The sequence below is a fragment of the Schistocerca piceifrons genome, chromosome X (assembly GCF_021461385.2).
Source record: "Schistocerca piceifrons isolate TAMUIC-IGC-003096 chromosome X, iqSchPice1.1, whole genome shotgun sequence".
Taxonomy (NCBI): Eukaryota; Metazoa; Arthropoda; class Insecta; order Orthoptera; family Acrididae; genus Schistocerca; species Schistocerca piceifrons.
In genome coordinates, this window is record NC_060149.1 from 951455497 (window position 1) to 951599675 (window position 144179).

Below are 144179 nucleotides of genomic sequence, written 5' to 3' on the forward strand. Positions count from 1 at the left end.
TAACAAAAAGTGAGATGAATGTTGCAGCGTACATTTAATTTCCACTTTGGCTTTGCATTCAAGATCAGTCTTACCTGAGAGTGCAACATTACATCTTTGGTTAATTTAATTATATGTTCATTAGATTTTGGTTATAAGGCATGTTTTGCTGTCTAATGTTTCATCTCCAAATGCTGGAAACAATCCATGGAGGAAGAGGAGTATGTAAGACATTGGTGGACCAGGTTGGAAGAATCTGTGAATTTCAATACTCTGTAGAAGAGCTCAATCATTTGAAAATAACTTTCAGACCTTGTGGCTATTCTAACAGATATACATAGGGCACTACATTCTAAAATATTTGCATCTTTCACTGAAAAACAAGCAACTAGAGGAAAAGTTCTCTTGCCATTTGTAAAAACAGTCGCAGATCGCGACCTCCGAGTGCTATGAAGAGATGGTATTGACGCAGTGCTTAAACCAAACTGAAGACCACAACAACAGCCATACTCAAGCAAATTGTTATGCAGTAGTTTCAGTGAATTTGACAATGATGTGGCTGCTTTCATGGTGGCCCAGTCATATTGTGGGGTAGGGAATGCCAGTGACAGGGCTGGAATTGTAGGTGACAGATGGATTTTTGGCAAAGCCTTGTGTCAATACCTCCTTAATTATTGAGCTGAAAAACTGTAAAAAACATTCATACAGCAAAATCACACAAAAAAATTTCCTATTTCTGCAGGTATTGTGCCTTCTGTTTCTTTTTCATTACAAAAACATATTGATTCAAGTTTATAAAGTCACAACTATGTCACTGTGATTTGTGTATCACACATTCTGGAACATGTTCCAGGAATGTCATAAAACAGACAGCTTTAAATACTTACTCTAGCTCATCTTTCAAGACTTGCATGCCAACAAAAACACCATCTATCCAATCTGTTTTTATTTCACTTTCATGCAAAGATTTCTCCACAAAGGATATCATCTGCCGTGTAGGCAGTGCAAGAGGAATTCCACACTCATATTTGGGTAATCAAGTGGATTCTGTGTCTTGTCAGAACCAAGCACAATCAATCCAATTTCATCTTTACCACTGGTAAATATCTGGAAACATATTAAATGGTAAAAATAAGTTTTGTTTATAACAAGTTGTATACCAATAAAAACATCACACACAGATACTCTTTATAAAATTATTTAATTGGATAGATAAAAAATCAACTCACCAAGCAGTGGCAGAACACACACATAAAAGACTGTTGTGATAGGCAAGCGTTTGGAGCCAGTGACTCCTTCTTCAGGCTGAAGGGTTGCAGGGGAAGCAAGAAGGGTGAAGGAAAAGGACTGGAGAGATCTAAGAAAAGGAGTAGATTTTGAGAAAGTTACCCAGAACCGTGGGTCATGGGTGACTTACCGTACAGGATGAGAAGGAAAGACTAATTGTTGGGGACTGCATTGGGCAAGATTCAGAAACCTGAGAGCTTAAAGGTGGAAGACAGGGTAATATGCAAGACAGATATTACTACTAAAACTGTACATGAGTTAATAAGAGTGAGAAGCTAAGTGTATTGTATGCAACAGCTGTGGGAGGGGGCAGTGAAAATAGACGGGAAAGACAATGAAAGATGTAGAAAGCTAAAACGGAGTGAAGCAAAGAGTAATTACAGTGAAGAAATGCTGAGACAGGAGAAATTAACGTAAATTAAGGCGAGGTGGGTGGTGAGAACCAAGGACACGTTGTAGTGCTGGTTCCCACCTGCGGAGTTCTGAGAAACTGGTGTCTGGTGGAAGAATCCAGGTGGCATGTGTGGTGAAACAAGTGCCGAGGTCATGTATGCCATGTTGTAGAGCAAATAACAGAAAAGAAGACAAAAAAGCTCTACAAACTCTTTATCAAATCTCAGTCAAAACGGGACTACAAATCTCACATGAAAAAAACTTGTACATTGACACAATGTAAAGAGACAGACACCCACTGGTAACAAAGTATGGAAAGATATCACATGAAGGAAGTTTCCAGTGCCTGGAAGAGATTACACAGAAAATGGGACTGAACTCAACATCCAATGAAAAAAGAATCACAAAACTACATAAGGTATTCAGACTTATATCGAACAATTATAACAAAAGAAGTTTTTCCATCAATGCCAAATTAAGACACTGTAGTACAGTAGTTACCACAGGCCTTGTACACCTCAGAACAACAGCAATGAAGGGAAGAACAAAAATCAAAGAGATGGAAAAACAGAAGGAAAGATCTACAGGCCAGTTCAGAGAGAGGGGATCTGAATAAACATATTGACAAAAGAACTGTACAAATACAAACAGAGGATTAAAAACAACACCAGGTAAAGAAGGACAAGGATCTAGAGACACATACAAATTATGCACAAAAACAGACTTACCAAGAATATTTTTTATATCGTTATGACTAATAAAGGGAAAACCAACTGGGTATACGAAACCATGGAGGACCTCAAGAAACTAAACATCTCCACAGAAGACATCACAGACAGGAAAAAATACAGAGTAAAAAACTGGAAAACAGAAATTTCAGCAGATATTGAAAGAGAAGAAAATGGGGAAGAATGGTACAGAAGAGAGGAAGAAGAATCACAATGAATATATGAGAAGTTTTTGAAAGACAAACGAAAGAGACAGGAAAAAAGCCTTCAAAATTGATGGTGCTTTACTGCTCTCCTTAGGGGGGTATTAATTAACAATAATTCAATATAATAATAATAATAATAACAATAACAATAACAATAATAATAATGACACTATCTCTGTCTCAAGAAACTGATCTTCGAAGATCAGCTGAAGTTATCTCCCATGTCTTACTCTGCCTCTGTCCATGTGAATAACAGTAAAATTTAGGCTTATTTGGGAAAACAGCATCAAAGAAATTGTTTATTACAAATGGAACAACAGTATTATAGATTGCACATGACAAAGATTTATTGTCACAAATTGATGTTATCACCACTCTTGATAAATCCTGTTAATACAGTACAATAAAAAATAATAACACCCGATAAATCTCTGTACACACACCACATTACCACAAGTGAAAACTACATGGAGTGGAAACAGAGGGAGATACTACAACGCAAAATTGTTTCCATCTTATGACCTTTTTGTTGTTGCTGTGGTAGTCTGAAGATTGGTTTGCTGCAGCTCTCAATACTAATCTATCCTGTGCAAGCCTCATCACCTCCACCTCCACATATCTATTACAACACCCACCCATTTAAACCTGCTAGTTGTCGTGAGGTCTTGATCTATTTCTACAGTTTTTATACCCCTTCCCTTCCAACACACACACACACACACACACACACACACACACACACACACACACACACTAGCCACCAAGGAAGAGCCTACAGCTTTGATTCAAACCCCCCCCCCCCCCCCCCCCCCCCAGTCATACCATCATACCTCCCTAACTATGCTTTGTTCAATACTCCATCTTCCACAATCGCAACGAATTCCTCCATCCTCCATGAGATATATACATCCTAAACACCAATCCTGTAAAACTGTTGTCAACCTTTATGCCACAACTCTTAGCCCTGCAGAAGTCTTGGTACTTTCTAAAGGCCTCACCTTTAGCCCAAAACCTAAATTCAAGTGTGCTGGACTTGTAAAGGACCTTCTTTCCTTACCTAATCTCTGCAGTGGAAATTTCTTCAATGTGCATTAGGGAGGTATGAGGGTATGACTGGAAGGGGGGGGGGGGTGTTGAATCAAAGCTGTAGGCTCTTCCTTGGTGGCTAATGTGTGTGTGTGTTGGAAGGGAAGGGGTATAAAAACTGTAGAAGTAGATCAAGACTACGCTCCAGGCTGAACGCTGAAAGGCATAATCAGTCTTAAATGATGATGATGATGATGCATCCCACTAATAACAGCCAACAAAAACCTCACATAGAACCTTGCTTAAAACAGTTCCAGCCTCCCTCCCACCCTGAACCTCCCCTTCCAGCCAGTCATCTCTTGGTTATCTTTCAGGAATTCGTCACTTCTAACCCGGCCTTACTTTCCTTTCCTAAATCCTCCCTAATGAGACCAACATCACTCCTATGTAACACACAGCTACCCATATCCTGTAAATTAATCCGTGCCTTATCATCTTTCCACAGATAAAAGCTTCATCACAGTGTTCATGAATCATAGTGACTATGTGGCTGAGAGTCTTCACCAACTTTCTAACACCTCTGCATACAAACCTTACAACCATGATCACATCCTAGAATTCCAAGACTCCAGCAGCTCTCCAAGACCTTAAGTCCACCCCATAAAAACTACACAAACCCAACTACACAGGTCTCTCCACTTGTCCAACTGTGGCTGGGTACAATCCTCCCACTGAACATCACATGCAAACCATTGTCTGTAACCTCCCATCCTACAGTGAAGACAATGCTCACTTCCTTCACCGCCTTTCTGCAGTTCCTGTTTTGCTACCACATGACTCCTTGCTGGTTACTATGGATGCAACATCCCCCATGCCCATGGCCTCACTTTCCAAACATCCTCCTGATACCAAACCCATCACCTCTTTCCTAATCCCCTTACCCAATCACATCCTGACCCAAAATTATTTCACTTTTGAAGACCAAGTCACAGGGTGAAATGCCTAAAGCTCGCACCACAAGTATGAAGTGCTATTGATTTGCGGCTTTGACAGAATGGATTGGTAGTTAGGGACTCATTATTGTTACCCAATCATCAGATTGTAAAAATCCTTTCTTGTGCAGATGTACACTTTTTAAATGAAACTGTGCTTACTGACATTAACAAACTAAAAATATGGTAAACCAGAATGTCAGTGGGGTTCGTTGCAGGATTCTAGTACAAGTTGTCAATGAGATACAGTATTTTTAAAAGTTTCCACACCAATACTAGTTTGTGCCACTCAATCTGGGTAGTTACTAGGTATGATGTTGTTTGCTTACAGTGTGTTTGTGTGTGTGGGTAGTTGCTAGGTATGATGTTGTTTGCTTACAGTGTGTTTGTGTGTGTGGGTAGTTGCTAGGTATGATGTTGTTTCCTTGCAGTGTGTTTGCGTGTGTGTTCCTCAAGTTCATTGTGACTTGCAAGTCAGTAAGTGCGTGACAGTCCAATCAGTAGGTCGTGAGTGGACGATGGGATTTACCAACGCAGGAAAAGGTGACGTGCTCATGGTGTATGGAGAGTGTACGAAGAATGCAGTTCATTCTTCTACAGTATATGCGGCAATAAATACCAATAAATGTCAAGCATCTCGGCAATCATTTATCAACCTCTTCAACCAGTTATATGGAAGTCATAGCCTAAATCTTAGCAACATAACAGATGAAACAAGTAGTTGATCCACATGTTACCTCTTGCACAATCGCATGTGGAAATGGCATTAATCGGGCAAGTGTCCTATGCATTCTCCATTGACATAGGTTTATCCCTTTCTATAAAGAGCTGCATGGAATTGATCAAGAGAATTGTGTTAACTTCCATACATGGGCATTAAGACAGGATACTCCAGATGTATCATGTATCTTGTTTAGTGGTGAAGGAAATTTTAACAATCGTGGCCTGGTAAAGTGCTGAAATAAGCACAATTGGTCTGTTAACAATTCTCTTTGGCTGTGGCAGGTGGAATGTCAGCATCCTTGGAGTGTAAACGTGTGGTGTGGGGCAGTGAACCATCAGCTCATAGGCCCATTTTTCTTAGAAAGAACACTGAATGTGCACAAGTATCACAGCCTCCTAACAAATCATCTTCCACGGATGCTAGAAGAGATTCCTCTGCAGACTAGGAGCAACTTGTGGTACCAATACGATGGCTGTACAACCCACAGTGCACGGAGTACAACATGGCTTCACAAACTGTTTACAAATCATTAGATTGGATGCAGAGGACCTGTATCTCGGTTGACCCATTCACCAAATTTCATGCCTGCAGACTTTTTTTCTATGGGGAAAGCTGAAATACTGTCTACAAGGGCATACCAACTACATCTGATGATATGCAATGATGTATTACTGCAGTCTGTCGGATTGTCCCTGCTGAAATACTGGTATGTGTGCAGCAGTCTTTCCATACCAGAATGGGAGCATATACTGTTGCTGCCAGTGGTCATTTTGAACACAGCCCGTGATGGTCAATTGTCTCATTACTGGTCACAATCCACATAACTAGTGTATGGACTTGGACTGTTCTTTGGTGTGTGCTACCTCAGATAATGTACAAGTGTTGGCGTGGGAACTTTTCAAAATATGATATCTCGTGAATGACTCACACTAGACTCCTGCAACAAACACCCCTGATAGACTAATTTACCCTACTTTTAGTTAATACCAATAGGCATAGTTTCATTTAAAAAAGTGTATGTTTGCACAAAAAATGCACTTTCTAATATCACTACAATCTGTTGGTTGGTTACTAGCATAAGCCCCCAACTACCAATCCATCGTGTGAAAACCACACATCAATAGCACTTTCCATTTCTGCAATGTTTGTGGTGCAGGTTTTAAGCAATTATCCCTGTACAAACAAATCTGTAGTACTGCCATGGGTACTTGCATGGTGCCATCCTATACCAACTTTTTTATCGGCCATCAGAAGTCCTTCCTATCCAGTCAACACCTAAAACCCCTTGTCTGATTCAGAGCAACTGAGACATTTTCATGATCTGGACTCATGGTATAGACTGCTTCTTCCATAACCTAAAAACGTACTCCCAAATCATCTTAACCCGATTATTCTCAACTCAATGCGCCATATCACTAGACGTTGATATCCATAAACACATGTCAAGTGGACCAACCACCAACAGTACCTCCCTCCACTTTGACAGCTGTCACCCATTCCATGTCAAAAAGTCTCTTCCATACAGCCTTGTCGCACGTGGACTCACTATCCCCAGTGGAAAGCAGGAGTTGTCTAAATATGGCAATAGCACTACCAGAGCCACAGTATCCTATCCGTCTCATTCATAAATAGATCTCCCGTGCCATCTCCTCATCTCACACCTGTAACCCTGTTAACCAGACAATGGTCAGCACTCATCTAATCACCCAGGCCTTGAAAAGCTCAACCACATTCTTCACTGGGGCTTTGACTATCTCAGATGGGGTATACTGTACTCAAGATACTACCCACTTCCTGCAAAGTAGTGTTCCACTGCCCGCACAATCTAGAGAACATCCTTGTCCGCCCCTAATCCTGTGAGTGACCCAGGTGCAAGACCTGTCCCACAAATCCACCCACCACCTCCTACAGCAGTCCAGTTGCAGGCATCTCCCACCATATAAAAGGCACGATCATGTGCAAAAGCAACCTGTTAAAAATCAGCTATGCTGCAATTACCTTACAATTTTCCATGTAGGGATGACAAGCAACCAACTGTTCACTCACAGTAATGTCTAGCACCAAACTGTGGCAAACCACAGACTTGACATTCCAGTTGCCAAGAGGCTGTACACCACTTCAACAACTGCTTCACTAGACATACCATTTGGATATTCCCTTCCAGTGCAAGTTTCTCTGCACTACACAGGTGGAAATTGTCTCTCCAGCACATCTAGTGCCATCCACCTGACCTAAACCTCTGCTAATTTGTTTCCCACTGTATCACTTTACCTTTTCTCTTCTGTACACACCAATCTTTTCCCATTCAGACCATGTACTGTCTTCTCCAATCACTCTGCCCCCCCCCCCCCCCCCCCCTGCAGCTAGTGCGGGTGTGTACATTTGGGTGTTTGTGTGGTTTCCAAACTAAACCATGTGCATTTTAGATATGTTAGATCCATATACTTTACCTGAAACTAATTCTCTGAGGTACTGAGACTACTGCTTCCTGGCTCAGGGTTTCTATTTTCAGCTAACACAGAAGTATTGTCTACAAACAAAAGTGTATGGGACAGGATATTTACCAGTGAATCATTCACACTGGACACCAAAAAGACTGTTGTGTGGCATGTAGACAACCCCCGAGATGGTGCACCAAGGCAGTGTGACTGCAGGAGCAGCCAGCAAAAACTCTACACAAAAGATGGTCCAGCACTTCTCAGAGCTTACAGTCAAAAATTATCAGGCAAGGTGTCCATATTATGCAAATTAACGTAGGATTAACAAGTGACAAATGCAGTTACCAAAGCAAATTAGATGATGAGCATGCCATCAGTATTATAGCTCTATAGGAAATGCATTTAGGTGATAATTCAGCAGCTACATGCAAGATTATGCAATATAAAGCAATATCAATACTCCTCTCAATTGTTAGGTGCATCCACAATAAATGAAAAAAGAAACAGCTCTTGGATTATGCTGGCTTAAGCTGTCAGAAAATTAGTGATGTAGAAGTAATTAGGATAAAACTCAAAGGCCTGGTTATTACATCAGTCCACAAATCACCTAACGGAAAGTGTCTGACACTAGTCTTACACACAGCAACTAGACAGCACGTATATGTTTAAGATTTTAATTCCAAAACACAACCCGGAGATACATAAATAGAGACAAAAATAGAGAACCATTGTTCGAATGGATCAACACACAAGAAATTATCTAAGTTTGATGCCCAGGAATTTAAAACTTTTTGGGCAGGCAGATGGAAACTGATACAAAACCTGGACCCATCCATCTTTTCCACTGATGAGAACAAATTACCACTGAATCACTCAATAGTAGTACTGAAACATTTTTCAAGGAGTGTACATTGGCTCACAAAAGTTATCATTGGTGCTGAAATATCAGTTACAAAATACATTGATAAACCCACATGGAAATTTGAAAAAACTAACTCGATACAATACACCCAGGAAGTGGAGAGCAACCCGCACTGGACACCTCAAAAGGCAGAACATTGGGAATTATTGTAGATGTAGCTAAATGGAATATCTGAATGGAAGTAACAAAATAATGTGTACTAGGATGGGACAAACCTGCCCAAGTCCTCTACAAAGGATACCAAGGGTCTAAATAATGTTTTGATAACATTTTGTATTTAAAAATATTTGTGTGTATAAATTGTTCATGTTGATGTAAATTTGACAATTTAAGAAATGGTCATGCTTAGGAACAATGTAAGAAATAGGTGTTATGTAAAAGCCAGTGTGCTTTTGTTTGAAACGAAAATGGTTGTGGGGAGTGGAAAAGGTGCGAAAGGCGAATTGGCGTGCTACCTTGAGCAAGTGCGGGAAGTAAGTCACACAGTTTGTAGGCAGCAGTGATTGATGTAACTCCTTTGTGGAGCAGAAGCTTTGCCTGTAAATTTCCATAAAAATGCCTCGGTTGAAGACTGCAAACAGCTTACAGCATAGCTGCGAGTTGTTGAGCTACTGTATGTAAAACTGAATGAAGCCAAGAAGAGAAATTGAGCCCATACAGCAAGAAACTTGCAGGCCGTAGTGTGGGTAGTGTAGCCGTCATAGCTGTTCGCCACACCCAAGCCTACAGCCACCAGATAAGATTTTTTTCTATTTTTACCTTTGTACAGCATGAACCATTAATTTAAACTGTGTTTTAATAATCATTCTTGAACTTTACGGAAACTGGCTCACCCTGTTATTTCATCCTAATCATACATCTGTATAGGGTTCCTTCCTGGTGTTTGATTAATCCGAGTGTCCTGTTTTACAGACTTTTGAAGTGCCAAGTTAATATAAAGAGGCACCATTTAAATTGCTTTAGTGTAAATATTAAAAATTTTTTCATAACTATTGCAGACTGTTATTGTTTGCTTACATAAAATTTAATCAGAGTGAAGCCAAGTTACTAGAACCTGTTAGATGGCTATACAGAATTAGTTCAAAGAATAATAGCTTTTGAAAGTAAATTCCACCAAGAAAGAGGTTTTCTTTAAGTGAAATGTTCAGTTAAAAAGTGTGTGCTTTAGTGTCTAAGTATTTAAGTTTCTTGATTATGGAAAGTGCTTTTCTAAAGGTTGTCCCCCCCACCCCGGCTAATTTTTTTACCTTCCTTGAAGTTATCTACTGGGCTTTTTCTTTTTTAAAAACATAATGTATAAAGATGTAGCCCAAAATTGTTTAAGTGGTGTAATTTATTTGAAGAGCCAAACCAAACAGTAGCAAGAAAGTAGGCAAAATTCAAATTTCTGCTTCTCCAATACTTCACTATTTCATTGCCAGGATAGGTTGGTGACCATTAAGTACATGTATTAAACCACTAAATGAACTTGGAAATGAGTTGTCCTAACTTCAGTATATATTCAGTATATATTCATACTGTGTTTCTATCTAGCCACTGGGTAAGATCTTAGGAAAAGGAGTGAATAGTCCAATTTACTTATCCATTAGACGCAACACACGGTAAATCCTGTAAGAAGGATAACTCTATTGATTATCTTTTCCTATAAACAGGACTATCCTTCCATAGTGTATTTTATTTGGAAACTAAACTAAATTTTAGTAAGAGGGTTATATGTGGCAACATAGAGACAAGGTTTCTGTTATTTACGTAAAAGCATACTAATATCATAATGGTAGTGTTATAAGGTCCTATTAATGTGTGGTCATGACATTTGTTAAATGTCTCACCACATTCCTATTGAAACTATTTACTCTTCTTGTAAATAACACCTATGACAATTTTATACAAATGTCCACTAAGACTTTGCTCGTCAATCAGTACTGTTAAGAAATACTGACTAGCTTTATTTTCAAGAATCTCAAGTTTAAGTTATACGTATTGTTATCCTCCAATAAGAATCATTGGCCGATTCTTCATCTTTGACAGGTTCATCATGCCTGCAATGCAAAACATTAAATTTTTATATTAACATATGAAATCCAACTTTTTAAATTTAATAAATGCTTATACAAACATAAATGATTAATGGAAAATCTCATATAAGATGTGAAACAAATACTAACAAAGAGATAGAGGGGCTGGCCAGTACTTACCTCAGCTCAGTACAGCCGATAGATACACATAAAACAGAACTGAAAATTTACATTCCTAGCTTTCAGAACTTTGTTCCTTCATCAGGGAGGAGAGAGGGGAAAAAAGGGAAGAAGGGAAAGTGGATTCAGTTACTCACAACCCAGGTTATGAAGCAACAGGGAAAGGGCGAAAGAACAGACTCGCGAAATTACAGACCAATTCCCGTAACATCAGTTTGCTGCAGAATTCATGAACATATTCTGGGTTTGAATCTAATCAGTTTCATAGAGACCAATAAGTTTATGTCCACAAATCAGTACAAAGCATCGCTCATGGGCAACTCAGCATGCCCTTTTGTCATATGACGTCTGTTCAAAAAATTCCAGAACTTAGTCCACAAAATTTTCTATGCTTATCTTTTAGTTACTATGGATTGTCTCCTTTGAAATACTCTCCTCCACAATTGATACACTGCTCCCAATATCATTTCCACTTCCAGGAGCAGTCTTGACACACCTCTTGCTGGGTTGCATAAACTGCCGTTTGCGAATTTTCTTTTATCTCATCTACCATTGCAAAACTTCATCCTTTTCAACTTTGGAAATAAAAAGAAGTCTGCAGGGGTCATACTATTCTCGCAAGGAACATCTCATTCTCATTTGTGAGATCCAAAAAGTTTTTTTGGTCTTGACTCATGAGCCGTGGAATGAACTTGGCGGCAACACAATGCATTCCAAGATGCTGTGTCATTTCATAACATGATCCAATTGAAATGTTACATTCTTCTACAATCTCTCAGACAGTGAATCTTCGACTGGAACACACAATTTCGTTGACGTTCCTGACACAAGCGTCATCAGGGGACATCTAAGAGCGTCCTGAACAAGGATCATTTTTGACTTTTGTAAAGCCATTTTTAAAACGTGTGAATAATACGTAACACCAAGTATGGCTTAAGCACTCATCGCTATAGGCTCCCTGCATCATTTGGTGTGTCTCTGTAAAGGTTTTCTTGAGTTTCACGCAAAATTTAATGCAGATGCATTGCTCCTCTAACTTTGCCATCACAAAATTCACAAACCCAGATTCCATATTTCTTGATTTCCGAGAAGCATTTGACATAGTGCCTCACTGCAGACTCTTAAGAAAGGTACAAGCACATGGAATAGGTTCCCAGACATGTGAGTGGCTCAAAGACTTCTGAAGTAATAGAACCCACTACATTATCCTGACGGTGAGTGTCCATCAGTGACTAGGGTATCATTAGGATCATTCCAGAGATGTGTGATAGGAGCGCTATTACTCATATTTTCTATGTGCATAACTGATCTGATGGACAAAGTGGACAGTAATCTGTGGTTCTTTGCTGATGATGTTGTGGTGTATGGAAGGTGTCATTGTTGAGTGATTTTGGAGGATAAAAGATGACTTGGACAAAGTTCCCAGTTGGTGTGATAAATGACAGCTAACCCTAAATGTAGAAAAATATAAGTTACTGCAGATGAGTTGGAAAAACAAATCCATAATGCCAGAATCCAGCATTAGTAGTGTCATGAATGAAGAAGTCATATTGTTTCAATATCTGGACATAACGTTGCAATGTGATATGAAATGGAACAAACTTGTGAGGGTCATGGTAGGGAAGGCGAATAATCATCTTTCGTTTGTTGGGTGGATTTTACTGCAGTGTGGCTCAGCTGTGATGGACATCACATATAGGATGCTAGTGTGATCTCTTCTTGAGTACAGTTTGAGTGTCTGGGATCCGCAAGGGGTCGAATTAAAGCAGACATTGAGGTAATTCAGAGGCAGGATACTAGATTTGTTAACAGTAGGTTGAAACAACAACATACAAGTATTATGGAGATGTTTCTGGAACTCAAATGGGAATCCCTGGAGGGATTTTGAGGAACACTGTGCTGACTGCAGAACAATTCTGCTTGCACCAACATACATTATGCATAAGGACCACGAAGATAAGAGACAACAAATTAGGACTCGTAGAGAGGCATATAGACATTCACTTTTTCCTCACTCGATTGGCAGATGGAACGGGAAAGGAACTGACTACAGTCGAATTAAAATTACTTGATAGTTGGCACTTCAAACGCCAATAAGAGTAGTCAGCGTCACACTTGAACTGTCTGCTGTTGCCAAACTCCACCAAAATTGGCCAGTCACTTCCAATTCCTGGTTCAGCATTCTTTCTTGATGTATTTGTATCCCGAATTATGAGCCCGACACTTTTATTATGTATTTCATGACACGCGATAACTACACCAAAAACAACACACATTAACAATGCTAATGAAAGACACACATTTCATTCATAGCACTAACCAAACACTACCGAATAACTCAGCACAAGGTGTAATTCAGTATCATACATATAGTTATCATATTCACAGAGATCATCTTACATTAGATAAGCTTTTCACTACACTGCGTGAAACTGAAATTTTTAAGGTTGCAATTCATAGTTGCAACTGGGTCACTACATTCACATATATAAATACTTCATGCAGTGCTGTGGCATAGCACAATGGTTGGCAGATTAATCTAATGTGTAGCATGTCATAGGTTTGAATCTCATCAATGTAGCAAAATTTTTATTTCTAAATCTAACCAAAAGAGTGTGATTATTATTTTCATTCAATTAATTGGTTTAAATGTATTTTTTTTATTTTTAATACTTTGCTGCATCATTTTTCATCATTGTTTTGACTGTTCTATTTGGTCTTATTTTTCTTCCTGTCATTATTTCTTCATTTGGAATCTGCCTCAGTCATCTATAATCCACGAACAAGTGCCCACACGGGCTGTTCACTGGTTTCTAACATGTCAGCATGTGCAGCTAGTGTAAGGATAGTTACAGGTAACAAATGACATGGAGAAATTTCAATTTGCTTTCAGCCCTGAAATTGAGTTTTTGTTGTCTTGAGTTTACCCTTAAGGGTTAGCTTTAATTGCCATGAACAAAGCGATCATGATATTAGTACTGCTGCAGACTGTTGACCACAATTTTCTCGGCTGGGTTAGGACACAAGTTTACAGTCAGGGATACAAAACGGGTCGTCTGCCCCAGTTCAGTCACTGGTCACTTTAAATCAATAGTCAACAGAGTATCCAACATTTCTGACATACCTTGCACCAGCCACTAGAAAAATTGCTCTGTGTTAAACATTTAACATAATTTGTGAAGTGAACCGCTTGTTTGTTGTCACCTGTAACCAAACGGTAGCTGGTAGCCAATGTGGCAACATTGTTGCAGCAAGTGATTGATGTCAACTATCAAGTAATTTTATTCAGACTATTGTAGTGAGACAGGGTACCTTCTGCCATGCACCATATGGTGGCTAGTGGAGTATGTATGTAGACGTGGAATCAGTCTTTCCTTCTCATCCCATCTGGAAAGTCTCCCCTGATCTGCAGTTCTGGGTAACTTTCTCAAAATCTACCCTTTTTCCTAGACCTATCCTTCACCCCTCTTCCTTCCACTTCAACCCTTCTGCCTCAAGAATGAGCTACTGGCTCTGAAAGCTCGCCTAATTATAATCTTCTTTTATGTGTGTGTTCTGCCACCACTTAGCGAGTATATTGTTTATCTATCCAATTCAATTATCATGTAATCAAAAGCTGCATTTAACACACCAAGTCTCTTTTACCAATCATTTTTAATATGTCCTACAGAATGTACTGTCTATCCTGTCCTTTTTTGAGATTACTGTTTTGTTGTACTTTTCTACAGGCATCATCTTACTTATTAGGAGTCAGTTCCTTCATGTTGTTGTTGTTGTGGTCTTCAGTCCTGAGACTGGTTTGATGCAGCTCTCCATGCTACTCTATCCTGTGCAAGCTTCTTCATCTCCCAGTACCTACTGCAACCTAAATCCTTCTGAATCTGCTTAGTGTATTCATCTCTTGGTCTCCCTCTACGATTTTTACCCTCCACGCTGCCCTCCAATGCTAAATTTGTGATCCCTTGATGCCTCAAAACATGTCCTACCAACCGATCTCTTCTTCTAGTCAAGTTGTAGAGCTGCATGTACTCGGGAAAAATTACGGCTGTAGTTTCCCCTTGCTTTCAGCCGTTCGCAGTACCAGCACAGCAAGGCCATTTTGGTTAATGTTACAAGGCCAGATCAGTCAATCATCCAGACTGTTGCCCCTGCAACTACTGAAAAGGCTGCTGCCCCTCTTCAGGAAAAACTTGTTTGTCTGGCCTCTCAACAGATACCCCTCCGTTGTGGTTGCACCTACGGTACGGCCATCTGTATCGCTGAGGCACGCAAGCCTCCCCACCAACGGCAAGGTCCATGGTTCGTGGGGGGAGTTCCTTCATAGTCAACAGTTAAGGAATGGGTGGCTGAATTCATATGTGGCATATGTCTCTGTAAGATGACTCATGAACAACTTCCTAGAATTACAATCAAATATGAAAATGCTGAGAAAGAACACAGTGTGATATTGCAAGATCAGTAATTAAAAAGATGTGCAAAACAGTTGATGCCGTGGCCGTACCAGAAAGTGAGTGGCATGTCTGTTGAAGCCTGACTACAACCTAATGTGAAAAACAATTTGGGACAATCTGACACGCAACTGATTCTATGCACCAATCTGTTCCCGTGGATGAGAGATGACTGAAATGAAACAGCAGTTGCACAAAAATAGCCAAGGTGACTTCATCGGAGAGAAAGAGTGGTCATTGTTTTCTAGGATGCAAAAGGGATTTGTATTTTAGATTAGCTTGCAAGACTGAAACAATACCTCACAAATACTATGCAAGTATTCTGACTCAACTGGATGAAAAAATATGGAGCCAAGACCCAGGGGGGAAAAAAAAGGTTTAGCGTCAGTGAAATGCATATGGTCACAAAGGCACTTTCACAATAGGAAAACTGGGAGTTTCAAGTGTGAAGTCTTCAAATATCTATTCCATTCTCCAATTTTTTCACATTCTGACTTTAGCTTCTTCTTCTTTTCTTTTTGTATGAATGATTCACTTAAGACTACATGCGTCACACCTCAAAACCGTTTTGTGAGTCAACAACTGGATATGTTTTCACTGCTCTGTCTCTTGTAACTCCGTTGGACATGGAGGTAGCAAATGAGGATGTAGGATGTCCATGACATACTGCTGTGCTGTCCGAGTGACCTGAAGTCATATCCGATGCTGCCCCACACGCCCTCTCCCTATGTCGTTGTCATACTCACTGACAACTGTCATCGTGGGTCTTGCAGAATGTGACTCACTGCTGATCACATGACAGGTGCAGGTGTCAAAGGGTTACAATGTGCTTGGCGTACATTACAGCAATTCTCCCATGGGCTCGTCAGACACGGTCAACCGGAAGCTTGCTGACAAGCACGCTGCCCTTACGTTCCCAAGCAGTCCAACATGGGGCCACTACCACATCTGAATGTCTCACAAATCTGAATATTGCATAATTCAATCAGCCTGGCAAATGGAGACACACAATTAGGCCCCTTCAAATTTTGTTACGTGCTGATAATGCTGACTCACAGAAGTACAGGGCATCTGTGCCCTTCACAGGGATCACTCAACATCTTACACTCTTCACATCTCTTATAGCTCCTACCATTCATGGTAACAATCCGAGACACAAACAAAGCTAATGCAATCTGGTGGCCTTTGTATCCATTTCAGAGAGTTGCGACTCTCATAATTTACCACTGGTATGCACACTCGTGAAACTATGTTGCTTCAGGGAGCTTCCCTTTTTTTTTCTTCAAGCAGTTTAGTTCTTTGAATCCATTTTTCTTGTAGCTCAGAATAATTATTTTATTGTGTAGCAAACTTACAGACTAGCATTCTGGTCTGAGCTGTCAGAGTTGGCGGTCATGTGTGTGTGAGGTGTGCTTGCTTGTGTGAATGAATGGTGTGTATTTCTATTTCTTTTTCTGATGAAGGTTGTGGCCAAAAGCTTATGTGTAAGTGTCTTAACTGTGCCTGTCTGCATTTTAACGTGCCATCTTTATGGTAATTAGTTTCTTCTTCTTTTCCTACACTGCTGATATTCCAACCTGGAGTTTCCATTGTTTGAACTTACGGTCTACTGTTTTATGTTGCAGTGCACTTCTACAAGTGTAATACACAATTGTTGCCTTAGGAAAGAGTCACAATAACATCCATGTCTACCGTTTGCTATTTTTTATGAAATAGCATGTCACACTCGAAATTTAACTTAGCCAATGAAATAAGTTTGAAGATTTATTGTGTGTAAAAGACACGAGGGCCCACTGTGTGGGAAATGTGTGAAGTTCTGTGCAGAGACGGAGTTATCCACAGACGCGGTAAGTCTGGGGAGCTATACGGGTGTTAAAACATCGCCACCTGCTGGGATGAGGGGCCACTTACTCTGTGGTGGCGCTGTGCCAGCAACGAGCTCAACCCATTGATTAGCACCACAGATGACAATGAGCAACCAGCTGCTTGTCTGTGCAGAGATATAAAATTTATCGATTTTGGATGTCGGGTGACAATCTGTCACATGGAGAACAATGTTTACTCTGGCAATTTTAACACTAATCTAGTGTTCTGCAACATATTAATGTGAAATGTTGTCTATGATGTGGACGAGTGTAAGTTAAACTGATATCTGAGAATTTGTTGTTTTTGTGGCATTATCTGGAAAATGGCCTCTCTTGCAGCTCCAAGCATAAATGTCAAGTGAAGAAGAATAATTAGCACAGCACACTGGAACCGAGTAGGGATCCGGTTTACTGCTCGGCCACTAAATTAGCATATTGTGTGTACACCAGAAGAGACGCTGTACACACTTGCATATACTACACACACAAGTACAAGCATCGATCAAGCTACTGTGAAACTGCACTCTGTGTGACTCATCACTACATCAGAATACTGTAAATGTGGTGATTCCAATTTCTTAAGGTCTCTTCCTGTTTGTTTTCATCAGTTGGATCTTATTTTTCAAGTATGTGGGAATCCAATGAGCTGCCTGTTTGGATACATTCTTTCTGTATGTCCCACAAGTTGGATTCTTTGGAGACACGTTGTAACAAGAGTTTTTAGGATTTTGCCTGGAGATTTCACACTGGGTTCTGTGTGATGTATTCCATCTTTTATTCTTGGACCTAAGATTTTTACTACAGTTTTACATTCTTGCTGTTTTCATGTCTTGTGTTGGACAAAGAGTCTCTCTCATGCATAAATAAATTCTAATTTGATCACTGTTGTACAATGTTAGATTTTAGAGTTCCAGGAAAAATACTTTTAGTTAACTGAGAGACAGTTTGTATTTTCTGAAGTCTGGATTCTATGGCCTTCTTTTCATTATGATGTTCAGTGGTCTTTTTCACCTAACTATTTAAACTCTTTAACACCGAATACTATGTCATTGCCTATATAACTTCACCCAGTGCCATTTTGGTATCAGCCAAGAATTTTTTCTCCATGTGAAATTAGTAGTCTAATTTTCCTAGCTTGCTCCCTTAATATTTCAAATTGCTTTAGCACATCACTGATGTTTTTGTCAATTAGTATTATGTCATCGGTGTAGGTTACACAATACAATTCTATCTTTAAGTTTACATTCTAGTCAGTGTAATAGTGCACCTGCTCTTCTCCATTATCTTACTATTTTCTTAGGGGCATAGTTGAATAGCAATGTGATATGCCATCCCATTTTCATATTCTTATGTCTGTCTTAAATTACACTGCTTGAAAAAAAGTGAGACACTCAGAAGGTGGGGAGAAAACAAATTGAAACATAGCGAATTTAGAGCGTATGTAATGTTATTTCAGTCATAACAAAACAGAGTCAAATTTACACAGAACTTATCAGTTTGAGCCCACTTATCAATACAGCAATGCACCCTGTCTGGTCTGGACAGTGCGGGAGGATGTCGTAAAGCTGCTGCATACCCTCCTCAGAAAGGTGATCCACAACTGTTGTAACTGGACATTGCAATCGTGGATACAGGCAGTGGGATGGAGTTGACATCCATGTTGGTCCCATAATGTTCTATCGGGGACAGATATGGGGATTTTGCTGGCCACAGGAGTATATCAACATCACGCAGACAATTTAAAGAGACACATACTACATGTGGACAAGCAGTGGCCTGTTGAAAAATAGCACCACAATACTATTACACACTGCTGTACGATCAGAGTTCCCTCGGCCATTACAAGCCGTGACCTGAAGTCATACCCAATGGCTCCCCACACCATGGGACTGCTTTGTGACCCCCCCCCCCCCCCCCAAATGTGGAAGAATGGGACCTCTCCCCATCTCCCCTGGTCACGGTCAAACTTCTCCACGATAGTCATTTGGAGCAGTGCAGGACTGGGAGACTCATTAGTGAACATAATGTGACGCCATTCATTAGCAGTCCGTACTTCTCGATCGTGGCACCACTTCACATGCAGTCATTTGCTTGGGTGTTAATGGCAGCCTATGCGCAGGACGGCAATTCCATAGTCTGGCTGCTCCTAGCTGTATGACACAGCATGTTGCAAAGAGTCTATTACAGTGAACTCCTGTTTATCCGAAATGATCAGGATGGTGGCCAGTTCCAATAACGAAAATTTCAGATAAATCAAAGTCCCCCTTTTTTCACATGTGAACACTCCAAATTGCATCAATATTGCGAAATACAATCGTAAAACGTGCGTAGGGTATGTAAAACGTTACTGATACGGTTGCAAATAACCCTGCACTTTTTTACTGAAAAAATTGTGTTGACATGTTAAAAAGGCACCAAACTATGATCGAAAACTCAACGTTTTTAAATGCTGTATAACAAAGCTCGTTTATTTTGCATTCTTACAGAAAAAATCTCCCTTATTTGGCAGTAGGAAAAACAGGAGTTTTAATTTTATTACCTACTCTTTTGAATAAAAAATAAACTACTGAACAAAATTATGAAACAAATCTAGAGATAACTCAAAGGAACGAAAAGTCTGTCTAGAGGAACTTTCAAGAAAAGTAAAAAAAAAAACTTTTTAAGTTATGGACATAGAAGTTCTAGGATGCTTCATAAGAGTTTATTTTTTGGTAACGAAGTCACAAATGTCTCTTTTTTTTTTTTTTTTTTGTTTTTTTGCTTGAGAAACAATTTTTGCAACAATACATCTCCAACGTTGAAATCAAACTATTTCAGGATAAATCGTCTCCTCATATTGGCTGATGTACTCCAGGGCAGTTTGGATCACTTCGTAACAGAATGTGTGAGGAATATTTTTCTCTGATTCATCATCAGAAACATAGTCTTCTGACACTTTATGATCGGTCACAATTTGGACGATTTCATCCTCAGGCACATGACAAAATGCCATTTTCCATCCACTCTTCAATGTCTTCGAAGTGTGTGTCTTTACAACCAGCTTCTCCAGTAAATTCACCAAAATTATGTCACCTTGAGTTTCGGTGTTGCCTCCTCCTTCCAACCACTTAGGTTGCCTTACGATCTAAGAGTTTTTTCCAAGACCTAACAAGAGGAAGTGGAGGAATTAGACTCCAAGCGTCAGCAATCAATGAATGACACTTAAAACATCGATTTTTTAAGAACTTCCACAAAATCATCTGCAGCATCAATCACACCTATTAAGTATTCCAGCATCTTGCGTCTGTAATGTTTTTCCATCACCTCAAGAATACCTTGGTCCATCGGTTGACATAGAGATGTGACATTTTGTGGGAGAAATACAACTTTGATATCCCCTTCTTGCAGATCACCTGGGCGATAAGGAGCATTGTCCACAAGAAGTAGCGCTTTTCAAGGAAGTCCATTTCCTGCCATGTAATTTACTACAGCTGGAACAAACTCTGCCTGGAACCACTCTCTGATGATGGCACTGTTCATACGTGCCTTAAGACTGATTCGTGTACCTCAGTGGCAAAGCTGGTTGGTTGGTGTATAAATGCTCTTGGTGTTTTGGATTTGCCAATTAAAGTAAGACACAGTTTATGATTGCCAGTGGCATTACTGCAAGCGAGGACAGTAAATCTTTCTTTGATATTTTTGTATCCGGAAGCCATTTCTTCTTCTTTAGAGGCAAGGGTTTTCGTTGGCAGCATTTTGTAATTCAACCCAGTTTCATCACATTTGTAAAGTTGATTGCCAGTATAACCTCCTTTGTCAATGATTGTGTGCAGTTTCTTCTTAAAATCAGCATAGCAGCTTCATCCCCAGATAATGATTTGGCACTGATGGCAATTTCATGAATGCCATGCCGCTTCTTGAAACGATCCTGCCGGCCATTATTTCCAAGGAATTCTTGCTTCTTTCCTTCAATCAGCTCATCAGCTCATTTTGACAAAGTAGAGGACCTGAAACTGACACACCTTTGGCTCTTATTTATTCGTGCTACAAAAATAATGCCTCTTCTAACTGAGGATGTGCACCTTTTCTCACTGTTTTTCAAGATTTCACTGCACTGCCCAATGCTTGGATGGAACAAGATTTTTCAATTCCTGATCGATTTGTCTCCCGATCAGTAATTGTACTCCTACTCTGCAGCAACTTTTGTGGGTGGCTCACCAGCATCAATTCTCTGCAAAGTGTGAAGCTCTTTTTCCAACAAGATCACATTCGTTTTATGTTTCGTGCCCGTAGTCACATTCAGTGTTCTTTTTACAGACACTCGACTGAGTCCTTTATGGTTTTTGGCCCCTTTTATCTCTGGACACTTTGAGGCACATAGTGGGAGCACAAAACCTCAAATCAGAAACACACAGATGCACAACTTGACAACACTCGAGATGCACTAGACAAACGTTTGACTTTTGAAACCAGGCTGTGGCAGCCATCAAATGAAAGCATTCGATACATCTATGCCATTTCCTCTGTTCTACTCAAGCCCACGTGGCAACACAACAGGGTGTTGTACGTTCACTGTTAAACACTCAGCTTTGATGTACCGACAACAAGTGGAAAGTGTTAGGCGGCGCGCTCTAATTGTCAGTTTCGACAGGGCTATGTTGAGCTGCATAGAACAATACTGTATGTACTGTACTTACAAGGAGTTCCAATAGATGGCAGTGGCATGAAACCATGCAATACGAATAAGAAACACACTAGAGCTTCAACCAACACACGCACGAATTGACAATACTTGGACTTTTGACACGCACCAGTGCACTGATTAGCAGTAGATTGCCAAAAAAACACCAGCAAATGCTTGGCTCCGGGTGCACGCAAATTGAAACTTGTCAAGTGTCAATCTAGCTAGCCAAAAGTGTAGCTGCACGAGAGTTTACTGTACTTGTTCTCAGATGGCAGTCACAGACGTGAACAGGTTACAATGTACTCAGTACACTACACAGTGATGCTCCCTTGTAGTGGTCTGATGTAGTCAACTGGAACATTGATTATGAGTATGCCCTTACTTTCCAACATCAGGCCACTGTCATATCCAAATACTCAAAAAATACAAATGTTGCAAGGTTTAACCAGGCGACCAAATGGACATCCACAATGAGGTTTCTTTCAAACTCTCATCAGATAATGCTGTCTACACCAATATGCAGCACCTTCATATCCTCCAGAGTGATATTCAACATCTGACGCTATTCACATCCCTTATATACCACACGATGCTTGCTAAACAGCAATAAAAACAAAGAACACTAATGAATAATGAAGGAAAAGACAGCCTGTTACTTACCATAAAGAAGATACCTTAGGCTGCAGATGGGCAGAATTAAAAGACACTTACATAAAGCATTCAGCCACAGCCTTCATCAGTAAGTAGTAATCTGTCTTTTCCAACATTGTTGATATTCCTACTGGAGTTTCCATTGTTTCAAGGACACTGATGCTTTTCTGTGAGTGTTTCCTTTATGATGTTTTCTGCATTTTAGCTTTTTTTAAAAAAAGAAAAAAAAAGAAAGAAAGAAAGAAGAAAAAAAAAGATTTGTTGCTGGAAAACTTCTGAAGTCCAACAAAGGAGTTACAACAGCCATATATGGTTATCTGGTGGACCTTGCAGAACCAAATTCTAGGGCTGAAATGTACTGTTGACCAATGGGCATTAATCAGAATGAATACTAAATAAAAAATTAAATCCAATTTTACACAAAAAACACAGGTTCTATCACTGTTGTTTTTCGTTCTATTTTGCTCTTATGTTTGCTATGACTTGTTAAGCAGAAATTTTCTTTCTATCTATAGAGTTACATTTGCTGTAATGTATCTTACCTGCATGTTGTTTCTTCTTTCTACTCACTCCTGCCCCAATCATGGCAAGCAAGTCATCCTCACTGCATTTGCTTCGTATTGCATCTCTGAAACAACAGTTAAAACACCCATTAAACAGTACCAGGCAATTACCACACAGTGAAATGTTGGTACACTAAAAAGGAAGAAAAACTTTGCAGAAATCTTCAACAGTAATCCTGCAGTTTGCAGTAGGCAACAGCAGGATAACAAACCCACTGGACAAGAATGGGAAAGTCATGATAGAAGTTACTTTTATTTTTATAAATAAACAGGTATCTTACACAAATGCTCAAGAGTATACATAGGATCTCGGGCTGAAGAGGTGGAGCAGAAACTGACATTAGTTTTGTTGAAGAGGGAGTAGTGGAACATAGCACAATTTCTTGCAAAATGATGCCAAATTTATTGATAAACTGTTAATTAATTGCCAAGCTCACTAATGTGACCATTTTACAACAGGTACTTACTGCTTGGAGTATATGTGAATTTTCAGGCTTGCCTGATAGATCTGTTGCAAAAACACTTTGGGTTCCCCACCAGATAACATTATGCAAGTCCCTCCCTCAATATTTCAGTGACACAACATTTTGGCATCTTCTGGTGGTGGTGATTTCCACTATCACTGCTGCAAGATGCAACTGGCAATTTCCACGTGACAGCTTTGAAATTTATCATGTGGATGACTATGACCATCATATTTAGAATTCAGAGGATTTCATAGAATACCTGAAGATGCTTAAACTAGAACTTTTGGATCTTTTAGTTAGCTCAAATGTTATATCATTACTTACAAAAGTGCCCCTGCAGCCCTCATTAGAGGTTATTAGCAGCAAGTTTGAGAAAGAAATTGTGGTGCTGTTTAAACATGTGCATACCTCATCCTATTTCTTATGTAACACCAACTACTTTGATCAAGTGAACAGTGCTCCCATGGGAGATCCTCTATTTCCCTTAGTAAATATCCAACATTCCTCCTTCTGGCAGAATGCTGAAGAGACATTTGTGGTGTGGCCCACATAATACAGACACTACCTATGTTCCTGCAGCATTTGCACTCGCTCCATCTGAATATTCAGTTCACTGTGGAAGTACAATAAGATAGCAGCTTACCATTCCTGGATGTCACGGTTAGAAGAAAAGCTGACAGAACACTGGGGCATAGTCTCTACTGCAAACTGATACATGCAGAGTTATATTTGCGGTCCAAAAGTTGCCATCACCCTGCACAATGTGGTAGTGTCTTACACTCCCTGGCACATAGAGCACACGTGATCTCAGATACCGACAGTCTGCCTGGTGAACTGTAACACCTAAGAACAGTGTTCCAGCAGAATGTTTATTCTTGTAAACAGATTTGCAATGTGTTCTGAGCAAAGCAAGTTCAGTGTAGGGATGTAAATGAAGATACTTAGACAAGCACTGCAAATGGCTTTCTTGGCATATTTCAGTGGCATGTTTTCAAAAATAGAAAGAATCGCTAAGAGAAACAGAATCAAGTGTGTTTTTCGTCTACCAGCAAAACTAAGGAATTGTTTGGGTTCAGTTAAAGACAATCTTGACCTTAGAAAACACAGATCATATATAAGATCTGATGCCATTATGGGAAATCTTATATAGGGCAGACACCTCACATTGTGCAAGAACACTGTGTTCAACAGCGCTGACAAAAATGCCACCCAGTAAATTAGTGGTAGCAGAGCACTGCCTGAATACAGGGCACCACACGTTTCCCAAGAGTACTGAAATTTTATCCTCAGCATCATCACTCTAGGATTGTGTTTTTAAGAATGAGGCATGTATCCATACGGTGGGCAATCTTACCAACAGGAATATGGAATTTTGACTAAGGACTGCCCAGAATCCAGCACTGACTGCTATGAAATTAACACAGTAGAAACCAGATCCTCCGATGTATGACCTGATGCAGCACCTTGCAGAGAGTTAATTCAGCTTTTAACCACACGAGTGTCCAGAAGTGCAGTCATTGCCCACAACACATAAGCAGAAGGCTACTATGAATGGCATTTCCATCCAGCTGGGAGTGCCTGTCCACACATTCGTACTCCTGCTTCTAGCCTGACAAATTTCAATTCTGCTGTGCGAATATCACCAGTCACATCTTGCAGCAGTGATGACAGGACCCACCACTACCTGAAGATGACGAACAGTTGTGTTGGTGAAATATTGTGAGGCTTGCACAAAGTTATTCAGTGGCAAATCTGAGAAGATTTGGATACATTATTTTTCTGTGACGCAGGTAATGTGCAGCAAAATGTGATAACTTTCTGCATTTGCCTTTTTGTACATTTCAAAATACCCCAAAAATTGGTGAGAAACACTGAACATATGACGTAACCAGATGACATACCCCACAGCATGTGCAGCAGTTGGGGCTGAGTGTAAAGGAATGATTGAGCAGTGCAATACTTTCATTTGAGCAAACAGAGCAAATTTCGAAAACATTTTGTAAATATGATCTGTTGTAAATGTAGATGTTACAAAATTATTGTCCCTGCTGTAATCAAGCAAAAGCAGTTCTGATTTTGTGTTTTTTGTTTCTGTCCCTTCTCTTTTTGTTTACAGACATTAGTTAATAAAGAAAACATAGGTCATTTAATGGCAATGATGCTATTCTGAAGTTTATACTCATCTACTTGTTAGGCAATATGGTAGGTTTTCATTGTACTGTACTTTGCAAGAAATCAAGGAAACTGCAAGGCCGGTAAATAAAATAATAAACTTCAATATAAATACATAATTGTTTAACACAATGAAAGAATACTGCCTGCCAGATGCAAGACTCAAATCCTGAATGCCATCACTAAAGTCGCACAAGTGTGTCCGTAGCCACAATGATATGAATACTTGACTTGGGTTGGGATGATCAAGTGTGACAGGCCGAGAGGCTCAACCACTGCAAGCATGGCAAGGTACATCATCTGGTGACATTTGTCATTCGCTTTTGACACATTTCCCAACATTTGTATCGTATCCAACATTTGTGATCCCATGTGTCTTGTATTAAATTACTTGTCTCAGGGTCATCTACAGTGCTTTGGAGGTTTTTAAATGATAATACGCATCACCCTGTCTGTGTGTGTGTGTGTGTGTGTGTGTGTTTATATATATGAAACAAATACTAACAAAGAGATAGAGGGCCTGGCCAGTACTTACCTCAGCTCAGTACAGCCGATAGATACACAAAACAGAACAGAAAATTGACGTATCCTAGCTTTCGGAACTTCGTTCCTTCATCAGGGAGGAGAGAGGGGAAAAAAGGGGAAGAAGGGAAAGTGGATTCAGTTATTCACAATCCAGGTTATGAAGCAACAGGTGAAAGGTAAACAGGGAGGGTAGCAAAGATGGAGGCATGGATGTCAGAGGGAAGCCAAAGATATTCTACTGTAATTACTGTGCCAGCTTCAAACCAAGGAGGATGAATACAGAAGTAAAGAGGTACATAGTATAAAGATAAACGCAACTATGTTGGATGAAAAGATGCATGAATGGCTAAAGAGGAAAGGGAAAGAGGAGAAGACTAAAGAGCAAAATGGGAGTGAGGTTGGTTAACATAGGTTCAGTCTAGGGGGATGGCGGGATGAAAGGATGTGTTGGAGTGCAAGTTCCCATCTCCGCAGTTCCGAGGTACTGGTGTTGGGTGGGAGAAGCCAAATGGCACATATGGTGTAGCAGGTTCCTAGGTCCCTAGAATTATGCTGGAGGGCATGCTCCGCTACTGGGTATTGGACATCTCCTAGGCGGACAGTTCGTCTGTGCCCATTCATGCGCTCAGCCAGTTTAGTTGTTGTCATACCAATGTAAAAGGCTGTGCAGTGCAGGCATGTCAGCTGATAAATGACGTGTTGTCTCACATGTGGGCCTGCCTTGAGTTGTGTATGTTTTACCAGTAGCGGGGCTGGAGTAGTTGGTTGTGGGGTGATGCAAGGGGCAGGTTTTGCATCGGGGTCGGTTACAGGGGTAGGAACCGCTGGGTAGAGAAGGTGGTCTGGGAATATTGTAGGGTTTGACAAGGAAGTTACAGAGGTTAGGGGGTCGGCAAAAGGCAACTCTGTGTGGTGTGGGGAGAATATTGTCAAGGGATGATCTCATTTCAGGGCTTGACTTGAAAATTCATATCCGTGGCGGAGTAATTAGTTGATGTATTTGGGCCAGGATAATATTGGGTGACAAGGGGGATGCTTCTGTGTGGTCTGGGGGTAGTAACATTGTTGTTGGGTGGGGAGGAATGTATTGCTTGGGAGATCTGTTTGTGGACAAGGTCTGCAGGATAGTTGTGGGAGAGGAAAGCACTGATATATAATATAATACAGGGAAACATTCCAAATGGGAAAAACATATCTAAAATCAAAGATGATGTAACATACCAAACGAAAGCATTGGTATGTTGATAGACACAGAAACAAACACACACACAAAATTCAAGCTTTCGCAACCCACAGTTGCTTCATCAGGAAAGAGGGAAGGAGAGGGAAAGACGAAAGGATGTGTGTTTTAAGAGAGAGGTTAAGGAGTCATTCCAAACCTGGGGGTGGAAAGACTTACCTTAGGGGGGGGTGGGGGGTTGGGAAGGACAGGTATACACTCGCGCGCACACACACACACACACACACACACACACACACACATATATCCATCCGCACATATACAGACACAAGCAGGGTATATGTGCGGATGGATATGTGTGTGTGTGTGTGTGTGTGTGTGTGTGTGTGTGTGTGTGTGTGTGTGTGGCATACTGATCTGAACTAAGCAGCCTTCAAATGGAAGTTTTTTGATCACTCCTTATTTTGCACCCTGCCACCTTGGCAATATGTACCGCAAATCATCAGACAGACGACCTTCCTGCATGCTTCGAGCATCCCCTGGTGCTGTTCCGAACCAATGCTAATCTTTGTAACTGCGACGAGCAGTGTGCAGATTGCATCTTTGTATCCCACAAAGAGGTGACAGTTCCCAGTGGCATGAATGGTTACTGTTTATTGACTGTCACTGAGTTGGTGAGTCATTTGCTACATTGTGGCCCACCTGTTCACTGCTAAAGCCATGCTAGTCAGTAGTAACCCCAGTCAATGATATCCTGTTGCCCATAGCAGTTCACTCTGCTGATTGTGGTAGTATTTTCCTTGAATAAATCTGCTCACATTACACCTTTGACACTGTGGTACAAGAAAGCCCAATGACTACACACCCTTATAGAATAAGTGTCTCGAGCCATGGGTACCCAGGATATGGCAGTGATAAAATCACCCTGTGATCAACTGTCACACTGCAGCTGTAAGCTGCACCTCCTTTTTCAGAATACTCAGGTTTATTAACTTGAAGTAAATCAGATCTTTTGAAGGAAGATTTAACAAAAAGGGCACATCCAGGAAAGGATGAAACCATGTCTAATTAACTGGCACACAAAATTAATAATTAGTGGTGAGAAAGATCCTCTGCAATAAAAAATAATGTCCACTGACTTCATGTATTAGTCTTCAAGTGACAGAATATATGTAACTGTGTCCTTCTTATTTACACTGATTAAACAATGGAAATTCCAGGTAGGAATATCAACAGTGCAGGGAAAGATAGATCACTATTTACCGTAAAGAAAACAAAGTTGCACACAGGCACAACACACAAGCAAGCACACCGCGTGTGCACGCATGCACGCACACACACACACAGAGAAAAAAAAAACTGCCAAGTCCAGCAGCTAGAGGCAAGCTGCTGGAGTTGGCAGTCATATGTGTGTGACATGTGCTTGCCTGTGTGTATGAATGTGTGTGTTTCTCTGTATCTCTTTTGCTGATAGAGGCTGTGGCCGAAACCTTTGTGTAAGTGCCTTTTTAATTGTGCCTGTCTACAATGTAACATGTCTCCTTTACAGTAAGCAGCAATCTATGTTTTCCTATATTTTTCATTTACACAGATGTAATTAACAAATCAGAGTCTATTTATTCCAGAGAAGTGACAGTTTGTTCATGACAGTTCAGCACAAATCTGATTTTTTATATACAGCAAGGCTACCTATAAATTATTCTGTGTGCCAGTGTTCATGCTGACTATAGGGATTCACACTGATCATGTGTAATTTGACATCTGGTCCTGTAAACTTACTTCTGCTCAACGTGAAAAATTCTCCACTCCACATTTTGTAATTAACCTTAACATATCAAATAATGCACCCTTCGATATAACTGCTTATTGTCCACTTCCCATCGCTCTATTCCCAATGTCAACCCAGCTGACCTCTACTTCTAATCCAAAAACCATGGTTGACTCAATGTTTGCTATTGCAAGCTATTGCAACACAAAAGTGCCAGAGGCACCAGTAATGATATATAATTAAAAATACTAGAAAGTAAGGCTCACCGGTTAGTTCATGCTAAGACAAACACTACAAGTGTCTAAGACACTGCGCTCTCACACAAGTACGAGGTCTGAATACATTCCAGTTACGATACACTAAACTATTTCATTCACGGTGGCAATATACATACTCTCTCCCCAATAAACAGAATAGTTATAACTCAATTGTTCACAAGTGTATATTATGACTCTTGCCACAGCTATGCAATCAGTATGCCACAGGCGTGCCATAGAAAGGGATCAGGTTCAATTCCTTGTAGAGCCGGGAAATTCTGCTCGGTGGACAGACTGGAATAGGGTACACACTGCTTGTAGTTCCAGCTGAGGAGCTACTCAAGTGAGAAGTAGTGTCTTCAACTTCTGAAAGTTGATAACAGCCTGGAGAGTTGTATACTAACCCCTTAATTCTCCATAGATATATAGTAGAGAACATCTCTCGAAGAGCATGGTGTGGTCTTCTGGGCCCAATGCAGAGTTCCTTTATCAATGTATATTGTATATCACCACTTGTACACACTCATCAGCACAGTACCATATTGTCTCTTCACGTGGCAAATTTTTATTCCCTTGTTTCCAGATCAACATTTTTCCTCTTCTTCTTCTTCTTCTTTTTTTTTCTTACTATCATTTCTTGTACCACACATATTCCACACGGTTTATGCTCACTCCTTCAATGATACTGCCCATCCTTCTCTAGTGTGCGAGTTGTCCCTGCTTTCCTGCGTGTTTGTTGGTTTAAACACCCTTGTTTCAAAAGAGAGTGACAGCTTAGATACAGTCTTGTCAACATTTTGTATTTTTATTTAGCAATTATTGTTTGAGCCTTATAGGCGAATGTCACAAGATATTGTCAACCACTGCATTCACTAGATTGGAATGGGGTTCATGGTAACTTATCAATTCATTTTTTAAGTTGCTGTTATCTTTTTCATCCTATCTTGGACTAGCTTTTCCATATTCCCACTCTATTTTACGTAGTCAAACAGTTATCTGCCCTTGCAAACTTGCTCCTTTACTACCAAGTTAACTAATACTGGGCAGCCTAACAGAAGTTCCAATATCCAGTCTTTCACCACAATTCACCTACACACACTTTTCACTCACTGATTTTCTTTTTTCAATGTCATAAATATTTTGCTTTCACAGACTGCTGTGCTTTGAACATAAAATTGTAGGAACATCTGCCTCACATGTCAGTTTTTTTTTTTTTATTTATTAAAGAATATGTTCCTTGCTTATTCCTATCTGCTTCTGATACATTTCCATTCTCACTTTTATTTTGTTTTGATCCATTTCTTTTTTCTTTGATAGACAAGTCAAACAACAATGGCAATATGTTGCAGCCCCCTGTGTTTCACCCTACTTACTACGAACTTACTTTTCTTAGCTTTCAATTTTATTAGTCATTTGGTTTTTAAGATACTTAATTGTTTGACCCTGTATTTTTATATCTTATTTCACCTTGGGTTGATAAAGGATTTCTGTTATGCACACAAAGAGAGAGCTGATTCTTCTCACCCCCCCACCCCTCGTACCTTGTCCTGAAACAAACTTATTGCCAAAGTATCTTGCAGTTTTTTTCCTATTATTAATCTCTTAGTCTAGTCATCAATTTAAAAGTGTCAGTTGTTGGTCCCATTGTCTAATAATTTGTACATCTATTCACAGGAAGTTCCAATTTTTATTTGGAACATATAGACTCTGATAATCATGAATCACAGTTCAAATGGCTCTGGGCACTATGGGACTTAACATCTGAGCCAAGGCAGGATTCAAACCTGCGACCGTAGCAGTCGCGCGGTTCTGGACTGAAGCGTCTAGAACCGCTCGGCAACGGTGGCTGGCGAATCATAGTTACCATCACATGGACAGAAATACTGTGTTAACTTTATTACAACCAAGGGACATAGCTAAAAATGTCTTTACATAATTTCCAGTCCTGATTACTTTCCTTTAATTTAATCTCACAAATAGGTTAGTGTAACATGATGTTGACAGAGGCAAATTATATATACTCACAAATTATTTAGCTAGAGGTATCTGGTTTGTATGTCTGGGAGGGAGGAGGGTGCAAGCTGAAAACTTCAAGAAAAGATTACTCATTTCATACCTGCTGGATTTAACTGCAGTTTATCTCTTCCATATACCAACCACATACCTAATGTGCATGGCAAACAGTTTAAAAGTATTATTCTATACTCAGCATTTGGAACTATCAGTTTCTTCATGAGAGAGGAAAGAGGGATAAGTTTCTGAAAGTCTGAAAGGTCACTCGGACTCCACGACTAATGTGAGGACAAAAGGAACGAATGTGTCTATAAGAAGTTTTGGAATTTCACCTCCTGAAGGTAAAATACTGATCAGTCTGTCAGTCTTCTAGTAATTTTATGGTTTCCTCACATGAATTTTCACTTGGACACGATTATTCTATGTTTCATCACTCACCTGAGAGATATCTCTGAATTCCCAAAGAGACACACCTCCAAATTGCCATCAGCTGTTATCCGTAAACGGTTGCACGTGCCACAGAAGTGTTCACTCATTGAGGTAATAAATCCCACACATCCCTTGAAGCCCGGGACATGGTATGCCGGCAAAAAGAAATTGTAAGAAAATAGCTACTGCTGTTGTGAAAATACTATAAATGTGTCGCTTACCAAGTGGAGGAAGGAGAAAACGTGCATTAAGGGGAGTTTGAACGCCCTATCCTGACAATGTTAAATTTAGTGACTTAACTTCCCCGTATTTCAGGAACAACTGTAGCCATTGACAAGAAACTTTTACAGCACATTAAACTATATGTTCTGAGTCTTACAATAATTGCATTTCCGCCACTGCTTTTGGAAATACAATTTTTTAATTACACAGTTAAAGTTTTGTGTACTTTTTTGTATGTTATTCTAAATAATTTTATTTATACATAACATTATGTTTTTCTTTTAGTTAAGAAGACTCAGGATACGTATGTTATTACTCCCTGAAAATTTGAATTCGCTACTCGAAGTAGTTTCTGAGATTTAGGGAAAAATGCAAGAGAAAATGTAAATTTTCAGGAAGAGCTTTTAAAGTTTTAATAGACTGTAACTCAATATATGCTTATCATTTTATTTTTAGTCACTCAGAAGCACCCTGCACCATACTGTATATCATCCTCTTGATCTTTTTCAAGTTTTTTCTTGTTTTCTTCTTTCTGGACTCCGTAGTGGCCAACTGTGCTGCATACTTTGCTTTACCAATGCAAACCTTGTCCATCCATTCAAATTCTCTGATGCAGTTTGCTCCAGAATTAATTCCCATATGTTGTAGCACTTTCACGCTACCAATGTTGCCATCATTAAAAGCAATAACAGCATAACTGACCTCCACTTTAGTGCCTTCATTACGAGAAAAACATTTTTTGGTCTACATCTACATCTACATCCATACTCCTCAAGCCACCTGACGGTGTAGGGTACCTTGAGTACCTCTATTGGTTCTCCCTTCTATTCCAGTCTCGTATTGTTCGTGGAAAGAAGGATTGTTGGTATGCCTCTGTGCGGGCTCTAATCTCTCTCATTTTATCCTCATGGTCTCTTCGCGAGATATACGTAGGAGGGAGCAATATACTGCTTGACTCCTCGGTGAAGGTATGTTTTCGAAACTTCAACAAAAACCCGTACCGAGCTACTGAGCATCTCTCCTGCAGAGTCTTCCACTTTAGTTTACCTAACATCTCCGTAACACTTTCACGATTACTAAATGATCCTATAACGAAGCATGCCGCTCTCTGTTGGATCTTCTCTATCTCTTCTATCAACCCTATCTGGTATGGATCCCACACTGCTGAGCAGTATTCAAACAGTGGGCGAACAAGTGTACTGTAACCTAATTCCTTTGTTTTCGGATTGCATTTCCTTAGGATTCTTCCACTGAATCTCAGTCTGGCATCTGATTTACCGACGATCAACTTTATATGATCATTCCATTTTAAATCACTCCTAATGCATACTCCAAGATAATTTATGGAATTAACTGCTTCCAATTGCTGACCTGCTATATTGTAGCTAAACAATATGGGATCTTTCTTTCTATGTATTCGCAGCACATTACACTTGTCTACATTGAGATTCAATTGCCATTCCCTGCACCATTCATCAATTCGCTGCAGATCATCGTGCATTTCAGTACAATTTTTCACTGTTGCAACATCTCAATATACCACAGAATCATCCGCAAAAAGCCTCAGTGAACTTCCGATGTCATTCACAAGGTCATTTATATATATTGTGAATAGCAACGGTCCTACGACAATCCCCCGCAGCACACCTGAAATCACTCTTACTTCGGAAGACTTCTCTCCCTTGAGAATGACATGATGCGTTCTGTTATCTAGCAACTCTTCAATCCAATCACATAATTGGTCTGATAGTCCATATGCTCTTACTTTGTTCATTAAACGATTGCGGGGAACTGTATCGAACGCCTTGCGGAAGTCAAGAAACACAGCATCTACCTGGGAACCCGTGTCTATGGCCCTCTGAGTCCCGTGGACCAATTGCACGAGCTGGGTTTCACCCGATCGTCTTTTTCGAAACCCATGCTGATTCCTACAGAGTAGATTTCTAGTTTACAGAAAAGTCATAATACTCGAACATAATACATGTTCTAAAATTCTACAACTGATCTACGTTAGAGATATAGGTCTATAGTTCTGCACATCTGTTCGACGTCCCTTCTTGAAAACGGGGATGACCTGTGCCCTTTTCCAATTCTTTGGAACGCTACACTCTTGTAGAGACCTACGGTACAGCTGCAAGAAGGGGGGCAAGTTCCTTCGCATACTCTGTGTAAAATTGAACTGGTATCCCATCAGGTCCAGCGGCCTTTCCTCTTTTGAGTGATTTTAATTGTTTATCTATCCCTCAGTCATCTATTTCAATATCTATCATTTTGTCATCTGTGCGACAATCTAGAGAAGGAACTACAGTGCAGTCTTCCTCTGTGAAACAGCTTTGGAAAAAGACATTTAGTATTTCGGCCTTTAGTCCATCATCCTCTGTTTCAGTACCTTTTTGGTCACAGAGTGTCTGGACATTTTGTTTTGATCCACCTACCGCTTTGACATAAGAGCAAAATTTCTTAGGATTTTCTGCCAAGTCAGTACATAGAACTTTACTTTCGAATTCATTTAACACCTCTCTCATGGCCCTCCTCACATTACATTTCGCTTTGCGTAATTTTTGTTTGTCTGCAAGGTGTTGGCTATGTTTATGTTTGCTGTGAAGTTCCCTTTGCTTCCGCAGCAGTTTTCTAACTCGGTTGTTGTACCACGCTGGCTCTTTTCCATCGCTTACGATCTTGCTTGGCACATACTCATCTAACACATATTGTACGATGATTTTGAACTTTGTCCACTGATCCTCAACACCATCTGTACTTAAAACAAAACTTTTGTGTTGAGCCGTCAGGTACTCTGAAATCTGATTTTTGTCACTTTTGCTAACCAGAAAAATCTTCGTACCTTTTTTAATATTTCTATTTACGGCTGAAATCATCGATGCAGTAACTGCTTTATGATCGCTGATTCCCTGTTCTGCATTAACTGTTTCAAATAGTTCAGGTCTGTTTGTCACTAGAAGGTCTAATATGTTATCGCCACGAGTCGGTTCTCTGTTTAACTGATCAAGGTAGTTTTCAGATAAAGCTCTTAAAAAATTTCACTGGATTCTTTGCCCCTGCCACCCGTTATGAAAGTTTGAGTCTCCCAGTCTATATCCGGCAAATAAAATCTCCACCCAGAACTATAACATAATGGGCAAATCTACTCGAAATATTTTCCAAATTATCCTTCAGGTGCTCAGCCACATCAGCTGCTGAGCCAGGGGGCCTATAGAGACATCCAATTACCATGTCTGAGCCTGCTTTAACCGTGACCTTCACCCAAATTATTTCACATTTTGGATCTCCGTCAATTTCCTTCGATACTATTGCATTTCTTATCGCTTTAAACATGCCTCCCCCTTCACTGTCCAGTCTGTCTCTGCGGTATACATTCCAATCTGAGTTTAGAATTTCATTACTGTTTACATTTGGTTTCAGCCAACTTTCTGTCCCTAGTACTATGTGGGCATTGTGACCGTTTATTAATCAGAGCAGTTCTGGGACCTTTCTATAGACGCTCCTGCAGTTTACTATTAGCACATTAATATTGTTATTCCCTGTTGCATTTTGTCTACTCCTACCTTTCCGCATCTCAGGAGGTGTCTTTTCGGGCCTAGGCAGGGAATTCTCTAACCTAAAAAACCCACATGTGCACTCCACACATACTCCGCTACACTTGTAGCTGCTTCCTGCATGTAGTGCACACGTGACCTATTCAGGGGGACCCTACATTTCTCCACCCGATAGCGGAGGTCGAGAAATTTGCACCCCAGATCTCCGCAGAGTGGTCTGAGCCCTTGGTTTAAGCCTTCCACTCGGCTCCAAACCAGAGGACCACTATCGTTTCTGGGTACGATACTGCAAATAGTTAGCTCAGATTCCACCCCGCGAGGCTTTCCGCCTTCACCAACTCTGCTAACTGCCTGTAAGAACTGAGGATGACCTCTGAATCCAGACGGCAGGAGTCATTGGTGCCGACATGAGCAACAATTTGCAGTCGGGTGCACCCAGTGCTCTCTATCACTGCCGGCATGGCCTCCTCCACATCTCGGATGAGACCCCCGGCAAGCAGACAGAGTGAACACCGACCTTCTTCCCCGACCTTTCCGCTATTTCCCTAAGGGGCTCCATCACCCGCCTAACGTTGGAGCTCCCAATAACTAATAAACCCCTCCCCCCATGTGCCTGCTCGGACCTTGCTGAAGGAGTGGCCACATGTCCACTCACAGGCAGAATGGGCGATGCCACACGGCCAGCCTCCACACTGACCCTCCGCCTCGTGCCCCGCAAACGCCGCTGAACCCGCCACTCCCCTTGCGAACAGAGTGGCCCAACCGCGCCCGGTACCCGCAAAGATGTGTCAACAGCAGGGTCAGTGGGTGAAGCATGTAACACCTGGGGTGTACCATGCAACGCACCAGACTCCCCACTGCCACTACACTCCGAGGCAGCAGCCAGAAGACGGCTAACCACGGCCATCAACACGTTCAGCTGTTCGCAAACAGTGGCCAGCTCCTCCTGTGTCCGTACACAGCAGTCTCACATCCTATCCATCCTAAGAAATCAATTTACTGTAGAGAGTTAATCAACTTATAACTAGACTGCTAATTCACTAAAGGCGGCTGATAGTTGACTAAATTGTGGTTACTAGATACTTCCTGTAGAAAACAATGAAAATAGCACTACCTGTCTCTGGACTGTATTCAAAACAAACACTAGCACTACTGGCACTATGGCTGACTAAACGGACTCTCTCTGACTGTATTCAAAACAAACACAAAATCTATGGAACACTATTACTAGCACTCGACAATTAAAGCTTCCTAAAAGCAAAAACACACGGAAGAAGAAGTGACAAGTAAGAAAAATAGAGTTAATACTTAAACTAGCGTAGCTCGCTGCACAGCAGACGTGACGCAGACGGCAGTTACGATGACACTGACACTATAAGATTATTGAACGACTCATTGGGATTTTGAGTCTGACAATGCAGACACTTCTTCAATAATTCAGGATTGGCAGGTCTCTGTAAACAGGTTTTATGATATCCACAACTGCTGCTGGGATAGAATGTTTATGGCTGTATGACCTGTTTGAGTACTGGGCATTGCGGTAATTGCACCATGAATGAGATCCAGGAGGGCAAAGATGGTGTACTGGTTTATCATCAGCTGACAGTCTCTGGAAGAAGGTAGTCCATACTGCCTGCTTCATTTTCAACAAATCCTCAGTATTATTTCTAATGGCAATCTCATAATACTGTTGTAGTTCATCAATCATGTTGTCTGTCATCCTGCTTCTTATGGTCTTACCACCTGAAAGTTTCTTGTCTCTCAAACTTTGTTTCAATTTCCTCAATCTGGTACCCATCCTCTTCTGGACATGACCAACACATTCCATTTCTGTGACAAGCTTCTCACCATAAGGCTGAGTGGCTACTACACTGTTATATTTATTTGAGTCTGTCTAACCTAAGAACTTAGTGTAACACACTCCCCTTTAGTTTACAGATCGATTATAAATTTCAACAGCTGCACAGGCCTCCGTACGACTAGTTGTCCTTCATAATTTCTGTCACAGATATGCCCTTCTTCATTCCCTGGTTTATACTTTTAACAATATTTGGTTAAAATTTGGAAATCTATTAGCTTTCCAGTATCCACACTGGTCACTGTAGCAACAGAATTCTTAGAACTGCAGCTGCACTTCTACCAAGTGCCCCAAAAGCTACTGATATGTCAATCATACCATCGTTTATTTCAGCAGCTTCATTTGCAGCACCCTTAATTGACTCACATGCAGCTGATTTCACAGCAGCTCCAATAAATCCTGCATACTTGTCCATTTTACAAAGTGGGCGTGGCATATACATCACGACACACATTGTTTCTGCTGCAGTGTGTCCTTTGCCAATAGCTCTCAATCCATAAGACCACCTAATATTTATTTTAAAATAATTATCTTTACACTTATCAGAACTCCAAAATGAATGAGTATATTTACAACTGGCAGAATTAATGATAAGTTTCCTGGCTAGTCCATTTGATACCTCAATGTCTTCATGTAAACTAACTGGCCCTCCACATACATACAGCACACACATTCACATAACATCCCTATTAGGATGTGTAAATGTATCAGAATATAACCTAACCTACCGTTTACATGAGTTTTGTTTTGAGATAACTGTGTTATCACTATGTTTTATTTTAATCTTCGAAGCACTAATGGGTGTTTCTCTAGATACTCATGAGTTTGCCAGTATTTCATTGTCTGTAACTTCACACACCACATGCTGAATACAATGTTTCTCTTTATTCAAAATTTTATTACCATGAAACCCACATTTCTTAAAAACACTTCATTTTGGAGTCATACTTTTAGAGAGATTTACCAGTCTATTCGTCACTTTTCCTCGGAAAAACGTTAGCACTTCGATATACAAAGCATGTTTATACTATGAAAAGATACGATACTATTTTTGACAGTGCTACCAATACAAACACATAATTTAACCTTTATAACACAGCAATCCTCAGCTTTCTACAGGGTGGTCTATTGATAGTGACCGGGCCAAATATCTCACGAAATAAGCATCAAATGAAAAAACTACAAAGAACAAAATTCGTCTAGCTTGAAGTGAGAAACCAGATGGCGCTATGGTTGGCCTGCTAGATGGCGCTGCCATAGGTCAAACTCATATCAACTGCATTTTTTAAAAATAGGAATCCCCATTTTTTATTACATATTCATGTAGTACATAAAGAAATATGAATGTTTTAGCTGGACCACTTTTTTTGCTTTGTGATAGATGGGGCTGTAATAGTCAAAAATGGTTCAAATGGCTCTGAGCACTATGGGACTTAACTTCTGAGGTCATCAGTCCCCTAGAACTTAGAAATACTTAAACCTAACTAACCTAAGGACATCACACACATCCATGCCCGAGGCAGGATTCGAACCTGCGACCGTAGCGGTCGCGCGTTTCCAGACTGTAGTGCCTAGCACTGCTCGGTCACTCTGGCCAGCTGCTGTAATAGTCACAAACATATAAGTATGTGGTATCACATAACATTCCGCCAGTGCGGACGGTATTTGCTTCGTGATACATTACCCGTGTTAAAATGGACCGTTTACCAATTGCGGAAAAGGTCGATATCGTGTTGATGTATGGTTATTGTGATCAAAATCCCAAGGGGCGTGTGCTATGTATGCTGCTCAGTATCCTGGACGACATCATCGAAGTGTCCGGACCATTCGCCGGATAGTTACATTATTTAAGGAAACAGGAAGTGTCCAGCCACATGTGAAACACCAACCACGACCTGCAACAAAAGATGATGATGCCCTAGTAGGTGTTTTAGCTGCTGGGGCAGCTTATCCACACATCAGTAGCAGACAAATTGCGCGAGAATTGGGAATCTCAAAAACGTCGGTGTTGAGAATGCTACATCAACATCGATTGCACCCGTACCATATTTCTATGCACCAGGAATTGCATGGCGATGACATTGAACGTCATGTACAGTTCTGCCACAGGGCACAAGAGAAATTACAGGATGATGAAAGATTTTTTGCATGCGTTCTATTTAGCAATGAAGCATCATTCACCAACAGCGGTAACCTAAACTGCCATAATATGCACTATTGGCCAACGGAAAATCTACAATGGTAGTGACAAGTGGAACAGCAGCGACCTTGGCAGGTTAATGTATGGTGTGGCATTAAGGGAGGAAGGATAATTGGCCCCCATTTTATCGATGGCAATCTAAATGGTGCAATGTATGCTGATTGCCTGCGTAATGTTCTACCAATGTTACTACAAGATGTTTCACTGCATGACAGATTGGCGATGTACTTCCAACATGATGGATGTCCGGCACATAGATTGCGTGCGGTTGAAGCAGTATTGAATAGCATATTTCATGACAGGTGGATTGGTCATCAAAGCACCATACCATGGCCCGCACGTTCACCGGATCTGACGTCCCCAGATTTCTTTCTGTGGGGAAAGTTGAAGGATATTTGCTGTTGTGATCCACCGACAATGCCTGACAACAAGCGTCAGTGCATTGTCAATGCATGTGCGAACATTACGGAAGGCGAACTACTCAATGTTGAGAGGAATTTCATTACTCGTATTGCCAAAGGCATTGAGGTTGACAGACATCATTTTGAGCATTGATTGCATTAATGTGGTATTCACAGGTAATCACGCCGTAACAGCATGCGTTCTTAGAAATGATAAGTTCACAAAGGTACATGTATCACATTGGAACAACCGAAATAAAATGTTCAAATGTACCTACGTTCTGTATTTTAATTTAAAAAACCTACCTGTTACCAACTGTTCGTCTAAAATTATGAGCCATATGTTTGCGACTATTACAGCGCCATCTATCACAAAGCGAAAAAAGTGGTCCAACTAAAACATTCCTATTTCTTTACGTATTACACGAATATGTAATAAAAAATGGGGTTCCTATTTTAAAAAACACAGTTGATATCAGTTTGAGCTATGGCAGTGCCTTATAGCAGGCCAACCATTGCGCCAGCTGGTTTCTCCCTTCCAGCTAGACAAATTTCGTTCTTTGTAGTTTTTTCGTTTGACACTTATTTCGTGAGATATTTGGCCCGGTCATGATCAATGGACTACCCTGTATATAAAAAATTACCGATTTTATTAGGTCTTGAAATAATGCATGTAAAAATTTTAACATTTTCAACTGGTGTAGATTATATTTTAGAAAATAAAATAAAATACTTCCCACGCAAGTTTATAAGTAATATACATCTCATTTTATTTGGAAAATTGCAAATTTTATAATCAGATAAAAACCCGAAAAAGTGAAAAAGAATGTTTTCCCCTTCTAACTCCCCTTAAAGTTACGGAAATGTGCAAGCTTTCGGAGCCAGTGGCTTCTTCTTCTGGCAGAAACAATGAAGGGGAAGGAAAAGGGAAGAAAGAAAAGGTTTGTCAAGGTTTAGGAAATGGGGAGAGTTGCAGAAAAGCTACAGAGAAACCCAGGCCAGGACAGACTTACTGAATGATATGAGAAATATATAACTAAACCAGTCCATCTCTCATACCACCAGCAGATGTGAAGTATTCTTGTGATTGGTAGTAAGTCATAAACATTAAATTATTTTCAATGTATGTTCATATGTAATACTGCACGTACCTTTGAGGTATCATTGGGCCCATTGGGAAGAGGATCGAAATTAGGCCACTGCTTTCTAATTATTTGGAGCATTTCACTAAATGAGACCATCTTCCCATCATTCCATTTGTTGCCGCTGAAAGGCATGTACTCGATAAATCTTACGTCAACATTACTCTCTTTTGTTAACTACACAAAACTGCACACTTCATCTTCATTAAAACCTCGCATTACAACACAATTTATCTGTGGAAGAAAGACACCATTAAAAACTTGGTATCAGATAAAGCATGGTTTAAACAGAGTTTGAAAGACTCTATAGATGAATATCTTAACAGTGGCTGTTAGGCCAGCTTAAATAAGAATGTCTGTTAGATTTCAGTTCTGAGAGCACTTTGTCATAACAGTCAAGATTATGTACTTTTTGTTTGAATTTCTTAATAGTGCATAACAATGTTTGAGTCTGACAGCGTATCAATTCTGAAAATATTAGCTGTTCCAGTTTGTATTGTATTCACCTAGTTTGACAATCTCCTGACAAACGATCAGGGTATTCAAATGTTTTATATTTTTTATGCTATACTTTCTGGCATGTTACTCACCCATGAGAATCATCTCATGTTTTGGGTCTTGGAACAAAAGCTGAATCTAATCTAATCTAACCTACAAAATAATGGTTCTACAAGTCTGTTGTTATATTTGTATACCTCACTGATTCTGTTAAATTAATCTTTTTCTCTTTTTTTAGAGAATGTCTGAATTTATCTTAGCATGCCAAGCTGTTAACCTTCTTAACAATTTACAAAAATTAAACTGCATACATCTCCAATCTTTTTCCCCACTCCAACACACACATCTTTTGCTGAAGGTATTATTTTAACTATTACATTAAATTAAGAAGCTTTCTTGAAACTGTGCTGCCATTTGTGAAACAAAGTTAAAAGTGTTCTCAAGATAAAAGGTCTTCACAAAAGGAGCATTTAGTATCTGTGCAGGTGGTTAACGCTGACAGCCTTCATATAAACAAGCCCAAATGGTAGAACATCCTGCTTTACACATACATGCAATGGCAGAAAAAAGGAAAAGAGCACACCTTTCATTCAAGCATTGAATATATAAACTGATGAGACAAAACACTATGACCTCCTGTTTGATAATGTGTTTGTCCACTGTTGGAACACAATACAGCAGTGATTTTGTGTGGGACAAGTTCAACAAATTTCAGGTATGTTCCCAGCATTATGTGAGGTATGTTCCCAGCATTATGCAGCACCGCATGTCTAAGCACAGGTCATGTAATTCCCATAAATTGGAGATCAGTGGTTTCTGGGTGCAGAACTGGTATCTGATAGCATCGCAGATGTATTCCATCAGATTCAGAAGGGGTGAATTTGATTCTGGCCTCGTGACACTGAAAGTCATATTGTTGAAACATGTCACCTTCATTAGGGACAGGGTGCGGACAGTGCACAATAATGTTCACACAGAACAAAGCTGTTATGGAGCCTTCAGTTACTACCACAGGACCCACAGAAGACCAGGTGAATGTCCTCCATAGCATAATATTACTCCCACTGGCCTACGTCTGTAGCAAAGTGCACCTTTCAAGCACCAATTCACTCTGTTGACAGTGTATGTGCACAAAACCGCCAAGCAGGTGTAATGCGAAACATGAATGATTCAACCAGATGACACATTTCTATTGATTCACTGCCCAATCTCAATGCTCCTGAGCCACAGAAATTGTAATTCAACAGTGTTGTCAACATGGGAACATACAGGGGTTGTCTGCAGCAGAGCCCTATGTTTAACAATGTGCAATGAATGGTGTGCTCTGAAATACTCGTGCTTCCACCAGCACTGTGTCATCAGACCTGCCACAGAAATTAGCTTTCTCAGCCGAATGTCATCTTTTTTAAAGGAACCATCCCAGAATTTGTCTTAAATCATTTAGGGAAATCGAGGAAAAGCCAAATTTTGGTGGCCCGATGGGACTCGGGTCCGTTGTCCTCTCGAAGGCAAGTCCACTGTCTGACCACTGTGGTGGCATGATCTAGTCTTAATTAAGCCAGAAAATCCTGGGAAATGCTGACATACTTATTGATTTAAGATATAACAATTTAAAACAATCCTTTCATGAATTTCACTACAATTTTCTGCTCTTTTGAAAAAAAATTTCTTTTGACTTATTTGATATTGTTTAGTATGTTTAAATAATGATGGCAGTCTCTATAAAAGGGCAGTTTGACTGTTAAGTTTAGTTATACTGTTTTAAACTACATCCTTCATCTATTTGTCCACACAGAAGTGTTATAGGATATAACTTGAAGACTATGGTGAGGTGGTGGGGGACAGTCATGTGTTGAGAAGGTGGTGCTGCCAGAAATGAAGTGTGACACTGCATACAGGGAGAATAAAAATACTCTGTTCCATATTCATTTACAATCTAATTCTGGCCCCCATATGGTTTTACTTTTCTCCAATAAGAAAAAAGAAATTGTCAGTAACTGTCTTTATAAGGTCTTAAAAGGAAACAAACAATAGAAAATCTAGGCTGGAATAATGACCATATTATAAAAAAGATACATTGCTATTCACAGTATACAGGAGATGTTAGGTCACAGACAAGCACAACAAAAAGACTACTAAACACGTAAGCTTTCGATCAGAAAGTCTTCTTCCAAAGTGGACAAAACACACACACACACACACACACACACACACATGACCGTTGTTTCTCCCATGATGCGCAGTTGCTCCCAGTCTGGCCCTAGCAGCCAGAGACAGTGGTCATGTATGTGTGATTTGCATTTGCGCGCATGTGTGTGTGTGTGTGGGTGTGTGTGTGTGTGTGTGTGCATTACTTCTGCAAACCTTTCAGAAAGGACACGGTATGCATTTCATTCAGCAAGATGAGTAATAAACAATATTAGCAATACTGCATCAAACTTGTTCACTTTCATCTTTGGATTAAACATTCGATTTCAGAGAGTACAGAATTTGGCAGAATCAAATTTTGGGGACATGTGGAACTGGGACAGTGGCATATTTTTCACCCATTCAACAAACTAAGCACTGCTGATTGCTACTTTTATTGTGTCTGCTGCTGCAATGCATATATGAAACTGTAAGTGCAGCATCTATGATGGAATAAAATGTTATACAAATGAAACAAACTCTCGTTCAGAACATTTTCTCTCATACACAGTCTATTATTTGGTTCTTGTTGATCATTATCAAAGAAAGCAGCAGTGTAAGTAACAAGAAATAGTAGTCTCTTGCCATTGTTTCGCTAATGAGACGATTTCTCTCTCTTTTCTTCTTTCACAAAGAAAAAGGAGCCACAATTGCACTTTGTGTGCCAGTTACTTTCCAATACATTGGCACCAGCTGATCTTATTTAAGAATACTCAACTTTCGTAGCCATACAGCACATGCTTTGCTTCCTGGCCTAAATCCAAGTTAACTCCCAGCCCCCCTGCCTCCCCCCCCCCCCCCACACACACACGCCACTCCCCCCCCTCTCCCTCCCCCAAATCAGCTAGTTGTGTGCTGTTATCTCACGTCACACCCTAGTCTATGAGTGCCCAGCTGTCTGTCGCCTGACCCCTCTGCCTGCACCCCTAGCTAGCCCACAGATGGCTCCCCACTCTCCCACGAGCCACTAAATGCTTCCCTCCAAACCCCTCCCATCTCTCTCCATCTCTCACATTGCCTCAACCCACCCCATCCTACCCCACTCTAAAGCCCCACTCACTCCAGAACACTCACCGTGGGCCAGTAAAGAGCTGGCAGTTGAGCGACCACAGCATAAGGAGACATGCATGCGCATGTGAGAATGTGTGTGTGTGTGTGTGTGTGTGTGTGTGTGTGTGTGTGTGTGTGTGAGTGTGCGCGCACGCGTGCGCGCGCGCGCACATGTTTTCCCTACAGCTAGAAAAAGAAAGTGCATTCTGGAAGCTCGCCAAGCAACGTACCTTTGTTTGGAAGGTAGAAGGCGAGGTACTGGTGGAAGTAAAGCTGTGAGGACGGGTCGTGAGTCGTGCATGGATAGCTCAGATGGTAGAGCACTTGCCCACGAACGGCAAAGGTCCCAAGTTCGACTCTTGGTCCGGCACACGGTGTTTATCTGCCAGGAAGTTTCATATCACTGCACACTCCACTGCACAGTGAAAATCTCATTCTACATACCTTTTGTTCGTGTGCCTATCGATGAGACAGTGCTTCTGCCTTTTGGTGAGCCATCTCCTTTATTCCTAAATAATTTGTAATTTTCAACAGAAACCTTCCATACGTTATTATTGCATCCTACATTACAGTATGCAATTTCCACAATATGTGGTCATCTGTGAATATAATGGGGGTAACAACTGTAGGAGACCAAAAACTGACTGCAGTAAGCAAGTTCAAGTTACTGTACGCTGCAGTAGTTATGCAGAGGTGAAGAGGGTCACACAGGATAGGCTAGCATGGGCAACTCCATGAAACCAATCTTCAGATGGAAGATCACAACAATAAAAACATTTGATTCAGCATACACCAGACTCCAAACAGCGTACACAACCTGTATGCTCAGAAACACAGAAAATCATATTGGTTCCATCAGCAGGAAACTTCAGCCAGTAATTGATACGGAACACTGTGTCGATTTTGTTCATTAATAAAACCCAAAACTGGGGAGTAATAAGAGAGTATTGTTGTAACTTCTTATCAACCTGGTTACCAAAATACATATTAAGAAGACTGGTAAAGTGTTATTTTAAAGGGGTCACTCCAAAGCACCACGAAAGTATTTGAGCAATGTATAACATTAGAGAATCAGTGCGCAATATTGAAAGCCTATCTACATTATCTATATCTGCATGACTAGTCTGTAATTCACAATTAAATGCTGGCAGAGGGTTCAGAAAACCACCCTCAACCTACTTATCTACCATTCCACTCCCCTACAGCATTTGAGGAAAACCAAACACTTCAATATTTCCGTACAAGCTCTGATTTCTCTTATTTTATTACAAGATCATTTCTCTCTATATAAGAGGGTTCTAACAAAATATTTTCACATTCAGAGGAGAAAGTTGATGATTGAAATTTTAAGAACCTGCTCCAGCAAAATGCTTTTGCTTTAATGACTGCTTTATGACACTGAGGAGAGCTACTACTAAGTTACTCACAGTTGCAGTTGTTCTTGATTTGAATACTGCAATATTTACTTTGTTGTCTTTGGTGAAGAAATTTCAGAAATCCGTGTTTAGTAACCCTGCTTTAGTAGCACTGTCATCAGTAACATTACCACAGCTATTGCGCAGTGAAGGTATTGGTTGCGTCTTGCCATTGGTGTACTACACATGCAACCAGAACCTCTTTGGATTTTCTTCCAGATTTCAAAACGAAGTTTCACTATGGGAACTATTAAACACATCTTGCACTGAAACCCACCCTAAGTTTCGAGCTTCAGTAAAACATCGCTAATCTTGGAGATTTTGCATTCTTTTAAATTTTGACATGCTTTTTTTCATTGCTTCCGCAGCTGAGTTTTGACATATTTTGTGCACCACCCTTTTAATTTATTTGGTATCCTTTCAATTTATTTGGTATATATCTCATAATTGATGTCGATACTATTTCTCTGAATTTAAACCATGTCTGGTCTACTCTTACATAGTCAGACTTGAAGGAGTAGAGACTTAGTAGAGACCGTCTCCTTGGAAGGCATCAAGTTAATTTTTATCTGCTTTCTCATTAAATGCCCTATTGTGTAGGGCTGAAAATTAATAGAGATAAGGCAAACAGAATGTGCAAAGTAAGTGGAAATTACTCATCTCTTCCCCGATTACAGTGCAATAGAAGATACTACAAGATGTTGACAGATTTCCATATCTCGGTAGCTTTATATGTAATAATGAGGTCACAGATGCAGAAATCACCAGCAGAACTGGAAAATCAGTCCATATGGCAATTAGGTCTGTAATATGTCAACAAAGCTTTGACTGTACTCCTTTATCGTTTATATGTGTGAGACTTGGGAAATGTCAGTAAAATCAGCACACAGTCTCCATATTTTTCACCAACAATGCTAGAGATGAATTCTGAAGATGTTAACCCAACCAAGTTACAAACGATGAAGTGCTGAGAATACAACGTCTAGACAGCCTGCACAAAATTATTGTTGAAAGAAGACTGAAGATTGCAGGTTATGTTCTACGCATGTAAGGTGGAAGAATCCCAAAATCAACACTGTTGTGGAAATCAATGGACAGATACAGATGTACAGGAAGTCCTTCTAACACCTGGAACTTTTGCAATGAATCTTCAATGCATGGACTTGGAGGAAGGTGAGAACTTGGCAGCTGATCGAGTGAACTAGTGGAAACCAGTTCCTTGTATGGTACACAGCAAATCTGAGTAGGTTAGTAAGTAAGTAATTAAGTAAAGTAAGTACAACTGGGGATTTTGCAAAATTGTTGGATGATCGATATTATTGTCTAGATTTGACACTGTTGGACTTCTACCTTTTCCTTGATGTGTATTCTTCAAATTGTGAGTTTTATGAGAAAGCTGATAGGTACTTACCAATCAACATTCCCTCACACAAACTGACATTGTCTCTTTGTAAATTCTACTGTGCTAACAATTATCTACTGAGAATCCTCGACTAGGTCTCCGCAGCTCAAATGAGCCAGTTTCTTTTAAATTTCTGTCTTTGGCTATAATTGTCTTCCAAGTATGGTGACACAACATCCTGTCGTGAAACTTTTGCCTTTACACTTGTTTACTTTTCTGGAAACTGCCTTTTTCTACACTGTGCACTAAATACATTATGTGAGTAACGCCCAATCTCCAACAACCAATCGTGAACTGTAAACAGTTGTAAACTCTATCAGGGCACATAACAAACAATTAACATTTGTGTTTTAGTGTTCTAAGCTGTGAGGTCATCAACGGACAAATAATTTTAGTACCTATTCCTGGACAGCCGGAGTGGCCGTGCGGTTCTAGGTGCTACAGTCTGGAAACGAGTGACCGATACATTCACAGGTTCAAATCCTGCCTCCGGCATGGATGTGTGTGATGTCCTTAGGTTAGTTAGGTTTAATTAGTTCTAAGTTCTAGGCGACTGATGACCTCAGAAGTTAAGTCGCATAGTGCTCAGAGCCATTTGAACCTATTCCTGACGTGCTGTTGTTTGGAACAACAACTGACATGATCCAAAATATTACTTTCTTTTATTATAGCTTCACTTTTATTTTGTCTAATGATTACTACTTTCAGTATCAAATTCCATCATCAAGCCACTATATGATCAGAAAGCATAGTGTTTCGTTAAAATATTGTTTAATAAACAGATTACCATTATATCATCATTCCTTAAAGTAATGTCCAAAGTGGAAGGACAGATGATTAATTTTGAGTGTATACAAAAGTCAGAGTGCTGAACTGGATATGAAAGAAGGAAAACCAGAAGGGCAGTGAGAGACGGGTGCCTTCTATCACCTTACTTCCATAATATGTTCATCAAGGAAGTAATAACAACAACAAAGAAAAGATGACAAGAATCAAAAGGTAATTTCTGGAATACTCCAAGGAAATGTGATAAGAACATTACATTTACAATGTATATAAATGATCCAGTAGAAATTGTCAGAGGCTCCTTAATATTGTTCACAGATACTACACTTGTCCATCAGAAAGTAGCAACAACAGAAGACAGTATCAATTTGCACAATGACCTGCAGAGGATTGGTGAATGATGCAGGCTCTGGCAGTTGACCCTGCACATAAATAAATGTAACATATGACACACACACACACACACACACACAGGAAAAGAAATCCAATACTGTACAACTACACTATTAATGACAAATTGCTGGAAACAGAATCTACCATAAAATATCTAGAAGTAACTATCCAGAGCAACCTTAAAGTGGAATGACCACATAAAACAGCAATAGAAAAGCAGATGCCAGACTAAGATTCACAGGAAGAATCTTAAGTGAATGTAAATTACCCCTGTGTCCTTACCCAGTAGGACTGACAGAAGAGAGAAAGAAGATCCAACGAAGTCTGGAGTGTTTTGTCACAGGATCATTTAGTCACTGTGAGATCATTACAGAGATGCTCAGCAACTCCAGTGGTAGATGCCATAAGAGAGCAGTTGTCCATCACGGAAAGATTTACTACCCAAATTTCGAGAGAGTAGTTTCCGAGAAGAGTCTGACAACATAATAGTTTCTCTCATATACAATTCATGAAATGATCACGAAAAGAAAATTTGAGAAGTTAGAGATAATACAGAAGTGGAACAAGGCAGAGGGGATCAGTTGGTGGCATGAGACGTACCCCCTGCCGCACACAGTTAGGTGGTTTTTGGAGCATGATGTCGATATGGAAACTTAATTGCATGCATATACACTGCAGATTGACAACATCGCAATAGTAAATCAGAGTAGGAACTAAATAAAATGTTTCAGGCCTTAAATCAAGAAGTGGTAAAACTAAAGCTAAAAATGAATACAAAGAAGACAAAAGTTATGGCTACAGACAAGAAAGGAGGTGGAGGTAGGACTGACACAAGAACAGGCAATGAGCAACTCAAGAAAGGAACTGAAATTCACTATCTCAGTAGCATTTTGCAAGAAAACAATCAATATTTCAAGGCATTCAAGAAAAGAAAAGCACAGGTGAAGAGTTCCTTCCAAAATAAGAAGAAGCTGCAACTGAATAAACATATCAGCTTCCACATTAAGAAAATATTTGTAAAGACCTTTGTGTGGAGTGTTCTGACACACAGATGCAAAATCTGTACATTAGAAAAGCCAAAGAAAGCTCGCCTCAAACCTGCTGAAATGTGGTTCTGGAGGAGAAGTACAAGAACTAGCTGCATTGACAGAAAAGTTAAAGGAAATAGGAGACAAGAAAGAACCACTGAAAGTTATAGGCCAGGGCAAAGCAAAATACACTGGACACTTAACTGGAGATGATAATCTTTTAAAAAACATTTCTGAAGGCAAGATCGTAGGTAAGAAAACAAGGGGATGACTGAGAACATCCTACTTAAACAATATGATCAATGAATGGGATTTTCTTCACATATGGAGATGAAGACAACTGCTGAAGAGAGAAAGCTGTGGCTGCAGAGACAAGGTTTAACCTTTTGGAAGAGTAAGGACAAACTAATACAAAATGGAGTGTAGCCATGTATGGAAGTGAAACATGGACGATAAATAGTTTGGACAAGAAGAGAATAGAAGCTTTCGAAATGTGGTGCTACAGAAGAATGCTGATGATTAGATGGGTAGATCACATAACTAATGAGGAAGTATTGAATAGGATTGGGGAGAAGAGAAGTTTGTGGCACAATTTGACCAGAAGAAGGGATCGGTTGGTAGGACATGTTCTGAGGCATCAAGGGATCACCAATTTAGTATTGGAGTGCAGCGTGGAGGGTAAAAATCGTAGAGAGAGACCAAGAGATGAATACACTAAACAGATTCAGAAGGATGTAGGTTGCAGTAGGTACTGGGAGATGAAAAAGCTTGCACAGGATAGAGTAGCACGGAGAGCTGCATCAAACCAGTCTCAGGACTGAAGACCACAACAACAACAATACAAAATATGAGTCTGCATGGTAGCTACATATGGAATAAATGACAACTTCTTGTGTGCAGTCATCAAGTCACTTACCCCAGTAGGTGTCTTATCTACCGTAGCAGCAGCACGGTTCCGGACTGAAGTGCCTGGAACCGCTTGGCCACAGTGGTCAGCTTTTATTCTGCAAAGAAATTTTTGATAATAAGATGAACTGATGCTGGTACTTGCTACTGAAACCAGTAGTACTTAGACACAACAAAAGTGTGACTACAGAATTAAGAATCATTTTTCCAAACAATCGAGTATTTTTTCAAAATGACACCACAATAGAGGAAATTTATTTTAAACTAAAGACACAAAAGAAAAAAAGAGAAACTGTAAAGATCTTGAGTCTCATAAGACTCTCTTGGGAGGAAAATATAAGATATTTAATTGGTAAACTTGCAAGGCATACTTTTTTATGTTGTATAAACTATGAAACTGTTAGCATCGTCAGCAAAAATTTACTTCTTCTGTCTTAATATACCTTCCTTCACTTACAGCTGCAGTGTGGAGACAGGGGTGAGGGTGGGAGCGGTGATGGGGGCGAGGGTGAGGGCGTACTGCTTTAAAATGGTGATTCTTGTATTGATATTCTTAACAACAGATTTATATCTTTTGCTTATGAAAGTCTGCATGCGATGACAGCTGCACTAGTAATACCTTCACAGGGTCGTATTCAAGTTGCAAGGCTAGATCTATGCCAGCCATGACACGCTCCCAGCCTTTCCTCCTCGTGATCTGGTTGTAGCGTTGGGACTGCAGGGTGTCTAAGCTGATGTTCAGACCGTCAAGCCCTGCCCTCTGCAAGGCAACCAGCTGTCTTGTCAACATGAGGCCATCGGTTGTCATTAAGACACTTTCGAGATCTTTTATTTTCTTCAAGGCACCTGTGAAACAGCAAATTATTCTAAAGAAACTGAAACAAATAATTTGTAACATTGCTGCTGCATATGAAACAAACCTTCAGTTGATAAATTGAAAATACAAATTCCTTAAAAGTTAACTGTACATTTGCCCTAATACAAAGAGATAAGAAGGGTTAATAAACTGAATTGAAGAATGCAAGTTAAGATAGCAATGAAAAAATAATTAGAGGCATGAGATCACCTACTGCAACAGGGAAATGGGAATCAATATGAACCATTACCCAGCTACTGTCAACTGATTCCATGTCTCCATGCACACTGTATAAACCACTGTGGGTTGTACGACAAAGTACATTGTTGTACCACACATTATGGTTTTTCCCCATTCAATGCTCATGTGGAGTGTGGGAAGAATGATTCTTTAAATGGTTCTGTGCATGCTGTAATTAATCTTGCCTTCATGGTCCCTATAGGAGTGATACATATGCGGTTATTGTATAATCCCTAAATACCTCACTTAATACAGGTTCCTGAAATTTCATAAGTTGGGTTTTGTCATATATTTGGCATCTATCTTCACTTGTCTGGCATTTCCAATTTGTAGTAGCTTCTTGATGCTCTCCCATGCATCAAATAAATCTATGATCAATCATGCTACACTATTTTGTATACATTCAATGTCTGCCATTAGCCTTATTTGTTATGGGTCATACTTAAGCAATATTCTAGAATGGGCCACACAAGTATTTTGTAAGCAAAGTCCTCTATAGACTGATTACATTTTCCAGTATCTTACCAATGAATTGAAGTCTGCATTCTGCTTTGCCTACAAGTGAGTCTATGTCACCATTTCATTTTATCCAGATATTTGTATGAGTTGACCAATTAAAACCGTGATTATTTGATAATGTAGTCATACAATACTGTCTTTTATTTGTTTTGTGATGTGCTCCAATTTACATTTCTGAAAACTTAAACTCAGTTGCCTATCTTTGGACCAATTTGAAATGTTATGATCTGACTCAAATTTGTGCAGATTTTTGTCAGGCAATAATTCATTATAGACAACTCTATCATGCAGGAAAAGTATGAGGCTCCTTATAATATCGTCTTCCAGAACATTAAGGTACAACATTAATGTAATGGTATAAATTACTATAAATGTATAAATAAGTTTATAAGTGTGTAAAATACATTGAACTATTTGTTACAACAAAACATTGTACTAGTATACTCAGCAAGATGTTAAATCAGCAGATAGCTACATTTTATGTTCAACATTTTGTGTACAGCATATATGCTGGAAAGGATTTATACCCAAATTAAATAAATCTGAAGAAATGGTAGGGTGTCTCTGGAAAAAAAATCCATAAAAACTCATACAGTCCAATTTGCTATTATGTCACTGTTACTGAAATATAATACAAAGTAACTGAATTCGATGAACATTCTCAGAGTGCAATATGCCTCAGAGTGAATGCACAGTAATGTCAACATTATTTTTCAAGGCTATGTTTGTGAAAATGGATGAAAGCAAACCACACATTTTGTTCTCAATCTGCGGAAGCATTATGCACTGTGAAACACTGTACCGCTGTTCTACATAAAAGCTGTCTCATTGCCAACATCTTTCCCCTGCTGGCTGTTCTACACTTCTCATCACTGATTCAACAAGTTGTAAGATATTTTATGCTGTATGACACCACAGTCCAATCTGGTTAGGATAGCATAAAAATAATATATGAATTTCAGTATTGAAACTGGAACAGCAGAACAGCTCTCATCACACTGGATATCAAATCGAGGTTGGATTACAGCCATGGGTACATCATTTCATGCTACTCAACTGTATGTCATATGTCAGAGTTCATCAACTGTAGTGGCTGGCGACTGGTGGCATAGCCATCTCTTGTCAGTTGCACCGCTGTCAGTTCACCTCTCTCTAGAGCTGCATTAAGGGCTAGACAGTCTGTGCTGCTCCAGATGCCATCACATTGTCTGTGTGGATACTTGTCTCACTGTATACAAGCCCACTTCCTACCTAAATGTACACAACTTCACTGCAGGATCAGGTACGCATGAGTGAACACTTGTCTGCCCTCTCAGGTGCTAGTTGGGTGACACTACTGAGGCCCTGCAAGGCATTTAGCATGGCCCTCCTGAACCTACCAATTCTATGTTCGCACAAAATGAGATTCTGAGCAATGCAAGCAGCAATATAGTGAAACAATAAACCAGAGCCTCAGCAGACCATGAGCCTGCCACTGCCAAATCTGGAATGCTGATAAACATTTCTCCTTCTTCCATTATGCTTAACACGGACTTCATGTAAACAACCAACACTGAAATAGAATTTCTGAACGAGAAACCTGCTCCATAAGCTTTTTCTTGCATACAGAATATGCATGGGAGTGCTGAAAAGTAATGCCTCTGAATTTTTTATTCTGTTCTCAATATCGGTCGAGGTATGACACGTCACGCATATTACTTGGTCAACTTTCCCACTTCACTGACTCGTGGCACATCCCCCTCCCGCAAACAGATGGAGTCACAATAGGCAGCCCACTCTGATCAGAGATTGTGAATATGTTTTCGGTGCACTTCGAGGAAGAGGCCCTGATGTCATCCAAATGGAAATCCATCTTCTTCTTCTTCTTCTTCTTCTTCTGTTATGTGGATAACACACTTATCATCTGGTCTCATGGAAGAGACAAACTTCTTGACTTCTTTGTACATCTGAACTCCACACACCACAAAATCAAATTCACTATGGAGACCAAAGAAGAAGGAAGACTACCATTCCTGCACATCATAGTCAGGAGAATAATGGACAGCACCCTGTGCCACAGCGTGTATCTGACCCTATAAAACACATAAACTCAGTTCACCCTATGGCACTGTGAATAATTTCAATAACAAAAAGTGAGATGAATGTTGCAGCGTACATTTAATTTCCACTTTGGCTTTGCATTCAAGATCAGTCTTACCTGAGAGTGCAACATTACATCTTTGGTAAATTTAATTATATGTTCATTAGATTTTGGTTATAAGGCACGTTTTGCTGCCTAATGTTTCATCTCCAAATGCTGGAAACAATCCATGGAGGAAGAGGAGTATGTAAGACATTGGTGGACCAGGTTGGAAGAATCTGTGAATTTCAATACTCTGTAGAAGAGCTCAATCATTTGAAAATAACTTTCAGACCTTGTGGCTATTCTAACAGATATACATAAGGCACTACATTCTAAAATATTTGCATCTTTCACTGAAAAACAAGCAACTAGAGGAAAAGTTCTCTTGCCATTTGTAAAAACAGTCGCAGATCACGACCTCCGAGTGCTATGAAGAGAAGGTATTGACGCAGTGCTTAAACCAAACTGAAGACCACAACAGCAGCCATACTCAAGTAAATTGCTATGCAGTAGTTTCAGTGAATTTGACAATGATGTGGCTGCTTTCATGGTGGCCCAGTCATATTGTGGGGTAGGGAATGCCAGTGACAGGGCTGGAATTTTAGGTGACAGATGGATTTTTGGCAAAGCCTTGTATCAATACCTCCTTAATTATTGAGCTGAAAAACTGTAAAAAACATTCATACAGCAAAATCACACAAAAAAATTTCCTATTTTGCAGGTATTGTGCCTTCTGTTTCTTTTTCATTACAAAAACATATTGATTTAAGTTTATAAAGTCACAACTATGTCACTGTGATTTGTGTAACACACATTCTGGAACATGTTCCAGGAATGTCATGAAACAGACAGCTTTAAATACTTAAAGCTCATCTTTCAAGACTTGCATGCCAACAACAACACCATCTATCCAATCTGTTTTTATTTCACTTTCATGTAAAGATTTCTCCACAAAGGATATCATCTGCCATGTAGGCAGTGCAAGAGGAAATTCCACACTCACATTTGGGTAATCAAGTGGATTCTGTGTCTTGTCAGAACCAAGTACAATCAACCCAATTTCATCTTTACCACTGGTAAATATCTGGAAACATATTAAATGGTAAAAATAAGTTTTGTTTATAACAAGTTGTATACCAATAAAAACATCACACACAGATACTCTTTATAAAATTATTTAATTGGATAGATAAAAAATCTACTCACCAAGCAGTAGCAGAACACACACATAAAATACTGTTGTGATAGGCAAGCGTTTGGAGCCAGTGACTCCTTCTTCAGGCTGAAGGTTTGCGGGGGAAGCAAGAAGGGTGAAGGAAAAGGACTGGAGAGGTCTAAGAAAAGGGGTAGATTTTGAGAAAGTTACCCACAACCGTGGGTCATGGGTGACTTACTGTACAGGATGAGAAGGAAAGACTAATTGTTGGGGACTGCATCGGGCAAGATTCGGAAACCTGAGAGCTTAAAGGTGGAAGACAGGGTAATATGCAAGACAGAGATTACTACTAAAACTGTACATGAGTTAATAAGAGTGAGAAGCTAAGTGTATTGTATGCAACAGCTGTGGGAGGGGGCAGTGAAAATAGACGGAAAAGACAATGAAAGATGTAGAAAGCTAAAACAGAGTGAAGCAAAGAGTAATTACAGTGAAGAAAAGCTGAGACAGGAGAAATTAACGTAAATTAAGGCAAGGTGGGTGGTGAGAACCAAGGACATGTTGTAGTGCTAGTTTTCACCTGCGGAGTTCTGAGAAACTGGTGTCTGGCGGAAGAATCCAGGTGGCATGTGTGGTGAAACAAGTGCCGAGGTCACGTATGCCATGTTGTAGAGCATGCTCTGCAACAGGATATTGCGAGTTTCCAGTATATACACTATGCCTGTGCCCATTTATCCTAACTGATAATTTGGTGGTAGTCATGCAGATGTAGAAAGCTGAACAGTGTTTACATAATAGCTGGTATATGACATGTGTCGTTTCGATTTTTCGCCTGATCCGCAGTTCTGGGTGACTTTCCCAAAATCTACACCTTTTCCTGGAACTCTCCAGGCCTTTTCCTTTACCCTTCTTCCTTCCCCTTCAACGCTTCTGTCTGGAGGAGCCACAGGCTCCGAAAGCTTGCCAATCACAACAGTCTTTTATGTGTATGTTCTGCTGCCGCTTGGTGAGTAGTTTTTTTATCTATTCAATTAAATAATTTTATCAATAATTTATTGTTTATGTTGTTATAGTTACTCTTTATAACCTACTTAAAATACATCACGTACCCTCCTCTCCACAATTCTTCGAACACATAGTTTTGCCTTTTGTAAAAAATCACTGCATTTCTGTATAACATACTTGGAGTCAAAGTGTCCAACATCTATTACAATTATAAACAGAAGAAAGAAAGTCATTGTATTTATTGGCAGTATTACGCAATCAAATATTTTGAAAGAGTTCCAGTGGTATAAATTTACAATATCTTACAAATAAATATATACGTTTATTCTTTAAATCAATTCTTAGCAATAACATAATAGTATAAATTACAGAATCAATATAGCCAATTTTAATGTAATGACTGCAATACAAATACAAAATAACAGCGGTAAGTTATAACAAATGAGAGAGAGAGAGAGAGAGAGAGAGAGAGAGAGAGGCATTTAGACAATGTTTCATTACAGTGTGAAACTTATTAGAATTAAAATGAAGCCATAGTGAATTATTACATTCCAAAAATAATAATTATTGTGTTCTTTCACCCCAAAATAATACTTTCATTAGGTAATATATACTTTTAATTTCAGAAATTTTTACAACAGCTCTGGACTTCACTGCCTCGATGAATTTATTACATGTGTCAATGAATGAGGGTTGATAACACTGCTTTAGTCATTCAATTGTTCGTCATGTGATATTCGCAATGTTCTTAATAACTTCTTATGTAAAGTTCCATCATCAAAAAGATAATCTACGTAAGTTTTAAAAGTCGCGAATCTTTAAACAACAACTTGAAAATGGGTATATCAGTATTTTGTAGATTCTAGCATTGCTAGATTTACTTTTAAATTTTAAAGTATATGAGCAGATTGAGCGACTTTCCATCCAGAAAATTTGCTGTTGGCAAGACCTCACTACGAAGAAAAATGGTCTTTCCGGAGTCAAATGCTAAAAAATACATAAATACCAGCATTGTAAGTGATACAAACAGGTATTAAGCAACGGGCATAAATATCGTTCTGCTTGACGAGAAGAAAACTAGGTAGATGAAAGAGTAAATTGGGTGTTCACTTTTCAGTTGAGATCATGTCCCCCATATGTGAAGAAAATAGTCAATATGTAAAGAGAATTACAGATAAAAAGTTTTCTAGAATGAGATTTTCACTCTGCAGCGTAGTGTGCACTGATATGAAACTTCCTGGCAGATTAAAACTGTGTGCTGGACCAAGACTCAAACTTGGTGATCGTAACCCCAGACCTGTGTTGTCGTTTTGGGAGGTAGATCTCGTATCTGGAAAGAGGAGATGACAGTTAGGGTACTATGGGCGAGCAGCTGCCATCAATTTTTGATGGTGCAGAACCCACAATAGTGGAACTGCTGCCTAGTCCAAAGGCACCTGTTACCAGTCTTACCCCACAATAGTGTATCGAATCCAGACGTAATGTCGAAGCTGATAAAAAGTCATATGAGAGATTCCTGTAATCTAGGTGTGACTGCACCAATGCTGCATACAGCCATATCAAAGTAGAGTGGACCACACCGCGGTCGGTGTCGCTGAGGCATAGAAGAGCATTCAGGTGCGACCTACATGTCTGCTTTAGTTGACAAAGACGGGGAAGCCATGTCAACTAGGCATCAAAGACCGGTCCTAAAAAACACAACAGAATAAAAAATTCAGATGCATTACTTTTCAGCACTCCCATGCATATTCTGTATGCAAGAAAAGCTTATGGAGCAGGTTTCTCATTCAGAAATTCTATTTCAGTGTTGGTTGTTTACACGAAGACCGTGTTAAGCATAATGGAAGAAGGAGAAATGTTTATAAGCATTCCAGATTTGGCAGTGGCAGGCTCATGGTCTGCTGAGACTCTGGTTTATTGTTTCACTATATTGCTGCTTGCATTGCTCAGAATCTCATTTTGTGCGAACATAAAATTGGTAGGTTCAGGAGGGCCATGCTAAATGCCTTGCAGGGCCTCAGTAGTGCCACCCAACTAGCACCTGAGAGGGCAGACAAGTGTTCGCTCATGCATACGTGATCCTGCAGTGAAGTTGTGTACATTTAATCAGGAAGTGGGCTTGTATACAGTGAGACAAGTATCCACACAGACAATGTGATGGCATCTGGAGCAGCACAGACTGTCAAGCCCTTAATGCAGCTCTAGAGAGAGGTGAACTGACAGCGGTGCAACTGACAACAATGCCAGACACAGGAATGGCACTGTGTCATCGTATCAGATGAGTCTCGGTTCTGCAACATCGTCACAATTGATGTACTCGTGTGTGGAGGCTCTGATGCCAACAGACCTGGCCAGATTGTACCTGTCATTCTCATGCGGATCCAGCATGTGATGTTATGGTATGGGGTGCAACTGGATACATGTCACAACCTCTGGTTCACATAGCCAGTAATTTGGACAGCAGCCATTGCATTTGTGTTTTGTTAAGGCCTATCGCTGTGCCCTATTCTCAAGGGCTCCGTGATGTTATCTTTTAACAAGATAATGCAAGACTACACATCACCTGAGCTGTACTGAGCTACCTCGATACAGAGAGTGTTCCACTGTTGCCGTATCCAGCATTTTCTTCAAATCTGTCACCTGTGGAGAACGTCTGTTCACTGGATGCCAAGAGATGGCTATGCCACCAGTCGCCAGCCACTACAGTTGATGAACTCTGACATATGACATACAGTTGAGTAGCATGAAATGATGTACCCATGGCTGTAATCCAACCTCGATTTGATATCCAGTGTGATGAGAGCTGTTCTGCTGTTCCAGTTTCAATACTGAAATTCATATATTATTTTTATGCTATCCTAACCAAATTGGACTGTGGTGTCATACAGCATAAAATGGGGAAAAACCATAATGTCGTACAACCCACAGTGGTTTATACAGTGTGCATGGAGACATGGAATCAGTTGACAGTAGCTGGGTAATGGTTCATATTGATTCCCATTTCCCTGTTGCAGTAGGTGATCTCATGCCTCTAATTATTTTTTCATTGCTATCTTAACTTGCATTCTTCAATTCAGTTTATTAACCCTTCTTATCTCTTTGTATTAGGGCAAATGTACAGTTAACTTTTAAGGAATTTGTATTTTCAATTTATCAACTGGAGGTTTGTTTCATATGCAGCAGCAATGTTACAAATTATTTGTTTCAGTTTCTTTAGAATAATTTGCTGTTTCACAGGTGCCTTGAAGAAAATAAAAGATCTCGAAAGTGTCTTAATGACAACCGATGGCCTCATGTTGACAAGACAGCTGGTTGCCTTGCAGAGGGCAGGGCTTGACGGTCTGAACATCAGCTTAGACACCCTGCAGTCCCAACGCTACAACCAGATCACGAGGAGGAAAGGCTGGGAGCGTGTCATGGCTGGCATAGATCTAGCCTTGCAACTTGAATACGACCCTGTGAAGGTATTACTAGTGCAGCTGTCATCGCATGCAGACTTTCATAAGCAAAAGATATAAATCTGTTGTTAAGAATATCAATACAAGAATCACCATTTTAAAGCAGTACGCCCTCACCCTCGCCCCCATCACCGCTCCCACCCTCACCCCTGTCTCCACACTGCAGCTGTAAGTGAAGGAAGGTATATTAAGACAGAAGAAGTAAATTTTTGCTGACGATGCTAACAGTTTCATAGTTTATACAACATAAAAAAGTATGCCTTGCAAGTTTACCAATTAAATATCTTATATTTTCCTCCCAAGAGAGTCTTATGAGACTCAAGATCTTTACAGTTTCTCTTTTTTTCTTTTGTGTCTTTAGTTTAAAATAAATTTCCTCTATTGTGGTGTCGTTTTGAAAAAATACTCGATTGTTTGGAAAAATTATTCTTAATTCTGTAGTCACACTTTCGTTGTGTCTAAGTACTACTGGTTTCAGTAGCAAGTACCAGCATCAGTTCATCTTATTATCAAAAATTTCTTTGCAGAATAAAAGCTGACCACTGTGGCCAAGCGGTTCTAGGCACTTCAGTCCGGAACCGTGCTGCTGCTACGGTCGCGGGTTCGAATCCTGTCTCAGGCAGGGATGTCCTTAGGTTAGTTAGGTTTAAGTAGTTCTAAGTCTGGGGGACTGATGACCTCAGACGTTAAGTCCCATACTGCTTAGAGCTATTTGAACCATTTTGCAAAATAAAAAGCTTCTGTACAACTGCAAACTAGACATACCATTTTCAGGGTGCAGTTCACATCTATTGAAAGCACAACAGTGACCTTTACTTTTAGTAGATAAGACACCTACTGGGGTAAGTGACTTGATGACTGCACACAAGAAGTTGTCATTTATTCCATATGTAGCTACCATGCAGACTCATATTTTGTATTAGTTTGTCCTTACTCTTCCAAAAGGTTAAACCTTGTCTCTGCAGCCACAGCTTCCTCTCTTCAGCAGTTGTCTTCATCTCCATGTGTGAAGAAAATCCCATTCATTGATCATATTGTTTAAGTAGGATGTTCTCAGTCATCCCCTTGTTTTCTTACCTACGATCTTGCCTTCAGAAATGTTTTTTTAAAAGATTATCATCTCCAGTTAAGTGTCCAGTGTATTTTGCTTTCCCTGGCCTATAACTTTCAGTGGTTCTTTCTTCTCTCCTATTTCCTTTAATTTTTCTGTCAATGCAGCTAGTTCTTGTACTTCTCCTCCAGAACCACATTTCAGCAGGTTTGAGGTGAGCTTCCTTTGGCTTTTCTAATGTACAGATTTTGCATCTGTGTGTCAGAACACTCCACACAAAGGTCTTTACAAATATTTTCTTAATGTGGAAGCTGATATGTTTATTCAGTTGCAGCTTCTTCTTATTTTGGAAGGAACTCTTCACCAGTGCTTTTCTTTTCTTGAATGCCTTGAAATATTGATTGTTTTCTTGCAAAATGCTACTGAGATAGTGAATTTCAGTTCCTTTCTTGAGTTGCTCATTGCCTGTTCTTGTGTCAGTCCTACCTCCACCTCCTTTCTTGTCTGTAGCCATAACTTTTGTCTTCTTTGTATTCATTTTTAGCTTTAGTTTTACCACTTCTTGATTTAAGGCCTGAAACATTTTATTTAGTTCCTACTCTGATTTACTATTGTGATGTCGTCAATCTGCAGTGTATATGCATGCAATTAAGTTCCCATATCGACATCATACTCCAAAAACCACTTAACTGTGTGTGGCAGGGGGTACGTCTCATGCCACCAACTGATCCCCTCTGCCTTGTTCCACTTGTGAACAGTGCTTGGGAAGAATGACTGTCAGTACGCTTCTGTATTATCTCTTAACTTCTCAAATTTTCTTCTCGTGATCATTTCGTGAACTGTATATGAGAGAAACTATTATGTTGTCAGACTCTTCTCGGAAACTACTCTCTCGAAATTTGGGTAGTAAATCTTTCCGTGATGCACAACTGCTCTCTTATGGCATCTACCACTGGAGTTGCTGAGCATATCTGTAATGATGTCACAGCGAATAAATGATCCTGTGACAAAACACTCCGCACTTCATTGTATCTTCTTTCTCTCTTCTGTCAGTCCTACTGGGTAAGGACACAGAGGTAATTTACATTCACTTAAGATTCTTCCTGTGAATCTTAGTCTGGCATCTGCTTTTCTATTGCTGTTTTATGTGGTCATTCCTCTTTAAGGTTGCTCTGGATAGTTACTTCTAGATATTTTATGGTAGATTCTGTTTCCAGCAATTTGTCATTAATAGTGTAGTTGTACAGTATTGACAGTATTGGATTTCTTTTCCTGTGTGTGTGTGTGTGTGTGTGTGTGTGTGTGTGTGTGTGTGTGTGATATGTTACATTTATTTATGTGCAGGGTCAACTGCCAGAGCCTGCATCATTCACCAATCCTCTGCAGGTCATTGTGCAAATTGATACTGTCTTCTGTTGTTGCTACTTTCTGATGGACAAGTGTAGTACCTGTGAACAATATTAAGGAGCCTCTGACACTTTCTACTGGATCATTTATATACATTGTAAATGTAATGGTCCTATCGCATTTCCTTGGAGTATTCCAGAAATTACCTTTTGATTCTTGTCATCTTTTCTTTGTTGTTGTTATTACTTCCTTGATGAACATATTAAGGAAGTAAGGTGATAGAAGGCACCCGTCTCTCACTGCCCTTCTGGTTTTTCTTCTTTCATATCTGGTTCAGTACTCTGACTTTTGTATATACTCAAAATTAATCATCTGGCCTTCCACTTTGGACATTACTTTAAGGAATGATGATATAATGGTAATCTGTTTATTAAACAATATTTTAACGATACACTATGCTTTCTGATCATATAGTGGCTTGATGATGGAATTTGATACTGAAATTAGTAATCATTAGACAAAATAAAAGTGAAGCTATAATAAAAGAAAGTAATATTTTGGATCATGTCAGTTGTTGTTCCAAACAACAGCACGTCAGGAATAGGTTCAAATGGCTCTGAGAACTATGCGACTTAACTTCTGAGGTCATCAGTCGCCTAGAACTTAGAACTAATTAAACCTAACTAACCTAAGGACATCACACACATCCATGCCCGAGGCAGGATTCGAACCTGTGAACGTAGCGGTCATTCGGTTCCAGACTGTAGCGCCTAGAACCGCACGGCCACTCCGGCTGTCCAGGAATAGGTACTAAATTATTTGTCCGCTGATGACCTCACAGCTTAGAACACTAAAACACAAATGTTAATTGTTTGTTATGTGCCCTGGTAGAGTTTACAACTGTTTACAGTTCACGATTGGCTGTTGGAGATTGGGCGTTAATCACATAGTGTATTTAGTGCACAGTGCAGAAAAAGGCAGAGTCCAGAAAAGTAAACAAGTGTAAAGGCAAAAGTTTCATGACAGGATGTTGTGTCACCATACTTGGAAGACAATTATAGCCAAAGACAGAAATTTAAAAGAAACTGGCTCCTTTGAGCTGCGGAGACCTAGTCGAGGATTCTCAGTAGATAATTGTTAGCACAGTAGAATTTACAAAGAGACAATGTCAGTTCGTGTGAGGGAATGCTGATTGGTAAGTACCTATCACCTTTCTCATAAAACTCACAATTTGAAGAATACACATCAAGGAAAAGGTTGAAGTCCAAGAGTGTCAAATATAGACAATAATATGGATCATCCAACAGTTTTGCAAAATCCCCAGTTGTACTTACTTTACTTACTTACTTACTTACTTACTTACTAACTTACTCAGATTTGCTGTGTACCATACAAGGAACTGGTTTCCACTAGTTCACTCGATCAGCTGCCACGTTCTCACCTTCCTCCAAGTTTGTGTCCATGCATTGACGATTCATTGAAAAAGTTCCAAGTGTTAAAAGGTCTTCCTGTACATCTATATCTGTCCATTGATTTCCACAACAGTGTTGATTTTGGGATTCTTCCACCTTACATGTGTAGAACATAACCTGCAATCTTCAGTCTTCTTTCAACAATAATTTTGTGTAGGCTGTCTAGACGTCGTATTCTCAGCACTTCATCGTTTGTAACTTGGTTGGGTTAACATCTTCAGAATTCATCTCTAGCATTGTTGGTGAAAAATATGGAGACTGTGTGCTGATTTTACTGACATTTTCCAAGTCTCACACATATAAACGATAAAGGAGTACAGTCAAAGATTTGTTGACATATTACAGACCTAATTGCCATATGGACTGATTTTCCAGTTCTGCTGGTGATTTCTGCATCTGTGACCTCATTATTACATATAAAGCTACCGAGATATGGAAATCTGTCAACATCTTGTAGTATCTTCTATTGCACTGTAATCGGGGAAGAGACGAGTAATTACCACTTACTTTGCACATTCTGTTTGCCTTATCTCTATTAATTTTCAGCCCTACACAATAGGGCATTTAATGAGAAAGCAGATAAAAATTAACTTGATGCCTTCCAAGGAGACGGTCTCTACTAAGTCTCTACTCCTTCAAGTCTGACTATGTAAGTGTAGACCAGACATGGTTTAAATTCAGAGAAATAGTATCGACATCAATTAAGAGATATATACCAAATAAATTGGAAGGATACCAAATAAATTAAAAGGGTGGTGCACAAAATATGTCAAAACTCAGCTGCAGAAGAAATGAAAAAAAGCATGTCAAAGTTTAAAAGAATGCAAAATCTCCAAGATTAGCGATGTTTTACTGAAGCTCGAAACTTAGGGTGGGTTTCAGTGCAAGATGTGTTTAATAGTTCCCATAGTGAAACTTCGTTTTGAAATCTGGAAGAAAATCCAAAGAGGTTCTGGTTGCATGTGTATTACACCAATGGCAAGGCACAACCAATACCTTCACTGCGCAATAGCTGTGGTAATGTTACTGATGACAGTGCTACTAAAGCAGGGTTACTAAACACGGATTTCTGAAATTTCTTCACCAAAGACAACAAAGTAAATATTGCAGTATTCAAATCAAGAACAACTGCAACTGTGAGTAACTTAGTAGTAGCTCTCCTCAGTGTCATAAAGCAGTTATGTTTCTTTCAGAGAATGCTGATACAATAGCTCCATTAGAAATCATATATAGCCACTCATTTGATAAAGATCCATACCTAGAGACTGAAAAGTTGCTCAGGTCACACCAATGCTCAAGAAAGAAAAGAGGAGTAATCTACTAAATAACAGACTCATATCACTAATGTTGATTTGCATTAGGATTTTGGAACATATATTGTGTTTGAATATTATGAATTATCTCAAAGATAATGATTCATTGATAAATAGCCAAGATAGATTCAGAAATATCGACCTTTTAAAACACAGCTAGCTCTTTAGTCACACAAAGTAATAAGTGCTGTCGACTGAGGATCTCAAATTGATTCCATATTTGTAGATTTCCAGAAGACTTTTTGAAACAGTTCCTCACAAGCATTTTCTAATCATATTGTGTGCCTAGGGAGTATTGTCTCAGTTGTGCAACTGGATGTGTGGTTTCCTGTCAGAAAAATTGATGGAAAATCGTCAAGTAAAACAGAAGTGATATCTGACATTCCTCAAGGAAGTGTTACAGACCACCTGCTGTTGCCGATCTACATTAACAATTTAAGAGAGAATCTGAGCAGTCCTCTTAGATGATGCTATCATTTACAGTCTTGCAAATCATTTACTGTCTTGTAAAGTGATCAGATGATCAAAATGAACTGCAAAATGATTTAGGCTACCTATCCATATGATGCAAAAAGTGGTAACTGACCTTAAATAATAAAAATTGTTATGTCATCCGCTTGAGTAGTAAAAGGCATCTACTAAATTTTGGTTACATGATAATTCACGCAGATCTAAAGGCTGTGAAGTCTACTGAATACTTAGGAATTACATTTACAAATAACTTAAATTGGAATGCTCACATAGATAATGCGGTGGGAAAGCAAACAAAAGACTGTGATTTAATAGTAAAACATATAGAAGATTAGGATTACTAAAGAGACTATCTACAACTATACTTGTCTGTCCTCTTTTGGAGTATTCTGCATGGTGTGGGATCCTTACCAGATAGGACTGACAGAGGACATCATTTAAAAGTTCAAAGAAGGGCAGCTCATTTTGTTTTATTGGGAAACAGGAAAGTGCATGCCACAGATATCGCATGTGAATTGGGGTGGCAGTCATTAAAGCAAAAGCATTTTGCTGGAGCAGGTTCTTAAAATTTCAATCATCAACTTTCTCCTCCGAATGTGAAAATATTTTGTTAGAGCCCTCTTACATAGGGAGAAATGATCATTGTAATAAAATAAGAGGAATCAGAGCTTGTACGGAAATATTGAAGTGTTTGGTTTTCCTCAAATGCTGTAGGGGAGTGGAATGGTAGATAAATAGGTTGAGGGTGGTTCTCTGAACCCTCTGCCAGCATTTAATTGTGAATTACAGACTAGCCATGCAGATATAGATAGTGTATATAGGCTTTCAATATTGTGCACTGATTCTCTAATTTTATACATTGCTCAAATACTTTCGTGGCGCTTTGGAGTGACCCCTTTAAAATAACACTTTACCAGTCTTCTTAATATGTATTTTGGTAACCAGGTTGATAAGAAGTTACAACAATACTCTCTTATTACTCCCCAGTTTTGGGTTATATTAATGAACAAGATCGCCGCAGTGTTCCATAACAATTACGGGCTGAAGTTTGCTGCTGATGGAACCAATATGATTTTCTGTGTTTCTGAGCATACAGGTTGTGTACGCTGTTTGGAGTCTGGTGTATGCTGAATCAAATGTTTTTATTGTTGTGATCTTCCATCTGAAGATTGGTTTCATGGAGTTGCCCATGCTAGCTTATCCTGTGTGAACCTCTTCACCTCTGCGTAACTACTGCAGTGTACAATAACTTGAACTTGCTTACTGCAGTCAGTTTTTGGTCTCCTACAGTTGTTACCCCCATTATATTCACAGATGACCACATATTGTGGAAATTGCATATTGTAATGTAGGATGCAATAATAACGTACAGAAAGTTTCTGTTGAAAATTACGAATTATTTAGGAATAAAGGAGATGGCTCACCAAAAGGCAGAAGCACTGTCTCATCGATAGGCACAAGAACAAAAGGTATGTAGAATGAGATTTTCACTGTGCAGTGGAGTGTGCACTGATATGAAACTTCCTGGCAGATTAAAACTGTGTGCCAGACCAAGAGTCAAACTTGGGAACTTTGCCTTTTGTGGGCAAGTGCTCTACCATCTGAGCTATCCATGCACGACTCACGACCCGTCCTCACAGCTTTACTTCCACCAGTACCTCGCCTTCTACCTTCCAAACTAAAAGGTACGTTGCTTGGCGAGCTTCCAGAATGCACTTTCTTTTTCTAGCTGTAGGGAAAACATGCGCGCGCGCACACTCACACACACACACACACACACACACACACTCACATGCGCATGTCTCCTTATGCTGTGGCCGCTCAACTGCCAGCTCTTTACTGGTCCACGGTGAGTGTTCTGGAGTGAGGTGGGGCTTTAGAGTAGGGTAGGATGGGGTGGGTTGAGGCAATGTGAGAGATGGAGAGAGATGGGAGGGGTTTGGAGGGAAGCATTTAGTGGCTCGTGGGAGAGTGGGGAGCCATCTGTGGGCTAGCTAGGGGTGCAGGTAGAGGGGTCAGGCGACAGACAGCTGGGCACTCATAGACTAGGGTGTGACGTGAGATAACAGCACACAACTAGCTGATTTGGGTGGGGGCGAGAGGGGGGGGAGCGGCGTGTGTGTGTGTGTGGGGGGGGGGGGGGGTGGCAGGGGGGCTGGGAGTTAACTTGGATTTAGGCCAGGAAGCAAAGGATGTGCTGTAAGTATGGCTACGAAAGTTGAGTATTCTTAAATAAGATCAGCTGGTGCCAATGTATTGGAAAGTAACTGGCACACAAAGTGCAATTGTGGCTTCTTTTTCTTTATGAATTTTGAATAGTCTGCAGAGCAAATTGAATTAGGAGGATCAGGCATTTGTGTGGGTCTAGGAAAGTAAATTGTAGAGCCAGATAAAAGGCGCGCAAGACAGGAGGGGTACTACTACTCATCACTGCTGTATCGTGCTACTAGTACGTGTCAGCGTGAGTGCACCGAGAGTGGTGTTGCCGTACATGCGTCTTTAAATTGGTCACCGACTGATCATTGCAGGCTGGCTGCTGGATTCCGTCTCTGGGAGCCAAGCGTGCGGTGCGGTCCCTGCCGTGCCATCTGCTGATGACTCGCACATATATAAGTGTGGAACAGTGCTGACTGACTCTCTGTGTGATTCTAGTTTGTAATGTGCACATCAGTGTTCTGTGTCTTGTTGAGTCCTTAGAGGCATATTGTTTGGAGGTTATTATTAAAGCCATATTTGTGCGACTTGGATCACACTTCAGTATTTATTTATTTATTTAATTATTTATTTATTTCTTGTTCCATAGATCCAGTTAGTGAGTCAATCACAAGGATATAGAACGTGTCAAATTGTACAGGTTTCAATTTAAACTTACAATAAATACAAGGGCAATTCAATGGCAAATTGTACATAGTTTAAGTAAGACATACTATAAATACAGTAACAGATACACTGTCAGCTAGACAACATAACAACCGTTTGACAGAAAAAGGAGTTTCAAATAAAGGTTAAAGATAAGAGCACAAAGTTAAATCAGATATTAGGCCTACAAGAGTAAATACATGCACAGCCAATCTGTTGTTGCAAAAAGTGTGCTAATGCCCAAATGCACAATAAAATCAATTGAACTACTTCTAGACACAATAAGTTTAGTGATGGTATACATTTTATTTCAGGTATTCATCCACAGTATAATAAGATTTCTCTGTCAGGTAATCTTTGAGAACTAGTTTAAATTTTGGCAGTTCTGTATGAACACATTTGATATGTAGTGGTAGAGCATTGAACAACTTAATGCTGGAGTAGTAAACTCCTTTTTGTACCAGAGTGAGACGTTTCATTTCTAAATGTAGATTGTTTTTGTTTCTGGTGTTATAACCATGGAATTTACTGTTGTCTTGGTAGATGGAATAATTTTTGCACACAAAGGTCAGCAAGGAAAAAATAAACTGTGAGGCAGTTGTTAGGATACCTATCTTCTGAAACAAGTGCCTGCAAGAGTGTCTTTGATGGACCCCACACATTATTCTGATTGCTTTTTTTTGGATGGTGAAAACTTTTTTGCAAGTGGTTGGTTCCCCCAGAATATGATAGCATATGACATCAATGAGTGGAAGTTGCCAAAGTAGGCAACCTTAATAGAGTCAACTTCAGCCACTGAAGAAATTACCCGTAGTGAAAATGTTGCCGAGCTAAGTTTTTTACATAGATGAAGAATGTGAACTGACCAATTACATTTACTGTCTATGTAAGCACCCAGGAATTTTGTGTCTTCAACTTTCTGTATTGGTTGATCTCTACATTTTATGTCAATTTCATCGGGATTACTTTGTGATGTATGGAATCTCATATAATGAGTTTTATCTGCATTGAGTGAGAGACCATTTGAGGAGAACCAATTTAAGATGTCATTAAAAACAGTATTTGTAGTTTTTTCAAGATCATCATCAATCAAATCGTCAATTAGAATTGTGGTATCATCGGCAAACAGGGTAAATTTGCTGTTTGTCTCAGAACAAAGAGGAAGATCATTAATAAAGATGAGGAAAAGCAGTGGGCCCAAAACGGAGCCTTGAGGCACACCAGGGTAAATTTGCTGTTTGTCTCAGAACAAAGAGGAAGATCATTAATAAAGATGAGGAAAAGCAGTGGGCCCAAAACGGAGCCTTGAGGCACACCACACGTTATCGTGCCCCATTCAGACGAGGCAGGTTCTCCAGAAGAGCCATTTAGCATTACAGTCTGCTTCCAATCCTGTAGATATGATTGTAGCCACAAGCCAACAGTACCACCTAAACCATAGTATTCTGCCTTTTTCCAAAGAATTTGGTGGTTTACACAGTCAAAGGCTTTCATAAGATCGCAAAAAATACCCACTGGAGACATTTTTTTGTTAATGGCTTCCAGAACTTGGTTGCTGAAAGAGAATATTGCCTGTTCACTACAAAGACCGGCACGAAAACCAAACTGATTTTTGCTTAAGATACTATGGTAGTTGAGATGGTCTACAATCCTCCTGTGCATGAGTTTTTCTAGAATTTTCGAGAAGGTAGTTAATAGGGATATTGGGCGATAGTTTGTAACAATGCTTTTATCCCCTTTTTTAAAGAGAGGAATCACTACAGCCAACTTAAGTCTGTCAGGGACAATCCCATCTTGTAGGGATGCATTGTATATGTTGCATAAGACGGGACTAACAAATTTATAACAGTGTTTCAGTATTTTACTAGAAATATTGTCCACACCAGCAGAATTTTTATTTTTTAATGATCTAATTACTCTTATGACTTCGCTTACAGTAACTGGAGATAAGGATAACTGTGGGATTCTGTTGCTAATAGCTTTCTGTAGGAGGGACAATGATTCTTCCATGGAACCATTACAGCCTGTCTTCTCTGCTGCTCTCAAAAAGTGGTTATTAAATATTTCTGCAACCAACTCAGGTTTCTTAATGATACTGTCCCCTGTTTTAATCTCTACCTGAGACATGTTCCCTGTTGTCCTGCCAGTTTCCCTCTTTATTACATTCCATATAGTTTTAATTTTATTTTCTGAGCTTTCAATTTCTGATTTTATGCACATATTTTTAGATTTATTTATAACCTTCTTGAGAATGCTACAGTAAAGTTTGTAGTGTTGTCGTTTCTTTGGATCATTACAAGTCCTGAGAGAACTTTATAACATCCTCTTTGTTCTACAAGATGTTGTTATCCCTGTAGTGATCCAAGACTTCTTGGCATTGCCTATATGACTATTTCTAACTACTTTTTTGGGAAAGATGGACTCAAATACAGACATGAATTCATTTAAAAATGAATTGTACTTTTTGTTTACATCTGTTTCCCTATAAACTCGGCTCCAGTCTATCTATTTTAGGCTATCATTGAATTTTTTAAGGCCCTGTTCATTTATTATCCTAAAAGATTTCCAAGAATGCTCGGAACTGTTGCAGACACTGATGTAATTGAGCCTAAGCAATTGACCACCATGATCAGAAAGGCCAAGGATTGGATGTACAGTGATCTCATTCCATGTAGACTTATCTATAAATATATTATCTATCAGACTTTTACTGTTAACAGTAACCCGAGTTGGGAAATCTACTATTGCCATCAGATTATAAGACTCCATTAAATGTACTAAATCAGCTTTACTATTGCTCTCATTTAGGAAATCAACATTAAAGTCACCAGAAATTATCAAGTTCTTGGACTTTGAGTACAGTATGGATAATGAAGAATCTAAGTGCTTAAGAAATACATTCAAATTCCCTGAGGGAGATCTATACAGTGCTAACACTACAGCCGTGAAGTCATTTACAGTAATCTCAACACCACATACTTCAATTTGTTGCTCTATACACTGGCTCTTTAAATCTAATGCATTGTAAGATATGTTGTTTTTTACATAAATTACCACTCCACATTCTTCCATGATGGTTCTTGAGTAATGCGCTGCCTGACACACAGTATTACTTGGTTAGTACATCACCACAAACATATGCACCGGGAATGTACATCCTTTGACAGTTTGTTATGTCTCTCTCTTCTAGGACTGACATGGTAGCTGCCTTGCATTTCTTAATGACTCTGACCTTGTCAACCACAAACCGAATCTTAGTACAGTCATGATTTCCCTGAAGAGATTACATGACAGCAGAGACTTGTAAAATTGTGTTACCCATTTCTCTAGCCAGTGAAGATTCATTCTATACCTTCAGATACAGTGTCATGTAGGAGTAGAACAGCAAGAAATACGGAGCTCCTCTAACAGTAATGACAGTTTATCACCTCCCAACACTACATGTGCCAATGTTTCAGTGCATTTTTGAATATGTTTGTTAACAGATTCATCAACACAACAAAAATTTACGATCTCAGTAACATCTTATTTCTTAACTCATACTTTACTATTCATCAGAATCTTCATTGCTGCTCTTTGATTCGTCAGAGCTCCCTGCTGTACTTTGTTTTATTTCATAGTTAGAATTAGTTGAAATACCACCTACCGTATTTACTCAAATCTAAGCCGCACTCAAACCTGAAAAATGAGACTCGAAATAAAGGAAGGAAAAAAAAAATCTTGAATCTAAGCTGCACCTGAAATTTGTGACTCGAAGTTCAAGGGGAGAGAAAAGTTTTAGGCCGCACCTCCAAATCGAAACAAAGTCGGTCCATTGTAATATGAGACACAACTTAGGTCGAATGATTGACGATACAGCTACAGTAGTTTGGTTCGAGTCGTAAGCTTAGCAGTTAAGCTTTACCAGGTAGCCTTTGCTATGCGTCGGGCGCTCCGTCCGTATTTATACTGGTACCCTTCCTTTTTCACATGCATCGTCTGGTTTGAATCGATTGCTTATTTTGCTTTGATCTGATAAGTGCCGTTTTCCTTGTTATAGGCGTTTATGTCACTCTAAGCTGAAAATGCATTACTGTACTGTGTCATGCATTGTTTGTCGCATTCTGATAGTGCGTGTTTGCGGACTGTCGTCGCTCGCGGCATATCTTGCTTTTGTGCACGCTACCGCCGCCTACAATTAAAAAAAAAAAAAAAAAAAAGAGAGAGAGAGAGAGAAATCATCTCATTAGCGGAACAATGGCAAGAGACTACTATTTCTTGTTACTTACACTGCTGCTTTCTTTGATAATGATCAACAAGAACCAAATAATAGACTGCGTATGATAGAACATGTTCTGAACGAGAGTTAGGCGAAAATTTTTCTCCATTTGAAAATCTTTGCGGCCGCTTCTTTAGTACATCAAATTCTGCACAGAAATTAGAGTCATCTTAGATTTAAAAATCTAGTCAGTTGCCGTGCTTCATTTCTGACTGTATCACTATTAGGCATAAGAATAATACGAATATAAACATGACACGATACGTATATTCTTCCGCGTTTGCTGTTGTCTCACTCTAGTTTCGTAGTTTATTAGGCAGACAGGATTTAAATAAGATAGCAGCAAACACGAAAGAATACGTGGCAAAATGTTTATATTCGTATTACTCTTATGATGAAGAGAATACTGCATGTGATTCACATTTCATCAGGTTCCTATTAGCAACCATCTCTTCTCACAGGTAGGAAAAATTTCAGAACGTAGAGTTGGCCATATTGACAAACATCCCAAACAGTCTTGCCAGTCGGATTTTCGTAATACATTGAAGTTCTGCTACATTCGAAGATGAACAATACGGAATTTGTATTTACTTCGTTGGATAATGTATGAAAATTGTCTTCCACCTTTTTTTTTTAATTTATTTACTGACGCAGAGGTTTTGGCGCCAGTATTTATCTTTGTGCCTACGAAGCATGCCTGTGTAGCGCTACATATATTCGACGGCAGAAGTTAGTTGTGGCAGCACCTACCGACATTTTTCAGAACTTCCACTTGCTTTGCACTCAAATCTAAGCCGCAGGTGGTTTTTTGGATTACAAAAACCGGAAAAAAAGAGCGGCTTAGATTTGAGTAAATACGGTACATCCTCTCCTTTGGATTCAACTTCTTAAGTATTATCTTTCAAGTCAACACCTGCTAATCTGTGAGACCGAAATGATGAGCCATACTACTCTATTTCACTGTGCCTGTTTGTTTCATTTGTATAACATTTTATTCCATCATAGATGCTGCACTTACAGTTTCATATATGCATTGCAGCAGCAGACACAATAAAAGTAGCAATCAGCAGTGCTTAGTTTGTTGAATGGGTAAAAAATATGCCATTGTCCCAGTTCCACATATCCCCAAAATTTGATTCTGCCAAATTCTGTACTCTCTGAAATCGAATGTTTAATCCAAAGATGAAAGTGAACAAGTTTGATGCAGTATTGCTAATATTGTTTATTACTCATCTTGGTGAATGAAATGCATACCATGTCCTTTATGAAAGGTTTGCAGAATTAATGCACATACCAGTTTTCTAAAAACTTACATTGAGATTGTGCTCTCCTCCCTCTTGTACAAATTAGTAGAGCCCTTCGGATTACTCCACAATATGCCTCTTGGCAAGGTGGTAACGACAGTATTATCAAATGATAGATTGGCACTCACTGTATAGTGTAGATGTTGTGTTGCAGGCAGGGGGAAAAAAAAAAATACACCACCTATTAAACACGTAAGCTTTTGATGCAACCCCCCCCCCCTTCCCACACACACACACACACACAAACACACACACACACACACACATGCGCGCAAATGCAGATCACACATACATGACCACTGTCTCTGGCTGCTAGGGCCAGACTGGGAGCAACTGCGCATCATGGGAGAAACAACGGTCCTGTGTGTGTGAGTGTGTGTGTGTGTGTGTGTGTGTGTGTGTGTGTTTTGTCCACTTTGGAAGAAGACTTTCTGATCGAAAGCTTATGTGTTTAGTAGTCTTTTTTGTTGTGCTTGTCTGTGACCTAACATCTCCTGTATACAGTGAATAGCAATGTATCTTTTTTATAATATGGTCATTATTTCAGCCTAGATTTTCTATTGTTTGTTTCCTTTTAAGACCTTATAAAGACAGTTACTGACAATTTCTTTTTTCTTATTGGTGAAAAGTAAAACCATATGGGGGCCAGACGTAGATTGTAAATGAATATGGAATAGAGTATTTTTATTTTCCCTGTATGCAGTGTCAATAACGTCACCTCACACACTTAATTTCTGGCAGCACCTCCTTCTCAACACATGACTGTCCCCCACCACCTCACCATAGTCTTCAAGTAATATCCTATAGCACTTCTGGGTGGACAAATAGATGAAGGATGTAGTTTAAAACAGTATAACTAAACTTAAAAGTCAAACTGCCCTTTTACAGAGACTGCCATCATTATTTAAACATAATAAACAACATCAAAACAGTCAAAAGATTTTTTTTTTTCAAAAGAGCAGAAAATTGTAGTGAAATTCATGAAAGGATTGTTTTAAATTGTTATATCTTAAATCAATAAGTATGTCAGCATTTCCCAGGATTTTCTGGCTTAATTAAGACTAGGTCATGCCACCACAGTGGTCAGACAGTGGACCTGCCTTCGAGAGGACAACGGACCCGAGTCCCATCGGGCCATCAAAATTTGGGTTTTCCTTGATTTCCCTAAAGGATTTAAGACAAATGCTGGGATGGTTCCTTTGAAAAAGATGACATTCGGCTGAGAAAGCTAATTTCTGTGGCACGTCTGATGACACAGTGCTGGTGGAAGCACGAGTATTTCAGAGCACACCATTCATTGCACATTGTTAAACATAGGGCTCTGCTGCTGACAACCCCCGTATGTTCCCATGTTGACGACACTGCTGAATTACAATTTCTGTGGCTCAGGAGCATTGAGATTGGGCAGTGAATCAATAGAAATGTGTCATCTGGTTGAATCATTCGTGTTTCGCATTACACCTGCTTGACGGTTTTGTGCACATACACCGTCAACAGAGTGAATTGGTGCTTGAAAGGTGCACTTTGCTACAGACTTAGGCCAGTGGGAGCAATATTATGCTATGGAGGACATTCACCTGGTCTTCTGTGGGTCCTGTGGTAGTAACTGAAGGCTCCATAACAGCTTTGTTCTGTGTGAACATTATTGTGCACTGTCCACACCCTGTCTCTAATGAAGGTGACATGTTTCAACAATATGACTTTCAGTGTCACGAGGCCAGAATCAAATTCACCCCTTCTGAATCTGATGGAATACATCTGTGATGCTATCAGATACCAGTTCTGCACCCAGAAACCACTGATCTCCAATTTATGGGAATTACATGACCTGTGCTTAGACATGCGGTGCTGCATAATGCTGGGAACATACCTCACATAATGCTGGGAACATACCTGAAATTTGTTGAACTTGTCCCACACAAAATCACTGCTGTATTGTGTTCCAACAGTGGACAAACACATTATCAAACAGGAGGTCATAGTGTTTTGTCTCATCAGTTTATATATTCAATGCTTGAATGAAAGGTGTGCTCTTTTCCTTTTTTCTGCCATTGCATGTATGTGTAAAGCAGGATGTTCTACCATTTGGGTTTGTTTATATGAAGGCTGTCAGTATTACCACCTGCACAAATACTAAATGCTCCTTTTGTGAAGACCTTTTATCTTGAGAAAACTTTTAACTTTGTTTCACAAATGGCAGCACAGTTTCAAGAAAGCTTCTTAATTTAATGTAATAGTTAAAATAATACCTTTAGCAAAAGATGTGTGCGTTGGAGTGGGGAAAAAGATTGGAGATGTATGTAGTTTAATTTTCGTAAATTGTTAAGAAGGTTAACAGCTTGGCATGCTAAGATAAATTCAGACATTCTCCAAAAGGAGAGAAAAAGATTAATTTAACAGAATCAGTGAGGTATACAAATATAACAACAGACTTGTAGAACCATTATTTTGTAGGTTAGATTAGATTAGATTCAGCTTTTGTTCCAAGACCCAAAACGTGAGATGATTCTCATGGGTGAGTAACATGCCAGAAAGTATAACATAAAAAATATAAAACATTTGAATACCCTGATCATTTGTCAGGAGATTGTCAAACTAGGTGAATACAATACAAACTGGAACAGCTAATATTTTCAGAATTGATACGCTGTCAGACTGAAATATTGTTATGCACTATTAATAAATTTATCAAACAAAAAGTACATAATCTTGACTGTTATGACAAAGTGCTCTCAGAACTGAAATCTAACAGACATTCTTATTTAAGCTGGCCTAACAGCCACTGTTAAGATATTCATCTATAGAGTAGGATGAGTTGCCTATCAAAAAGTCTTTCAAACTCTGTTTATACCATGCTTTATCTGATACCAAGTTTTTAATGGTGTCTTTCTTCCACAGATAAATTGTGTTGTAATGCGAGGTTTTAATGAAGATGAAGTGTGCAGTTTTGTGGAGTTAACAAAAGAGAAAAATGTTGATGTAAGATTTATTGAGTACATGCCTTTCAGCGGCAACAAATGGAATGATGGGAAGATGGTCTCATTTAATGAAATGCTCCAAATAATTAGAAAGCAGTGGCCTAATTTTGAACCTCTTCCCAATGGGCCCAATGATACCTCAAAGGTACATGCAGTATTACATATGAACATACATTGAAAATAATTTAATGTTTATGACTTACTACCAATCACAAGAATACTTCACATCTGCTGGTGGTATGAGAGATGGACTGGTTTAGTTACATATTTCTCATCCCATTCAGTAAGTCTGTCCTGGCCTGGGTTTCTCTGCAGCTTTTCTGCAACTCTCCCCATTTCCTAAACCTTGACAAGCCTTTTCTTTCTTCCCTTTTCCTTCCCCTTCATTGTTTCTGCCAGAAGAAGAAGCCACTGGCTCCGAAAGCTTGCACATTTCCATAACTTTAAGGGGAGTTAGAAGGGGAAAACATTCTTTTTCACTTTTTTGGGTTTTTATCTGATTATAAAATTTGCAATTTTCCAAATAAAATGATATGTATATTACTTATAAACTTGCGTGGGAAGTATTTTATTTTATTTTCTAAAATATAATCTACACCAGTTGAAAATGTTAAAATTTTTACATGCATTACTTCAAGACCTAATAAAATCGGTAATTTTTTATATACAGGGTAGACCATTGATCGTGACCAGGCCAAATTTCTCACGAAATAAGTGTCAAACGGAAAAACTACAAAGAACGAAATTTGTCTAGCTCGAAGGGGGAAACCAGCTGGCACAATGGTTGGCCTGCTATAAGGCACTGCCATAGCTCAAACTGATATCAACTGTGTTTTTTAAAATAGGAACCCCATTTTTTATTACGAATTCGTGTAATACGTAATATCTTAGAAGAAAGATTAAGAAAAGGCAAACCTACGTTTCTAGCATTTGTAGACTTAGAGAAAGCTTTTGACAATGTTGACTGGAATACTTTCTTTCAAATTCTAAAGGTGGCAGGGGTAAAATACAGGGAGCGAAAGGCTATTTACAATTTGTACAGAAACGAGATAGCAGTTATAAGAGTCGAGGGACATGAAAGGGAAGCAGTGGTTGGGAAGGGAGTAAGACAGGGTTGTAGCCTCTCCCCGATGTTGTTCAATCTGTATATTGAGCAAGCAGTAAAGGAAACAAAAGAAAAATTCGGAGTAGGTATTAAAATTCATGGAGAAGAAATAAAAACTTTAAGGTTCGTCGATGACATTGTAATTCTGTCAGAGACAGCAAAGGACTTGGAAGAGCAGTTGAATGGAATGGACAGTGTCTTGAAAGGAGGATATAAGATGAACATCAACAAAAGCAAAACAAGGATAATGGAATGTAGTCTAATTAAGTCGGGTGATGCTGAGGGAATTAGATTAGGAAATGAGGCACTTAAAGTAGTAAAGGAGTTTTGCTATTTGGGAGCAAAATAACTGATGATGGTCGAAGTAGAGAGGATATAAAATGTAGGCTGGCAATGGCAAGGAAAGCATTTCTGAAGAAGAGAAATTTGTTAACATCCAGTATTGATTTAAGTGTCAGGAAGTCATTTCTGAAAGTATTCGTATGGAGTGTAGCCATGTATGGAAGTGAAACATGGACGATAAATAGTTTGGACAAGAAGAGAATAGAAGCTTTCGAAATGTGGTGCTACAGAAGAATGCAAAAGATTAGATGGGTAGATCACATAACTAATGAGGAATTATTGAATAGGATTGGGGAGAAAAGAAGTTTGTGGCACAACTTGACCAGAAGAAGGGATCGGTTGGTAGGACATGTTCTGAGGCATCAAGGGATCACCAATTTAGTATTGGAGGGCAGTGTGGAGGGTAAAAATCATAGAGGGAGACCAAGAGATGAATACACTAAGCAGATTCAGAAGGATGTAGGTTGCAGTAGGTACTGGGAGATGAAAAAGCTTGCACAGGATAGAGTAGCATGGAGAGCTGCATCAAACCAGTCTCAGGACTGAAGACCACAACAACAACAACATAAAGAAATATGAATGTTTTAGTTGGACCACTTTTTTCGCTTTGTGATAGATGGCGCTGTAATAGTCACAAACGTATGTCTCATAATTTTAGACGAACAGTTGGTAACAGGTAGGTTTTTTAAATTAAAATACAGAACGTAGGTACATTTGAACATTTTATTTCGGTTGTTCCAATGTGATACATGTACCTTTGTGAACTTATCATTTCCGAGAATGCATGTTGTTATGGCGTGATTACCTGTGAATACCACATTAATGCAATAAATGCTCAAAATGATGTCTGTCAACCTCAATGCCTTTGGCAATACGTGTAACAACATTCCTCACAACAGTGAGTAGTTCGCCTTCTGTAATGTTCGCACATGCATTGACAATGCACTGACGCATGTTGTCAGGCATTGTCGGTGGATCACAACAGCAAATATCCTTCAACTTTCCCCACAGAAAGAAATCCGGGGACGTCAGATCCGGTGAACGTGCGGGCCATGGTATGGTGCTTTGACGACCAATCCACCTGTCATGAAATATGCTATTCAATACTGCTTCAACTGCACACAAACTATGTGCTGGACATCCATCATTTTGGAGGTACATCGCCATTCTGTCATGCAGTGAAACATCTAGTAGTAACATTGGTAGAACATTACACAGGAAATCAGCATACATTGCACCATTTAAATTTCCATCGATAAAATGGGGGCCAATTATCCTTCCTCCCTTAATGCCACACCATACATTAACCTGCCAAGGTCGCTGCTGTTCCACTTGTCACTGCCATCGTAGATTTTCCGTTGCCCAATAGTGAATATTATGACGGTTTAGGTTACCGCTGTTGGTGAATGATGCTTCATTGCTAAATAGAACGCATGCAAAAAATCTTTCATCGTCCCGTAATTTCTCTTATGCCCAGTGGCAGAACTGTACATGACATCCAAAGTCATCGCCATGCAATTCCTGGTGCATAGGAATATGGTACGGGTGCAATCGATGTTGATGTAGCATTCTCAACACCGACGTTTTTGAGATTCCCAATTCTCACGCAATTTGTCTGCTACTGATGTGTGGATAAGCTGCCCCAGCAGCTAAAACACCTACTAGGGCATCATCATTTGTTGCAGGTCGTGGTTGATGTTTCACATGTGGCTGGACACTTCCTGTTTCCTTAAATAATGTAACTATCCAGCAAATGGTCCGGACACTTCGATGATGTCGTCCAGGATACCGAGCAGCATACATAGCACACGCCCCTTGGGCATTTTGATCACAATAGCCATACATCAACACGATATCAACCTTTTCCGCAATTGGTAAACTGTACATTTTAACACGGGTAATGTATCACGAAGCAAATACCGTCCGCACTGGCGGAATGTTATGTGATACCACATACTTATATGTTTGTGACTATTACAGCAGCTGGCCAGAGTGGCCGAGCGATGCTAGGCGCTACAGTCTGGAAACGCGCGACCGCTACGGTCGCAGGTTCGAATCCTGCCTCGGGCATGGATGTGTGTGATGTCCTTAGGTTAGTTAGGTTTAAGTAGTTCTAAGTTCTAGGGGACTGATGACCTCAGAAGTTAAGTCCCATAGTGCTCAGAGCCATTTGAACCATTTTTGACTATTACAGCCCCATCTATCACAAAGCGAAAAAAGTGGTCCAGCTAAAACATTCATATTTCTTTACGTACTACATGAATATCTAATAAAAAATGGGGGTTCCTATTTTTAAAAAATGCAGTTGATATGAGTTTGACCTATGGCAGCGCTATCTAGCAGACCAACCATACCGCTATCTGGTTTCTCCCTTCAAGCTAGACGAATTTCGTTCTTTGTAGTTTTTTCATTTGATGCTTATTTCGTGAGATATTTGGCCCGGTCACTATCAATGGACCACCCTGTAGAAAGCTGTGGATTGCTGTGTTATAAAGGTTAAATTATGTGTTTGTATTGGTAGCACAGTCAAAAATAGTATCGTATCTTTTCATAGTATAAACATGCTTTGTATATCAAAGTGCTAACGTTTTTCCGAGGAAAAGTGACGAATAGACTGGTAAATCTCTCAAAAAGTATGACTCCAAAATGAAGTGTTTTTAAGAAATGTGGGTTTCATGGTAATAAATTTTTGAATAAAGAGAAACATTGTGTTCAGCATGTGGTGTGTGAAGTTATAGACAATGAAATACTGGCAAACTCATGAGTATCTAGAGAAACACCCATTAGTGCTTCGAAGATTAAAATAAAACATAGTGATAACACAGTTATCTCAAAACAAAACTCATGTAAACGGTAGGTTAGGTTATATTCTGCTACATTTACACATCCTAACAGGGGTGTTATGTGAATGTGTGTGCTGTATGTATGTGGAGGGCCAGTTAGTTTACATGAAGACATTGAGGTATCAAATGGACTAGCCAGGAAACTTATCATTAATTCTGCCAGTTGTAAATATACTCATTCATTTTGGAGTTCTGATAAGTGTAAAGATAATTATTTTAAAATAAATATTAGGTGGTTTTATGGATTGAGAGCTATTGGCAAAGGACACACTGCAGCAGAAACAATGTGTGTCGTGATGTATATGCCACGCCCACTTTGTAAAATGGACAAGTATGCAGGATTTATTGGAGCTGCTGTGAGATCTGCTGCATGTGAGTCAATTAAGGGTGCTGCAAATGAAGCTGCTGAAATAAACGATGGTATGATTGACATATCAGTAGCTTTTGGGGCACTTGGTAGAAGCGCAGCTGCAGTTCTAAGAATTCTGTTGCTACAGTGACCAGTGTGGATACTGGAAAGCTAATAGATTTCCAGATTTTAACCAAACATTGTTATAAGTATAAATCAGGGAATGAAGAAGGGCATACTTGTGACAGAAATTATGAAGGACAACTAGTCGTACGGAGGCCCGTGCAGCTGTTGAAATTTATAATCGATATGTAAACTAAAGGGGAGTGTGTTACACTAAGTTCTTAAGTTATGCATACTCAAATGCATATAACAGTGTAGTAGCCACTCAGCCTTATGGTGAGAAGCTTGTCACAGAAATGGAATGTGTTGGTCATGCCCAGAAGAGGATGGGTACCAGATTGAGGAAGTTGAAACAAAGTTTGAGAGACAAGACACTTTCAGGTGGTAAGACCATATGAAGCAGGCTGACAGACAACATGATTGATGAACTACAACAGTATTATGAGATTGCCATTAGAAATAATACTGAGGATTTGTTGAAAATGAAGCAGGCAGTATGGGCTACCTTCTTCCAGAGACTGTCAGCTGATGATAAACCAGTACACCATCTTTGCCCTCCTAGATCTGGTTCATGGTGCAATTACCGCAATGCCCAGTACTCAAACAGGTCATACAGCCATAAACATTCTATCCCAGCAGCAGTTGTGGATATCATAAAACCTGTTTACAGAGACCTGCCAATCCTGAATTATTGAAGAAGTGTCTGCATTGTCAGACTCAAAATCCCAATGAGTCGTTCAATAATCTTATAGTGTCAGTGTCATCGTAACTGCCGTCTGCGTCACATCTGCTGTGCAGCGAGCTACGCTAATTTAAGTATTAACTCTATTTTTCTTACTTGTCACTTCTTCTTCCGTGTGTTTTTGCTTTTAGGAAGCTTTAATTGTCGAGTGCTAGTAATAGTGTTCCATAGATTTTGTGTTTGTTTTGAATACAGTCAGAGAGAGTCCGTTTAGTCAGCCATAGTGCCAGTAGTGCTAGTGTTTGTTTTGAATACAGTCCAGAGACAGGTAGTGCTATTTTCATTGTTTTCTACAGGAAGTGTCTAGTAACCACAGTTTAGTCAACTATCAGCGGCCTTTAGTGAATTAGCAGTCTAGTTATAAGTTGATTAACTCTCTACAGTAAATTGATTTCTTAGGATGGATAGGATGTGAGACTGCTGTGTACGGACACAGGAGGAGCTGGCCACTGTTCGCGAACAGCTGAACGTGTTGATGGCCGCGGTTAGCCGTCTTCAAGCAGTGGTGAGTCTGGTGCGTTGCATGGTACACCCCAGGTGTTACAAGCTTCACCCACTGACCCTGCTGTCGACACATCTTTGCGGGTACCAGGCGCGATTGGGCCACCCTCTTCCCCAGGGGAGTGGCGGGTTCAGCGGCGTTCGCGGCGCACGAGGCGGAGGGTCAGTGTGGAGGCTGGCCATGTGGCATCGCCCGTTCTGCCTGTGAGTGGACATGTGGCCACTCCTTCAGCAAGGTCCGAGCAGGCACATGGGGGGAGGGGTTTATTAGTTATTGGGAGCTCCAACGTTAGGCGGGTGATGGAGCCCCTTAGGGAAATAGTGAAAAGGTCGGGGAAGAAGGACAGTGTTCACTCTGTCTGCTAGCCGGGGGTCTCATCTGAGATGTGGAGGAGGCCGTGCCGGCAGTGATACAGAGCACTGGGTGCACCCGACTGCAAATTGTTGCTCATGTCGGCACCAATGACTCCTGCCGTCTGGGTTCAGAGGTCATCCTCAGTTCGTACAGGTGGTTAGCGGAGTTGTTGAAGGCGGAAAGCCTCGCGGGGTGGAATCTGAGCTAGCTATTTGTAGTATCATTCCCAGAACCGATAGTGGTGGTCCTCTGGTTTGGAGCCGAGTGGAAGGCTTGAACCAGGGACTCAGATGATTCTGCGGAGATCTGGGGTGCAAATTTCTCGACCTCCGCTATCGGGTGGTGAAATGTAGGGTCCCCCTGAATAGGTCACGCGTGCACTACATGCAGGAAGCGGCTACAAGGGTAGCAGAGTATATGTGGAGTGCACATGTGGGTTTTTAGGTTAGAGAATTTCCTCCCTGGGCCCGACAAGACACCTCCTGAGATGCGGCAAGGTAGGAGTAGACAAAATGCAACAGGGAATAACAATACTAATGTGCTAATAGTAAACTGCAGGAGCATCTATAGAAAGGTCCCAGAACTGCTCTCATTAATAAGTGGTCACAATGCCCACATAGTACTAGGGACAGAAAGTTGGCTGAAACCAGATGTAAACAGTATGAAATTCTAAACTCAGATTGGAATGTATACCGCAGAGACAGGCTGGACAGTGAAGGGGGAGGCATGTTTAAAGTGATAAGAAGTGCAATAGTATCGAAGGAAATTGACAGAGATCCAAAATGTGAAATAATTTGGGTGAAGGTCACGGTTAAAGCAGGCTCAGACATGGTAATTGGATGTCTCTATAGGCCCCCTGGCTCAGCAGCTGTTGTGGCTGAGCACCTGAAGGATAATTTGGAAAATATTTTGAGTAGATTTTCCCAACATGTTATAGTTCTGGGTGGAAATTTTAATTTGCCGGATATAGACTGGGAGACTCAAACTTTCATAACGGGTAGCAGGGACAAAGAAACCAGTGAAATTTTTTAAGAGCTTTATCTGAAAACTACCTTGAGCAGTTAAACAGAGAACCGACTCGTGACGATAACATATTAGACCTTCTAGTGACAAACAGACCCGAACTATTTGAAACAGTTAACGCAGAACAGGGAATCAGTGATCATAAAGCGGTTACTGCATCGATGATTTCAGCCGTAAATAAAAATACTAAAAAAGGTACGAAGATTTTTCTGGTTAGCAAAAGTGACAAAAATCAGATTTCAGAGTACCTGATGGCTCAACACAAAAGTTTTGTTTTAAGTACAGATGGTGTAGAGGATCAGTCAACAAAGTTCAAAACCATCGTACAATATGTGTTAGATGAGTATGTGCCAAGTAAGATCGTAAGAGATGGAAAGAAGCCAGCGTGGTACAACAACCGAGTTAGAAAACTGCTGCGGAAGCAAAGGGAACTTCACAGCAAACATAAACATAGCCAACACCTTGCAGACAAACAAAATTTACGCGAAGCGAAATGTAATGTGAGGAGGGCCATGCGAGAGGCGTTAAATGAATTCGAAAGTAAAGTTCTATGTACTGACTTGGCAGAAAATCCTAAGAAATTTTGCTCTTATGTCAAAGCGGTAGGTGGATCAAAACAAAATGTCCAGACACTCTGTGACCAAAAAGGTACTGAAACAGAGGATGATGGACTAAAGGCTGAAATACTAAATGTCTTTTTCCAAAGCTGTTTCACAGAGGAAGACTGCACTGTAGTTCCTTCTCTAGATTGTCGCACAGATGACAAAATGGTAGATATTGAAATAGATGACCGAGGGATAGATAAACAATTAAAATCACTCAAAAGAGGAAAGGCCGCTGGACCTGATGGGATACCAGTTCAATTTTACATAGAGTATGTGAAGGAACTTGCCCCCATTCTTGCAGCAGTGTACCGTAGGTCTCTACAAGAGCGTAGCGTTCCAAAGAATTGGAAAAGGGCACAGGTCATCCCTGTTTTCAAGAAGGGACGTCAAACAGATTTGCAGAACTATAGACCTATATCTCTAACGTCGATCAGTAGCAGAATTTTAGAACATGTATTATGTTCGAGTATTATGACTTTTCTGTAAACTAGAAATCTACTCTGTAGGAATCAGCATGGGTTTCGAAAAAGACGATCGTGTGAAACCCAGCTCGCGTTATTCGTCCACGAGACTCAGAGGGCCATAGACACGGGTTCCCACGTAGATGCTGTGTTTCTTGACTTCCGCAAGGCGTTCGATACAGTTCCCCACAATCATTTAATGAACAAAGTAAAAGCATATGGACTATCAGACCAATTATGTGATTGGATTGAAGAGTTGCTAGTTAACAGAATGCAGCATGTCATTCTCAATGGAGAGAAGTCTTCCGAAGTAAGAGTGATTTCAGGTGTGCTGCAGGGGAGTGTCGTAAGACCGTTGCTATTGACAATATACATAAATGACCTTGTGAATGACATCGGAAGTTCACTGAGGCTTTTTGCGGATGATGCTGTGGTATATCGAGAGGTTGCAACAATGGAAAATTGTACTGATATGCAGGATGATCTGCACCGAATTGATGCATGGTGCAGGGAATGGCAATTGAATCTCGATGTAGACAAGTGTAATGTGCTGCGAATACATAGAAAGAAAGATCCCATATCATTTAGCTACAATATAGCAGGTCAGCAATTGGAAGCAGTTAATTCCATAAATTATCTGGGAGTATGCATTAGGAGTGATTTAAAATGGAATGATCATATAAAGTTGATCGTCGGTAAATCAGATGTCAGACTGAGATTCATTGAAAGAATCCTAAGGAAATGCAATCCGAAAACAAAGGAATTAGGTTACAGTACACTTGTTCGCCCACTGTTTGAATACTGCTCAGCAGTGTGGGGTCCGTATCAGATAGGGTTGATAGAAGAGATAGAGAAGATCCAACAGAGAGCAGCATGCTTCGTTATAGGATCATTTAGTAATCATGAAAGCATTATGGAGATGTTAGATAAACTCCAGTGGAAGACTCTGCGGGAGAGACGCTCAGTAGCTCGGTACGGGCTTTTGTTGAAGTTTCGAGAACATACTTTCACCGAGGAGTCAAGCAGCATAATGCTCCCTCCTACGTATATCTCGCGAAGAGACCATGAGGATAAAATGAGAGAGATTAGAGCCCGCACAGAGGCATACCGACAATCCTTCTTTCCACGAACAATACGAGACTGGAATAGAAGGGAGAACCAATAGAGGTACTCAAGGTACCCTACACCGTCAGGTGGCTTGAGGAGTATGGATGTAGATGTAGATGTAGACCAAAAAATGATTTTCTTGTAATGAAGACACTAAAGTGGGGGTCAGTCATGCTGTTATTGCTTTTAATGATGGCAACATTGGTAGCGTGAAAGTGCTACAACATATGGGAATTAATTCTGGAGCAAACTGCATCAGAGAATTTGAATGGATGGACAAGGTTTGCACTGGTAAAGCAGAGTATGCAGCACAGTTGGCCACTATGGAGTCCAGAAAGAAGAAAACAAGAAAAAACTTAAAAAAGATCAAGAGGATGATATACAGTATGGTGCAGGGTGCTTCTGAGTGACTAAAAATAAAATGTTAAGCATATATTGAGTTACAGTCTATTAAAACTTTAAAAACTCTTCCTGAAAATTTACATTTTCTCTTGCACTTTTCCCTAAATCTCAGAAACTACTTCGAGTAGCGAATTCAAATTTTCAGGGAGTAATAACATACGTATCCTGAGTCTTCTGAACTAAAAGAAGAACATAATGTTATGTATAAATAAAATGATTTAGAATAACATACAAAAAAGTACACAAAATTTTAACTGTGTAATTAAAAAATTGTATTTCCAAAAGCAGTGGCTGAAATGCAATTATTGTAAGACTCAGAACATATAGTTTAATGTCCTGTAAAAGTTTCTTGTCAATGGCTACAGTTGTTCCTGAAATACGGGGAAGTTAAGTCACTAAATTTAACATTGTCAGGATAGGGTGTTCAAACTCCCCTTAATGCACGTTTTCTCCTTCCTCCACTTGGTGAGCAACACATTTATAGTATTTTCACAACAGCAGTAGCTATTTTCTTACAATTTCTTTTTGCAGGCATACCATGTCCCGGGCTACAAGGGATGCATAGGATTTATTACCTCAATGAGTGAACACTTCTGTGGCACATGCAACCATTTACGGATAACAGCTGATGGCAATTTGGAGGTGTGTCTCTTTGGGAATTCAGAGATATCTCTCAGGTGAGTGATGAAACATAGAATAATCATGTCCAAGTGAAAATTCATGCGAGGAAACCATAAAATTACTAGAAGACTGACAGACTGATCAGTATTTTACCTTCAGGAGGTGAAATTCCAAAACTTTTTATGGACACATTCGTTCCTCTTGTCCTCACATTAGTCGTGGAGTCCGAGTGACCTTTCAGACCTTCAGGAAATTATCCCTCTTTCCTCTCTCATGAAGGAACTGATAGTTCCAAATGGTGAGTATAGAATAATACTTTCAAACTGTTTGCCATGCACATTAGGTATGTGGTTGGTATATGGAAGAGATAAACTGCAGTTAAATCCAGCAGGTATGAAATGAGTTATCTTTTCTTGAAGTTTTCAGCTTGCACCCTCCTCCCTCCCAGACATACAAACCAGATACCTCTAGCTAATTTGTGAGTATATATAATTTGCCTCTGTCAAAAGTAAGTTCATAGTAAGTAGGGTGAAACACAGGGGGCTGCAACATATTGTCTGTCAAATTAAAGGAAAGTAATCAGAACTGGAAATTATGTAAAGACATTTTTAGCTATGTCCCTAGGTTTTAATAAAGTTAACACAGTATTTCTGTCCATGTGATTGTAACTATGATTTGCCAGCCACCGTTGCCGAGCGGTTCTCGGCACTTCAGTCCAGAACCGCGCGACTGCTACGGTCGCAGGTTTGAATCCTGCCTTGGCTCAGATGTTAAGTCCCATAGTGCCCAGAGCCATTTGAACTGTGATTCATGATTATCAGAGTCTATATGTTCCAAATAAAAATTGGAACTTCATGTGTATAAATGTACAAATTATTAGACAATGGGACCAACAACTGACACTTTTAAATTGATGACTAGACTAAGAGATTAATAATAGGTAAAATACTGCAAGATACTTGGCGATAAGTTTGTTTCAGGACAAGGTAAGGGGGGTGGGGGGCAGGAAGAATCAGCTCTCTCTTTGTGAGCATACCAGAAATCCTTTATCAACCCAAGGTAAAATAAGATATAAAAATACAGGGTCAAACAACTAATTTAAGTATCTTAAAAACCAAATGACTAATGAAATTGGAAGCTAAGAAAAGTAAGTTCATAGTAAGTAGGGTGAAACACAGGGGGCTGCAACATATTGCCATTGTTGTTTGACTTGTCTATCAAAGAAAAAAGAAATGGATCAAAACAAAATAAAAGTGAGAATGGAAATGTATCAGAAGCAGATAGGAATAAGCAAGGAACATATTCTTTAATAAATAATTAAAAAAAAGAAACTGACATGTGAGGCAGATGTTCCTACAATTTTATGTTCAAAGCACAGCAGTCTGTGAAAGCAAAATATTTATGACATTGAAAAAAGAAAATCAGTGAGTGAAAAGTGTGTGTAGGTGAATTGTGGTGAAAGACTGGATATTGGAACTTCTGTTAGGCTGCCCAGTATTAGTTAACTTGGTAGTAAAGGAGCAAGTTTGCAAGGGCAGATAACTGTTTGGCTACGTACAATAGAGTGGGAGTATGGAAAAGCTAGTCCAAGATAGGATGAAAAAGATAACAGCAACTTAAAAAATGAATTGATAAGTTACCATGAACCCCATTCCAATCTAGTGAATGCAGTGGTTGACAATATCTTGTGACATTCGCCTATAAGGCTCAAACAATAATTGCTAAATAAAAATACAAAATGTTGACAAGACTGTATCTAAGCTGTCACTCTCTTTTGAAACAAGGGTGTTTAAACCAACAAACACGCAGGAAAGCATGGACAACTCGCACACTAGAGAAGGATGGGCAGTATCATTGAAGGAGTGAGCATAAACCGTGTGGAATATGTGTGGTACAAGAAATGATAGTAAGAAAAAAAAAGAAGAAGAAGAAGAAGAAGAGGAAAAATGTTGATCTGGAAACAAGGGAATAAAAATTTGCCACGTGAAGAGACAAAATGGTACTGTGCTGATGAGTGTGTAAAAGTGGTGATATACAATATACATTGATAAAGGAACTCTGCATTGGGCCCAGAAGACCACGCAATGCTCTTCGAGAGATGTCCTCTACTATATATCTATGGAGAGTTAGGGGATCAGTACACAACTCTCCAGGCTGTTATCAACTTCCAGAAGTTGAAGACACTACTTCTCACTTGAGTAGCTCCTCAGCTGGAACTACAAGCAGAGTGTACCCTATTCCAGTCTGTCCACCGAGCAGAATTTCCCAGCTCTACAAGGAATTGAACCTGATCCCTTTCTATGGCACACCTGTGGCATACTGACTGCATAGCTGTGGCAAGAGTCATAATATACACTTGTGAACAATTGAGTTATAACTATTCTGTTTATTGGGGAGAGAGTATGTATATTTCCAACGTGAATGAAATAGTTTAGTGTATCGTAACTGGAATGTATTCAGACCTCGTACTTGTTGTGTGAGAGCGCAGTGTCTTAGACACTTGTAGTGTTTGTCTTAGCATGAACTAACCGGTGAGCCTTACTTTCTAGTATTTTTAATTATGTATCATTACTGGTGCCTCTGGCACTTATGTGTTGCAATAGCAATAGCTTGCAATAGCAAACATTGAGTCAACCATGGTTTTTGGATTAGAAGTAGAGGTCAGCTGGGTTGACAGTGGGAATAGAGTGATGGGAAGTGGACAATAAGCAGTTATATTGAAGGGTGCATTATTTGATATGTTAAGGTTAATTACAAAACGTGGATTGGAGAATTTTTCACGTTGAGCAGAAGTAAGTTTACAGGACCAGATGTCAAATTACACATGATCAGTGTGAATCCCTATAGTCAGCATGAACACTGGCACACAGAATAATTTATAGGTAGTCTTGCTGTATATAAAAAATCAGATTTGTGCTGAACTGTCATGAACAAACTGTCACTTCTCTGGAATAAATAGACTCTGATTTGTTAATTACATCTGTGTAAATGAAAAATATAGGAAAACATAGATTGCTGCTTACTGTAAAGGAGACATGTTACATTGCAGACAAGCACAATTAAAGAGGCACTTACATAAAGCTTTCGGCCACAGCCTTCATCAGCAAAAGAGATACAGAGAAACACACACATTCATACACACGGGCAAGCACATGTCACACGCATATGACTGTCAACTCCAGCAGCTTGCCCCTAGCTGCTGGACTTGGCAGTATTTTTTTTTTTTCTCTGTGTGTGTGCGCGTGCATGCGTGCGCGCGCGGTAGGCTTGCTTGTGTGTTGTGCCTGTGTGCAACTTTGTTTTCTTTACGGTAAATAGTGATCTATCTTTCCCTGCACTGTTGATATTCCTACCTGGAATTTCCATTGTTTAATATGTAAATATTTAAAGAAGGACACAGTTACATATATTCTGTCACTTGAAGACTAATACATGAAGTCAGTGGACATTATTTTTTATTGCAGAGGATCTTTGTCACCACTAATTATTAATTTTGTGTTCCAGTTAATTAGACATGGTTTCATCTTTTCCTGGATGTGCTCTTTTTGTTAAATCTTCCTTCAAAAGAGCTGATTTACTTCAAATTAATAAACCTGAGTATTCTGAAAAAGGAGGTGCAGCTTACAGCTGCAGTGTGACAGTTGATCACAGGGTGATTTTATCACTGCCATATCGTGGGTACCCATGGCTCGAGACACTTATTCTATAAGGGTGTGTAGTCATTGGGCTTTCTTGTACCACAGTGTCAAAGGTGTACTGTGAGCAGATTTATTCAAGGAAAATACTACCACAGTCAGCAGAGTGAACTGCTATTGGCAACAGGATATCATTGACAGGGGTTACCACTGACTAGCATGGCTTTAGCAGCGAACAGGTGGGCCACAATGTAGCAAATGACTCACCAACTCAGTGACAGTCAATAAACAGTAACCATTCATGCCACTGGGAACTGTCACCTCTTTGTGGGATACAAACATGCAATCTGCACACTGCTCGTCACACTTACAAAGATTAGCATTGGTTCAGAACAGCACCAGGGGATGCTCGAAGCATGCAGGAAGGTCGTCTGTCAGATGATTTGCGGTACATATTGCCAAGGTGGCAGGGAGCAAAATAAGGAGTGATCAAAAAAACTTCCATTTGAAGGCTGCATAGTTCAGATCAGTATGCCACACACACACACACACACACACACACACACACACACACACACACACACACACACACACACACACATATCCATCCGCACATATACCCTGCTTGTGTCTGTATATGTGCAGATGGTTATGTGTATGTGTGTGTGTGTGTGTGTGTGTGTGTGTGTGTGCGAGTGTATACCTGTCCTTTTTCCCCCCTAAGGTAAATCTTTCCAATCCCAGGATTGGAATGACTCCTTACCCTCTCCCTTAAAACCCACATCCTTTCGTCTTTCCCTCTCCTTCCCTCTTTCCTGATGAAGCAACTGTGGGTTGCGAAAGCTTGAATTTTGTGTGTGTGTTTGTTTGTGTATCTATCAACATACCAACGCTTTCGTTTGGTAAGTTACATCATCTTTGTTTTTAGATATATTTTTCCCATTTCGAATGTTTCCCTGTATTATATTATATATCAGTGCTTTCCTCTCCCACTACTATCCTGCAGACCTTGTCCACAAACAGATCTCCCAAGCAATACATTCCTCCCCACCCAACAACAATGTTACTACCCCCAGACCACACAGAAGCATCCCCCTTGTCACCCAATATTATCCTGGCCTCGAATACATCAACTAATTACTCCGCCACGGATATGAATTTCTCAAGTCAAGCCCTGAAATGAGATCATCCCTTGACAATATTCTCCCCACACCACCCAGAGTTGCCTTTTGCCGACCCCCTAACCTCCGTAACATCCTTGTCAAACCCTACAATATTCCCAGACCACCTTCTCTACCCAGCGGTTCCTACCCCTGTAACCGACCACGATGCAAAACCTGCCCCATGCATCCCCCCACAACCAACTACTCCAGCCCCGCTACTGGTAAAACATACACAACTCAAGGCAGGGCCACATGTGAGACAACACGACATTTATCAACTGACATGCCTGCACTGCACAGCCTTTTTCATTGGTATGACGACAACTAAACTGGCTGAGCGCATGAATGGGCACAGACGAACTGTCCGCCTAGGAGATGTCCAATACCCAGTAGCGGAGCATGCTCTCCAGCATAATTCTAGGGACCTAGGAACCTGCTACACCATATGTGCCATTTGGCTTCTCCCGCCCAACACCAGTACCTCGGAACTGCGGAGATGGGAACTTGCACTCCAACACATCCTTTCATCCCGCCATCCCCCTGGACTGAACCTACGTTAACCAACCTCACTCCCATTTACTCTTTAGTCTTCTCCTCTTTCCCTTTCCTCTTTAGCCATTCATGCATCTTTTCATCCTACATAGTTGCGTTTATCTTTATACTATGTGCCTCTTTACTTCTGTATTCATCCTCCTTGGTTTGAAGCTGGCACAGTAATTACAGTAGAATATCTTTGGCTTCCCTCTGACATCCATGCCTCCATCTTTGCTGCCCTCCCTGTTTACCTTTCCCCTGTTGCTTCATAACCTGGGTTGTGAATAACTGAATCCACTTTCCCTTCTTCCCCTTTTTTCCCCTCTCTCCTCCCTGATGAAGGAACGAAGTTCCGAAAGCTAGGATACGTCAATTTTCTGTTCTGTTTTGAGTATCTATCGGCTGTACTGAGCTGAGGTAAGTACTGGTCAGGCCCTCTATCTCGTTGTTAGTATTTGTTTCGTATATATAAACACACACACACACACACACAGACAGGGTGATGCGTATTAACATTTAAAAACCTCCAAAGCACTGTAGATGACCCTGAGACAAGTAATTTAATACAAGACACATGGGATCACAAATGTTGGATACGATACAAATGTTGGGAAATGTGTCAAAAGCGAATGACAAATGTCACCAGATGATGTACCTTGCCATGCTTGCAGTGGTTGAGCCTCTCGGTCTGTCACACTTGATCATCCCAACCCAAGTCAAGTATTCATATCATTGTGGCTACGGACACACGTGTGCGACTTTAGTGATGGTGTTCAGGATTTGAGTCTTGCATCTGGCAGGCAGTATTTTTTCATTGTGTTAAACAATTATGTATTTATATTGAAGTTTATTATTTTATTTACCGGTCTTGCAGTTTCCTTGATTTCTTGCAAAGTACAGTACAATGAAAACCTACCATATTGCATAACAAGTAGATGAGTATAAACTTCAGAATAGCATCATCGCCATTAAATGACCTATGTTTTCTTTACTAACTAATGTCTGTAAACAAAAAGAGAAGGGACAGAAGCAAAAAACACAAAATCAGAACTGCTTTTGCTTGATTACAGCAGGGACAATAATTTTGTAACATCTACATTTACAACAGATCATATTTACAAAATGTTTTCGAAATTTGCTCTGTTTGCTCAAATGAAAGTATTGCACTGCTCAATCATTCCTTTACACTCAACCCCAACTGCTGCACATGCTGTGGGGTATGTCATCTGGTTACGTCATATGTTCAGTGTTTCTCACCAATTTTTGGGGTATTTTGAAATGTACAAAAAGGCAAATGCAGAAAGTTATCACATTTTGCTGCACATTACCTCCGTCACAGAAAAATAAAGTATACAAATCTTCTCAGATTTGCCACTGAATAATTTTGTGCAAGCCTCACAATATTTCACCAACACAACTGTTCATCATCTTCAGGTAGTGGTGGGTCCTGTCATCACTGCTGCAAGATGTGGCTGGTGATATTCGCACAGCAGAATTGAAATTTGTCAGGCTAGAAGCAGGAGTACGAATGTGTGGACAGGCACTCCCAGTTGGATGGAAATTCCATTCATAGTAGCCTTCTGCTTATGTGTTGTGGGCAATGACTGCACTTCTGGACACTCGTGTGGTTAAAAGCTGAATTAACTCTCTGCAAGGTGCTGCATCAGGTCATACATCGGAGGATCTGGTTTCTACTGTTTTAATTTCATGGCAGTCAGTGCTGGATTCTGGGCAGTGCTTAATCAAAATTCCATATTCCTGTTGGTAAGATTGCCCATCGTATGGATACATGCCTCATTCTTAAAAACACAATCCTAGAGTGATGATGCTGAGGATAAAATTTCAGTCCTCTTGGGAAACGTGTGGTGCCCTGTATTCAGGCAGTGCTCTGCTACCACTAATTTACTGGGTGGCATTTTTGTCAGCGCTGTTGAACGCAGTGTTCTTGCACAATGTGAGGTGTCTGCCCTATATAAGATTTCCCATAATGGAATCAGATCTTATATATGATCTGTGTTTTCTAAGGTCAAGATTGTCTTTAACTGAACACAAACAATTCCTTAGTTTTGCTGGTAGACGAAAAACACACTTGATTCTGTTTCTCTTAGCGATTCTTCCTATTTTTGAAAACATGCCACTGAAATATGGCAAAAAAGCCATTTGCAGTGCTTGTCTAAGTATCTTCATTTACATCCCTACACTGAACTTGCTTTGCTCAGAACACATTGCAAATCTGTTTACAAGAATAAACATTCTGCTGGAACACTGTTCTTAGGTGTTACAGTTCACCAGGCAGACTGTCGGTATCTGAGATCACGTGTGCTCTATGTGCCAGGGAGTGTAAGACACTACCACATTGTGCAGGGTGACGGCAACTTTTGGACCGCAAATATAACTCTGCGTGTATCAGTTTTCAGTAGAGACTATGCCCCAGTGTTCTGTCAGCTTTTCTTCTAACTGTGACATCCAGGAATGGTAAGCTGCTATCTTTTTGTACTTCCACAGTGAAATGAATATTCAGATGGAGCGAGTGCAAATGCTGCAGGAACATAGGTAGTGTCTGTATTATGTGGGCCACACCACAAATGTCTCTTCAGCATTCTGCCAGAAGGAGGAATGTTGGATATTTACTAAGGGAAATAGAGGATCTCCCATGGGAACACTGTCCACTTGATCAAAGTAGTTGGTGTTACATAAGAAATAGGATGAGGTATGCACATGTTTAAACAGCACCACAATTTCTTTCTCAAACTTGCTGCTAATAACCTCTAATGAGGGCTGCAGGGGCACTTTTGTAAGTAATGATATAACATTTGAGCTAACTAAAAGATCTGAAAGTTCTAGTTTAAGCATCTTCAGGTATTCTATGAAATCCTCTGAATTCTAAATATGATGGTCATAGTCATCCACATGATAAATTTCAAAGCTGTCACGTGGAAATTGCCAGTTGCATCTTGCAGCAGTGATGGTGGAAATCACCACCACCTGAAGATGCCAAAACGTTGTGTCACTGAAATATTGAGGGAGGGACTTGCATAATGTTATCTGGTGGGGAACCCAAAGTGTTTTTGCAACAGATCTATCAGGCAAGCCTGAAAATTCACATATACTCCAAGCAGTAAGTACCTGTTGTAAAATGGTCACATTAGTGAGCTTGGCAATTAATTAACAGTTTATCAATAAATTTGGCTTCATTTTGCAAGAAATTGTGCTGTGTTCCACTACTCCCTCTTCAACAAAACTAATGTCACTTTCTGCCCCACCTCTTCAGCCTGAGATCTTATGTATACTCTTGAGCATTTGTGTAAGATACCTGTTTATTTATAAAAATAAAAGTAACTTCTATCATGACTTTCCCATTTTGTCCAGTGGGTTTGTTATCCTGCTGTTGCCTACTGCAGACTACAAGATTACTGTTGAAGATATCTGCAAAGTTTTTCTTCCTTTTTAGTGTACCAACATTTCACTGTGTGGTAATTGCCTGGTACTGTTTAACGGGTGTTTTAACTGTTGTTTCAGAGATGCAATACGAAGCAAATGCAGTGAGGATGACTTGCTTGCCATGATTGGGGCAGGAGTGAGAAGAAAGAAGAAACAACATGCAGGTAAGATACATTACAGCAAATGTAACTCTATAGATAGAAAGAAAATTTCTGCTTAACAAGTCATAGCAAACATAAGAGCAAAATAGAATGAAAAACAACAGTGATAGAACCTGTGTTTTTTGTGTAAAATTGGATTTAATTTTTTATTTAGTATTCATTCTGATTAATGCCCATTGGTCAACAGTACATTTCAGCCCTAGAATTTGGTTCTGCAAGGTCCACCAGATAACCATATATGGCTGTTGTAACTCCTTTATTGGACTTCAGAAGTTTTCCAGCAACAAATCTTTTTTTCTTTCTTTCTTTCTGATTTGATGTTTTGTGCTCCCACTATGTGCCTTAAAGTGTCCAGAGATAAAAGGGGCCAAAAACCATAAAGGACTCAGTCGAGTGTCTGTAAAAAGAACACTGAACGTGACTATGGGCATGAAACATAAAACGAATGCGATCTTGTTGGAAAAAGAGCTTCACTCTTTGCAGAGAATTGATGCTGGTGAGCCACCCACAGAAGTGGCTGCAGAGTAGGAGTACAATTACTGATCGGAAGACAAATCGATCAGGAATTGAAAAATTTTGTTCCATCCAAACATTGGGCAGCGCAGTGAAATCTTGAAAAACAATGAGAAAAGGTGCACATCCTCAGTTAGAAGAGGCATTATTTTTGTGGCACGAATAAATAAGAGCCAAAGGTGTGTCAGTTTCAGGTCCTCTACTTTGTCAAAATGAGCTGATGAGCTGATTGAAGGAAAGGAGCAAGAATTCCTCGGAAGTAATGGCCGGCAGGATCGTTTCAAGAAGCGGCATGGCATCCATGAAATTGCCATCAGTGCCAAATCATTATCTGGGGATGAAGCTGCTATGCTGATTTTAAGAAGAAACTGCACACAATCATTGACAAAGGATGTTATACTGGCAATCAACTTTACAAATGTGATGAAACTGGGTTGAATTACAAAATCCTGCTAACGAAAACCCTTGCCTCTAAAGAAGAAGAAATGGCTACCGGATCCAAAAAAATCAAAGATATATTTACTGTCCTTGCTTGCAGTAATGCCACTGGCAATCATAAACTGTGTCTTACTTTAATTGGCAAATCCAAAACACCAAGAGCATTTAGACACCAACCAACCAGCTTTGCCACTGAAGTACACGAATCAGTCTTAAGGCATGTATGAACAGTGCCATCTTCAGAGAGTGGTTCCAGGCAGAGTTTGTTCCAGCTGTAGTAAATTACATGGCAGGAAATGGACTTCCTTGAAAAGCGCTACTTCTTGTGGACAATGCTCCTTCTCACCCTGGTGATCTGCAAGATGGGGATATCAAAGTTGTATTTCTCCCACAAAATGTCACATCTCTATGTCAACCGATGGACCAAGGTATTCTTGAGGTGATGGAAAAACATTACAGACGCAAGATGCTGGAATACTTAATAGATGTGATTGATGCTGCAGATGATTTTGTGGAAGCTCTTAAAAAATCGATGTTTTAAGTGTCATTCATTGATTGCTGAAGCTTGGAGTCTAATTCCTCCACTTCCTCTTGTTAGGTCTTGGAAAAAACTCTTAGATCGTAAGGCAACCTAAGTGGTGGGAAGGAGGAGGCAACACCGAAACTCAAGCTGACATAATTTTGGTGAATTTACTGGAGAAGCTGGTTGTAAAGACACACACTTCGGAGACATTGAAGAGTGGATGGAAAATGGCATTTTTTCATGTGACTGAGGATGAAATCGTCCAAATTGTGACTGATCATAAAGCGTCAGAAGACTATGTTTCTGATGATGAATCAGAGAAAAATATTCCTCACACATTCTGTTACAAAGTGATCCAAACTGCCCTGGAGTACATCAGCCAACTGGAGGAGACGATTTATCCTGAAATAGTTTGATTTCAACATTGGAGATGTATTGTTGCAGCAATAGTTTCTCAAGCAAAAAAACAAAAAAAAAAAAAAAACATTTGTGACTTAAAAAATAAACTCTAATGAAGCATCCTAGAACTTCTATGTCCATAACTTAAAAAGTTTTTTTTTTTTACTTTTCTTGAGAGTTCCTCTAGACAGACTTTTCGTTCCTTTGAGTAATCTCTAGATTTGTTTCATAATTTTGTTCAGTAGTTTATTTTTTATTAAAAAGAGTAGGTAATAAAATTAAAACTCCTGTTTTTTTCCTGCTGCCAAATAAGGGAGATTTTTTCTGTAAGAATGCAAAATAAACGAGCTTCGTTATACAGCATTTAAAAACTTTGAGTTTTCAATCACAGTTTGGTGCCTTTTTAACATGTCAACACAATTTTTTCAGTAAAAAAGTGCAGGGTTAATTGCAACCGTATCAGTAACGTTTTACATACCCTACGCACGTGTTACGATCGTATTTCACAATATTGACACAATTTGGAGTGTTCACATATGAAAACAGGGGGACTTTGATTTATCTGAAATTTTCGTTATCAGAACCGGCCACCGTCCCAATCATTTTGGATAAACAGGAGTTCACTGTAACAGACTCCTTGCAACATGCTGTGTCATGCAGCTAGGAGCAGCCAGACTATGGAATTGCCGTCCTGCGCATAGGCTGCCATTAACACCCAAGCAAATGACTGCATGTGAAGTGGTACCATGATCGAGAAGTACGGACTGCTAATGAATGGCGTCACATTATGTTCACTAATGAGTCCCAGTCCTGCACTGCTCCAAATGACTATCGTGGAGAAGTTTGACAGTGACCCGGGGAGATGGGGAGAGGTCCCATTCTTCCACATTTTGGGGGGGGAGGGGGTCACAAAGGAGTCCCATGGTGTGGGGAGCCATTGGGTATGACTTCAGGTCACGGCTTGTGATGGCCGAGGGAACTCTGATGGTACAGCAGTGTGTAATAGTATTGTGGTGCTACTTTTCAACAGGCCAGTGCTTGTCCGCATGTAGTACGTGTCTCTTTAAATTGTCTGCGTGATGTTGATATACTCCTGTGGCCAGCAAAATCCCCATATCTGTCCCCGATAGAACATTATGGGACCAACATGGACGTCAACTCCATCCCACTGCCTGTATCCATGATTGCAATGTCCAGTTACAACAGTTGTGGATCACCTTTCTCAGGAGGGTATGCAGCAGCTTTACGACATCCTCCCGCACTGTCCAAGCCAGACAGGGTGCATTGCTGTATTGATAAGTGGGCTCAAACTGATAAGTTCCATGTAAATTTGACTCTGTTTTGTTATCACTGAAATAACATCACATACCCTCTAAATTCGCTATGTTTCAATTTGTTTTCTCCCCACCTTCTGAGTGTCTCACTTTTTTTCAAGCAGTGTAATTTAAGACAGACATAAGAATATGAAAATGGGATGGCATATCACATTGCTATTCAACTATACCCCTAAGAAAATTGTAAGATAATGGAGAAGAGGAGGTGCACTATTACACTGACTAGAACGTAAACTTAAAGATTGAATTATATTGTGTAACCTATACCGATGACATAATACTAATTGACAAAAACATCACTGATGTGCTAAAGCAATTTGAAATATTAAGGGAGCAAGCTAGGAAAATTGGACTACTAATTTCACCTGGAGAAAAAATTCTTGGCTGATACCAAAATGGCACTGGGTGAACTTATATAGGAAATGACATAGTATTCGGTGTTAAAGAGTTTAAATAGTTAGGTGAAAAAGACCACTGAACATCATAATGAAAAGAAGGCCATAGAATCCAGACTTCAGAAAATACAAACTGTCTCTCAGTTAACTAAAAGTATTTTTCCTGGAACTCTAAAATCTAACATTGTACAACAGTGATCAAATTAGAATTTATTTATGCATGAGAGAGACTCTTTGTCCAACACAAGACATGAAAACAGCAAGAATGTAAAACTGTAGTAAAAATCTTAGGTCCAAGAATAAAAGATGGAATACATCACACAGAACCCAGTGTGAAATCTCCAGGCAAAATCCTAAAAACTCTTGTTACAATGTGTCTCCAAAGAATCCAACTTGTGGGACATACAGAAAGAATGTATCCAAACAGGCAGCTCATTGGATTCCCACATACCTAAAAAATAAGATCCAACTGATGAAAACAAACAGGAAGAGACCTTAAGAAATTGGAATCACCACATTTACAGTATTCTGATGTAGTGATGAGTCACACAGAGTGCAGTTTCACAGTAGCTTGATCGATGCTTGTACTTGTGTGTGTAGTATATGCAAGTGTGTACAGCGTCTCTTCAGGTGCACTCACGATATGCTAATTTAGTGGCCGAGCAGTAAACCGGATCCCTACTTGGTTCCAGTGTGCTGTGCTAATTATTCTTCTTCACTTGACATTTATGCTTGGAACTGCAAGAGAGGCCATTTTCCAGATAATGCCACAAAAACAACAAATTCTCAGATATCAGTTTAACTTACACTCTTCAACATCATAGACAACATTTCAAATTTAATATGTTGCAGAACACTTATTTCGTTGGCTAAGTTAAATTTCGAGTGTGACATGCTATTTCGTAAAAAATAGCAAACAGTAGACATGGATGTTGTTGTGACTCTTTCCTAAGGCAACATTTGTGTATTACACTTGTAGAAGTGCACTGCAACATAAAACAGTAGACCGTAAGTTCAAACAATGGAAACTCCAGGTTGGAATATCAGTAGTGTAGGAAACGATAGAGTGCTAATTACCATAAAGATGGCACGTTAAAATGCAGACAGGCACAGTTAAGACACTTACACATAAGCTTTTGGCCACAACCTTTATCAGAAAAAGAAATAGAAATACACACCATTCATTCACACAAGCAAGCACACCTCACACACACATGACCGCCAACTCTGACAGCTCAGACCAGAATGCTAATCTGTAAGTTTGCTACACAATAAAATAATTATTCTGAGCTACAAGAAAAATGGATTCAAAGAACTAAACTGCTTGAAGAAAAAAAAGGGAAGCTCCCTAAAGCAACGTAGTTTCACGAGTGTGCATACCAGTGGTAAATTATGAGAGTTGCAACTCTCTGAAATGGATACAAAGGCCCCCAGATTGCATTAGCTTTGTTTGTGTCTCGGATTGTTACCATGAATGGTAGGAGCTATAAGAGATGTGAAGAGTGTAAGATGTTGAGTGATCCCTGTGAAGGACACAGATGCCCTGTACTTCTGTGAGTCAGCATTATCAGTGCGTAACAAAATTTGAAGGGGCCTAATTGTGTGTCTCCATTTGCCAGGCTGATTGAATTATGCAATATTCAGATTTGTGAGACATTCAGATGTGGTAGTGGCCCCATGTTGGACTGCTTGGGAACGTAAGGGCAGCGTGCTTGTCAGCAAGCTTCCGGTTGACCGTGTCTGACGAGCCCATGGGAGAATTGCTGTAATGTACGCCAAGCACATTGTAACCCTTTGACACCTGCACCTGTCATGTGATCAGCAGTGAGTCACATTCTGCAAGACCCGCGATGACAGTTGTCAGTGAGTATGACAACGACATAGGGACAGGGCATGTGGGGCAGCATTGGATATGACTTCAGGTCACTCTGACAGCACAGCAGTATGTCATGGACATCCTGCATCCTCATTTGCTACCTCCATGTCCAATGGAGTTACAAGAGACAGAGCAGTGAAAACATATCCAGTTGTTGACTCACAAAACGGTTTTGAGCTGTGACGCATGTAGTCTTAAGTGAATCATTCATACAAAAAGAAAAGAAGAAGAAGCTAAAGTCAGAATGTGAAAAAATTGGAGAATAAAATAGATATTTGAAGACTTCACACTTGAAACTCCCAGTTTTCCTATTGTGAAAGTGCCTTCATGACCATATGCATTTCACTGACGATAAACTTTTTTTTTTCCCTCTGGGTCTTGGCTCCATATTTTTTCATCCAGTTGAGTCAGAATACTTGCATAGTATTTGTGAGGTATTGTTTCAGTCTTGCAAGCTAATCTAAAATACAAATCCCTTTTGCATCCTAGAAAACAATGACCACTCTTTCTCTCCGATGAAGTCACCTTGGCTAATTTTGTGCAACTACTATTTCATTTCGGTCGTCTCTCTTCCAAGGGAACAGATTGGTGCATAGAATCAATTGTGTGTCAGATTGTCCCAAATTGTTTTTCACATTAGGCTGTAGTCAGGCTTCAACAGACATGCCACTCACTTTCTGGTACGGCCACGGCATCAACTGTTTTGCACATCTTTTTAATTACTGATCTTGCAATATCACACTGTGTTCTTTCTCAGCATTTTCATATTTGATTGTAATTCTAGGAAGTTGTTCATGAGTCATCTTACAGAGACATACGCCACATATGAATTCAGCCACCCATTCCTTAACTGTTGACTACGAAGGAACTCCCCCCATGAACCATGGACCTTGCCATTGGTGGGGAGGCTTGCGTGCCTCAGCGATACAGATGGCCGTACCGTAGGTGCAACCACAACGGAGGGGTATCTGTTGAGAGGCCAGACAAACAGGTGGTTCCTGAAGAGGGGCAGCAGCCTTTTCAGTAGTTGCAGGGGCAACAGTCTGGATGATTGACTGATCTGGCCTTGTAACATTAACCAAAATGGCCTTGCTGTGCTGGTACTGCGAACGGCTGAAAGCAAGGGGAAACTACAGCCATAATTTTTCCCGAGGACATGCAGCTCTACAACTTGACTAGAAGAAGAGATCGGTTGCTAGGACATGTTTTGAGGCATCAAGGGATCACAAATTTAGCATTGGAGGGCAGCGTGGAGGGTAAAAATCGTAGAGGGAGACCAAGAGATGAATACACTAAGCAGATTCTGAAGGATGTAGGTTGCAGGAGGTACTGGGAGATGAAGAAGCTTGCACAGGATAGAGTAGCATGGAGAGCTGCATCAAACCAGTCTCAGGACTGAAGACCACAACAACAACAACATGAAGGAACTGACTCCTAATAAGTAAGATGATGCCTGTAGAAAAGTACAACAAAACAGTAATCTCAAAAAAGTTCAGGATGGACAGTACATTCTGTAGGACATATTAAAAATTATTGGTAAAAGAGACTTGGTGTATTAAATGCAGCTTTTGATTACATGATAATTGAATTGGATAGATAAACAATCTACTTGCTAAGTGGCGGCAGAACACACACATAAAAGAAGATTATAATTAAGCAAGCTTTCAGAGCGAGTAGCTCATTCTTCAGGCAGAAGGGTTGAAGTGGAAGGAAGAGGGGTGAAGGATAGGTCTAGGAAAAAGGGTAGATTTTGAGAAACTTACCCAGAACCGCAGATCAGGGGAGACTTTCCAGATGGGATGAGAAGGAAAGACTGATTCCACATCTACATACATACTCCACTAGCCACCATATGGTGCATGGCAGAAGGTACCCTGTCTCACTACAATAGTCTGAATAAAATTACTTGATAGTTGACATCAATCACTTGCTGCAACAATGTTGCCACATTGGCTACCAGCTACCGTTTGGTTACAGGTGACAACAAACAAGCGGTTCACTTCACAAATTATGTTAAATGTTTAACACAGAGCAATTTTTCTAGTGGCTGGTGCAAGGTATGTCAGAAATGTTGGATACTCTGTCGACTATTGATTTAAAGTGACCAGTGACTGAACTGGGGCAGACGACCCGTTTTGTATCCCTGACTGTAAACTTGTGTCCTAACCCAGCCGAGAAAATTGTGGTCAACAGTCTGCAGCAGTACTAATATCATGATCGCTTTGTTCATGGCGATTAAAGCTAACCCTTAAGGGTAAACTCAAGACAACAAAAACTCAATTTCAGGGCTGAAAGCAAATTGAAATTTCTCCATGTCATTTGTTACCTGTAACTATCCTTACACTAGCTGCACATGCTGACATGTTAGAAACCAGTGAACAGCCCGTGTGGGCACTTGTTCGTGGATTATAGATGACTCAGGCAGATTCCAAATGAAGAAATAAAGACAGGAAGACAAATAAGACCAAATAGAACAGTCAAAACAATGATGAAAAATGATGCAGCAAAGTATTAAAAATAAAAAAATACATTTACACCAATTAATTGAATGAAAATAATAATCACACTCTTTTGGTTAGATTTAGAAATAAAAATTTTGCTACATTGATGAGATTCAAACCTATGACATGCTACACATTAGATTAATCTGCCAACCATTGTGCTATGCCACAGCACTGCATGAAGTATTTATATATATGAATATAGTGACCCAGTTGCAACTATGAATTGTAACCTTAAAAATTTCAGTTTCACGCAGTGTAGTGAAAAGCTTATCTAATGTAAGATGATCTCTGTGAATATGATAACTATATGTATGATACTGAATTACACCTTGTGCTGAGTTATTCGGTAGCGTTTGGTTAGTGCTATGAATGAAATGTGTGTCTTTCATTAGCATTGTTAATGTGTGTTGTTTTTGGTGTGGTTATCATGTGTCATGAAATACATAATAAAAGTGTCGGGCTTGTAATTCAGGATACAAATACATCAAGAAAGAATGCTGAACCAGGAATTGGAAGTGACTGGCCAATTTTGGTGGAGTTTGGCAACAGCAGACAGTTCAAGTGTGACGCTGACTACTCTTATTGGCGTTTGAAGTGCCAACTATCAAGTAATTTTAATTCGACTGTAGTCAGTTCCTTTCCCGTTCCATCTGCCAATCGAGTGAGGAGAAAGTGAATGTCTATATGCCTCTCTATGAGTCCTAATTTGTCGTCTCTTATCTTCGTGGTCCTTATGCGTAATGTATGTTGGTGCAAGCAGAATTGTTCTGCAGTCAGCACAGTGTTCCTCAAAATCCCTCCAGGGATTCCCATTTGAGTTCCAGAAACATCTCCATAATATTTGTATGTTGTGGTTTCAACCTACTGTTAACAAATCTAGTATCCTGCTTCTGAATTACCTCAAAGTTTGCTTTAATTCGACCCCTTGCGGATCCCAGACACTCAAACTGTACTCAAGAAGAGATCACACTAGCACCCTGTATGTGATGTCCATCACAGCTGAGCCACACTTTTGTAAAATCCACCCAACAAACGAAAGATGATTATTCGCCTTCCCTACCATGACCCTCACAAGTTTGTTCCATTTCATATCACATTGCAACATTATGTCCCGATATTGAAACAATGTGACTTCTTCATTCATGACACTACTAATGCTGGATTCTGGCATTATGGATTAGTTTTTCCAACTCATCTGCAGTAACTTATATTTTTCTACATTTAGGGTTAGCTGTCATTTATCACACCAACTGGGAACTTTGTCCAAGTCATCTTTTATCCTCCTAAATCACTCAACGATGACACCTTCCATACACCACAACATCATCAGCAAACAACCACAGATTACTGTCCACTTCGTCCATCAGATCAGTTATGCACATAGAAAATATGAGTAATAGCGCTCCTATCACGCATCTCTGGAACGATCCTAATGATACCCTAGTCACTGATGGACACTCACCGTCAGGATAATGTAGTGGGTTCTATTACTTCAGAAGTCTTTGAGTCACTCACATGTCTGGGAACCTATTCCATGTGCTTGTACCTTTGTTAAGAGTCTGCAGTGAGGCACTATGTCAAATGCTTCTCGGAAATCAAGAAATATGGAATCTGGGTTTGTGAATTTTGTGATGGCAAAGTTAGAGGAGCAATGCATCTGCATTAAATTTTGTGTGAAACCCAAGAAAACCTTTACAGAGACACACCAAATGATGCAGGGAGCCTATAGCGATGAGTGCTTAAGCCATACTCGGTGTTACGTATTATTCACACGTTTTAAAAATGGCTTTACAAAAGTCAAAAATGATCCTTGTTCAGGACGCTCTTAGATGTCCCCTGATGACGCTTGTGTCAGGAACGTCAACGAAATTGTGTGTGCCAGTCGAAGATTCACTGTCCGAGAGATTGTAGAAGAATGTAACATTTCAATTGGATCATGTTATGAAATGACACAGCATCTTGGAATGCATTGTGTTGCCGCCAAGTTCATTCCACGGCTCATGAGTCAAGACCAAAAAAACTTTTTGGATCTCACAAATGAGAATGAGATGTTCCTTGCGAGAATAGTATGACCCCTGCAGACTTCTTTTTATTTCCAAAGTTGAAAAGGATGAAGTTTTGCAATGGTAGATGAGATAAAAGAAAATTCGCAGACGGCACTTTATGCGACCCAGCAAGAGGTGTGTCAAGACTGCTCCTGGAAGTGGAAATGATATTGGGAGCAGTGTATCAATTGTGGAGGAGAGTATTTCAAAGGAGACAATCCATAGTAACTAAAAGATAAGCATAGAAAATTTTGTCGACAAAGTTCTGGATTTTTTTGAACAGACGTCATATGACAAAAGAGCATGCTGAGTTGCCCATGAGCGATGCTTTGTACTGATTTGTGGACATAAACTTATTGGTCTCTATGAAACTGATTAGATTCAAACCCAGAATATGTTCAAGAATTCTGCAGCAAACTGATGTTACGGGTATTGGTCTGTAATTTCACGGGTCTGTTCTTTCGCCCTTCGTATATACAGGAGACGCCTCTGTATTTTTTTCCCGTTGCTTAGGTCTTTCTGCTGGGTGAGAGACTCACAATAAATACAAGCTAAGTAAGGGTCCAGTGCCATATAGCACTCTTTGTAAAACCAAATTGAGATTCCATCTGCAACTGGCGACTTATTTGTTTTTAATTATTTCAGGTGTCAGGGATGCTTACAAGGGTGGTTCGAAAAGTTCTTGAAACAGAATAGAAAAAAAGTACTTATGTCACTGAAACTTTTTTTTTTTTTTTCAATGTACCCTGCTTGTAGATTAATTCACTTGGTCCAACAGTGTTCCAATACCTTGATCCCATCTCGACAATGATTTTCCTCCAGGCCTGCAAAATAGTTGTCAACTCAGGCTATCAATTCTTCATTTAAGTGAATCTTCATCCACAAAGAAAAATTTTCAGTTTAGGGAAGAGGCACGTGTGGCAACAATTCATACCTTAGTTTGTGTAAGTTTACCATGGCGTTGGCACATGCGTGCGAGCGTGCATTGGCTTGATGCTAGATGACTTTCTTCCTTATTAAACCTGGCCTTTTTTGCATATCTTTTGTTGCAATTTGTCCAGAAGGTTAGCATAGTATTCTCCACTAATTGTTTGCCCAGTGGGGAGATAATGTACAAACAGAATCCCCTTCTCATCCCAGAACACTGATGCCATGATCTTCCCCGCTGAAGGAATTTGGTGGTGCATCCCAGAACACTGACGCCATGTCCTTCCCCGCTGAAGGAGTTTGGCGGCGGAGATTCAGCATGTTTCCACTGCTTTGATTGTTGCTTTGTCTCTGGGGTATAGTAGTAAACCAAAGTTTCCTTGTGGTCACAAACCAGCACAAAAGATCTTGTTTGTTTCTCCTAAAACAGGCCAAACATTGTTGTGATATGTCCATTCTCATGCGTTTTTGACCCAGTGTCAAGAGTTGCGGCACCCATCTTCTGAATACCTTTCAGATGACATCTGGCAAGCGAGAGCAATTTCATGCACTCTAAATTGGTGATCCTCCTTGATCATTATGCGCACTTTTGCAATGATTTCTAGAGTAGTGACACATCTTGGCTGACCTATTCATGGATGATCATCATCTAAGCTCTCCTGACCAAATTTAAATTCATTTACCCACTTGGCAACAGTTGAAGACAAAGGAGCAGAGTCCCCTGGTGTATTCTGGAAATCGGCATGAATGTCCTTCGCTTTCATACCTTTCTTTATGAAGTACTTAATCACTGCTTGAATCTCGACCCGACCCCTCCCCTCCCCCCCTCGTCTTTGCAGATCACTACACAGGAACAACAACAGAGCCGTGTCACTGCCACAGCTCTCTTCCAAGAATACTGACATGGCACGTGTTTACAGGCAACAGTCCAATGAATATCATGTGAACAACTTGCGCTAGCACTGGCCTCTTGTGGTGATTGTTGTTAGGTGTCTTTGTGCTATTGTCAAATGACGGTATGTTTATATGATTCTCTTGCATGAATGATTTCTTAAATGCAAAATTTAAAACATTTATCTCCTACTGCCACACCAGACTGGTCAAGTGACTTGATGGAAACCTTTGACTCACTTAGTGATTTTACATAGGACAATAATTTCCCCTGCTTCTCAGCCAGATCTTTTGCTGAGGTATGACAGTGGTAGTAACCTTTCCTTGTTGCCATTTGGCATTCTCTTTTGAACCAAGAGTGCAGTAGCTTTTCCTTCCTCAGTATTTTCCGAATTTCATTGTTAAACCACAGTGGCTCTTTTGCATCCTTAACTCGTTTACTAGGTACAGACTTGTTGAGAGTGCAATTCACGATCTGTTTAAGCTTTGACCATAATCTCTCTACGTCCATCTTAATGGAACTAAGCGATGTCAGTTCTGTCTAAGTGAGATGCTAACATCTGCTTATCTGCTCTTTCTGGCATGAACATTTTCCTAGCCTTCTTGACTGATTTATTAATTTTTGTAACCTTAGTTGTTATGATGTTATCATGATTATTAATCCCCATCTCTATGCTGAAGTCATTGATGATATCTGGCCTGTTTGTAACTACAAGGTCTAAGATATTTCCATTGCATGTGGCATGCCAAACTAGGTGCTCAAGACAATTTTCGAAAACCACATTCAAAAGTGCTTCACAAGATTGACTGCACCCCCTGCAACGAAGCCATAGGCTACCATCTATACTCAGTAGGCTAAATTCACCTCCAACTAGTATTGCAAGATCTAGGTATTTACGTGCTACTGTCTGTAGACTTTCTTTGAATGGCTCCAAAACTGTCATAGCAGAACCGGGTGGCTGATTAAAACATCCATTAATTAACGTGATTTCACGTAGACTTGTTATACGCAACCAGATAACTTCACTGTCACAATCAGCTTTGACCTCAATAGAGACAATGGACACTCCCTCTCCTACAGTGTCTAACCTGCCTTTCCGATATATATTCCATTAATCACTAAATATGTCAGAGATTTCTACTCTGGGTTTCAGCCAGCTCTAAGTCTCTGAGAATAATTTGAGTGCGAGACTTTCCTGGATGGCAGTAAATTCGGAAACTGTGTTACAAGTACTTTGACAACTGATAAAATTTTGACAATCTACACTGGAGTGAATTCAAAAGATGAACCTCAACCAACATTGAATTATCTTGGTGCTAAAGAGCCCAAATAAATAAATTGATGATTTTATTCCATTTCATCTGATTGAATGAAACACACACAGCATAACTACTCAGAAAACAACTATAGTGCTGATTACATTTACTATCACACATGTAGCACTCTGAGAACATTTCACCTTGTCATAGTAGTCCTGTGTTTTGGAACTAGGCAGTGCTTCATTTCACAAAGCGAAAGGAATGGCTTCTGTAAAAAAAAAAAAAAAAAAAAAAGAAGAGGAAATAGTGGTTGCTGGTGTTTTTAACACTATCATTCAATTTAGTTCTTACTGTGAACTTTGCAGCTAGGATATGTAAATGCTCTGAGACTGCTATTGATAATATCTTTATGAACAAATCTAGGGGAAAAAAGTCATATCACAAAACCAATAGTAAATGGACTATCTGATCACGACGTGCAGCATCTTGTGTTAAATGTTGAAACTTGTCAGGATAAAAAAATATTAAATCTGAGCACAGGAGGATAATAAATAAGCCAGAAATTGAGGAATTCAGGAAATTCCTCAAAGACATGAACTGGAGAGATGTTTACCTGACTCAAATGGAAAATACAAAGCATTTATTAATAAAGTTACCTCCTCATTCGAAAATTGTTTTCCTCTAAAGGTAACTCAAATCACACAGAAGTCAAAAGATAAACCATGGATTACACAAGGAATAAAGATATCATGTGGGGCAAAAAGGAGACTGTATCTACTATCTAGGAACATTTCTGATATTAGCATTGTAATGCATTACAAAGAATATTGCAAAATATTGAAGCAAGTAATCCAGAAATCGAAGTAGCTTTGTTAAGAGAAAAAGATAATTGTATCGGGCAACAAAATAAGAACTGTATGGGATATAGTGAAGACAGAGATAAGTGGGGCCAAAAAGGAAGTGGAACAGATAGCTCTAAAAGTAAATGAGACTTTGGTAACAAGTGCATGTAGTGTTGTAAATCTCTTAAGCAAGACTTAATTTTTGTTACTGACGGCTCGGGGTTATCAGGTTCGGTGAATGGTGCAATGGAGTATCTGGGACCAGTCTTTGAAGAACATCGTGTAGAACCTATTCGAGGAACTTTGAATTCCAACCATTGCTTCTCAGTATACTTACTCCTTAATGAAATTTGTTGCAAGTTATATATCTATATTTCCAACAAATAGCTCAATACATATTATCAATACTAGGAATAAGAACAATCTACATAAAGACCTAAAATCACTTATGTTGGTCCAAAAGGGGGTCCAATATTCAGGAACACACATTTTCAATAAATTACCAGCAACCATTAAAAACTTGGTTTCAGATAAAGCACAGTTTAAACTGAGTTTGAATGACTTTTTGATAGGCAATGCCTTCTACTCTATAGATGAATATCCTAACAGAGACTGTTAGGCCAGCGTAAGTAAAAATATGTTAGATTTAAGTTTTGACAGCACTTGGTTGCAACAGTCAATATTAGGTATTTTGTGTATGATAAATTTATTAATAGTGCATAACAATGTTTCATTCTGACAGCGTATTAATTCTGTAAATATTAACTTTTCCTGTTTACTGTATTGTATTCACCTATTTTGACAATCTCGTGACAAATGATCAGGGTAGTATTCATTATATTAAAATGTTTTGTGTTATACATTCTGACATGTTCCACACCCTCGAGAATCATCTCATTTTTTCGGTGTATGTAACGAAAACTGAATCAAATCAAATTCAATCACCATCTCTCGTCATGTAATAACTTCACTTCTTCTTCTTCCCTTGTCGTCTCCTGTTTTTCCAGTACTCGTCCATCTCCTACTCATGTTTTTCCCCCTTTATTCTATTCGTGTTGTTCTCAATCCCCTATTTCTTCTGCATCGAAAGCCTTTTATTTTTATTTATTTATTTTTTATATCGAAGTGAGTCTCTACGGACTGCGTGGTAATAGCCGACTTCACTCTAGTGTCCAGGTCTTGTTCTTGCTCCAGCTTTGACTTCCTGCCAGTAGCTTCTGAGCCCCTCCAAGAAGTGCCTTTTTATGCTCTTCAGATAATGGTCCTCACTGTCTTTCGGATGTTGATGCCATGTTAAAACCTTGGTAGTTGGTCACCAATCTTCTAAATTTGTTCCTTTCAGGAATTTCTCTCTGAGATACCAATCTGCTTAAGATCTTTTTCACATTCTTTGAACCATCTCGGCCTCGTTTTCTTAGATAGGATGAAACTCCGTATTCTTTTTGTTAGTCAATCACCATCCATTTTCATGAGATGACCATAAAATAACAATCATTTCTTCGTAATGGATGCTGTGATAGGTTCTGTCTTGCTGCACGAGTCCTCATTTGCTCTCATTCGCCATTGTCCATCGACCCATCTATTACCTTAGGATTTTCCTTAATATCCTACACTCACGCTTTTCCAGCCGCTCAGCTTGACCTTGTCTATTCGTGGTCAAAGTTTTGGATGCCCTCAGGTTTTACAACTGTATTATAATGTTGTAACTTGGCCCATATACTCATAGACTTTTTGTTGTAAGTATTCTTTGTCAGTTGGTATGCTTGGTCTAACTTCCTCATCCCAACAGTTGCTTCTTCTTTTAATCCATTCTCCTGGTGGATGACTTCACCGAGATACCTGAAATTCTTAACTCATCCGATTTTTTCCCAGGTTGGTTATCATCCATTTAGGTCCGTCACAGATGTTCGTCATATATTTTGTCTTTTGAATAGAGATCTGGAGTCTAACTTTTTTCAGCAATTTCTGACAGCCTATTTATCTTGTTGACTGCTGACTCTATGTTGTTAGCAAAAATGGCCAGGTCAGCCGCAAAATCTAAGCAGTCAATGCACACCCCTTTGTTCTTAGGACCAAGTTTGAACCACTCTTCATTTGTTTCTTCTTGGGCTAATAACTTTCTCCACTCTCGAATGACCTTTTCCAAGACACAATTGAAAAGGAGAGGGATAGTCCATCTCCTCATCATATGTCCGTTCTGATTGTAAAGGTTTCAGATACCTCACCCATAAATTTTATTTTTGACACTGTGTTAGTAAGAGTTTGTTTGATCAGCTTTCTTGATGTATTATCCACCCCAAACTTTTCCAAAATATTCATTAATGCCTGTCAGTCGATGGAGTCATATACTTTCTGAAAATCAACAAACATGACCACATAGTTATTTCTTCCATTTTTTTTGTACCTGATGATGTTCTTCAGGTTAAAGATCTGTTCTGTGTAAGAATCGCCCTTTCGGAAACCAGCTTGATAGTCCCCAATCAGTTGGTTACAATAATCTTCTATTCTATTCTGTATCACTTTGGAGAGAATCTTATATGGAACAGATACTAATGAGGTACCCCTATAGTTATTGACATTCTGTTTATCACCTTTTTTGTGTAGACAATGGATTAAAGCTGACTGCCATTCAGTTGGTATCATCCCAGCTCTCCAGATCTCCTCAAAAAGTTGGACTAGTATATCTAGAGTTTCATTATTTGCCAGCTTCAGTAGTTCCACCACTATTGAATCCTCTCCAGCTGCCTTATTATTCTTAAAGTTGTTGATGATCTCTTTGGCCTCCTCTTCACTAGATGGAGATGAGGGGTAGTTTGTGGATTGGGGCACATACAGGGAATATTTCTTTCGGTTCATCACAATTAAGTAGGTTTTCAAAGTAACGAGACATGATCTTGCAGTTTTCTTTGTTGATCAGGCCGAGTGTGGTGTGCACACTGTAAGACCTTCAGTACACACACCATCAGATTATTTGACTTGTTGCTATAATGAAGTAAGCGAGTGTCAGCAATATGTCTCGTGGTCTTATCATGGCGTGTTTATCTTCTGCCATTAGGTCAGACGATAGAAATGCCACTTGCATGCTTAGAGTTGCAGATTGACAGTGACCAACTTTAAACAGAACTTGATTAATTTTCACACACATTTATTAAAATAACAACAAATATAAAAATTACTTAACTTGGTTCTGGATGCTATTTACAATTGACAATCTGAAGTTCCTTTGGTATTGGTACGTTAATCTTATTCTCACATATATCTCGGATACTTGACAAAAGTGTCTATACATTTATCTTCATGGCTATGTACAGGAATATGGTAATCTTATTAGGTGCAGACTGAATCTTGACTATGGACTGGTATAGACAATTGTAGAACTCGTACAGACTGGTACAGACTAATGCAGACTGGTACAGACTAATGCAAACTGGTGCAGACAAATGCAGACTGACTGATCGAAGGTCTTTACACTCGTTATAATACCTCGCACATTCATGTATCACTGCGCGAGTGTGATGCGTGAGGAGAAAGTGTTCTATGTTAGCAGCAATCTCATTGGCTGCGTTACATATTAATACGTGGATTAGCGGAAGCAGAATTTGGTCCGTCTCTATGGCAGCGCCATCTCGTCGTGCGGAGATGGACGAGCACTGCACCTGCGCTGTTGTGCCTAGCGGGGCGCACTCTAGTGGGAAATTTGTGTACGCGCTGAATACGCGGAACTATGTACACAACACTGAGCTTTTCATTTTCGCCTCTAAAACAAAAACTAGGGGCTCGGTATCCTTTCAAATTCGATTTGAACGTCTGATAGAAGTCTCTGACATTGTTTATCTGGAAACGTTGATCGATCTGTTCTAACTGCTGTTTCTCATGCAATTTCTTAGCCCTTCATAGAGTTCTGGCTGCATATTTTCGAACTTCATGGAATACATCAAAATCATCAGGTCTCCTGGTAGAGTTCCACTTTTTCCATGCACTTGCTGTTTGGGCCACCACCTCACCACAAACCTCATTCCACCATGTATGATTCCTCTTTTTAGCTGTGCTTGTTGGACCATGGAGGCAATGTCTGCCCATTTATGGGATTCAACTGTCACTTACTGGTGGCATTGTTCCAATATGTTTTGATTGATTTTGAGCTTCGCAATATCATATTTATGAATTTTATTTCCGGTTTTCACGGTCTTATTGAGAGGGATGAAATTAATTTTGATCTTGGAGAGGTGATGATCCTTTTAAATTCAGTATTTTATCTGTAAAAAGGTTTCTTTCTATTATTTCTGATTGTTTGATGTTGTTTCTTTCTTATTTCTGCAATCCATGCTATCATTGATTCCTTCTTCCAGAACTACTCATTCAGTAGAGGTCTCTAAAAAAAGATTAATCTTCTTTTAGCCATTACTTCTGATATTTTCTCAAAATTTTTGTAGATCTCCTCATTACTTCTCATTTTCCAGCCATCTGTAGCTTGTATTGCAACCATTATTTTCTAATAATGCTCCTTTGAGGAACCTCTGTTCTGTCCAGCTTATAGTTCATCATTAGGCATCCTCATCCACATAAACATCCTGGTCATACCACTGTGGGATAGTGTTTTAGTTTTGTTTTTTTAGTTGTACATTTCTTGTTGTAAATATCCTTTGTCAAACGATTTGCTCTCTCCAGTTCGCTGACTCTTGCATCTACTGTTAATTCTTCTAGTCCATTTTGTTGCATAGTTTGTCCAATATATTTAAATTTACTTACTAATGCTATTTTACATTTTTGCTTTTCTAAGAATGTTGATGCATTGCTTGAAATTGTCATCAATGTTGTTTTTTGGCTGAAATTTTGGGACCAGCTCTCTTTGCTATTTCTTCCAAAAGATTTCTTTCAATAACTGTCTGTCAGATTTTTTGAAAATATATCAGAATCATCTGCAGAAGCCAGGCAGTTTACCTTAACTCCATTTGTTTTTTGTCCTAAAATTATTGGTTCAATTTTGTGATTTTTTTCTCCAAATTCCAGATACTTTCTATTTTTTCTAGAATGCAGTGTTACAGTAAAGGTGATAAACTGTCCCCTTGTCTAACACCAGTTTTTATTTCAAATGGTTGAGATACTTCTCCCATAAATTTAGCTTCAGTCATCCTATTTGCTAGTGTTTTGAGGATTATGTTTGCTTTAACACAAAATTCTTTGATGATTTTACCTATAATTTCTCTGCCTACCAAATCAAATGTTTTCTTGAAACCAATACATGATACTATTATAGTTTTGGTGATTAACAGTCTGTGGAGAATTATCGATTTTCTAATAAACATCTGTTCTGTGCAGGGTCTTCCCTTTCTAGAGCTCCTTGAGATTCTCCCAGTTATTTGTCTAAAGTTTCTACAACTCTGTCCAGAGAATTTTTGATAATATTTTGTGTACCACTGGCAGAAGTGAGGCATCTCTGCAATTGTTGACATTTTCTCATAGCTGTGGATTAATGCTTTCCATAATCTCTTCAGCTTTCCAAATGTTCTCAAACAGCAGTTTTAGATCATTTGTGTGTTCTCACTATTTCAATAATTTTGCTGTAGTGGAGTCTTCATTTGTTGCTTTGAAGTTTTGTAATGATTTGATGGCTTCATGAATTTATTGCTCTGTTAGTAGAAAATCTTACTCCAGATGTTGTGGGACTGCTATTATATATTGCTACAATTTATTTATTTATTTCTTGTTCCGTAGATCCAGTTAGTGAGTCAATCACAAGGATATGGAACGTGTCAAAATGTGCTGTTATTATTATTATTGTTGTTGTTGCTGTTGTTGTTGTTTGGTTGCCTGTTCTTCAGCACTTTCTTTCTGTTTCCTTTATCTATTTGCCGCCATTTTAGCCCATTTACCGGTATTTTCAGCTTGTTCTTCACTTATTTGACCTTTTGGTGGCTCCTCTTGAAGAGATCTTATTTCTCAGCATTTAAAATTACATCATCTGCTGCTCTTTCGCAACTGAATTTCATCATGTCCAGTCTAGTTTTTTCATTCATTTAACCATCCATCTTCCTTGACTCAAGATCCTGAATTTTCATCCTTAATTCTTGAACAGTCTCATTTCTCTTTTTACGTTTTCCACATGAAGAAATTTTGGTGCTCAAAGCTAAGATTAGTATCAGTTTTTTTATTTGTTTCTGCCTATGGCTGCTATATCTCTTTAGTTAGAATATTTTCTCTCTCTGTATTTGATTATAGTCTAAGTCTGAATATTTTTATAAGTTATCAAAATATCCACGAGTATGCTGCCGGTCTATAGTGTCCAACGGGCACAATATTTCGGCGATCAAACACGTCGCCATCATCAGGTGAACTGACGGACTGAGCTCCTGTGAACGTGCCGGCACGGAGATCCGTATGCTATGGCTGCTCAGAGGGAACTGGGTTCGGTCGCGGCGGCGGCCGATTTAAATACCCTCCGCCCGCGGCGCGCTCCCTCCGCCGTCCGCGCCCAGCGCCACGGTCGCGCGGTGGAACAGATTGCGACGGCGTCTGAGATGACGTCGGTGTGATGGCTCTGTCTGCCGTGGTCGTCACAACTATACGTCTGCTCGATTTACTCTTGATTAACCCGATCGCTGGTTCCCAAGCCTTGCTAAGATTATAGCCACAGTCACGGTTTATGAGGTCGTCATTGGTGCGAATTTCGATGGCCTCTCTAACAACGCTGTCCCAGTATCTCGACGTCTGTACCAGAATCCTCGTGCGGTCATACTCCATGGCGTGATTTTCCGACAAACAATGTTCAGCGACCGCCGACTTGCTCGGATACATCAGTCGAGTGTGCCTCTGGTGTTCACGGCATCGATCCTCGACGGTATGCATCGTCTGACCAATATACGACTTGCCACATTGACACGGAATCTGGTACACGCCGGCCTTCCTCAAACCGAGGTCGTCTTTGGCGCTCCCCACCAGTGCACGAGTTTTATTTGGAGGACAAAACACAATTCCGACCCGGTGTTTCTTCAGAATGCGGGCGATTTTCCCCGAGAGTGCGCCTGTGTATGGAATAAATGCAGTGCCTACCTCCTCCCTCGTGACTTCATCCATCTCAACAGGTTGTGCTGCAGTGGTTGGGCGGAGAGCACGTTGAATCTGCCACTCTGAGGACCCGTTTTTTCGAAATACAGTTCTCAGATGTTCCAATTCCTGGGGTAGACTCTCTGCGTCAGAGATAGTGCGCGCCCTATGTACTAGAGTTTTAAGTACCCCATTCCTCTGTGAAGGGTGGTGGCAGCTGTCTGCATGCAAATACAGATCAGTGTGCGTAGCCTTCCTATACACCCCATGACCTAGGGTGCCGTCAGCCCTTTTCTTGACCAAGACGTCAAGGAAAGGTAATTTACCCTCCGTTTCAGTCTCCATAGTGAATTTGATGTTGGGGTGTATGGAGTTTAGAATCTGTTGATTGGGTAACAATAATGAGTCCCTGACTACCAATCCATTCTGTCAAAGCCGCAAATCAATAGCACTTCATACTTGTGGTGCGAGCTTTAGGCATTTCACCCCGTGGCTTGGTCTTCAAAAGTGAAATAATTGTGGTTCAGGATGTGATAGGGTAAGGGGATTAGGAAAGAGGTGGTGGGTTTGGTATCAGGAGGATGTTTGGAAAGTGAGGCCATGGGCATGGGGGATGTTGTAAAATGATGTTGCATCCATAGTAACCAGCAAGGAGTCATGTGGTAGCAAAACAGGAACTGCAGAAAGGCGGTGAAGGAAGTGAGCATTGTCTTCATTGTAGGATGGGAGGTTACAGACAATGGTTTGCATGTGATGTTCAGTGGGAGGATTGTACCCAGCCACAGTTGGACAAGTGGAGAGACCTGTGTAGTTGGGTTTGTGTAGTTTGGCGAATAGGTAAAAAGGAAGGAGTGGTGTGAGGAGGGAGATTGATCCAGGAGTCAGGTTATGGGATGGACTTAAGGTCTTGGAGAGCTGCTGGAGTCTTGGAATTCTAGGATGTGATCATGGTTGTAAGGTTTGTATGCAGAGGTGTTAGAAAGTTGGTGAAGACTCTCAGCCACATAGTCACTATGATTCATGAACACTGTGATGAAGCTTTTATCTGTGGGAAAGATGATAAGGCACGGATTGATTTTCAGGATATGGGTAGCTGTGTGTTACATAGGAGTGATGTTGGTCTCATTAGGGAGGATTTAGGAAAGGAAAGTAAGGCCGGGTTAGAAGTGACGAATTCCTGAAAGATAACCAAGAGATGACTGGCTGGAATGGGAGGTTCAGGGTGGGAGGGAGGCTGGAACTGTTTTAAGCAAGGTTCTATGTGAGGTTTTTGTTGGCTGTTATTAGTGGGATGCATCATCATCATCATCATTTAAGACTGATTATGCCTTTCAGCATTAAGTCTGGAGCATAGTCTTGATCTATTTCTATAGTTTTTATACCCCTTCCCTTCCAACACACACACACACACACACACTAGCCACCAAGGAAGAGCCTACAGCTTTGATTCAACACCCCCCCCCCCCCCCCCCCCTTCCAGTCATACCCTCATACCTCCCTAATGCACATTGAAGAAATTTCCATTGCAGAGATTAGGTAAGGAAAGAAGGTCCTTTACAAGTCCAGCACACTTGAATTTAGGTTTTGGGCTAAAGGTGAGGCCTTTAGAAAGTACCAAGACTTCTGCAGGGCTAAGAGTTGTGGCAGAAAGGTTGACAACAGTTTTACAGGATTGGTGTTTAGGATGTATATATCTCATGGATGATGGAGGAATTTGTTGCGATTGTGGAAGATGGAGTAATGAACAAAGCATAGTTAGGGAGGTATGAGGGTATGACTGGGGGGGGGGGGGGGGGGGGGGTGAATCAAAGCTGTAGGCTCTTCCTTGGTGGCTAGTGTGTGTGTGTGTGTGTGTGTGTGTGTGTGTGTGTGTGTGTGTGTGTGTGTTGGAAGGGAAGGGGTATAAAAACTGTAGATATAGATCAAGACTTCACGATTACTAGCAGGTTTAAATGGGTGGGTGTTGTAAAAGATATGTAGAGGTGGAGGTGATGAGGCTTGCACAGGATAGATTAGTATTGAGAGCTGCAGCAAACCAATCTTTAGACTACCACAGCAACAACAAAAAGGTCATAAGATGGAAACAATTTTGCGTCGTAGTATCTCCCTCTGTTTCCACTCCATGTAGTTTTCACTTGTGGTAATGTGGCGTGTGTACAGAGATTTATCGGGTGTTGTTATTTTTTATTGTACTGTATTAACAGGATTTATCAAGAGTGGTGATAACATCAATTTGTGACAATAAATCTTTGTCATGTGTAATCTATAATACTGTTGTTCCATTTGTAATAAACAATTTCTTTGATGCTGTTTTCCCAAATAAGCCTAAATTTTACTGTTATTCACATGGACAGAGGCAGAGTAAGACATGGGAGATAGCTTCAGCTGATCTTCGAAGATCAGTTTCTTAAGACAGAGACAGTGTCATTATTATTATTGTTATTGTTATTGTTATTATTATTATTATTGTTATTATTATTATTATATTGAATTATTGTTAACTAATACCCCCTAAAGTAGAGCAGTAAAGCACCATCAATTTTGAAGGCTTTTTTTCTGTCTCTTTCATTTGTCTTTCAAAAACTTCTCATATATTCATTGTGATTCTTCTTCCTCTCTTCTGTACCGTTCTTCCCCGTTTCCTTCTCTTTCAATATCTGCTGAAATTTCTGTTCCCAAGTTTTTTACTCTGTATTTTTTCCTGTCTGTGATGTCTTCTGTGGAGATTTTTAGTTTCTTGAGGTCCTCCATGGTTTCCTATACCCAGTTGGTTTTTACTTTATTAGTCATAACTATATTAAAAATATTCTTGGTAAGTCTGTTTTTGTGCATAATTTGTATGTGTCTCTAGAAATTTGTCCTTCTTTACCTGGTGTTGTTTTTAATCCTCTGTTTGTATTTGTACAGTTCTTTTATCAATATGTTTATCCAGATCCCCTGTCTCTGAACTGGCCTGTAGATCTTTCCTTCTGTTTTTCCATCTCTTTGATTTTTATTCTTCCCTTCATTGCTGTTGTTCTGAGGTGTACAAGGCCTATGGTAACTACTGTACTACAGTGTCTTAATTTGGCATTGATGGAAAAACTTGTTATAATTGTTCCATATAAGTCTGAATACTTTATGTAGTTTTGTGATTCTTTTTTCATTGGATGTTGAGTTCAGTCCCATTTTCTGTGTAATCTCTTCCAGGCACTGGAAACTTTCTTCATGTGATATCTTTCCATACTTTGTTACCAGTGGGTGTCTGTCTCTTTACATTATGTCAATGTACAAGTTTTTTTCATGTGAGATTTGTAGTCCCATTTTGACTGAGATTTGATAAAGAGTTTGTAGAGCTTTTTTGTCTTCTTTTCTGTTATTTGTTATGATGGCTATATCATCAGCAAAGGCCAGACATTTTATCTACATGTGCATATATATTCCGCAAGCCATGGTGTGGTGTGTGACATGATTTGACTACACGTAGTGTGCAGTCTTTGTTTGGCACGGCACTTGGAGGGCGACGGTTCAGTCTTCACCCATCTGTCTCTTTTGTCCCATGTCCTGATTATTTTCTCCAAAACTGAGTTAAATAGAGTAGGTGATGGCCATCCTCATGCCTCACTCCTGTCTTTACTTTGAACGGTTCATAGATCTCTCCCATGAACTTCACCTTCGATATTGCATTTTTCATGTTTCTTGTCATATTAACATCAAAGATAATGATAATGTGCAAGAATAATGTAAGGCTAGCATCTTTTTAGTCACATGTTTCTGCTGATACAGCTTATATTGTACACCTGGAAATACAATGTCAATTTTGTTCTGATGACAACACATGTCACCTGGGAATAGTAGATGTACTGGCAATGGTTTCAGTGTCATCCACCAACAGATAGTGTAATGGCATAGCTATCAGAGTGCTATATGTGTCTACCCTTTCATAGGAAATGCTCACAGCCAGTGTGATGCAGACATGTGAAGCAAGCAGGCAACCATGCCAGGAAGGCACACTCGTGATTCTTATAGCCAATGAGTGAGTTTAAAAAGGGGTCAAATTGTGGGCTCCCGAGTGGCAGGATGGTCCTTTCGGGGGAATTGCCACACAAGTTGGACATGCTGCGTCAGTTATGCAACGTTGCTAGTATCAGTAGTCACGTGAACATTCTCACACACGTAGTCGACGTTCTGGACATCCACACAGCACAGATGCTCACTAGGATTGTTGTACTGAAAGGGCAGCAGGTGCAGATCGTACGGCTACCACAGCACAGATAAAAGGTCTTGTGAGCCCCAGATGTGTCAACACAAACTGTTGCGCAGCAGTTATTGCCAGTTGCGTTACGGACGTGCACACATCTATCCCGTCTTCCAATCGTGCCTCAGCACTGACATGCATGGCTCGAGTGGTGCCATCAGAAAATCTCTTTGAGGATGGCATGGCACGCCATGGTCGTAAGTGATGAAAGCAGATTCTGCTCGCACACAAGTGACGGTCGTATCAGCAAATGACATAAATCTGGTGAGCACTCTCTTGTAGAGTGCATTCGTCCAAGATACAGTGGCCCCACCCCAGGCCTTATGGTCTGGGGTGCGATAAACTACAACTCTCATTCATCTGTGGTGTTTCTGCACTTGGTACATGCAGAATGATGTTACACCCGTTATTTTTGTATTCTTGCAACTGGAAGGTAATGTACTGTTCCAACAGTATAGTGCTGACCCACACGCTGCCCATGACACTCAGTGTTCTCCGAAAGATGAGCAGTGACTTCCCGGGCCAGCATGTTCTACGAGTTTGTCTCCAACCAAGCACATGTGGGAACATGGGATGAGAAGTGACTCGTGCAACTTGTCAACCAACAACTCTTACATGACATAATTTATCTCAGGACAGTTTTTGCCATCTGTACTATCGACTGAATGCCATAGTCAGTGCCTGCATTGTCACAAGTGAGGGCTACACCACATACTAATGTGTGTATTTGGCACGGGTCGATACATGCTAGCTGAGAAGCATTTGCAGTATTGATCTGTAAATGTGATCATTTCATGTACTCCATATGCACTGTTGCAACATTAAATCTGGAGTGAATTTTCTTCTGGCAGTGGGCACAGACTTTTACCTCACAACTTTGATACATTTTACTTTTTCTTTTTCTTAGTCTTTATCCCCTGCTATCACAGTCTCAGCATGTTAATGTGGATTTGGCAGTATTAGTGGTAAATTGTGGCCAGATGCCCTTTCCATGCCACCTCACCACCCCCCTCCCTCCCTTCCAACCCACACCAGGATGAAAGTTATGTACCCTGTATCTGTATGTATCTAATATTATCGTGTGTGAACGTGTGAGAATGTTTTCAAAATGTTTGAGGATCATGTAACTGATGTGGAGTGTGCATACCAGTCTGCTATTCATCTAGTCGGATGTGGACAGCAGCCTAAAAACCATGTCCACACTGGCTCTAGCTGCATGCTAATGTTGGCATCTACCCAGGAGTATTACAATTTCGATAGAGTACAGTAGAGTTTTAATGATTTATAGAATACTTTTATGTCATGAATTTTAGAAAATTGATTGAAGATGTCTTTCTGTTGTTGTTTAATTTATGATATAGTCGCAACAGAAAATCCAACAGAATATGTTAATTATTCTGGTCTTGTTCATTTCCGTCTTTGTTCTGTGTTAAAGTAATTGTTCAGACGCATACAACATAAAAGTTAAAGTAAGGTCTATGATGGCAGGCAGTGACTGGGCTGTTGTCCTGACAGCAGGTAGGGTGCAGCCTTTGTTCACCGTGGCACTAGGAGGGAGAGGGTTATGGCCTATCACCCCAGCTTCCTTTTACCCCTGGGAAATATCCCCAGGAGTCATCTGATAGCAGGTTGGCGTCACCTGGGGCCATCCTGCAGTCACTGGAACAAGGAAAAATCCCCACCTTTTATGTTTTATGGGGAATCGAGCCCAGGACCTCCTGATTGGAGTCTAGTGCGCTACCCACTAGACCACCACAACCACCGTGCTTATGGGATATGAAATGTCTGCATCTATATGACTACTCTGCATTTCACAGCTCAGTGCCTGACAGAGGATTTATCAAACCACTTTCATACTGTTTCTCTACCGTTCCACTCTTGAGCAATGTGTGGGGAAAAGTAACACTTAAATTGCTCTGTGTGATCTCTGATTTGTTGTGTTTTATTATAACGATCATTTTTCCCTATGAAGGTGAGTGCTATGAAAATGAAAATGTTTTTGCATTTGGAGGATGAAGTTGGAGACTGGAATTTTGTGAAAAGATCTTGCCACAGCAAAAATGTATTTCTTTTTGTGATTACCATCTCAACTCGCATATCATGTCCGTGACTCTCTCTCTCCTAATATTTTACAATAATACAGACTGAGCTGCCCTCATTTTGACTTTGATTTCCTCCATCATTCGTATCCCATGGTGTACTTGTGCATTGTCATCTTGAAACACAACCAATGATCATCCAAACGTCGACTATATGACAGGACAGTAGATTCGAGGATCCTATCATCATATTGCACAGCCCTCAAATAGCCTCATTAGAAATGAGATGTGTCAGACATCTGTATACCATACTGGCCCAAAACATGACTGATCCATCTGCCTGCTAAACTTAAAAGACTGGACTGCAAGTCTGAAACTCATTTTTCACTGGAGCGGACACAAATGAACAAGAATTCTCTGTGGCTCTGAACAGTAGCTGAGCACAAGCAGACACCATTCTGTTGCATTTGCTTAGCATTCACAGGTGTTCACTCATGTTCTGCCCATTATCAGTCTTTTGATGAATTGTCAAACGAAGTCTCCATCGTCTCTGCATTGGTGAGAGCAGGAGAGAGAGAGCTAAATTCTGGTGTTTCATCAGTGAACTTTTGTCTTCAACTCAAGATCTTTGAGCAGCAGAATGGTCTGAAGAGAATGTAATGTTTCTGATAACAGAATAGATGCTCGTGAATTCCAAGATGTCCACACCATAAATGCCAAATAAAAAGAAATACAATTGACAGAGAGTTTCCGAGGTACTGGGAACATGAGAAAGATGATAATTACATTAGATACTTTCATCAGCCAGGAATGGAGTGAATAAGCACGAGCTTCGTATTTGTTTTTATTAAAAAAGAACAGCACAACAAAGTTCCTTGAAAGTAAACATGTACAAAAATGTATCTATCATGCTGATTAAAATTACGTACATACCCCACAAGCCACCTTAGTAATTTCTTGTCCTGTTCCACTGACAAATAGTGCTAGGAAAAATGATAGTCTATATGCCTCTGTACAAGCCCTAATTTCTCTTGTCTTTGTGGCCTTTACATGAATTGTAAATTGGTGGCTGTAGGATCGTCCTGCAGTCAGCTTCAAGTACGAGGTACCTAAATAGTTTAATAGTGTTTTGTGAAAAGAATATCATCTTCCCTCCAGGAGTTCCTATTTGAGTTCATGAACCATCTCTAAAATACTTATGTTCTGGTCAAACTTACTGGTGATAAATCTCTGAATTGGTTCAATGTCTTCCTTTAATCCAATGTCATGCAGATCCCAAACACTCAAGCGATGCTAAAGAATGGGTCACACTAGTGTTGTGTCCTTTACAGATAAGCTACACTTTCCTAAAATTCTTGCAATAAACCAATTTGGCCATTTGCCTTCCCTACAACCAATATGTAAATATGTAAATAGAGCAGACACAGATGGGGACTCACTTTAGGGAAGATATGGGCTGCAAATGGGGAAATCAGTTGAGATAAGTGATTTTGATAAATGGCAGATTATTATTATGCTGAGCCTGTGACACACATCTCAAAAGCGGCAATGCTGGTCAAATGTTCATGTGCTATCGATCACTAGGTGCTAAATGGTTAGACATCCACGACTCTTCACAGTACTTGGGGTTTGGAGGCATGTCTGGCTGCAATGTAGAATAGACGGTGATTTGTAGCAACTCTGCTGAAAGAGCACAATGCTGGTGCACGCACAAGTGTTCCATAGCACACTGTTCATTGTAAATTCTGGAACATTGAGCTCCGCAGCAGACCACTCCTACATGTTCACATGTCTACCCAACAACATCATCAGTTGTGATTGCAGTGGGCACAGGACCATTCGGATTAAACCATCAATCAATGGAAATGTTGGCTCTTTGGGTGAATCCCATTTTTGCTACACTAGGTTGATAGGTGTCTCCACAAAAACCATCATCGAGGTGAATGGCAGCTCCAAATGTGCAGCACACCACGGAAGCTGGCTGGTGGGAGCAGCATTATGCTTGGGAGACATTCTCCTGCACTTGCATGTAGTAATCGAAGACATGCCGATAGCTGTGAATCACCTATGTCCCTTCATGCTTGATGTCTTCCCCGACAGCGATGTCATCTTTCAGCAGCGTAAATGTCTGTGTCTCAGAGCCAGATTCATGCTACAGAGGTTTGAAAAGCATTATAGTGACGTCACGTTGATGTCTTGGAGGCCAAATTTGCCTGATGTAAACCTAAAGAACCTATCTGGATCGCTATCGAGCATCATTACCACGTATGCAAATCAGTGATATGTTATTTACGTGAATTACAAGACCTGTGTGTAGACATCTAATGCTTCATACCTCCTCAAACCTAACAACAAGCTGTCTGATCCCTGATACGCAGAATAAGTGATGTATTTTGTCCCAAAGATGGACAAACAAGCTATTAAGCAGGTCATAATGTTTTGGACCACCAGTCTATACAGGATGTTACAAAAAGGTACGGCCAAACTTTCAGGAAACATTCCTCACACACAAAGAAAGAAAATATGTTATGTGTACATGTGTCCGAAAACGCTTACTTTCCATGTTAGAGCTTATTTTATTACTTTTCTTCAAATCACATTAATCATGGAATGGAAACACACAGCAACAGATGTACCAGCATGACTTCAAACACTTTGTTACAGGAAATGTTCAAACTGTCCTCCGTTAGCGAGGATACATGCATCCACCCTCCGTCGCATGGAATCCCTGACGCGCTGATGCAGCCCTGGAGAATGGCGTATTGTATCACAGCCGTCCACAATATGAGCACGAAGAGTCTCTACATTTGGTACCGGGGTTGCGTAGACAAGAGCATTCAAATGCCCCCATAAATGAAAGTCAAGAGGGTTGAGGTCGGGAGAGTGTGGAGGCCGTGGAATTGGTCTGCCTCTACCAATCCATCGGTCACCGAATCTGTTGTTGAGAAGCGTACGAACACTTCGACTGAAATGTGCAGGAGCTCCATCGTGCATGAACCACATGTTGTGTTGTACTTGTAAAGGCACATGTTCTAGCAGCACAGGTATGAAATCATGATAACATGCTCCATAGAGCATAGGTGGAAGAACATGGGGCCCAATCAAGACATCACCAACAATGCCTGCCCAAACGTTCACAGAAAATATGTGTTGATGACGGGATTGCACAATTGCGTGCGGATTCTTGTCAGCCCACTCATGTTGACTGTGAAAATTTACAATTTGATCACGTTGGAATGAAGCCTCATCCGTAAAGAGAACATTTGCACTGAAATGAGGATTGACACAATGTTGGAGAACCATTCGCAGAAGTGTACCCGTGGAGGCCAATCAGCTGCTGATAGTGCCTGCACACGCTGTACATGGTACGGAAACAACTGGTTCTCCCATAGCACTCTCCATACAGTGACGTGGTCAACGTTACCTTGTACAGCAGCAACTTCTCTGACGCTGACATTAGGGTTATCGTCAACTGCACGAAGAATTGCCTCGTCCATTGCAGGTGTCCTCGTCGTTCTAGGTCTTCCTCAGTCGCTTAGTCATAGGCTGGAATGTTCCGTGCTCCCTAAGATGCTGATCAATTTCTTCGAACGTCTTCCTGTCGGGACACCTTCGTTCTGGAAATTTGTCTCGATACAAACATACCGCGCCATGGCTATTGCCCCGTGCTAATCCATACATCAAATGGGCATCTGCCAACTCTGCATTTGTAAACATTGCACTGACTGCAAAACCACGTTCCTGATGAACACTAACCTGTTGATGCTACGTATTGATGTGCTTGATGCTATTACTGTAGAGGAATGAGTCGCATGTCAACACAAGCACCGAAGTCAACATTACCTTCCTTCAATTGGGCCAACTGGTGGTGAATCGAGGAAGTACAGTACATACTGACGAAACTAAAATGAGCTCTAACATGGAAATTAAGCATTTCCGGACACATGTCCACATAACGTATTTTCTTTATTTGTGTGTGAGGAATGTTTCCTGAAAGTTTGGCCGTACCTTTTTGTAACACCCTGTATAGAGAATGAGAGTGGTCCTATCATACTTCCCCGGGGCACTCCTGAGAATAACCCCAAAACCCCTGCCTCTGATGAACACTCACCATCAAGGACGACATTCTGGCTTCTACTACACAAGAAGTCATCTCGAGCCATTCACATATCTTGAAACCTAATCTGTAATTTCAGACCTTCATCAACAGTCTGCAGTGGCGCACTGTGGCAAACACTTTCTGGAAATAACAATGTGGAATCTGCCTGTTCCCTTCATCCGTGATTTGCAGGATATATTGTGAGAAAGGGGCAAGTCGAGTTTCACACGAACAATGATTTCTAAATCTGTGCTGATTTGTGAACAGAAGCTTTTCTGTCTCGTGGAAATCAAAGTGAAAATATATTCAAGAATTCTGCAGCAAACCAATGTTAAGGATATTGGTTTGTAATGTTGTGGGTCCATTGTTTTACTCTTCTTATATACAGGAATTACTGTGCTTTTTTCCAATTGCTTAGGATTTTGCATTAAGCAGGAAATTACAAAAAATGCATGCTAAGAACAGGACCTACGCCATAGTGCACTATTTGTCGAGAGACCCACTGCTGAAATTTTGACATTATGTTGGCTAGACAGTAGGCTGGAGGATTCAGTTCTGATACTGCACAGCTCTCAAATTATACTTACTAGTTATTAGAGGCATTTGATATCCATAGGTGACACCAGACCAAAACCAGACTGACTCAACTATGTGCTGAATCTGTGGGTCTTCACACTTGAGACATGCATTGGTACCTGGCCATTTCTGCACCCTTCTACAAGGATCATTAGGTATCAAAGAAATGCTTCACATATTGTGAAAGGAATACAATACCACTGATCCAAGTTCCGTTGGAGGACACCCTGTATCACCACTAGTAATTTCCTTTCCTGTTGCACCACAAACAGAGTGAGGGCAAAATGACTTATCTATATGCCTCTGAATGAGCCCTAATCTCTCTAAACTTGTGTTCATGGCCCTTACATGGAATGTACATTAGTCGCAGTAGATTGTTCTGCAGTCAGCATCAACAGCCATTTCTCTAAATTTTCTCATTAGTGCTCCTCAAAAAGAATGTCGCTTTCCATCCACCGGTTTCCATGTACACCACGATTCTTTGTGCACTACATTCCCCGGGGGTTTGTACTGTAGTACATAATGGACACCTAGAGACCCCACTGAATGTGTCGAGATGGTCGTGTACCATGTGAGTCAACACAGCTCTCCCCATTATCTGCAAAAAAAGTCACAGTGCAGTTACAGTAAGTTCCCGAGGTACTACCTGTCAGCTATAATTTGAAGTTAGCAGTCGTCAGTTGTTGTTGGCTCTGAGCAATCTCTGTAGTGCCGATTTTTAACATTTTGTTACTGCAAAAGCTCTGGAATGTTCATATGATGTCGCTGTAGCGTTTGCCAATTGTGTGGTAACTTTCAAATGCTGACAAACATTCTTACTGTAAAGTAACAATGCTTGGGCAGTCTTTAAGCATTAACGCTTTAATCCCTTTGCAAAGTCAAATTTTTTGATGTTATATTGGACATGTGATCAGTTTGTTTATTTATTTATTTTTGTAATTTTATTTTTGTGGTTTAGGACAAAAACTGTAGTGGTAGTGTATTTCTCCTAGAGCCCTTTTGTGAGCTGCTATTTTCCACTGTGAAAATGAGGCAATTTTTTTTTCCAACTACACAAGTGACGATAGTAGTGATCTGACAACAAACAAAAATTGTTTGTTGTAGCAATTTTTATGCATCTGGTACAGTGTACTATCACAAGATACCAGGTACATCTACAGATGGTAATATATATTCCCAAAAGCTTTGTAAAACCACTAAGTGGTTGGCAAGTATGCTTCCCGAGATTCACAAAAGACATAATTGTGTAATACCGTATTTACTCGAATCCAAGCTGCACTTTTTTCCGGTTTTTGTAATCCAAAACACCGCCTGTGGCTTAGAATCAAGCGCAAAGTAAGCGGAAGTTCTGAAAAATGTTGGTAGGTGCCGCCACAACTAACTTCTGCCGTCGAATATATGTAGCACTACACAGGCATGCTTTGCAGGCACAAAGATAAATACTGGCGCCACAACCTATGCATCAGTAAGCAAACTAAAAAAAAACGGGGGTGGGGGTGGAAGACGAGCTTTTTTCTCTGCCCCAAGTTTCGACCACTGCATTTTCATACTTTATCCAACGAAGTAAATACAAATTCCGTATTTTTCATCTCTGAATGTTGCAGCCTTTCAATGTACTATGAAAATCCAACTGGAAGACTGTTTGGGATGTTTGTCAATATGGCCAAGTCTACGTTCTGAATTTTTGTCCTACCTGTGACAAGAGATGGTTGTTAATAGCAACTTTTATGAATTGTGAATCACATGCAGTATTCTCTTCACCATAAGAATAATACGAATGTAAACATTTTGCCATGTATTCCTACGTGTTTCCTGCTATCTCATTTAAAACCTGTCTTCCTAATAAACTACGAAACTAGAGTGAGACAACAGCAAACGCGGAAGAATATATATATATATATCATGTCATGTTTATATTCGTATTATTCGTATGCTGAATAGTGATACAGTCAGAAATGAAGCACGGCAACTGACTAGATTTTTAAACCTAAGATGGCTCTAATTTCTGTGCAGAATGTAATGCACTAAAGAGGCGTCTGCAAAAATTTTCAAACGGAGAAAATTTTTCGCTAAACTTTCGTTTGGAACATCTATCATATGCAGTCTATTATATGGTTCTTGTTGATCATTATCAAAGAAGCGGCAGTGTAAGTAACAACAAATAGCAGTCTCTTGCCATTGTTTCGCTGATGAGACGATTCCCCTCTCTTTTTTTTTTAATTGTAAGCGGCGGTAGCGTGCGCAAAAGCAAGCCACCCCGCGAGCGGCGACAGGCCGTAAACACGCATAATCGGAATGCAACAAACAATGCATGGCACAGTACGATAATGCATTTTGAGCTTAGAGTGATGGAAACACCTATAACAAAGAGAACGGCACTTATCAGATCAAAGAAAAATAAGCAATCAATTCAAACCAGACGAAGCACGTGAAAAAGGCTCTCTAGTATAAATACGGACGGAGAGCCTGACGCATAGCAATGACTGCGTGGTAAAGCTTAACTGCTAAGTTTACCACACGCACCAAACTACTGTAGCTGTATTGTCATTCATTCGACCTAAATTGTCTCATATTACAATGGACCAACTTTGTTTCGGTTTGGAGATGTAGTCTAAAACGTTTCTCTCCCTTGAATTTCGAGTCACAAATTTCAAGTGCGGCTTAGATTCGGGAAAATTTTTTTTCCTTGATTTCGAGTCTCATTTTTCAGGTGCGGCTTAGATTCGAGTGCGGCTTAGATTCGGGTAAATACAGTAAGTGTAATTCCCAAACCATTTTGAGAAACTATTTTGATGGAAAGCATATTTTCCAAGAGCCATTAAAACACTGGGCTGTATACTTCTCACAGCCCTAAAAGCTATATTTCATAACAAAAAGAAAGTAAACTGGTGCAGCGGAATATCACTGGATGTGAGGAGCATGCAGAAGTGGTTCAATGTATTCCCATAAATGCAGTAAAGAAACACAGTTACTGCTAAGTATATCTCTCATGACCAGTAAAAGCCTTAAGCGACTCTTTGCAGCAGGTCGACAGACTGTACAGCCCACGTGAGTCACACTGTCCCATTAACGAATGGAGACACAGTGCACTCTGCTAAAGTAAATGAGAGTGCAGGTTCGCTTTCACCTACATTACACAGTCAGTTGTACTTAGTGATTTCTGGTAGACAAAAGAATATTGAGAAAGGAGAAATGAAGGAAGATAAGTGTTTAATATCCCATAAACATTGAGGTCTTTAGTGTCTGAGCACAAACTCTGATTGTTTCAAGGATGGGAAGGCTATTTATTGTGCCCTTTCAGAGAAACCATCTCGGCATTTGCCTGTACTGATTTAGAGAAAGCTCAGGAAACCCAAGTCTGGGTGGACTAGATGGAGCTGTAGAGAGCAAAAACTGTAGAGGAAAACAGAGATTGGAATACATCCAGCAGATAATTGAGGCTGTAGGTTGAAAGGGCTACTCTGAGATGAACAGGTTCCCACAGGAGAGTAATGCATGGACTTTAACTGTTAGTCGCCCTGAATGTGAGTCCAGTGAGCTCACCACTGTGCCACCTCGCTCGATATATTGTGACAGAAGTTCCTGATTTAACCATTTCACAGGATGTGGGAAGTGTACTTACCATCAACTGTATTTCTTTACTGTATTCCTGAGAACACATCATACGAGCTCTGTATGCACCTGGCACCTGATGTTAGTTTGCTGCACCAGCTGAACTTTCTGTCTGTTATGAAATGTAGCTTTTAATTGTCATTAAATGTCACTTGTTCCTTTCAGAAGCAGTTGCAACTATATGTGCCACAAAATAATGTTGTTTTGAAGGCCACTGGGAAGTATGCTTACTACCAAAGTAATTTTTCCATGATACAAGGGGAATATACTTAAAACAAAATTAATTTCTTTTTTGGACTGCAGAAAGGATACTTACCACCAACTGACCATACTTACCACTAATTTAGTTGTTTTACTATGCTCTTGGGAAAATGTTGTACCTCCTCTGGATGTGGTTGACCTTTTGTGATAATATGCTAAACAACTGGTGTCTGTTTGTCATGACATCAGTGCTGTTGTCACTTGTTACAACAGAACACATTGTTTCATTCTGCAATATATGCTATTGTGACTTGTCTCAGCTCGTTTCTTTAAGTAGTGTTAAATGAAGTTTCTAGGATTGTAAAATAGATAGTCAAATAAAAACAGAAAATTCCTTTTTTCACATGTAGTAGTAACTCATAACAGCTTACTAAAGACAGTGGGAAGTATACTTACCACTATAGTTTTTTGCTCCTAAATCACAAAAATAAAATAATCAAAAATTAAATGTAGTTGACACTTCTAAAATGATACCAAAACAATTAACTTTACAGGGCTGCTACAAAAAATGTGCCCACAAATGGGTTAAAAACAAAGTATGCAAGCTGTGGGGGCAATGTGAAACTTTTTTAAGCACTGTATTTGAAAAATATTATTCGTTTTGTTCCACTTCTAGAATGTTAGGTTTTGTGGATTTTTGCCTGTACATTAATGGGTGCAGATGCGTTCAGTGGAGGCAAGTGTGTCGTGTATGATTTTTCTCAGTAAATATGTCCTACTGACGTTGCAGTATATCTCCAATGTTCTGGATGCATCAAATGAAGTTCAAAAGACAGCTAACTGCTGCTGCTGGTATGCCTCTTCATGTAAATGTCAGAGTTACTATTATTATTCAATACAGAAAGGAAGATTACCAGTTTAGCAATTTGCTGAAAATGAGTTCATTAAAGGGAATATTACAATTAACATCCTGTTAACGACAAATTAATTAGAGATGGGAAGCAGCCCCAGATTGGAGAAGGAAATTGGACAGATAGCTGACTCCATAAAAATTAATACATTTCATACTGTGCTCAAGCACAGGCAATAAAAAACAGTGAGCAAACATGATGTGTGTACTTGTTGCCTCAGGGTCTCCTGCGAAACTGAGGTGCTTGAGTAAGCTACATCACACTGCTTTGTTGTGTGCTTGTTGTCAAGCCAGTTTATGAAGTACACATCCCTCTTCATTTTTATATAACTTCGTTTTGAATGCACTGTACAAGAATATTGAATACCTTGAAAATTATCGAGTTCAGCCATTCATTCACATGTAATATTCCAACCGCTCCATCACCGATTAGAGCCTTCAGGGGTGTAAAACGAGTAAGTGAGAAGTGCCACTGAACTGTTATTATTCTAGGGGATCAGTTCTACATCATTTTATTTTTATAAATATACAGAGAAGCAACTACTTGAAAAAAGCCAATGCTCTGCTACTTAAACTGCTCTGCCACTATTTTGATTTAATACTTCATGCTAAATGAGCATTTAATTTTACACAGGACACTGTCATCTAAACTTATTCTGATAAATTCATATACTTCCTTCCTGTGCAATGCCCTTTATGCTGTCAACGCCACGTTGGGACTGGTACAGTAGTTTCTGTTCCGTGGAGAACCAACCGTACCTGCACATAGGCTATTATTATGATGGAATCACCACTTCAAAAGGCATTCCAAAGCTGCTGCCAGCTTCCCTCTGTGGAGTAAACCATCTACCATTCCTGTCTGCTCCTAGAGAATATGTTGCATGGCTAAATATGGTTTTCTGTTAGAAAGTGTTTGTGCGTTGTGTATCTGAGGTGGGACAGGTAGGTAAATTCACATATCCAGGTAAATTATTGGTGTACTGGCTAATAAAACATTTTTTACTTTAATTTTGAATATTTGGGGATTTCCAGATTGCTCCTAATGTCGGCTGGCAGATGTTAAAAGGGTGTTGCACCTGAATATAAAACAGTTTCCTTAACCCTAAGCTTCAATGCATATTCTCTATGTAAATTATTTATTTTGTGATTGTTATGGTTGCAAACTTTGCAATTAATGCTAAATTCTCTCCTGTCCATTTGAGCAGCTCAGAGGTCAGCATATCTTGCTGCTATGTGGAGGACCCAGGTCCAATTCGTGGTAATGCCTTTTTCTTTAAAGGGCGAAGCTACTCCACACCCACACTGACATGGTGACCATCACCAAAGTTCTACCATCACCTCCGTTTGCTTCGTTACAATTGAGAAGTGCACAGGATGTGGGGTCATGATGTTGTCCGTAGGATTACCCACTAATACAGGCACTTCGAGTCGACAGAAGTGGTCGAGAAGTGAGCAGAAGGTAGCAGTTTTAAGGGCAGAGGGAGAAAAGTGCCGAGGCAAGCACCACAGGAAAAGAACTTCTGCAATAGTCTGGACAGATAGTAAGAGCAGTAGCAGTTTCTTTCTGTCTGCAAGGGTGAGGTTGTCGTTAGTTTTGGGTATTGTGCGATGCTCGATACCACTGTCGCAGCTTAAAACACTCTTTACGAGTGTCAGTCCTATTGAGGAGGGGTACTCCTGGGCTGTGCACCTGAGTGTCTCCTGGTCCACCTGCAGCATCTGTACTTGTAACATGCCAAGGTCGTTATACAAGTGGTCAATTGGCCATAAAGAGGTTTGGTTGGATATGTTTATGTTTAGTGTGCAATACTGCTTTCCCGTATTGCCAGTTGGTCAGCTAGATATTTGCAGCTGGCAATGCCATTTAGTTTTGCTGTAATGCAGGGATTCACCAGTGTTTATTTTGTCTGTGAGCTTGTGCTGTCCACAAGTGATTAATTGTCCCTAGATTGAAGTGTTTTTCAGCAGTTGTGTTTTCACCCGTGGTTGTGGTCGTAGTTTCCCAGGTTAAGAATGAAGTGATTCTCAGAGTGTCTCAAGTTCCTGTACAGTCGTGTGGTGAGTTTTTTGAATATCTGTGTGTGAGTCTCAAGGCAGTATTCTCTGTGAAGGTCGACAGTGTGTGTGGACTGTGGTGCACTTCGTTCTGTATCACCTGTAGGTGGCACAGGTGGTCAGAGCCACGTAAGCCCAGACTGCAGCTGCATGTATCATCATGGGTCTAATCAGTATCATGTACACGGACCTCAATACCCTCCTATTCAGTGTGCTTTACCTGTTGAGCTTAGAGTAACACTGTTTGAGCCTTGCATTTGCTCAGTTGGCCTGGCACTGAAGTGTTTGACTTTCACACTGAAACGTATTGGGCGTGTGTGTAGTGTTATTTGTCTGCAGTCTTAATGTGGGGTCCTGCCCACTCATCTCGTATAGGGTGCCTAAAGGATGCTGCATTCTCAAAATGCTATACAACAATTCAAGCAAACAACATTAATAGTTTTTATTACAAATAAGAAGCTTGACAATACTTAACCTGGAATTTACAATGGTGTCGCAAGCAATAGGCGACATGCAGTATAAATCCGAGTCCTTTGCTATATGCAATGTTCGTGCAAGTTTGACACACAGTTTGTGGATCACTAATAACTGTTATTGTAGCATTCTGTGCTAGGCCTGTCCGTATACTGTCCTAATCCTGTCCAAATACTGAGTGGCCGTGGCTGGCAGGAGCGGCACTTATATTCTCTTTGTCTAGGGGCCTGCTCCTGTCGTGGTGTGGTCCTTGCCAGTGGGCTATTGGCTGACGGTGCGTTCACTGCCTTCTTTGCTCTTGCGATCTCAATTTTCATTCCAGAGCTGGTGGGTATGCCAGAACACTTAATGTTTGTGCAGTTGTTATGGTTTGTCAGTGAACAGAACTGCTTCACACTTGTCAGCATTTGCTTTAACACACTGTCGTTCCAGCTAGGCAGTTTTGTTTGCAGTTGCGAACTATGCCTGATGGTTTCCAGTCTTGCACTAGGATGGTAGTGTCATCTGCGTAGATGGTTGCCATTGTGTTTTGTTCAGTTGGAAAGTCATTGACGTAGAGATTAAACAAGAGGGGCCCTTGGATGCTGCCTTGGGGTACTCCCACTTGTATACTGACTGTTTGCCCTGAAAGTCGGTGTTGAAGCTTCTGTGGGTGAGATATGAGTGTGTAAGATGTATGAGCTCGTCGGAGAGACTAGCAGTGCAGAGTTTGCGAATGAGACGATTGTGCCGTAGATGACTGAAGACCAGGAACAGCGCTCCTGTAGCTTAGTTGGTGTTGGGGGTGTGTGTAATATGTTCTACTACACGGAGGAGTTGTTGTGTTGTGGAGTGGTGATTGCTGAATCCAAATTGCTCCAGTCTCAGCGAGTCATTGGTGTTGCAGTGCATAGTAAGATGTTTGAGAATCATCTTCTCAACAATCTTATTCAGGGGGCTCAGCAGGCTGATGGCTCCGTAATTTTGTGATAGGGAGTGGTATTTCCCTGGCTTCCTGAACATCAGGACAGGGAAGTGTTGATGTTGTAGAATGGTATTCGTCATATGTGTGAGATGCTCTATAGCTTTATTCGTGAACTCCTGGGTGACATGGTTTTGAAAGTGATTGGGACCAGGAGCTTTTCTAGCTGGTTTGTGCTTAATAACCTGTGTAATTTCATGTGTAGCGGTATGTATTGTTACATTGCACTTGGGCTGGGTTACAAGCCATGTAACCTCCTGGTCCATTTCAAGTAGCAGTGCTGGATTGGAAGGAGCCAGATTCAGTGTGAATGATGTTCCTAGTGTTCTGGTCATCAGCTCATGCTTCTCCTCCATGGAATATGCTGGTCTGTAAGGCATTTGTAAACTTGGTGTTTAGTATTTCTTCTTGGTGGAGTGGACAGCTATTTGCCACACTCCAGGTCATGTGGTGTGCAGCCCTGCGAGTGTATTGTCCCAGTTTGTGGTTTTAAAAGTTTTAATTTAGCCTGTATGATCCCCTGGAGCCTGCTAATATGCTGTTTGTACAGCCAGTTTCATTTCGTGTGTTTGTGATTGCCCTAGTTTGCGTGTGTCTTCTGTGATATCACGAGTGTCACAATCTGGCCCAGACAGAGTTGACTTGGTGTTGTCTGGGACCGGCAGTGTTGTCATCAGTACAGGGGCAGTTTCTAGCATTGCAGGTGTGGGTTGTGGTTCTGTTGTTGTGGGAGTGTGCCATGAGTTTGTGCAATCTGTTTTGTTGCATACATACAGTGATACATGGTCCCTTGTGAGTTTTGTGTTTGGTATATGGTGGGGAGTGACATTCTACAAATGTCTTGTTTAGCTTGCCGAGGCAAGTGTAATTGTGTATTATGACCAGTGGGAAGCCAGTCGGTGTAGTGTTCTGCGTAGCGGCTGGGGTAGTGTTGTGTAGTTGAGGTGCTGCAGAATTCCCTCATATTACCGATGCTCGGAACTGGTGTTGGTAAAAGCACGCTGCATTTGCCGTGTGAGTCAGTAGGCTCAGTTGTTCATGTATGTTGCTGCTGATTGCATTTTGGACCCACCAGCTTCCAAGGTCCATCTTTGTTCCACGGAGCTGTCACTTCCAGCTCGAGGACTGCTGTGGTGATATTGAGGGCCTCTCTAGTATATTCACTGGTGGTGTGACTGGTGTTGGTGTTGCTTTTGCTGTTGTGTTGCTTTCACCCGTCAGTTGGACAATGAGCTCATGCTGTCTCCGAGCCATTGCTTCTTGATTTGTGGCAGCAAAGTCCAGATTTAGCTGGTTCATCACTTACTGATAGGTGGCAAAGCAAGACAGAAACATCGAAGGGAACAGATGGCACTCCTGCCTCTTGTGCTGCAGTCTTGCTACGGGTCGTCGGATCAGATCTGCTCGGTGGATCTGCCGTCTCCCAGACATAAGGATACTTTTAAGGATAGAATATGGATATGAGACAATTTTACTTTTTCGTCTAAAAAGACAATTTTGCTTTTTTAGTGTACATACAGAAGAGGGGAGTCCTTATGACTCACTTGTGCAAGATGCAATGCACAGTGCAAGAGAGGACGGGTGGAAGACAGCAGCCTGTACTGGACAGTGCTGTCCAATGTGAACGTGCCCCGGACACTGAAATACCCTATTAAAGATTGGAAGAGTCACACTGGGGAAGTTCCAACCACAGTTGCAGGAACTTTGAGCCAGAACTCTTGGCCACCTAGCTCTGTCAAGTGTGTAGCAGCGTGTGCTTGTTAGTGACACTCCAAAGAGTGTCCTGTGGCATCTACACCAGTTTTAGCGTATGTGTAACACAACAATGGGCTTGAACTGTTGATTTTCTCTTATCCTAGCAACCCTGTGGACTTCAGCAAACATTTCTTGATCAAATTCAATTTCTTTAATTTCTTTCTCTGTAACGTAAGACAAGATGATGCTTGAAATGTTGTCCTTGAATTTAAATAGATCAAGACTACAGTCTGTCAATCTATCACTTTGTTAAAGTAATGTATTGCACAGGGTATTTAGGACTGATGAATGATGACCAACAACTACTGGAGCACATTTGTTTAAAGTAGTTTGGATAGTGGGACGTTCATGTTGACCACTGGGTTTTTCTGCATGTGTATATTGACTGAATGGTGAGGTAGATTATGTTGCTACTGGACAGAGCAACACTGGAAGTGGCTTCCATTTGGCCACACTTGCTGTTCTTAATGTTTTCTCTGTGCCGCAGATCCCTACTTCAGATATGTGCCAGGCTCCTACGGTGAAGACACATGTGACAATGCATCAGACATACACAGAACCAAGAAATGCTATGGACTTTAACTTGGTTTGTTGCAAATGATGTTGAAATATACTAGCCAAGCAAACAGAACAGCTTGATATCTTTCCTGTGTGTAAAAAGCTATAATAATATATGTGTTTTACAGAAGAAGAAAATTCTCTCATGTAGTAGTGTGCACAGTAGTAGTCTGTTGTTGAGCCTTCAGCACTCAGCAGCATGCCAAAAAGGAGACACAGTCAGTAATACAAGGCATACAGGGTACAGCTGGACACTGATTTGGAGATGGGGCGGTGAGATGGGGGGAGATGGGGGTGGGGGGGGGGGGAGCAGTTTATGCAGGTAATGAGCAAAAGGTGTTTTGACAATAGTAGCTAATGTACTGCCCTCATCAGAGAAAATTGTCATGTAAGTACCCAGGAAAAATTTCATTTGTGGTGAATGCCCCACAGAATGGCGAATCTGCAAAAATTTGTTAAGATACTTGAAAGGAATTAGTATTTTTGTCATAATGAGTTCCAGCAGAAAAGGACACTGTCCATGAAAATGTGGTCAACTGTGAAGGTTACTCAATGCAGCAATCATTAATAATACTTTATTCAAAAAAAGTTTATGAAGAATTGAGCTGTTGATGAGAATACAGTGATACAGTGATACAGAAGGAACAGAAGGAATTTAGTTGTCAATACAAGAATATTAAGTTACTCAACAATAATTACAACACAGAATAAAATACATGCCTACAATCCAGAAGATTGAGATTTCGAGCCGGTGGCTGTTTTCTAGTCTTCAGTTCCTTGTCATCACACGCCAGTTAACTGCAGTTACATTGGCGGTATATCAAACACCAGAGTTGGCCACTGCTGCAGCAATTTCTATTGTAGCCTTCCCACCATGACAGTCCCACTTTGCACTGGCAGTTCGCCGTGCCTAGAGCCACTGAAAACCGTAAGTGAGCTGTATTTGAATCAAAATAACGTGCCTTCAAGTGGCACTATGTGTTGTGAGAAATTTGAAGTCAGTGGCTGGCCAAAAAGTTGAGCGTTATTGGGCTTAGAATACTGAGTCAACAGACAACTCATTAGCGTTTTTACATTAATAAATTTTAGGCAACGAATGGTGGAAGACCGACAGGAATTAAGTGCAAAAGTAGATATCACAAATATCACAAATGGTAGCCTCCAACAGCATATTCAGGAATCTCACGAAGAGGAAAAAAAAAAAAGGAGATAAATACAAAAATAACTAACTTGCTAACATTTTACCCATTTTACAAGAGTAGTTAAGTACTAAGATAAACGAACTATGTGATCTTGTAAGAAATGCTGGTTTTGAACAATTAAAGGAGGTAGGTCAGAATGTAAAACATATATGTAAGAATTAACTAAACAAATGTTTACAAAAGTAAATGAACAATTCTTAAGACACGCAAATGTGGTTACATGTGTTAGAGCAGGGTAAAAATTTGGACATAACAGCTTTACCAGGCTCCACTTTCAGAACTTTGGAGGCATGAGTAAGTGAATTAATTACTCAAAAGGTACAAGAAACAACAGATTTATCAGTCAGTACACTATGGTTCACAGTTGATTTAGGAAAAACAGAAGAGGAACTAGGTAAGCTCTGGGATGGACTTAATAAAACCAGAGATAAATTAAGTAAATGGAAATTTTATGAAAGCAATCGCCTTTCACCAGAACTATCGGAAGAATTAAATTTAGATGGAGAAGATTTAAGATTTATTTACACTCTCAACCTAGGAGGTGGTGCTAGTATTTCATCTGGAGGGCATCATAAAACACTACTGACACAATGTCTCTCACATGGCCTGGTGTAGTATTATTTAGTTAATAAGAGTATACAAGGATTTTATTTACACTGGTATTAATTATAGTCACACTACTTATTTATTTATGTGTTATTTAAAAATACCAGGTGACAAGAAAAGTGGAACTCAGAATATTGGGGACAGATTAACATACTATGCAAGGAAGAGATTGCACCAATAATAATCAAGACCCTCTTGAACGGAAAAGGAGGCCTCTACAATATCGACACTGTAAAGAAGAATATTACATAAAAACGAAGTACTAGGCTAGACGAACAACTGCTTGTCACATTCTGGGATTCTTATATACCCTACAGATATTGCAAGTATCTTCAGATTTCGTACAAACAGTAGCTCAAGTAGCATTTACTGGTCTCAAATAGATTACTAATTGGTATGAAGATCATTAGGCCACTTGCTGTACTTTATGTTTTCCCTGTGCAGCAGATTACCACCTCAGAGTTGTGACAGGCTCCTTGGAAGAAGACATTCTTGACAGTGCTTAAAAAAGTCATGGAACAAAAGAAACATGATAGTAGGGTGTGTTCTAATCTGTAACTCTGTTCATTGCAAATGTTGTCAAAATGTGCTTATCAAGCAGACAGAATTATTTGAAGTCTTTCTTGTGTGTAAAAAGCATTACAATGTTTGTCGTTTACAAAAGAAGAAATTTCTCTCATTTAGTAGGGTGCACAGAAGCAGCCTGCTGTAGAGTTTCCAGCACTCAGCAAAAATGAAAAAGCAGTGATATGAAGCATACACGGTGTACCCAGATGTCAATTTGGGAAAGAGGGAGAGAGAGAGACAGAGAGAGAGAGAGGGGGGGGAGGGGGACAGCAGGGGGAGCAGTGGAGAGAGAGAGAGAGAGACAGAGAGAGAGAGAGAGAGAGAGAGAATGGTAGCTTGTCAGACCATGACTTTTTTTTTATTTGTTTTCTTTTTTAAAGAACCAGTTTCTCTATCAACTCTTCTACAGTTGAATGATGCATCTCTACAACATTCTTATTAGTATAAAACCCTGTTTGTACTGTATAATTTCTTCTGGGTCATATTCTTTTAAAAACATGTACTGAATAAGATTCGAGGTCAGGTTATACAGGACATGGTTCACAATATTGCAGCATGCATTCTTTGATTCCAAATGGCACACAGTTTTCTTCATTAATTCCTCATAGTTACCATCCTTGATAGCAGCTGCAGCCAACACCAGTTGGCCATTTTTATGTATTACACATACATGAACTGAGTGTACCAGCCAGGATTAGGGAGAAAATAAAAATGGGTTTAAAAAATGAAAGAAAAGTAGTTGAAATTGGATTTTATTGCTTTCTTTTCAGATTGATGATTAAACATTTCAATATAAATTCCTATTATTACTCTATTGAAAACAATAACCCATTCTTACAACTACTTTATTAGTGCCTCTTTTCATGCCCTGCCAGCAATGCACCTGAAAGAATCTTGTCCATCTGCCAGTTCATTTGGGCAAAATTAATAAAAAATTTAGGAGACAAAAGAACTGAGGAATTAGTGAAGATTACAATTTTCTGCATGCTTCCAAAAAGTAGTTAATAGTACTTTACTCCCATGACAATTCTACATCAAGTTAGTTTCTTTTTGCTGGGAGTGTAAATGTTATTTTAGTTGCATTTCTTAAATTGCAAGAAAAGTTAAAACACAATATTAATAAAATAAATTCTTGTGACACTACATATTTGCCTTCAGTAAATATGATGGCTCTCTTTAGTTCGTGTAAGGTTAACTATGTAACATTTTGTATGTTAATTGAATTTTCATATTAGATTTTTTTTACAATGGGTTTAAAAACGCAATCTTTTTGGGTAAGGTTAAATTACAACAACTCTGGTACCAGCAGCTCTACTTTGGCCTGAGTTCACAAAATTTTGAGAAGACCAATTCCGGAACAATACATGTCTAAAAGTCATAAAAACACCAAAACATCAGGAATCCAATATATTTACTCAGAATATGAACAAGACAGTAATAGCAATTTATTCATTCTGATGTGCAAAATAATTATTCCAGCTGTGTTTAGCGTTCTAACATTCTGAATTTTCATTTGTTTTATTGCTGCTTATTGCTTGAAGTTGATTCGTACATAACTACACTTGTATTTTTATGGACAGAAAAAAGGTTTCACTGATTTTTCTTTCTGTTTATTCATTAATATCACGTTTGAGCATAAAAATGTGTATGAAAAGTAATAACTGTGAGCAATTTTTTTTTTTCAGTCATAAGCAGGCAAGAGTAAAAAATTAAACTACATTGCCTCTCAAGTTGAAAGGCTTCTCTTTTTAGATACAGAAAGATTATAGAGATTAAAGAACATACAGTTGAGATACAGACTCCAAAAACTACACAAATTTGGCACCCAAAACATTTGCACCAAATTGGTAGGAGCATATAATTTGACAGAAAAGGCCCAAGGCTATCAAACAAAAAGCACAAGAAGACAGCACAGTTGTTGGCCAAATCTGTTGATTAAATTGTGAATTGTGACTGGTTAAAGATGGGCTCTCAACGTCACGCAATGAATTTTCTGCCATTTTTGTAGTCTTACGGCTCTTACAGTTTGCATTTAAAAATGTCAACGCTAATATCTTCTAATTCAGCACAAAAAGTTGTTTAAGTGCACATAAGCAAGGGCTTCTAAACTGAAAGTACCTTTCACAAAAGTTATCCAAAGTTCACACTTTGGCACGTGTGTAGGTGGTGCAAACTCGGGAACCCTATTCACGAGAGGCTGTAGAAATGAACCAAAGGAGATATGGAGCTGAATATTAGTACATATCCATTCAAGACATTGTGGAACCTTCTGATAAAATTTCATTACATTCACAAATGGTCCAGCAGTGTTTCCACTTTAGGAAGGAGAGTAGGTCTTTAACAAGCTCAGAATGACTGAATTTGTGAATGTGGCAAAAGATAAGCCCCTTTGAAATGAGGCTTTTGGAGGAGAGGTTCACTACTATGTTACAGGACTGTTTAGGTGCTGGGTTCGGTAGGATGGTGGGCGGGAGCTTGTGA

The 144179-nt window shown here is 40.0% G+C and overlaps 1 protein-coding gene and 1 pseudogene across 1 annotated transcript; one reads left to right on the plus strand and one right to left on the minus strand.

Annotated features, from left to right (window-relative positions):
• Positions 1-10678: 10678 nt before the first annotated feature.
• Positions 10679-54760, minus strand: LOC124722798 (annotated as a pseudogene).
• A 5024-nt stretch (positions 54761-59784) lies between these two features.
• LOC124722799 (molybdenum cofactor biosynthesis protein 1-like) lies at positions 59785-97806 on the plus strand. Its single transcript, XM_047247931.1, has 8 exons — positions 59785-59808; positions 60080-60295; positions 77263-77487; positions 87832-87977; positions 96773-96858; positions 97010-97041; positions 97204-97351; positions 97604-97806. The coding sequence occupies exons 1-8, from the start codon at positions 59785-59787 to the stop codon at positions 97804-97806; spliced, it is 1080 nt and encodes a 359-aa protein (XP_047103887.1).
• Positions 97807-144179: the final 46373 nt, after the last annotated feature.

Coding starts and splice junctions, on each gene's coding strand:
- LOC124722799 (XM_047247931.1), top strand. CDS start 59,785: ATGGAATCAGTTGACAGTAGCTGG. Junction 96,859..97,009: donor AAAGAAGAAACAACATGCAG/GTAAGATACATT, acceptor TTTTTTATTTAG/TATTCATTCTGATTAATGCC. Junction 97,042..97,203: donor TTAATGCCCATTGGTCAACA/GTACATTTCAGC, acceptor TGTGCCTTAAAG/TGTCCAGAGATAAAAGGGGC.